We start from the raw sequence: 125,897 nt of genomic DNA on the forward strand, positions 1-125,897 counted from the left end.
GCTGCAGCACGCCGACGTGAAGATGAGGGGAGGGCTGACGATGATGGAGGCTGACTGCAGAGGCGTTTGGATTCTGTATCACCGCAGCGTCTCTCAGCGTCCGGCTGTATGAAACAGGAGGGGTTCAGGGATTTGAAGTGATGGCGTGAAGAAGTTTAGGCTTCGTCAGTTCTGTCGACGGATCCACAGAAGCTGCGGAGCGTGTCAGCAGGTTTACAGCCTCACACGTGACTGACGCTGAATCCACAGTGAGAGTCACCAGCAAAAATGCTGATTAGACTGGTTTTTATTTCTGAGCTGTTTCTGACAGTTTCAATTATTCTGTCCACCCCCACATGTTCTGTGAGCTCTGCCTCCTCTGAGCGCCCTCACTGCTGTACCTTTGTTATGGCTTTCCTTCAGATCCGTCTTCCTGTTCTGCTCAGCTGATGAAAGAAAGATGTTGATGTGGCTGAATTCAGGCTGTATTTTTTTATAACTTTCTCAACAAAAAGATCAAATTAAATATGGATCAAAGCAGGAAATTAAACCAGGCTGTATATTGAGACTTTTGTTTTTGTAATCTAAGCCTTGATAACTTCATTCATGCTTCGTTTTTATATGTTTTTGAGACTGTTGACGTCACTGAGGATGAATAAATGTGTTTGAAACATTTGAATGAAAGTGTTTTGGTCACTTTAATTAGCAAACCGCTCCAGATGAACACTCAGGATCTTTTCATAGAAAAATCCTCAAATAAATACAAACAGGAAAAAGTGACTCACATCTTTGTTTTTTAGCAGAAGAGTTCTTTGTGTGACAGCTCGCCGTTCACTGACCGACAGCTTTAAATGTTTGTTTCCAAAGTCCAGTTCAGACCAAAGATACACAAGGAGATGCAACTGATTTAGAACGTCACAGAGAAAAGTGTCAGCGGTGTGAACTGGCCGGTCTGAGCTCGACTCAAGCCGGCTGATGATGTCACCTGACACTCAGCTGGTCAAATGGCCGGCGGCTGGTTTTAAAGCACGTCACCTGTTTCAACAGCCAATCAGCTTGTAGTGAAGTCCGCTGGTCAAGTGTTGGCTTGCTGCAGCAGGTGCTCCGTCCCCACAGAGCCCTCTGTTTCTGTCCTCACGGTGTGCCGGTGTCAGACGGTGGGTCACTGCTGCTGCTGCTGGCTGTATGTGCTTATGCCCCGCCCACACACACATTCTCATTGGCTGATGAATTGGCGCTGGTTATTTATATTATTGTGGTGTATTGATTATGAATACAGTCCATCTGATGCTGGTTTTGTTTCAGCACTGAGCCAGTATCTCACTATCACTATCCTCATTCAGATTTTAAGAAGCATTTCTTAAATTCCCTTAAATTTGGCACAAACATCCACTTGGACACAAAGATGAACTGATCAGACTTTGGTGGTCAGAGGTCATAGGTCAGCGTGACCTTGTCTATCTCATGCTTGTGAACACAATAACTCAAGAACTCTGTTAAGGAATTTCTTGAAATTCAGCACAAACGTCCACCTGGACTCAACAAGGAACTTTTGTGGTCAAAGGTCAGTGTGACCTCACAAACATGTTTCTGTCCATAACTGAAGAATTCATTCACTAATTCTGACCAAACTTGACACAAATGTCTAACAGGATAAAATAATGAAGGTCAAAAGGTCAAAGGTCATCTTGACTGTGACATCATCATGTTTTAACGTCATATCTCAGGAACAGAAGGGGAGACATTTGGTCAGATACTGAATTGGTGACTCTAATCTTGAAACTGTGCTGATTGTATAGATCTTCTGTGTGTGAAGCATCCATGTTTTCACTGACATAGATGCAGACTGTAACTGCAGCTTTAACGGTGTGCTCGTGGAGGCGTACAGCCACGGGGCGGTAATTCAACTTTTGTGATGTTTAAAACTTGTGTACATTGACTGTAAATAATCCAGTGACTCCAGATCAGGCATGTTGGGTAATGCTGCTTCAGTTTCAGCTGATGGATTTGTGAGTCTGCCGTCTACTCTGGGCAGACTGAACGAGAGTAAATCCTGACTGCTCTCCATTACACTGTTGCTACAACACAACATCATGTGCTGTGTTGTGTCGTCTCCAGGGTAACAGTGGGTGGGGTGGGGCAGGTGAAGGTGATGCCGGCTGTTGACACCTATGAATATTTCATCAGCAGTGACATCAGGTGAAGCGAGGAGGGCAGAGAGGTCAGAGTTCACACACCACTGAGAGGGAGACACTAGGCTCGTTGGAGATGAGCTGCGCCTCACCTGGAGAGTGGACGAGATCAGGCGGCAGCAGCAGGTGACGGTGACAAAGAGCCGCAGACGAGTCGGACTGTTTCCAGCTGCCCTCAGTCTGTATAGGAAGTCAGAGACACACTTACATCCTGTTAGATCTGATTTTTTTCCATCAAACTTATTCTCAATGCAGCTTTGACATTTACACCAGACACTGATATTACCTCAAAACTACACCGATAAAGAAAGAAATCATTACAATCCATAAAAAGTAATGAGCAGCAAAGTGTGAAAGACACCAATAAAAATGTGTTTAATAATTGATGAAGAAACTTTTGTTTGTAATGCAGCTTTTCAGATGTTTCCTGTCTGAAGAAATCAATCTGTCACAGTGTTCAAATGGTCCACCCTCCACACAGACCGTCTCCAAGGCTGCAGTGACACCGCTAGTTTGGTTCATCCTAGTTTTGGTTTGGTTCCTGTTCACACTAACTTTTTACAAACGAAACAGGAGGAGTAAAAAGGAAGTTGTACCGACTCCCTATCTGTCTTTCATCTGCCACCGCAGCTGCATGAGGGGGCGTAGCTGTCCTCCACATTCTGTGTGTAATCCACAACCTCCTCCTCGTCATCATCATCCACATGAGCTATCTGAGTTATGAAATGATTCTGTCTATGATTTATGTCTTGTTGTGGTTGATTCTTGGTCAGACGTCTCTAAAGGACCTCACGGAGGCGAAAAATGCAGAAAAATCAAAACTGTTCGGAAAATTTCAATGATGGACGAAAGTTTCAGACTCTGTGCCAATGTGACTGACACAAGATGAGGTCGTATATTTTTAGACATGCGACAATTTCAGATGAAAAAAAACAGACTCAATGTTCAAAGGTCTGTATGAAGACATCTCTCCTCCAAACATAACACATCGTACTGCTGCCCAAAAGCTCATTGTTTTAGGTTTGTTGTACAATATTTGGAGGAGCCAGCTGTTTCGATTTACAACACATTTAAACACAGTTTTCTTTGGCTTATGGCCTTAAACACATCGTCTCACGGCATGCTGGGAAACTCCGCCCATTTAGCCCCAACATGCCACAATATGTTAAGTGCACAATGCTAGAGTTGTTTATTGGCCTTAAAAATCAGGCAAAATATGCTTTATAACTTTTAGTCAAATTAACTCAAAAACTGTTTCACTCATTTTCTGTAACTACTTATCCTGTTAGGGGTCGTGGGGGGTGGAGCCTATCCCAGCTGACACTGGGTGAGAGGCAGGGTTCACCCTGGACAGGTCACCAGACTATCACAGGGCTGACACATAGAGACAGACAACCATTCACACTCACATTCACACCTACGGACAATTTAGAGTCACCAATTAACCTGCATGTCTTTGGACTGTGGGAGGAAGCTGGAGCACCTGGAGGAAACCCACGCTGACACAGGGAGAACATGTGGGAGCACCTGGAGGAAACCCACACTGACACGGGGAGAACATGTCGGAGCACCTGGAGGAAACCCACGCTGACACGGGGAGAACATGTCGGAGCACCTGGAAGAAACCCACACTGACACAGGGAGAACATGTCAGAGCACCTGGAGGAAACCCACACTGACACAGGGAGAACATGTCAGAGCACCTGGAGGAAACCCACGCTGACACAGGGAGAACATGTCAGAGCACCTGGAGGAAACCCACGCTGACACAGGTAGAACATGTGGGAGCACCTGGAGGAAACCCACGCTGACACAGGGAGAACATGTCAGAGCACCTGGAGGAAACCCACGCTGACACAGGGAGAACATGTCGGAGCACCTGGAGGAAACCCACACTGACACAGGGAGAACATGTCAGAGCACCTGGAGGAAACCCACGCTGACACAGGGAGAACATGTGGGAGCACCTGGAGGAAACCCACGCTGACACAGGTAGAACATGTGGGAGCACCTGGAGGAAGCCCACACTGACACAGGGAGAACATGTCAGAGCACCTGGAGGAAACCCACGCTGGCACAGGGAGAATATGTCAGAGCACCTGGAGAAAACCCACGCTGACACGGGTAGAACATGTGGGAGCACCTGGAGGAAACCCACACTGACACAGGGAGAACATGTCAGAGCACCTGGAGGAAACCCACGCTGACACAGGGAGAACATGTGGGTGCACCTGAAGGAAACCCACACTGACACAGGGAGAACATGTCAGAGCACCTGGAGGAAACCCACGCTGACACAGGGAGAACATGTCGGAGCACCTGGAGGAAACCCACGCTGACACAGGGAGAACATGTGGGAGCACCTGGAGGAAACCCACGCTGACACAGGGAGAACATGTCAGAGCACCTGGAGGAAACCCACGCTGACACAGGGAGAACATGTCAGAGCACCTGTAGGAAACCCACGCTGACACAGGTAGAACATGTGGGAGCACCTGGAGGAAACCCACGCTGACACAGGGAGAACATGTGGGAGCACCTGGAGGAAACCCACGCTGACACAGGTAGAACATGTCGGAGCACCTGGAGGAAACCCACACTGACACAGGGAGAACATGTCAGAGCACCTGGAGGAAACCCACGCTGACACAGGTAGAACATGTGGGAGCACCTGGAGGAAACCCACACTGACACAGGGAGAACATGTCAGAGCACCTGGAGGAAACCCACGCTGGCACAGGGAGAATATGTCAGAGTACCTGGAGAAAACCCACGCTGACACGGGTAGAACATGTGGGAGCACCTGGAGGAAACCCACACTGACACAGGGAGAACATGTCAGAGCACCTGGAGGAAACCCACGCTGACACAGGGAGAACATGTCGGAGCACCTGGAGGAAACCCACGCTGACACAGGGAGAACATGTGGGAGCACCTGGAGGAAACCCACGCTGACACAGGGAGAACATGTCAGAGCACCTGGAGGAAACCCACGCTGACACAGGGAGAACATGTCAGAGCACCTGTAGGAAACCCACGCTGACACAGGTAGAACATGTGGGAGCACCTGGAGGAAACCCACGCTGACACGGGTAGAACATGTGGGAGCACCTGGAGGAAACCCACGCTGACACAGGTAGAACATGTCGGAGCACCTGGAGGAAACCCACACTGACACAGGGAGAACATGTCAGAGCACCTGGAGGAAACCGACGCTGACACAGGGAGAACATGTGGGAGCACCTGGAGGAAACCCACGCTGACACAGGTAGAACATGTGGGAGCACCTGGAGGAAACCCACACTGACACAGGGAGAACATGTCAGAGCACCTGGAGGAAACCCACGCTGGCACAGGTAGAACATGTCAGAGCACCTGGAGGAAACCCACGCTGACACAGGGAGAACATGTGGGAGCACCTGGAGGAAACCCACACTGACACAGGGAGAACATGTCAGAGCACCTGGAGGAAACCCACGCTGACACAGGGAGAACATGTCAGAGCACCTGGAGGAAACCCACGCTGGCACAGGGAGAACATGTCAGAGCACCTGGAGGAAACCCACACTGACACAGGGAGAACATGTCAGAGCACCTGGAGGAAACCCACGCTGACACAGGGAGAACATGTGAGAGCACCTGGAGGAAACCCACACTGACACAGGTAGAACATGTCGGAGCACCTGGAGGAAACCCACGCTGACACAGGTAGAACATGTCAGAGCACCTGGAGGAAACCCACGCTGGCACGGGGAGAACATGTCAGAGCACCTGGAGGAAACCGACGCTGACACAGGGAGAACATGTCAGAGCACCTGGAGGAAACCGACGCTGACACAGGGAGAACATGTCAGAGCACCTGGAGGAAACCCACGCTGACACAGGTAGAACATGTCGGAGCACCTGGAGGAAACCCACGCTGGCACAGGGAGAATATGTCAGAGCACCTGGAGGAAACCCACGCTGACACGGGGAGAACATGTCGGAGCACCTGGAGGAAACCCACACTGACACAGGGAAAACATGTCAGAGCACCTGGAGGAAACCCACACTGACACAGGGAGAACATGTGGGAGCACCTGAAGGAAACCCACACTGACACAGGGAGAACATGTCAGAGCACCTGGAGGAAACCCACGCTGACACAGGGAGAACATGTCGGAGCACCTGGAGGAAACCCACGCTGACACAGGGAGAACATGTGGGAGCACCTGGAGGAAACCCACGCTGACACAGGGAGAACATGTCAGAGCACCTGGAGGAAACCCACGCTGACACAGGGAGAACATGTCAGAGCACCTGTAGGAAACCCACGCTGACACAGGTAGAACATGTCAGAGCACCTGGAGGAAACCCACGCTGACACGGGTAGAACATGTGGGAGCACCTGGAGGAAACCCACGCTGACACAGGTAGAACATGTCGGAGCACCTGGAGGAAACCCACACTGACACAGGGAGAACATGTAGGAGCACCTGGAGGAAACCCACACTGACACAGGGAGAACATGTCAGAGCACCTGGAGGAAACCCACGCTGACACAGGGAGAACATGTGGGAGCACCTGGAGGAAACCCACACTGACACAGGGAGAACATGTCAGAGCACCTGGAGGAAACCCACGCTGACACAGGGAGAACATGTCAGAGCACCTGGAGGAAACCCACGCTGGCACAGGGAGAACATGTCAGAGCACCTGGAGGAAACCCACGCTGGCACAGGGAGAACATGTCAGAGCACCTGGAGGAAACCCACACTGACACAGGGAGAACATGTCAGAGCACCTCGAGGAAACCCACGCTGACACAGGGAGAACATGTGGGAGCACCTGGAGGAAACCCACACTGACACAGGTAGAACATGTCGGAGCACCTGGAGGAAACCCACGCTGACACAGGTAGAACATGTCAGAGCACCTGGAGGAAACCCACGCTGGCACGGGGAGAACATGTCAGAGCACCTGGAGGAAACCGACGCTGACATGGGGAGAACATGTGGGAGCACCTGGAGGAAACCCACGCTGACACAGGTAGAACATGTCGGAGCACCTGGAGGAAACCCACACTGACACAGGGAGAACATGTCAGAGCACCTGGAGGAAACCCACGCTGACACAGGGAGAACATGTGGGAGCACCTGGAGGAAACCCACGCTGACACAGGGAGAACATGTGGGAGCACCTGGAGGAAACCCACACTGACACAGGGAGAACATGTAGGAGCACCTGGAGGAAACCCACACTGACAATTGTTGACACAAAAAACATTTTAAAAAATTGTGTCAAGCTCACAGGGTTGAGTTTTTGTGTCATTTTTAGAATCTGGGGCATTTTTGTAGCCCAGATTGTATTTTGTTTTTCACATTAACATTTTGTGTAATGGATGAATTGGGGTTTACAGTGTACTCCTGTGACTGTGTGCGTTATTATCATTAGAAACAGAATTATTCTTTAGCACTTTGGAACAGGTGGTTAACCTGATGGTTTAACAAACTTGAAACTGTCCACTGATGCTGGCGGGACATAATGTCCAGATATTCAGGCTTAGTGTTCTTTATACTGGTGCCCAACCAGCAGCACTGAGAACAACAACAAGAACATGAAACCAGGTTTAATGGAGTATGGCAGGGAGTAAATACAGGGCAGGCTGAGACACACACACACACACACACACACACACACATACACACAGTGCGAGGCTGATAGGCAGTATGGCGGGTCAGTGAACTGTGGCTGTGATGTATAATTGATGAAGGCAGCAGGTGATAATAGCAGAGCATCTCCATGAAACTAAAGACGATGGAAGCCGTGCAGACCAGCCAAAACTACTTCAGTTTCCTTTTGTTCTGGGTCTGTTTGTCCTCCTCTATCTTACACATGATCATGCTGTGGTCTTATGATGAAGGTCAGTATTTCCAAAGGTTGTTTCGGTGACAGTTTTTATCCAGTCGTTTGTTGGAGAGTTTGTCTACAAACTTTTCTGAGCAGTGGATTTTTCTCTGCAGCCACAAGTGTGTTTTTATCCTGGTCAGCTGGTGCCTGCTGTGTGTACTCGTGCACTAAAGTCCATGAAGAAAAGGTCAGCACACAGGTCTAACCTCCAGCTCAGTCAACACCTGCAGGATGCAACGAGTCCTCCTGATGAAATAAGTGAATGTATCATTTTGAAGTAACGCGAAGGTTTGACCAAGTGAGAGCTGCCCCTTCATGAGAAAAGACTTTCCAGTGTCTCAGCTGAGACTCTTTCATATTCATATTCATATATACATATTCAGATGGCAGCGCTCTCAGGGTCCAAACAGGTCCACAATGTTGGGCCTTGGTGACGCAGTAGGCCCAATCCAAAAGTGTAAGCAGCACTGGAGCTAAACCCACTACAGCCCACTATGCCTTCCCAGTCTATGATCAGATACTCTGGAGTTAACCTGAGGTCTGGACCACGAAGCAGGATTTGGAGTCAGCGAGGTCACTTCAGGGTTAACTCTGGCTCTCAGTCCTATGAAGCTGGTTCTCTATTCATTGTGATAAATCACCATGGTAACTGATGCTGAACAGATAACCTGATCACAGCCTGTCGACCACCTGACCTCTGACCAATCAGATCACTGAAGACAAAAGTCTGCAGTCTGAGGTAAAATAGAGTGGTCTATATATTGTTATAGGTCAGTAGAATCATGTCATTATTCCCACTGCTTTGAAAACAAACACACAGATGGTTTACACACTAAACACATGATCTGAACAGGATTTGAACTGATGCAAAGTTTATCTGAGTGGCAGTGACAGTGTTGATATTTGACACTGTGATTCATCACTGCAGCTCAGAATAACATGAGACACCTGTGTGATGAGAACGAGGATAAAAACACATCATATTTCATGAGTCAAATAATCCACACACTGTTAATCAGCTCTCCTTATTATAAATGACACGTTTGGCTCAGACACACGTCGTCAGTCATCAACTACTCTGCCAGCCTTTACTTGAGAAACAGTCTGGTGTTACTTTGAACTGTTTTATGTGACATATTCAGAGGAGTTTCATCATCATCATCATCATCATCATCATCACCACACTAAATAAATAAGATACTCTTAATGTCACATACAGCTCAGTGATACCTGCACGTCATTCAAGTCTCGGCTGAAGGTGAATTTTTGGAGAGTGTTTTCAGTGTTTCTACATTTCCCGTTAGAAGATCACAGAGTATCGTTTACATCCCACTGACATTTTACTGTCTCACAGTCGCAGACACTTTCTGTACCGTTTCATCTCATATCATATGAAGTACTTCATGCATGGTTCTGATGACGTCACTCATCATTAACAGCCCCGCCTCTTTCACATGAACGTGCTGGTGGCTGATAGGAAAACCCAGAGTTGACTGAACTAGTTCATAACCAGCTCTGTAGCAGCAGTTATCCAGACGCTGGATGTGACGGGTGAGTCAGAGCAGAGGAGGAGGAGATATCCTGGGGAAGATGAACTGCTTTCACAGTACTGAGGCCTCAGTTCAGCATCAGTTACCATGGTGATTTGTCCTGGTAAAAAGAGAATCAGCTTCATGGTTCTGAAAACCAGAGTTAACCCTGAAGTTACCTCGCTGACTTCAAATCCTGCTTCGTAGTCCAGACCTCTGGGCACCAATGGGTTGAGAGCTTAAGCCTAAAAGTTCAAATCTCTTCTGCTGACGCTGCAAATATGGGCACTGATTTTAATTTGTTAGCTGCCGCCGACAGAGGAGACTGGGATGTGTGACGTGCAGGAGGAAGGATTACTGCGGACAAGGAATATAACATTTACCTTTGTTGACTGAAGATCTGCAGAGTGTGTTTTATTTTCTGTCCTGTTTTACATTAATTATGGTTTAATACCTCTGATTTTATTTTACATTGATTCCTTTGTTTTCATGCTCATTTTATGTCATGTAATTTTCTCACTGTAAAACAATTTGTGCTGCATTTCTTGTATGTAAGGTTCCACCCAAAATAAAGTTTTCACCATGAAAGGGTTTCCTCTCTTCCTTACTGTGATGTACTTCCTGTTGAAACAGGGTTTGAATTTGAAGCAACCAATGGGATAGCAGTGGGAGACGGCTCAAAACGTTTGTGATAGTTTTATTGGCTGGAGTTTTTAGCCCCGCCCACTTGTACAACATTTCCCCAGTTTCCAGGAAGGTGAAATCCCACATGTTCAACAATGAGTGTCAAAATGAGTTGACGTCTCTTTTTGTGTTTAAAATGCTGAATCAGTCTCAGACTCCACTCAGAGGCTGAACAAGCAGCACGTTCATTCTGATTAACGAGCTAACAAGACTCACACACCTGTTACTAAACCTGCTGCAAAGGAAGGAAGGCAGCTGCCCCGTGTTTCCAATCAGCAGCAGTGTGTGAATCAGACTGAACTCTAAAGCTGATGACATTTTCACACTGAAGAAAAAACACTGGCCATCGAGCCTCAAGAGGGAGGACTTTAACAGACGCCTTCATGAAGGTCAGTATGTGGACTCTTATTAAGTGATAAGCAGTGAGCAGCAGTCACTGTGTGCAGTTTATTTCAGCCTCAGCCTGGTGTTTAAGTGACACGTGACAGCTGGAGCATCAGTGTTACTGAGTGAAGTCACTGCATCTTATGACAAGGCCTTCATGTAACATTACCCACTGCAGGGCTTGATGTCATCACTCCTCAGCCCCCAGAAATATGGATTAAAAACTTCAGCAGCCACATTTGCAAACTTAAAGCATTTATAGATGAAAAGCCAAATCAATAATAATTTTTATTGATGAATAACTATAGTTGATGAGCAGACTTCCCAACCTCCAGGCTGGGAAAAACAATTACTCATATGCTGACACTATTAGCCTGATGGACTGGTGATTGCTTTGAATTTTTCTACATGTGGAATATTATCTCCATGTGTATGACAGACAGGACATACAAAGGTTGTTCCCCCTCACTGCCTTGAGCTAAGAAAAAAGAAGTCTGTGTTTTTGTGTTGTTTTTATCTGCTAGATCTGCAGAGATGAAGAGTGATTTTAATAATTCTTTTATTTGTTTTAGAACAAGTCTCCTGGGCTAGACCCCTCCACCCTCTGGTTCCCCTACACACTGATCTACCACCGTCCAGCTAGATCTACAAAGAGTAAGTGTCATTTTGATTTTCTTTAAGTCTGTGTTGTGTTTTTGGTTAGCTGCTGAGCCCACCTGTCTGTGTGATTATCTAACGTGGCCTCCGAGCCCACCTGTCTGTGTGATTATCCAACGTGGCCTCCGAGCCCACCTGTCTGTGTGATTATCCAACGTGGCCTCCGAGCCCACCTGTCTGTGTGATTATCTAACGTGGCCTCCGAGCCCACCTGTCTGTGTGATTATCTAACGTGGCCTCCGAGCCCACCTGTCTGTGTGATTATCTAACGTGGCCTCCGAGCCCACCTGTCTGTGTGATTATCCAACGTGGCCTCCGAGCCCACCTGTCTGTGTGATTATCCAACGTGGCCTCCGAGCCCACCTGTCTGTGTGATTATCCAACGTGGCCTCCGAGCCCACCTGTCTGTGTGATTATCCAACGTGGCCTCCGAGCCCACCTGTCTGTGTGATTATCCAACGTGGCCTCCGAGCCCACCTGTCTGTGTGATTATCCAACGTGGCCTCCGAGCCCACCTGTCTGTGTGATTATCCAACGTGGCCTCCGAGCCCACCTGTCTGTGTGATTATCTAACGTGGCCTCCGAGCCCACCTGTCTGTGTGATTATCTAACGTGGCCTCCGAGCCCACCTGTCTGTGTGATTATCCAACGTGGCCGCCGAGCCCACCTGTCTGTGTGATTATCCAACGTGGCCTCCGAGCCCACCTGTCTGTGTGATTATCCAACGTGGCCTCCGAGCCCACCTGTCTGTGTGATTATCCAACGTGGCCGCCGAGCCCACCTGTCTGTGTGATTATCCAACGTGGCCGCCGAGCCCACCTGTCTGTGTGATTATCCAACGTGGCCGCCGAGCCCACCTGTCTGTGTGATTATCCAACGTGGCCGCCGAGCCCACCTGTCTGTGTGATTATCCAACGTGGCCGCCGAGCCCACCTGTCTGTGTGATTATCCAACGTGGCCGCCGAGCCCACCTGTCTGTGTGATTATCCAACGTGGCCGCCGAGCCCACCTGTCTGTGTGATTATCCAACGTGGCCTCCGAGCCCACCTGTCTGTGTGATTATCCAACGTGGCCTCCGAGCCCACCTGTCTGTGTGATTATCCAACGTGGCCGCCGAGCCCACCTGTCTGTGTGATTATCCAACGTGGCCGCCGAGCCCACCTGTCTGTGTGATTATCCAACGTGGCCTCCGAGCCCACCTGTCTGTGTGATTATCCAACGTGGCCGCCGAGCCCACCTGTCTGTGTGATTATCCAACGTGGCCGCCGAGCCCACCTGTCTGTGTGATTATCCAACGTGGCCGCCGAGCCCACCTGTCTGTGTGATTATCTAACGTGGCCTCCGAGCCCACCTGTCTGTGTGATTATCCAACGTGGCCTCCGAGCCCACCTGTCTGTGTGATTATCCAACGTGGCCGCCGAGCCCACCTGTCTGTGTGATTATCCAACGTGGCCGCCGAGCCCACCTGTCTGTGTGATTATCCAACGTGGCCTCCGAGCCCACCTGTCTGTGTGATTATCCAACGTGGCCTCCGAGCCCACCTGTCTGTGTGATTATCCAACGTGGCCTCCGAGCCCACCTGTCTGTGTGATTATCTAACGTGGCCTCCGAGCCCACCTGTCTGTGTGATTATCCAACGTGGCCTCCGAGCCCACCTGTCTGTGTGATTATCCAACGTGGCCTCCGAGCCCACCTGTCTGTGTGATTATCCAACGTGGCCGCCGAGCCCACCTGTCTGTGTGATTATCTAACATGGCCTCCAGGCCTAATCATAATAACAATAGTCAAGTTCTTATAAAGTAGATGAAACTAGCTCCACCTCCAGCAGCTACAACAGTAACATGCTGCTCCAACACTGATGCTTCAGTATTAATAATCTAATGATGTCATATATATCAGTCAGAGGAACCAAACACAACTTTTACTGCAATACTTACACTACATTTTTCTCTCTCAGAACTGGTTCTTATGACGTGTTGTCTGACCACAGCAGAAATCAAATGTGTTTATCAGAGTGAATGTAAAAATAATTTGGCAATAAACATCAAAACACAACAATAAATGTCATATTTTGGTTAATATTCAACTAAGGTAGACATTGTGTCATCCATGTACTGTGTTTTTTTTTAATTAATTAATTTATTTATTTTTTTCTGAAACACAACACGGGAGCGGGATGGGACAGGACTGAAAATCCACTCCCATGTTACCCTCTACACCCTGGGGCATGGACGGTAGGCTACTGACGGTATATATATATATAATATATATATATATATAATATAATATAATATAATATATATATATATATATATATATATATATATATATATATATATATATATATATATATATATATATATATATATAGAGTTTACAGCTGCCTAAACTGACAGCTGTAAGACACGTCTCTATTGGCCAGTCTCGAATGACAGCTTGTTTATTTTCTGGAAAACAAAAAAACAAAAAACAGAACAACCTGTGACCAGAAGGTCTGAAGAGCATCATGTCAGTAACATCAGCGTGCAGCCGCTCTGCAGTCTGTCTGCTGCGACTGAGACAAGTTAGTTTACAATAAATGAAAAATAAGAACATTCAGGCTGTGTCTGTGTGTTGACGTAAAATTCCGTGTTCCTCTTTGATCATAGGAGTGTCTCTGAATGTCCATCCAACACAACTGTATGTTTTTGTGTTTTGTTGACTCATGTTGTCCTCGACCTGTCCAACACTGCAAAAAAGTTGACAATCCCCCACGAAATGATTCGTTCCCCTATCAAGATTTAGTCCATTCTGTTAGATAACATTTGGAAGCTGCAAGATTAAATAATTTTATGCCCACTCAAGTTAGTGGAGCGATATACCGGAAGTCAGCCGCTGCGCTGTGTCTTTTTTGCGGCCATAAGTCTGTAGTGCACCTGCTCATTGGCTGCATAATGCGGAATCAGTGCTAATAATCCAGGTAATTTCATACCGTGAAGTGTTTTTTCACTTCATGCACCACTGAGCAATTTTCATAGGAATGAACGGGGGCCCGCCGCCAACGCTGTGTCCAGGTAACACACTCAACTCTGCTAAACCTTCTGATTACTCCATCTTTACCTCCATCTTTGCTCAGACGAACATTGTTCAATCCTAAACAACCTCATTTTGAATAATACTGGAGATCCCAAACTTTCCAGAGATATCAGTTATTTTAGGCTGAATGATGGTGAAATGTGTCAAAATATCACATTTGATGAAAAGATAAATAACAAGTCTGATAAAGATGTAGTCCTGGGACTGAATCTTTCACTCAGTGTACTCATCATAGCGCTTCAATGAGGAGTTGGAACGATGAATGACACTGGACCTCATGCAAGAACCACTCGGACAAACAGACTTGTTCTGAAGTGGCACGTACAAGTGATTCAAAGAGGATTTGTGGCATTCACCAATTTGTTTTGCACCTAACAAAAAAGTAAGAGAGGTTCAGATAAAATTACAAAGATGTTCCTGCATGAGACCCATCGCGTGTGATACTGTCAGTCAATGGTTAATGGAGCTGCACTTTCTTCCAACAACTCAAAGCACTTTCCTACTACATGTCACATTCACACACTGGTGGCTGAGGCTAACATGCATGGTACTACTCATTTACACATTCACACAGTGATGGGAGAGCCAATGGGAACAATGTGGGGTTCAGCATCTTGCCTAAGGATACTTTGACATGCAGACTGGAGGAGCCGGGGATCGAACCGCTGACCTTCCAATTAGTGGATGACCCACAGCCACTGGCATGGTGTGGAGAAACACGACAATGAAGACTTTCGAGGTTGAAGAGAAGAAAACGCTCAGGAAACCATCGACACATGATCACAAAACAGCTGTGATTCTGAATCCACAGAGCAAGTTTACAAAGTATTAACAGTGTGCAGTTAGTAACACTGAGTATAAACACACATATTAATTAAATTATATTAAAATATTTGTTTCTTTTTCAATTTAAAAATATCAGCATATTTTCTTTTTTCCTTTCTTTAAATCTTTCCTTTTCTAATCTGAGTTAGTTTTATTAAATTAACTTATTTCCTTTTAAAAGAATGTACATTTGATACAGAAATACTGTAGTCAATTTCTCACGTGTGCTGTACCTATATATTTTCAGGCTGAGTCACTGTGATCTGTCAGAGAGAAGCTGTGGAGCTCTGTCCTCAGTCCTCAGCTCCCAGTCCTCCAGTCTGAGACACCTGGACCTGAACAATAATGACCTGTGGGATTCAGGAGTGAAGCTGCTGTCTGCTGGACTGAAGAGTCCAAACTGTACACTGGAGACTCCCAGGTCAGGTTTAATATTCTGTTGAACAGATAACTATTTAACATTTGCCAGATATACAAAGACACTCGGCATCTTCCAGCTCAGTGTTTTGTTTGTATGACCCCAAACTGTTTGGATTCAGGTTAACCGCTCTCATCACCAGCAGGCAGCTGTTTTCACCAACAAGCTCTGATAAACCCGCCATGCACTATGACCAGCAACAGACAGCAGACAGACACAGTTAGATAGGAGCAGGTGAAGAATCATGAAGAGACATTGTTCTGTTGGTGAACACCTGCCCCCCTTTTGTCCCCTTTTGTCTCATCTCAGGACTCTGTACAGGTCTCTCTGATATGTGTTCCCAATGCTGCTGGCTGCATCTTCAGAAGTGTTTTTTGTGATCTCAGACATGTCTGCTGGCTAACAGCAATGATGAATAAAGTTTTGGAGCAACACTAACTTTTAAATTCAGTATTTCCAGACACTTTGCAGCTTCATTCTGCTCTTGTTCTCTGTTGTGCGAGCTTTGGCACGTTGCTGCAGAAGAACCGTCTGCTAACACACAGACACACACAGATGAAAATAAATATCATTGTGTGTGTCTGTGTGTCCAGGCTGTCAGGCTGTCTGATCACAGAGGAAGGCTGTACCTCTCTGGCCTCAGCTCTGAGATCCAACCCCTCCCATCTGAGAGAGCTGGACCTGAGCTACAACCATCCAGGAGACTCAGGAGTGAAGCTGCTGATGGATGGACTGAAGGATCCACACTGGAGATTGGACACTCTCAGGTACGAGCAGACAACAAGAGCTCACACAGTCAGTACGTTTACATGTATTGAACTAGTTCCGGTTGACCCGAAGAGGAACCTAACAACGAATAGAGATGGCGGAGCATGAATGTAGTTTCCTCATCCGTCCAGAAGTGCATCTTCTGCTTCTTGGTCGGCATGGTGTTTGTTTGTTTGTTTTTCCAGGAGTTACTTCACTGCTGCTACGTCCTCTCCTTCTTCTTCTGGATGAAAGCCTGCGAAAGAAAAAGTGGTGCATGTGCAGAACGCAGAGTCTGACTCCAGTCGGACTAACTGGATACATGCAGCAGTAATTCGATTTTCAATCAATTGAATTCAATTTCAAATGAATTATCTAGGTGTGTTAGTTGAGCTATGGATAGTCCAATTTCAGTCAGACTAAGCTGTTTACATGCATTTAAAAGTCAGGTTTTAGTCGGACTATGCCAATAATTCGATTTTCTCAAGCTGCATGTAAACATACTGACTGTTTCTCTGTCACACTGACAAGCTGAGGACTGTTGGCTCACAGTCTGCACCTGCGGCACTGCTGATAACAGTAAAGACAGTAACTGATCTGCTGAGAGTCCTGGATGTCCCTGTCCCCACTGAGACACTTTGAAAACTCATCATGATCGCTATGAAGATGACTGATGGGGAAGCTTCTGAAGGTTCATTCTGGCTTTGTGTCTCCCTCCAGGTTGGAACATGGTGGAGAGCAGCTGAAACCAGGTCTGAGGAAGTGTAAGTGTTTGTTCACTTTGATGAAACGTGGCAGCTCATGTTTAAGTCCAGACACAGTAAAAATAAACGTGTGTAATGAGCCTATCACACCACAGAAAAATTTGTTTTTAACCACACAGCCATATTTGAATGATTGAAAAAAAATGCTATGTATATATTAGATTTCAAAAACATGAAAAAATGAGCAGTGTTCCCGTTATGGTCAAAATCGGTTCTTAACATCCAATTAAAATGAATACAATTATTATACCACGTGTATCAGCAAAGTACATGTATAGCCTAAACTGCTTCAAAGACACACACTCTAGACGAACCTATAGTTGCAACATATAATGAAAAACAAAATGAGGAAGCACATATTCATGAGTTGATTAATAAACCCAACTATATTTTAACTCTAAATATAATATGGGGCTCCTTATGGGAACCCACTTTAACTACCGTCACAAGATGGCAGTATGGCTCCATGTTAAATGAGGGATTAAAATCTTTAATTCATAATTCCCTTAATTTTTTGCCTTACGAAAATGAAAACATCATTCAACTAACAAACAAGAATTGTGCACATTTACAATGTTAAATAAAATGTAAAATGAAATGAAATGTCTGTCTGAGGGATCCCAAGTGACTTTTTACCTCCTTTTGGCCTAAGGATGGCTGAAAGAAGCGTTTGTCCAGTCTGGGGTAACGCAGGGGTTGAGTCCTAAACATTTGACCCCCGGTGGTCTCGTGGGTCTTGTTCATTGATAATACTGGTTCAAATGAAGTCCAGAGAGGCTGTTCCTCTACACAGAGGTGTTTATTCATGTTTTTTTTTTTTTAGACTGAAAGAACTCAGAGAGCTCGTGGGACATAACAAACACACCACTAATACTCTGCGATCTGAGGAGTGACGCACTATTTTTGTAGGGGGGGGGGTTATAATTAGGGAATTTTAACAAATTGCACAGACCATCTGTGAAAAAATTGCTTACCACTAGCTTTCTTCACTAATATGTTCATCTAGGTGTCTACTAACACCTATCTATTTATGCAAACCCAAATTCTTGCGGAAAATTCTGGGGAGCCAGTCAAAATCAGGGTGCTCAGAGGACCTGGGCAAAAAAATGCTTGTGAGATGTCTATCTAGGGTTTTTGTGGGGTGCTGAATTGATTCCAGCCATTATTTATCAGAAAAAATCACTCCCTGATCACATAAAAGGTATTTTATTAACATAATTCAACAGAACTGAACTCACTGGAAATGCTGTTTTATCAGTTTTCTAGTCAACCTTATTGTGGAGAAAAAACAAATTGACAGTTCCCTATGAAATATTACATGATCAACTCAAATCCTACAATAAAACAGTCAAACAGACATGAATATCCCACTTTTCAAAACTCATTACAGATCATAAAAAACAACCCTGAATTCCTTTTCTCCACCTTTGATCTTTTAACCAGCACCAATTTTAATAAACCATCCAAGATGCCAATAGACGCCCTCTGCGAGGACTTTGCAGACCACTTCAGAAGTAAAATCTGTGATATCAGATCCAGTCTTTTATCCCAACAGAATGTAATTTTTAACACACATGAACAGTTGCTTTTACCTGAGGAAACACTGGAGAGTTTTGTTCTGGTTGATGCAAGGACACTTGGTCGAGTTTCCTCCCAGGTAAACCCAACAACCTGCCTTTTAGATCTGATTCCCACATCACTTTTAAAAACATTTTATGGATTCTTTGAGGAACAGATTTTAAATATAGTAAATTACTCTTCTTCAGAAGGGGCTTCACCACTGCCTTCAAAACCAGCGGTGGTGAAGCCCCTTCTGAAGAAGAGTAATTTAGATCCCAACATTTTTAATAATTACTGACCTGTATCCAACTTACTGTTTTTAAGTAAGATTTTAGAAAAACTGGTTTTTAACCAAGTAAATGATTTTTTAAAAAGAAACAGTATTTTAGAGAAATATCAGTCTGGTTTTAGGATGAACCATAGTACCGAGACAGCCCTTTTAGAGATTTTAAATGATATCAGGTTTAATGCAGATTCACAAAAACTCACAGTCTTAGTACTACTGGATCTAAGCGCCGCCTTTGATACAGTAGATCACCACATTTTATTAAACAGACTCAGAAACCTGGTGGGCCTCTCTGGTACTGTTCTTAACTGGTTCAGCTCTTATCTCACAGATCGTTGTTTCTTTGTAAGTATGGATACATGTTCCTCCAGAACGCATGAAATCAGGTGTGGGGTGCCCCAAGGGTCAATTTTAGGTCCAATTCTTTTTAATCTATACATGCTTCCCCTTGGGGACGTCATCAGGAGGCACGGCATCAGCTTCCACAGTTACGCAGATGACACACAGCTGTACATCGCTGTGTCTCCTGATGACACAGGGCCGACTGATGCCCTTTTTAACTGCATTTTAGATATAAAGTCTTGGATGGCAGTGAATTTCCTGCAGCTCAACCAGGACAAAAGAGGTTTTAATTATTGGTCCTGAAGGCCAGAGAGAGAAACTTTTACCAAAACTACAAGATTTTAAACCTTCACAATGTGTAAAGAACCTGGGCGTCATTTTTGACTCTGAGCTTAGTTTTATTCCCCACATCAAAAATGTAACAAAGACAGGTTTTTATCATCTTAAGAATATAGCCAGAGTCCGCCCATTTCTCTCTCAGGCTAACACGGAGGTGCTGATGCATGTTTTTATCTTGTCGTTTAGATTACTGTAATCTGGTCTTCCCAAAAAGACCATCTCTAACCTGCAATTACCTCAAAACTCAGTGTTTCAGGATCAATTTCAAGGTTCTTTTATTAGTTTTTAAATGTCTTAACGGTCTTGGGCCATCTTATTTATCTGACCTGCTGTTACCATATCAACCCTTGCGGACCCTGAGGTCCTCCAGCACCGGCCTTTTAATTGTTCCAGGAGTGAGAACAAAAACCCACGGGGAGGCTACATTCAGCCATTATGGCCCTCACTTATGGAACAGCCTGCTGGAGAGCATCAGGACTGCAGAGACTGTTGATGTTTTTAAAAGGAGGCTCAAGACTCACCTTTTTAGTTTGGCTTTTAACTGATTTCTTTCACTCTTTTAATTCTTCTATTATATGTTATTTTAAAGGAACAATAAGCTAAATTCATCATTTCTAGATTGAAGGAATTAAAAAATCGCTATGTGAAGAACTAGAGGTGTAATTTCATCTGGAGTATAGCATGACCTCACACACCCTCTCTCTGTGTTGATCTCCAGCCCCTTGTTTACAAGCCAGTCCGGCTGCTCGTTCATGTACGTTCATGTGAATCGCCCGACAACAACAGGACGGTGACACTGGTGACGGAGGAGCTGCCATATCCTGATCATCCAGAGAGATTTGCGTGCTGGGCTCAGCTGCTGTGCAGAACTGGTCTGACTGGTTGCTGTTACTGGGAGGTGGAGTGGAGAGAAAGTGTTGATGTATCAGTGAGTTACAGAAGCATCAGGAGGAGAGGAGACAGTCATTCCTGCGGGTTTGGAGCGAATGATCGATCCTGGAGTCTGAGCTGCTCTGTTGTTCATGGATACACTTTATGTCACAATATGAGGAAGATACTCCTCCTCCTCCTCCTCCTCCTCCTCCTCCTCCTCCTCCTCCTCCTCCTCCTCCTCCTCCTCCTCCTCTGTCTCTAACAGAGTAGCAGTGTATGTGGACTGTCCTGCTGGCACTCTGTCCTTCTTCAAAGTCTCCTCTGACTCACTGATCCACCTCCACACCATCAACACCACCTTCACTGAGCCTCTTTACCCTGGCTTTGGGTTGTTATCATACAGTTCCTCAGTGTCTCTGTGTTCATTGTAGGACGGAGAGTCTCCTCCACATTGCTGACAAACGACTCTGCGGTCACATCAGTTTTCTCAACGTGTACTCAGTAAGATCAGCCTCCACACACAGAAACTAAATAACCCAGACGGGGATCTAGATGTTGATTTGTGGTTAATGTTTGTCTTGTTGAAATCTGTCTAGTCTGACCTCTGTCCGACACAGGCTCCGCCCTCTCCTGGAGTCTGTGGATAATACTCTCCTCCAGTCACAGGCACATATTTGCCCACTGAAATTTGCATAAACGTAGCTAGACAATCAGGACGTGCCGACCTGAATAAGTGTGGCGCTCACAGCGTATACAGGAGCCGTATGACAGCATCTGCTATCGTCTTATCTTCAGTGACGCCGCTTGCCCACTGACCGGTTTGTGCCCACCCTCTTGTGAAGCGGTTCTTGCAGGAGGTCAGGAGACAACGCCCACTGATGCGTCCCTCCTCCTCCTGATGGGACCTGTCATTGGTGCTCGAGGCCTTGGTGAAGGATCCCTTGGAGCCTCTGGAGCGCTCCTCTCTGGAGGTGTTGTCATGTAAGACCGCTTTGCTGCTTACGTTGACCTCAGATACGAGAGCGTGTGAACTACCCATCCTGTCACTGCACCCCGGCTGCTTCGTGGCGGCCGCAGTGGAGCCTCTCTCAGACCACATCCCTCCTCTGTTCCCAAGAACTTCAGGAGCTCTCTCAGGTCCAGAGTTACAGTTAGACGCTCTTTGTCCTCTGCCCCATGAGGGGAACAGGGAGGCAAAATTGCATCTGCTCTGCCCACTTCATGGGTTGACGTGTGGAATGTACGGCTCCCATCTGACGCACTGAACAGTTGTGTGTTTTGGTGACGGTGTGTCCAGTAAGGCCCCGTCCATGAAACACCTCTGAGAGTGAGTGCATCTCCACAGCCTGCAGGCAGGCAGGGACCCTCCCACTGTGGACGACGCATACTCCACTTGATGTGTGGCAGTGTTGGCGGTCCTGTTCAGCACGGTGAGTGTTGAGGACGTCTGTACAGCAGCGTCGTGGTCTACACCCTGCTCGTGCATGTGGTCTATCTCTCGGACATAACAGACTCGTTTTCATGGTCTGTACTTGCTGGAAGGACACATGTGGAGGGTGCAGGATAGCAGATGCCACATACAGCTCCTATATGTACTGTCTGCTCCGCACAAATTCAGGTCAGTGCATCCTGATTGGCTAACTACGTTTATGCAGATTTCAGTGGGTGAATGCACACTTGTGATTGGAGGGGAGTATAACTTATAGAGTCAGGTCGAGGGCTTCGTCTGTGCTAACACTCCGACTCAGGCGGTATCACGGTATACCAGGGTATGATACCAGGGTATTTAGAAATCTTTCCTTCCCTTCCCTTAAAATCTTGTTACTTGTCTATAAAGCACTAAATGGTCTCAGGCCTAAACACATCTCTGATATACTTGTACGTTATGAAGCATCCAGACCCCTCAGATCATCTGGAACAGGTTTACTCAGTGTTCCCAGGATCAAAACCAAACAAAGTGAAGCAGCCTTTAGTTTCTATGCTCCCCGCCTGTGGAACAAACTTCCAGAATATCTGAGGTTGGCTGAAACTGTCAACTCATTTAAATCAGGGCTTAAAACATTACTATTTACTGCAGCTTACCAGTGAACTAGATATGTAACTTATTGTTAGGATAATCTGTAGCTATTGTTTTTATATTTGTCTGCTGTTGCTTTTGCTTTATGTTTGCTTTTTAAATGCATTTTCTGCACTGTTTTTCTTGCTTTTAGCTTTTGTTTTTAATGATCTATTGTTCCTTTAATGTTTTATTTTAATGTATTTCTCTTGTAAAGCACATTGAATTGCCTTGTGTATGAATGGTGCTATATAAATAAAATTGCCTTGCCTTGCCTCTGCCCCCTGGATGGGCGGAGCCTCTGAGTCAGCACACCTGTGTCACCTGTGTGGATGCTTCATCCCTCCTACAGTTTGAGCTGTGTATATGAAATGCACGTTTCCTGTTGTTTCAATGCATTTACAGCAGCTGTGGTTGTTTTTGATGAATGTGATTTATTTAATCAGTGGAAACTTTTCCTTCATGCGGCGGCTCACACGGTCACTGTGTTGTAGTCAGAGTTGTGGAGGTAAATCACCTGTGTTGAATAATTAATTGTTGAAATGAGGAACTATGATGTCTAGATTAATGTTCTTTGTTATTCCTTTTCTTCTGTCATCAGACAAACAAGTCAAACTATCCTCTAATAAAAGATGAGACTGAAAACCTGCCCTCTGCTCCTTTTGTCCAAACAGACAGATATTCTGGAATCAGACTGAGGCAGAAAATCAGAATTCATTCATCTAAATAATCCTCAGAATTTACTTCCACTGGTTTTTATGAAAAATGAGGTGTTATTAGAAAATAAACCAGCGACATTTGATATGACCACCAGGGACTGAAATATCTTTCCAGTGGGTGTGGTCCTAACTGAGCGGGGGAGGGGAGACGCTAACATCTGCCTTACATGACTCTCAAAGGGAGTTGGTTTTAAGATTATTTTGTGTCATTTACACCATGACTTGCTCCGTCTGCAGTCGCATGTATGCAACACTTTTTCAGGACGCTTTGCAGGAAGTGAAGTCATGTCCAGACCAGCCCCATCACAATGTTAAAATTCTGAAGTTACAAATAAGACTGAGCTAAAATAATGAATTCATCAATTCAAATCAATCTAAATTTGAATGACCTGAAAGTGATTTGTAAAATTTGAGATTGATCTTTTAATATCTGCTTTTTCTCATGAAATGTGTGAAGCTTTAACCCTGTTAATCTCGCCGGTAGTAAACGAGCCACGGCACTAAGCTATGAATAACCATAGTCTTTTTAAAGATATTTTTTTGGGCCATTTTGCCTTTAATGGACAGGACAGGTAAGTGTGAAGGGGGGGAGAGAGAGGGGGGGAGTGACATGCAGCAAAGGGCCACAGGCTGGATTCAAGCCCAGGCCGCTGCAGCAACAGCCTTGTACATGGGGCGCCTGCTCTACCACTAAGCCACCGACGCCCCATGAATAACCATAGTCTTAAGAAGCTCTGACGTTACTGGCTCTTTACCTGTAACTGTTAGCTCACTGTTTTTATGCTTTGATGTGAGTTATCATTGTGCTGCAGCAGCCGCTCCTCCTGCCGTCTGTGCGCCGGGCTGCTGCGCCACTTTTACAAGCACACACACACACACACACACACACACACGTACGTAGTAGAGATGCCGTCGTGCAGACAGGAAGTGAAGATAACTTGAGCTGACGACAGCTACGCTTGTTACTGTGAGTGCAGTAAAAAGTCAATACTTTATCAATACAGCTGATCAGCAACATGTAAACATGTAGAGAATATTTCAGTCTGCTCTGTCCGCAGTCTGTCATCCACCGCCGCTGACATCATGTTATAAACAAACACAGAGGCTTTACAGCTAACTGTTACTAACAAGCTGAAACAACAACAGCTGTTGATGTCTGACGGTTCAGCTCAGTTTGTCTCGTGTCTTAACACCTGTGGTCATGTGACCTGTGGTCATGTGATCTGCAGGCAGTGAGTCTCCTCAGCAGCAGAGCGGACAGGAGGACTGATACTGACTGATGTCTGTGTTCTTTATTCTTTCTAAACTTCACTCAGTCTTGTGATGTCAGGATTTATTTTATTGACATTTGTTTCCAGTCAGACATTGAGTGTATATTGTGTTTTAATCTTACTGTTGCCAGGGACGGGCAGTATTTCTATTACTTGTATTTAAAATACGTATTTCAGTTACACTTGAGTATTTTGTAATTTGTATTTGATAAGGCCGATAAAAAGCGAATGTAATTTGTAACAAAATACTTTTGAGTGGAGTAATTTTGTATTTAAAATACTCAATACTTTCTCCATGGATCAAACAAACAAAAATAATAGGCTACACATTCTTATAATATTAACTGTAATAATATTTTTTACTTCTTTTTTTAATCTATATGTTTTTTTAAACTTGGGCCCTTCAGTGACCTCGTGGTCTGTTTCACTGGACTGTGCATAACATAGGAAACTGTATGTTGTTGTTGTGGTTGATGTTTGGGATGAGTCTGCTACAAATGAACTGCCTCACATGGGATCAATAAAGTTGTCTGAATCTAAATCTGAATCAGTGAATAATATTTTAGTGTAGCCTACATGTCCCTAGCTTTGTTTTCTCTTTTTCATTTGAAAAAAGTTGAAATGAATTCATATGTTATTATCACAGTGTCTGTGAATATTTTATTTGTTGATACAAAAAAGTTTATGGGCTGTTAAGGTTTAGTTACACTTAGTTAGTCCTGTGACTGTTCACCAGAGCTTTGTGTTTATCCTACAGCCCAAACCTGAATTCTCTGCTTCACCAAACTGTGAGAAAACAAACACAAATTTACAACAGCTGCATCCAAATTTGCTACTATCACGCCATTAATGGATGAATCATGGTTGTTCTTTCTGGTATAGTTACTCATGGTCTCTAATTGCAGCATGTACATTATCAGCATTTTTGGTCAAGGACTTTTTGAGTTATTCACAAAAAGCTTTGTGGACCGACCGACCGACAGAGTGACCTATAGAGCTGCGGGTCGCTGCTAAAAAGAAAAACAAAGTATTTTCTGTATCTGAAAATCCAAAATACATGTATTTAATTTTGATACATTTATTTGAGGGGCATTTTGGTCCATCTCTGACTGTTGCTGCTGTAGAAACATTTAGTTATGAAATATTCAGTTTTAATCCTGTTCTGATTTTATTCTTTTTAGAAAATAATTCCTTATAAAATGTACAGTATTAGTTCTCTGAGAATCTTTTCTAGCAAAAATTCGTTTTGTATCTGAAACATAACTAATATATTTTAACACTAAAAAAACAGAGGAGATGGTGCTGGACCCTCGGTCAGTGGGGGTTGAGGTGAGGTTGTTTGGTGTCAGTCACAACATTATGTTTTCATTCTATCAGGCAGTGATGGAGAGTGTTATCAGGTACGGGATGACGGCGTGGTTCGGCAACCTCTCTGCACAGTCCAAATCCAAGCTGCAGCGCCTGGTACAGGCTGCTATGAAGGTGATGGGGAGGACTGAAAAGCTCTCTCTCCAGTCCATCTATGAGCAGTCTGTAGTCAGGCAGGCAGGGAGGGTGTTGGCGGATCCGTCTCACACCCTTCATCCTGAGTATGAGCTCTTGCCTTCTGGCAGAAGGTTCAGACTTCCCAAATGCAAACTGAACCGTTTCAAACACTCATTCATTCCTAATTCCATCAAACTGTTAAACAGCTCTTGAAGACTGGGAAATACTGGGGACTGTGCAATAACGTGGTGTTCTGTCTGTTTTTCACATTTTGTCTAGCTGGGTTTTTGATCTTTATTTTTATTCTTTTTTTTTTTTTTCCTGTTGGTTTGTGTCTTATGAGTGTGTATGTTTGCCGTTTCCTGTGTCTTTGCTGTTTTGTGTATATTTATTGTCTGCAAGGCAGCTGGTGTATGCACTAGAGTCCACCACAAATTTCCCCTAGGGGACAATAAAGTATATTCTGTTCTATATTCCCAATCAAATTGATATTGAATCAGAAATCAAATCGAACCGGGACCTTGTGAGTGGAAAGAATCATCAGTAAGAATGTCTCATTACTTCTGCCACAGCCCGACACACATTTACAAAAACCTCCAGGCAGATAGTTTAAGTTTATTCACTTTATTATTAATCCCCCTGAGAGGAAATTCAATGTTTTCACTCTTGCTTGTCAATTACACACAGGTCTGAACGACACACACACATGCACAAAGTGGAGAGATGTCAGAGTGAGGGGGCTGCCCTTGGTGGGGCGCCCTGAGCGGTTGGGGTGTTCAGTGCCTTGCTCAGGGGCACCTCGGCAGTGCCCAGGAGGTGAACTGGCACCTCTCCAGCCACCAGTCCACGCTCCATATTTGGTCCGGACAGGGACTCGAACAGCCCGTTCAGCCTAGACGGACACATCTGCAGCAGCCGGCCCCGCCCCTTTGGCCACTGCAAGCGCCTGCTGGAGCTGCTGTCAGAGCGACCACAGCGCCCACAGGCGACCATGGGTGCGTCCCAAGTCTCTTATTTTTATAGCGCTACTGCTAGCTCCTCGCTTGAACTGGAAGTCGTTCGAGGTCGGCCATCTTCTAGGCCATCCCAAGTCTCTTATTTGTGCAGCGAGGAGCTAGCACTAGGAGCTAGCAGCAAGCTTTAAGCAGCTACGAGCTCGGATGGTCGAGAGGTTCCTAACAGGAAGTCTTTGTCAGCTTGAGGCCATGACGTATAAATACCCGCCCCCTACATCTGGCTCATTTGAACGAGATGGCGGAGAAACAGCTCAAGTGTACCTGTTACATGCATTCTTTGCAATGAAACGCTGTAATTCACACGCCTACGTGACTACAAAGAGTAACGTTGATGATATTTCGTGCAAGACTGTCATGTTGTAATTAAGTTCATTTCATTCACAACCCGCTGCGGTGTTCAGCGGACTGTCGGTGATGTGTGGCTGTTAAATGTGCAGCTGCTCATGTCCAGAACCACACACACACACACACACACACACACATTTGCCCATCATTAATTGTGAATGGAATGTTTAATAGCTTGTTGGTAATATTAATTAGCCTATTAATATTAATTAGTATTATTACTTTCATGTTGTTGTAAGCTACTGTTATTACTGTCTGTCCTGCATCTCTCTCTCTCTCTCTCTGTCTCTCTCTCTCTCTCTCTCTCTCTCTCTCTGTCTCATTGTGTCATACGGATTACTGTTAATTTATCATGTTGATCTGTTCTGTACGACATCTATTGCACGTCTGTCCGTCCTGGAAGAGGGATCCCTCCTCAGTTGCTCTTCCTGAGGTTAAAGGGTTTTTTGGGGAGTTTTTCCTGATCAGCTGTGAGGGGTTCTTACGGCTTTGATCAGCGAATATAATGTGACTTGGGATGTACGCCAAAAGCTGGCTCCGTTATGTAGCAGATCCAGCGGTGCCGCCGTCATCAGGAATGGACGTTGCTTCAGAGTAAGGCCGTCTCATGTCTCTTAAACTGACAAAGCTCGCTCATCGCTCCTAGCGCTAGCTCCTCGCATTTTTTCCTAGGTGGGAGGGGCTAAACAGCTAGCAAAGTCGGCTAGGTAAGATAACTAGCAGTAAATTAAGAGACTTGGGACGGACCCCATGAAGCTTTTGGTGGGAATGCTCAGTAAGAACCAATCACAGAGCTTCGCATCATCTAAAGTGGTCTGCAGTAGAGCCACGCCCCCTTTTTTAACAAGCGTGGCTGGAGTGCAAGGCACGTTTGAGTCCACGCATCATATTGTTAAAGTTCATAATTTGTGTTTAAAGTAAAGATGAGATGGTAAGTTACTGATACATGTCAAAAATCATATGAAAGATTTACAACTTTTTACTCACCCGGTTTCAAAACTCTCTGTCCATCAGAATGGACGGTGGATCTGAGTGTCACTGGGAAATGAAATGCAGTTTCTAATGAAACCATCAACTGACAATACATCTGATTAATGATGGTCACACAGTGTTCACCTCGGGAGCTTTTAACAGAAATACTTAAAAAATTAAGGACATTTTGAGTTGTGATGTATCCACACAACAGACGCTGTGTGTGTGTGTCCAAATCAGATTTTATTTATTCATCTATTTCCTGTCTCTAACCTATGAGTGCATTTAGAGTATAAATCCACCATTAGAGTATTTTTTTGTGTTGACCGTGTTCTGGACGGAGTTAAAGTCTTCCTGTGTAATATCTGAATGTAGATAGAAGTCTTTCAACATAAAATAAAACAGATTCGTAAACATGTGTGACATCATCATTGTTCTTTGTAAATGACTCCGTCACGGTTTGTTCACTGACCAATGAGTGTCAAGTTTATGTTCCAGTGCAGCTTCATCAGCGGCTTTTATTCTGGTATTTCCTGTCTGAACTGTAGTGTTTTATTTTGAAAGGAGCCCGGTCTCTCCTCTCTCGGTGGTAACCGGAAGTTGACGGACACAGGGCGGCACCGTCAGATGACAAACGGTGTTTAACATGGAGTAACAAGTGTGTGGATGTGGTGAAGAGTCAGGTGAGCTCCAGGTGAGGAGGTAACTCTCTGCTCTCATTGGTTCTTTAATTTGGAAACGTCGTCACTTCACTTTTATTCGATATCAGCGAACCGGAAGTGTTGACAGGAAAGTAAATAAAACGGTACTCTGGAGTTAACGGCACGCGAGCTGAACGGCTGTCAGATCGATCATTATTCACAGCTCTGTGTGTGTGTGTGTGTGTGTGTGTGTGTGTGTGAGAGAGAGAGAGAGAGATCCACTTTTACTTTTACTACTTTAAAAGACTCCGGAAGTTAACACACCGAACGTTACAAAACGTCACAGTAACTGTCACAGAGAATATCGCATTTTCACGGTATTACAGAACCATTATTATTATTATTATTATTATTATTATTATTATTATTATTAATATAAATATCTGTCAGAATTAAAACTGAAGGGTTATTTTTGCTTTAACGTTTTCTTACCATATTTTAGGGATGCATAAAAATGGATTTTTTTGTAGATATTTGATATCAGTATATCCACTTTTTTCCCACCTAACTTAAGTGATCATCATCAAGTCTCTTCTGTAGTGAATTAACATCATATTGACTATTATGGTGACGGCCCAGCAGCAGATGGAGACATGAAACACTGTTCAGTCATTGTGTTTAATAAGAATCCTGATGGTTCATATTCAAGCCTTGAACCTTGAAACCATTTTGTTGAAGGACGTTTGTGTAAAAAGTCTCTTTTGGAAAGAACTGAAAATAAAGTTTTCTGTCCAGTTGCATTTTTCATTGTAATATTGTAGATAAGCAAATGCACACAATATGATAACTGTTAATTTTAATATCACAGTAGACCTTTAAACTGGTGTACTGCTGCAACCCTAGTCCCAACACAGAGTGTGTCAGATGCAGTAGGCCAGAAATACCAGGATGTTCCACTACATCCAGTCCAATTTTGCAGTATGCTAGCCAGCATGCCTTTCTGGCTATTCTGACCCACAATCCTCTGCACAGCAGAAAGAACGTCACATCAACTAAGCTACAAACATGAACATGTGACAGCCTGTCAGCTGATTGACACCTTCAGATAATTGATGACCAGTCAAACAGTCACAATACGAATATTAATTGCCTAAATAGTAATAATAATAATTATTATTATTTAATCATTTTGGAATATTAATACAGCTTATTGACCAGTATGTTTCAATAGATCATAACTGTTAGCGACCTCGTTTGCCTCACCGTTATGGAGCGATGCAGCAGTGATTACACATAAGCTAGCTGGTGTGATTGCACAAGGATTCATAGGTAACAGTTAGTTTATCAATACTGTTGTGTATTGTGTTTTTAATGTTGATGTGTATGTCACACACAACTGTCCTTAAGGTTCACAGTATCGTCTGAATTTAACAGGAAGCCAACAATGACAAAGTGAGTCCTGTCAATGGCAAAACGGGTCCTCTCAGATGCTCTGGACGAGCCCGGGGATGACGACTCGAAGCGCTTCAAGTGGAACCCCCTTAAAGATTTATCAGTCATCCCAAAGAACCAGCTGGAGAATGCAAACACACCAACAGGTCAGTGACAGGAAGAGAAAAACATTTTAGTCAGAGCGAGGAATCGACTGTCATTTGCAAACGGTCGTAAAGTTAGATTTGGCAGAAAAAGCTCTGCTCTCAAAGAATCTGAGTTGCAGCTACTGAGAGAGCAGTCAGACAGACTTTTGATTCTTTTAATCTGAGGACCCTTGTAGACCAAAGGAATATAAAAAGTTATGGGTAATCCAGGAAGAGACACATAATTTGAGATCGCCAATAACACGCTTTTATACATCTGAAGAACTTCTATTAAAAAAATGAACTGCTTGGCAACCAGACCAGCCTCTAAAGCTGTGTCTCCACCAAACCCTTTCAGTCCAGCACCTGTGGAACCAGCAGTAAGCCTTCAGACATGGTCCCTAGACCCTCGGTGTGTTCAGACAGTCCTCTTAAATGTGGGCGGGGTTGTTGTCACTCACTGCTCCGTCCAGCACTCGCTGTATTTCCTCATCAGCGGTGACACAGATGGAAGTCTGCACCTGGTTTATCGTCCACAGAACGAGGCTGCACGCCCACATTTTCACAACAAAATAGAACAGGCTGCAGTGAGAGTCTCTCTCCATGGGATATTTAAAAATAGCAGCTTTGTGCATTTAGTCCTTCTCAGGCAAGCTCAGGGGTTTAGTGTTGCTGTAGCCCACAGGAAGTGAGGATTAGAATATATGACCTTCACATAATCCGCTCCAAATTAATCTATATTTTTAAAGTCATTACTAAAAGTGTGTGTCATATAAAAACTAAAGTGATGGTCAAAGTTGTCACAGTGAAATTTAAGGTGTGCTGATGGATTCACGTCATCAACTCATGCATTGAGTAACATTACAAGTTAACGTTCCACCTTAAAAGTTGCCGGCAGTCGGCCCAGTGAATGAAGTTATTTTTTTCTCTTTCATTTTATAGTTGTAGTTTACTGATGTATGAACAGAGGTTACATAAAACCAGAGTGAGCGTCCTCTACTGACCAATCAGACTGCAGGGTTTCTAGCTCCACCTTTTAGTACCAGATCTGTGTGCTAGGTACCCCAACAGAGGGGGGACCAAACATGGGGACGCTAAGGAACGCTTCTGTTGGGACCATCCACAACTTTCACTGTGGAGACAGAAACTATGAACTGAACCAAACTGCTCAGTGGAAATGGGGCTCAAGTGAGGCAGGCTTTTAGCCACACCGAGCTGGTAAGAGGTACGGGGCATTTAATTTAAATTTTACAGCAGTTGATGAATAGTGCCTACTCATGTGTTCCTGCAGATAACAAGATATAAACCTCATGTATAGCCTTTTTTGTGACTGAACAAATATGTTTTCATACATCTCTATAGAACGTACAGGCTGCACATGGTCAAAAACAGAAATGTTTGTAATTAAGGACGGAGCGATAGCTCAGTAAACTTTGTATTTCTGACATTAGAAATGTTCTTTAGTTGTTTTTCAGCCTTTTTTTTTTTTTTTTTTTTTTTCCTACCCATTATACGGTTCAGCCTGATCGGCTGCAGTAATAAATGTATTGTCAGTCCCTCCACAGCCTGTACTTAAACATATCTGTATCATGATGTGGTTGAAAGTTATTTCGGGCCCCACAATTCAAGTTGCATTTTAATCAGCCTAACTATCAACAGCTATCTTACACATTCATACGGTGGGTTTTTTTGGCTATTAAAAATACCAGAAAAATGACGTCCATATTGCAATGAATTGTGGGTTATTAAATCAGTGAAGTCTGCACCCCAAGCTGACTCTCTGGGAGTCTGCAGAAAGCCTGCCTGAGGCCCCTGTGGATTAGTTGAATTGTGGATTTGGAGCCGTCAGCACTCCCAGACTTCTCGGGAATGTGCCTGCAAGTCTGCGAGTCTACAAGTCTGCAAGTGCGGTGACGTCCGTACATTTGGATCCGGCCAAAATACTGTAAGTGGGGGAGTGACTTGTCGTCTCTGCACATGCAATCAACCAACACGACAAGTGTCTGCCACCTTGTGGAAAGAGCGGGTAACTGCGCAGAGTAGAGTCGTTCACATCCAAACAGATGCACACAAATAATTATATACAGCACCAACACAACTGCTTATCAAATTGAATTTATAAATAATAAAGATAAACCTTAAAAAATACCAACATGAGGCAGTTTGTGATCTTTGAACCATATCAGTGTGAGTTACACCAACAGCATCCTGATCCAAAGGAAACACTGTAAATTTTTCTTTACAGGAGAAGATTGTCTCATCTTAGCTCTAACTCATCGGTTACTATCAGATGAACATATGGAGAGATATTACTGGAGTAATCTACACTTCAAACGTATTCAGATAAAGCAGAGGAATGCATGTTGCCTGGTCCTGATTATTTTGTCTGTTCTCAATCAACTCAAACTCAGATTGAAGTGGGAAGCAGGAGCCTCACCACCCAGTATGGAAGCGTCGTCTACATGCCTCAGCTGAGCAATGTTCATGCAAACCAGATCAATTTCACTGTCGCCAACACGCCTGGTAAATGTCTCCCCTCAATTCATAAACCAAATAAATGCCATATTAACGTTTAATTATGTAAATGTTTTAGATTTAATCCACCAAATGCCTGGTGTATTTATTTTGCATTTCTTAAGAGATGTTGCATTTCTATGTTTCAGCTCAGCCTCCTGTGTGTGTGTGTGTGTGTGTGTGTGTGTGTGTGTGTGTGTGTGTTTTAACAGACAAAAACCAAATGACAAAAAAGTCACCTCACTTCTGCTCGTAAATCATAACCAGACTGAATTATTACTCTGAACCGAAATATATATGTCACACAGTTCACTCCATCTCTCAGGAGTCACAATAAAAGAACCAAGCCTTTTTTATGCACTCAGAAGAAATATTTCTCTCAAATTTTGGTCACAGATTAGCCAAAATCCACCTGACGGGTGTGGCTGATTTTAAAAAGCATTATTACTGGATGTGGTCACAGTAAAAGGACACTCTAGAAGAAGAACAAATTTTATTTGGTATAGCAACTTTTACATGAACAAAATTCAGTGCTTCACAGAAGACGACCATGAAAACACAAGCCACAGGACGCCACCCGAGAAGCTCATCTGCACGCTCATCATCCTCACCAGGGTCTTGACCTGACATCGTCGTAACCTGCTTGAGTTGGCAACTGTTTGCTGTCGATGGCGTCTGGCACTTTGGAGAAGTGTTCTCTTCACCAATGAAAGTGACTATTAAACGTCTTACTTAAAGATAAAGCTGCACATTTTACACTCAGGGTTTCCCACTCATTCTGGTGGACCGCCATGATCAAAACATCTGCTGCCACAGATAGATTTTCTATCTTTGGAGCTGGACCCTCATTAGGAGCGCTCTTGAAATGTATATGTACCGTGCGGTGATTTATAGCACCATGCTGTCGTAGCACAGAGCATACTCTTTGCACAGATGGAGCAGCAGAACGTCAGAACTTGGGGATAAGTCGGCCTGTGCTGTGTTCACGGACCTGCAAAAACGTCTGAATTTAGAGAGGGGACACAGAATGATAGAAAGGGACACACAGGCATTTAAAAAAGTGTCCTTGTGACCATGCCAAGTAGGGCTGCACAATATATTGTTTGAACATCGCCATCGCGATGTGCAATAGTCACATCGCAGGACATGAGATGTTTTCTCTTTTTTCAGAACATGTAAACTTTTGTTTTGCTTCAGAAAAGCAGCTCATTGCTCCGCTCGTTGCTCCACTTGTTGCTCCACTCGTTGCTCCACTTGTTGCTCCGCTCGTTGCTCCGCTCGTTGCTCCGCTCGTTGCTCCGCTCGTTGCTCCGCTCGCCTCTCTCTCTCTCTCTGTCCCTCCCTCTCTGACAACAGCAGCCCCTCCCCCTCTCATGCACACGCTGCAGTCACACACTGAAAATGAGCGACATGCAAGAGGGAGAAACGGTAAAGGAGGATTTATGCCTGGTTCACACTACACGACTTTTCTGCCCCTTCTGAAAGTCACTATGTCCCATTACACGATTGTGGAGTCATAAAATCGTGCCGTGACTTGGCCGACAGACATGACACGCTACACGCTGGTACTCACCAATTATCCCTGGTCGTCTTTAACGATGTGTGTGATGTCATCAGGTTATTCTTGTCCTATTTTTATGACTTTACTATTATTTGAGTCACTGTGTCTGTTCATGTGCCAGCTGACATATTACTGTAGTCACCTAAAAAGTGTCAGCACAGTCCTCCACAACTTCCTGCAAATGTTTCACAATAAAAGCCTATTTAGAAAATGGAGGGATTCTCTCAGCCGAGGTTATAAGGGGCTTTTAATTTGAAACAAATTCAGGAAGTGTTGAGTTTGCCATGCATTAACTTTACAAAGACAACAGAGCGGATAAAAAGTAAAAATATAAAGACACAGAGGGATTAATAAATAACGGAGCGTCTATAATGTAGTCTGTTTCACATGAAGCTGGGAGCCTCTGCAGCTATCGCAGTATATATTGCAAAAAAATAAAAATCACATTGTCAGTTTTTTTCCAATATCGTACAGCCCTAATGCCAAGGCACACCTGATACTGTTTAATCAGCCACACCTGTCAGGTCGATGGATGAGTGTGGAAAAACGAGAAGAGCTCACTAACACAGATTTTAACAAATTTGTGCACAGAATTTAGATTTGACAGTTGTGAGTCTGAGAGGGAGGCGTGTGTGTTTCAATGCAAACTGTATCAAATAGATAAAACCAGTAATAAATGGAAAACATAACAAATTATTTCTGTGTTTCAGTGGACGTCAGTGATGTTGGAGAAGCTTCAGCATCCTCTTCTCAGTCTGAAGGTACATTTATGATAGATTATATAATGTGTGTGTGTGTGTGTGTGTGTATGTGTGTGTGTAAGGTCACTGGCATAAAAGTTAATCCGTTTTAAATATTAAAATATTGGAATATTTTCTGAAGCCACTGCACATGGAATGTGCTGTGCAAAGCATTTTCAAGATGCAAGTAAAATTGGGTGCAACACACACACACACACACACACACACAGGGCACACACACACACACACACACACACACACACAGGGCACCGAGTGTGAAGGTAACAGAGGACAGCCATAAACTGTATGTTGGACAGAGATGAGCTTCACAGCTTCCTTGAGTTTAACCCAACAAGTCACAGAATGGAGAGTTTGTTTGTGTTGAACTCTGACAGAGTATCAATACAGTACTGAGACTGGCTGATGCATCACACACTCAAAGGTAAAATATATATTTAAGTATCACTGCCAATTCATTATCCACACTGCCTACTGATGTTTACCTGCCCAGTTTGTTTGGGTCGAGTTTTGATCCTTTTGTGACAAAACTGTTGAAAAGTTTTGATGATAAAATGTCAGTGAAATTGGTTTGATGGTTTTAGTAAAGTACCAGTGAGACGTATGAGGTTATAGAGGCAGCACTGTACACCTGTATGAATATTGTTAGGAACTCAGGTTAATCAAAAATACGGAAAAATTATATAAACGTATAAAAAATAATAAATAATTATGTTAAACGCTCAAAAAAATGTATCAGCTGATTTATACTAAGTTTATGGGAAAAAGTCTTTTTGGGCCTGATGGCATCATGTGACAGGAAATTGCAGTACCACTGTTTGGTCAATACGAAAATTGTCTTCAAAGTCTGGCGGACTTGCTTGTGGCCGGGGCTGCACAGCCTACAAAACCAAATGGCTGACAAAGAAAAACTACAAAGATGGTGACTGAGAGAGATCTTTGTACCTCATGAGCCCATGTGGTCAGACAGAACAGTAGAAACGCATGAATCTTGAACTTTGAGTATATGTGTGTGATCTATACCACATAAAGGTGCCAGGTTAGTAAAAGACTGGTTAGTTTGCATGCAGGCAGTCTGTATGAGGCATACTAACCCAGCAGCCTAACTACCAGGTGATCACAACAATAAACTCAATGAGTCACTAAGCCTGTACTGTTATTGTGCTAATATTAGCTAGGTCCAGTCACATCCATCATATCAGTCAGTCAATGAAGGGAGAGAGGAAGATTTCGTGGCATGCTGCTTTGTCAGCTGACAATTCTTCCATTGTGAAGGTTCGGCACAGTCTTTGCTACGTTCCAATTTTGCATGTCAGTGGAAAGTGGTTGCTCTTTTGTCTTTGCAGAGTCAGCAGTTTGGTGCTAACTTGGCTTTGTTGGTCCTTTGCTTGAAAAGTAATGTGGCAAGCTTTATGTTGTAGCTGCTGATGCTGGACTTGTTTACTTTGGGTAAGTGTGTTGATAAGTGGTGATTTGTGTGCAGTCTTTGTTGCGCTATCAGATGTTGCATGTAAGAACTGGTTGCTCTTTTGTCCTTACACCGTGTCTTTGAGTAGGCCACATGTTGTGATCAACTACTACTGTGGACAAACAGACTAACACTTTTTTATCTTTGTGTTCAACGCAGACCTGATTGTTCCAGTGCCAAAGAACCGACACATCTCATTCTACCAAGAACTGCTTCAATCATACCTCCATGATAAGTTCATGTGTGCACAAGAAGGGTTGATGGAAAAGACGGATGAGCAGCGTCTGGATGATATCTACACAGAGCTGTACATCACAGCTGGAGGTGATGTACACATCAACACACAGCATGAGGTCACACAGATTGAGGCAAAGAGGAAGCCAGCAGATAAAGAGAAAACAATCAAACCTAGTGATATGTTCAAACCCCCCTCTGGAAGATACAGGCCTACAAGAACAGTGCTGACCAGTGGAACTGCAGGAATTGGAAAAACATTTCTTGTGCACAAGTTTGTGTTGGACTGGACTGAAGGAAGAACCAATCAAGATGTGCATCTTGTTTTCCCCTTCACCTTCCGCCAGCTGAATTTATGGAAAAGAGAGAAGTTGTGTTTGGCAGAGCTCATTCATAAACGTATCAGGGAGACCAAAGACATCACGAGAGAAGCTCTTAATTACATCTTTACAACTCTGCAGTCATCAGGAAACACCAACTTTGACAAGAGCAGGTTCAAACTTCTCTTTGTGTTGGATGGACTGGATGAGATCCGCCTTCAACTGGACTGTTCTAATAATGAAAACCAGGAGGCGGACTTTGATGTGACAGAGTCGATCCCGGTGGATGTGCTGGTAACAAACCTCATCAAGAAGAATCTGCTTCCCTCTGCTCGCCTCTGGATAACCACACGACCTGCAGCAGCCAATCAGATCCATTCTGATTTTGTGGACATCATGACAGAGGTTAGAGGATTCACTGACCAGCAGAAGGAGGAGTACTTCAGGAAGAGATTCAGAGATGAGGAGCAGGCCAACAGAATCGTCTCCCACATCAAGAAATCACGAAGCCTCCACATCATGTGCCACATCCCAGTCTTCTGCTGGATCACTGCTACAGTTCTGAAGACCAGAGAGGAAGGAGAGCTGCCCAAGACCCTGACTGAGATGTACACAGGGTTCTAGAAGTTTCAGGTTCATCAGATCAAAAAGAAGTACGGCCAAAAAAAGTGCCTTCACTACGTTAAATCATTAGCAAAACTGGCTTTCCACCAACTGGAAAAGGGCAACCTGATCTTCTACGAGAGAGATCTCAAAGAGAGTGGCATTGATGTCAGTGGAGCCTCGGTGTGCTCAGGAGTGTTCACAGAGATCTTCAAAGAGGAACGTGGGAGGAAGAAAGATGAAGACAAGATGTTCAGCTTTGTACATCTGAGTGTTCAGGAGTTTCTGGCTGCTCTTCATGTCCACCTGACCTTCATCAACTCTGGTGTCAATCTGATGGCAGAAGAACAAACAACTTCCTGGTGGTGGCTTCCATTCAGAGAAAAGCCTGTACTAATACCATTCTACCAGAGTGCTGTGGACAAGGCCTTAAAGAATCTAAATGGACACCTGGATTTGTTCCTCCGCTTCCTCCTGGGTCTTTCACTGGAGACCAATCAGAGTGTCCTACGAGGTCTGGTGGCACAAACAGGAAGTAGCTCAGAGACCAATCAGGAAACAGTCCAGTACATCAAGAAGAAGATCAGTGAGAATCTGTCTCCAGAGCAAAGCATCAATCTGATCCACTGTCTGAACGAGCTGAAGGATCGTTCTCTAGTGGAGCAGATCCAACAGTACCTGAGTTCAGGAAGTCTCTCCACAGATAAAGTGTCCCACACTCAGTGGTCAGCTCTCGTCTTCATCTTATTGTCATCAGAGGAATATCTGGACGTGTTTGACCTGAAGAAATACTTCCCTTCAGAGGAGATGTTGCTGAGGCTGCTGCCAGTGGTCAAAGCCTCTAACAAAGCTCTGTAAGTGCACAAATAACTGCAGATACCTCAGGCTGGGTAATGTTGGAAAAGTTTTTACACAGTTTAAATATTGTTGGCAACAAGTTTTTTTTTAAAGAACCCTGTTTATTTGATTAAAGATGCCAAACTTATCACAGTCTTTACAGTTTAATGTTGTTGTAACACAAGCAGGCAGACGAGAATATTCTCTACATAAAATGACTAAATCTTAGCTTAGTATCAAATAAGGTAAAGTATTTGATCAGAGTCACATTACTGAGCAATCAGTATCTGACTTTGGTATTTTGGTAGTTTTGTAAATTTGATTTGATGCATTCGTCACATTTTGCTTGGTGCCAATAAGTGCTGTGTCCGATATCCGAACCTGTACAAACTGTTAAACATCAGCAGATGTCCTCAATCAAACAGGTTCCTAGTTGACTGATTTCTGTAGGGTATGGAGTTACTAAAAGAATTGTCGATGATTTGTCTGAAAAATCCATCACTGCTTTTCGTAGTATTATCAGTGTTATTGCTCCAAATGCAGATCATAATGCTGTTGAGTATTCCTTACAGATGACCAAAGCATAGTTGAGTATGATTATTACACCACAGCGATCATTACTTTTAAAGAAATTACGATTTACTGTTAGTGTTCACTGAAATCAAAATATATTGGCTGAACATTTGATTAAAACAACACCCTAAAACCAGAGTATTCAACTCGTCAAGCAAGAGACGGCAGTTCTACAAATGTGATACCTTTTGATTTGAAATGTGAAGGAACAGTGTCAACATTTTTCTTTATTCCTCCTCATTTTTCAGACTGAGTTGCTGTAACCTCTCAATGGCGAGTTGTATGGCTCTGTCCTCAGTTTGCCTGTTCTCCAGTGTGAAAGTGGTGGACCTGAGTTACAACAACCTGCAGGATTCAGGGGTGAAGCTGCTCTTTGATGGACTTAAGAGTTCAGACTGTACACTCAAGACTCTCAGGTCAGATTCAGCTTTTCGTTGGAAAGACCATTTACTTGTTGCTTTACATACACATACATGTCATTGTGGATACTCAAAAGTCTTTGGGATTGTAGCTAACAGTGACCAAAGCCCAAGGTGCAATGTATAACAAAAACTGGCCGACACTAAGGTGCAAAATAAAACAAAAAACTAGCCGACACTGAGGTGCAAAATGAAACAAAAAACTAACCAACACTAAGGTGCAAAATAAAACAAAAAACTAACCAACACTAAGGTGCAAAATAAAATAAAAAACTAGCCAAAAGTAAGGTGCAAAATATAACGAAAAACTAGCCAACACTAAGGTGCAAAATATAACGAAAAACTAGCCAACACTAAGGTGCAAAATATAACAAAAAACTAGCCAACAGTAAGGTGCAAAATATAACAAAAAACTAGCCAACAGTAAGGTGCAAAATATAATGAAAAACTAGCCAATAGTAAGGTGCAAAATATAACAAAAAACTAGCTAACAGTAAGGTGCAAAATATAATGAAAAACTAGCCAATAGTAAGGTGCAAAATATAACAAAAAACTAGCCAATACTAAGGTGCAAAATATAACAAAAAACTAGCCAATAGTAAGGTGCAAAATATAACAAAAAACTAGCCAACAGTAAGGTGCAATGTATAACAAAAACTAGCCGACACTAAGGTGGAAAATGAAACAAAAAACTAACCAACACTAAGGTGCAAAATAAAATAAAAAACTAGCCAACGCTAAGGTGCAAAATAAAACAAAAAACTAGCCAACGCTAAGGTGCAAAATAAAACAAAAAACTAACCAACACTAAGGTGCAAAATAAAATAAAAAACTAGCCAACGCTAAGGTGCAAAATAAAACAAAAAACTAACCAACACTAAGGTGCAAAATATAACAAAAAACTAACCAACACTAAGGTGCAAAATAAAATAAAAAAAACTAACCAATACTAAGTGCAAAATAAAACAAAAAAACTAACCAACACTAAGGTGCAAAATGAAACAAAAAACTAGCCAACACTAAGGTGCAAAATATAACAAAAAAACTAACCAACACTAAGGTGCAAAATAAAACAAAAAAAACTAGCCAACACTAAGGTGCAAAATAAAACAAAAAACTAACCAACAGTAAGGTGCAAAATAAAATAAAAAACTAGCCATCAGTAAGGTGCAAAATGAAACAAAAACTAGCCAACAGTAAGGTGCAAAATGAAACAAAAAACTAGCCATCAGTATGGTGCAAAATATAACAAAAAACTAGCCAACAGTAAGGTGCAAAATATAACAAAAACTAGCCATCAGTAAGGTGCAAAATGAAACAAAAACTAGCCATCAGTAAGGTGCAACATGAAACAAAAACTAGCCATCAGTAAGGTGCAAAATATAACAAAAAAATAGCCAACAGTAAGGTGCAAAATATAACAAAAAACTAACCAACAGTAAGGTGCAAAATATAACAAAAACTAGCCATCAGTAAGGTGCAAAATATAACAAAAAACTAGCCAACAGTAAGGTGCAAAATATAACAAAAAACTAACCAACAGTAAGGTGCAAAATGAAACAAAAACTAGCCATCAGTAAGGTGCAAAATGAAACAAAAACTAGCCATCAGTAAGGTGCAAAATATAACAAAAAAATAGCCAACAGTAAGGTGCAAAATGAAACAAAAACTAGCCAACAGTAAGGTGCAAAATATAACAAAAAACTAGCCAACAATAAGGTGCAAAGTATAACAAAAAACTAGCCAATAGTAAGGTGCAAAATATAACAAACTGCTGACTACATTCGACCCTCCTTCACACAGTGATTATCAGTATCAGTCCTAAGAGAAAGGAATCAAATGAATTTTGCAAAGTCTTTACAGATTCATCATCATGAAAAAGCACCACATAAAAAAACAGACAATTCAAAAAGAAGCCAGTGCAGAGTGTGTTTCTCAGGTTTCACTGGTTGTCCTCAGCTCATGACATAAGGTGATACATTTTTCTGCAGTCACCTCCCCAACAGACGAGGGAGTTTCACTGTTGTGTTTTGAACTTTGGGGTGTGTTTTCATAATACTGGGAAAACAAATTTCCCCATGGAACAATAAAGGCTATCTTTTCTATTCTAAAATGATAATTTCTCAGAGCTTTGTATTTGGGGCATAAGGTGAGGAAATGTAGCTCTACCTGGTAACTGTTACACTGAGAGCAGAGTCTCTCTGGTGGCCAGCTCTGCCTGTACCAAACCTTCTCTGTAGCTTGGTATAATATTGTTTAGTGTAAAACCAGTGGTTAAGCCCTTGACCATTTCAACTGTGGTCTGAATGCACACAGAGTAACCTGGCATCTAAACCAGCGCACTGCGGCAAGCAGCAGCAGGAAGTGACATTAAATAAAGGTTTAGCAAGTCGTAATTGGTGGAAAGAAACTGAGTTTGGAAAGGCCACCTTGGACACCTGCTTTAATAGTTTTATCTTAGAAATTAGTTTGAATCATGAACACCACAAATCAGATCAGATTCATTAAATTAGAGGGGGTAACTTCACAAATGATATTTTCTACATTCATTATATGAATCATCTTGTTTGTCGTAATGGCTGTCTCCCCTTCAGGCTGAGTGGCTGTAATCTGTCAGAGAGAAGCTGTGAAGCCTTGTCCTCAGTTCTCAGATGTCGGTCCTCTACTCTGACAGTGCTGGACCTGAGTAACAACAACCTGCAGGATTCAGGAGTGAAGCTGCTCTCTGCTGGACTACAGAGTCCACACTGTACACTGGAGACTCTCAGGTCAGATCTCACTCTGATGCTTTTGTGTGCACTGTACTGCGCCTCAAACATTACATATCTTGTGATCTAGTTTTGCATCGCATGCCTATTGCTGAAACAGAACCTTAAATATTATACATAACTATTACTGTGGTTTCAGCCGTGTGCTTAATCTTGGCCATGTTCAGACTATCATGTGTTCGCCCTTTGAATCATTACAAATATTCAACAAATGTACTTAATACACTAAAGAAAAATATTTTCTTCTTACGTACATTTTAGGTTGAGTCAGACGAGGCTTACAGAAAAATGCTGTCAGGAGTTCTCATCAGTTCTCACCTTCCAGTCCTGTATTCACAAAGAGCTGGACCTGAGTGACAACAACCTGCAGGATTCAGGAGTGATGATGCTCTCTACTGGTCTGGAGAGTCCACACTGTACACTGGAGACTCTCAGGTCAGAATTCAGCTTCTGTTTAACACATAATCTTTTAAACGTTGCTTGACGTGAAGTAATTGTCTATGCTAAAACACGCCAGACATCTGGAGGATTTAACAGTGTAGATTACCCTGTAGTTCTACTGGGGGATTTTAGCGCTCACATTGGCAAAGGAATTGGGAGGAACAGCCTGCTTGATCTGAAACTGAGCGATGCTTTATCAGACTTTTGTGCTAGTCATCGATCGGCCATTACAATCACCATGTTTGAGCATAGGGTGGTTTGTAAGTGTACTTGGTACCAGAACACTCTAGGTCGATGATCCACACTGTGGTCCTATCATCAGACCTGGGACTGTATGTCTCTGACACTCGGGTGAAGAGAGGAGCAGGGTTATCAGCTGATCACCACCTGGTGGTGAGTTGGATCAGATGGCGGGGGAGGTTGCCAGGCAGAGCTGGTAAACCCAGATGTGTAGAGACAGTGAAATGGGAACATCTGGCTGAGGCATCTGTCCACTAGGTCTTCAACTCCCACCTCCAGAAGAGTTTCTTATGTATCCTTGGGGAGTTTGGGGACATGAAATCCAAGTGGGCCATGTTCAGGACCACCTCTCTTGAGGCAGCTGTGAGAAGTTGTTGTTGATAGGTTGTTCTCACAGCAACCTAAGAAACTGCAGGTGGACATCAGCAGGGAAGGAGACAATCAAGCTGAAGAAGGATCAATCTGGAAATCCATCGGTAAATAAAATAATTTTTTTCTTCCTTTACCTCTGGAGGCACTGTCCGGTAGTTTTTTGACTAACGGAGGTGCAGAGACCTCGGGGATCGCTCACCCCCTTCACTTCCGGCGGTGCCCCCAGTGTTACACTCCTACCTCCAACTCGAACCAAACGGCGGTAAAAATGTTGCCACTAATGCCCTTTTGTTTTGCTGTCGTGAGGAGTGGAATGTGTGCTGGTGGATGTACAACGCTTGTAAGTTGTGCTGTTGTCCATGTTTTTCACGTTGACGAGACGGCATTTTGGGTGGAGTGGTCGCCATGGACACAGAGCTTGCTGTTTCTGTAGGTTCACATTTCCTGGGGACACCTGCACGTCTCGGCCCCGCCCCCTCCATTGTGATTGGCTAAAATGCAGCATCGTTCAACCTCAAAGCCCCGCCAAAGCAATTACCCAGGTGTGGGAGGAGTTTGGGAGGCCAAGGAAAAGGACTTTCAGTTGGCCTTAAGAAAGTTCTGGAAAACCATTAAATGACTCAGTAGGGGAAAGCAGGGCTTGTCTCAGGCTGTGTTCAGTACGGGAGGAGAACTGCTGACCCGGACAGGGGATACTGTCGAGCAGTGGTAAGAGCACTTTGAGGAACTCCTGAGCCCAAACAGCAAGTCCTCTGTGGAGGAGGCAGATCTTGAAGCCTTGGGTGGAGCCTCATCCATATGCCATATCTCTGAGGTAGTCCAAAAGCTCCTCATCAGCAAGATGCCAGGTGTGGATGAGATCTGTCCTGAGATGCTGAAGGTTCTGGACATTGTTTGCCGATCTTGGTTGACACGCTTTCTCAGTGTGGTGTGGGGGTCCTGGACAGTGCCTGTAGAGTGGCAGACTAGGGTGGTGGTTCCCATTTTTTTTTAAAAAAGGGGGCCAGAAAATGTGCTTCAATTAACAGGCCTCAGCCTCCTTGGGAAAATGTATTCCAGGGTGCTGAGAAAGAGGCTCCAACAATCAATCAATCAATCTTTATTTCAGACTCAGTTCGGTCCATAAAAAACACACAACTACAAGAAACAGTAACAACAATCAGACACCAGGATAAAAAAAAACACACACACACACACACACACACACGAAAAAAACAAACAAACAAACATTAGAACCATATCTAAAAGACATAAAAACACTCTCTCCAGTGCCTCCAAAAACTAGAAGAATAACAGGTACTGCTCTTTTTAGGCATGACTAGAGCCATAACAATTCATTTGTGGAGTGCTTCAGCCGTGCCATAAAAGTAAACATCAAATTCCTAAGAACAACATCCAATGTGGGAACATTGCTGTGTACAAGTAACTGACTGGCACTCGTCCATCTAGGGAGCTTCAACAGAATTCGCAGTGCATCATTATATGCCACCCGAAGTTTGTTCAATTTAGCCTTACTGTAACTGCACCACAAGTGGGCAGTATACAGTGGAGTACAATAGGCTTTAAACAAAGCAATTTGTTTGTATAAAATTTACGTGCCAACATATTTGCTTGTGCATACAACTTACAGTACTGTCGCTGTATATCATCATCATCATCATCATCATCATCACACAGGTCATCCCTGATGATGTGACCAAGATATTTCACCTTGTCCACAAGAGTCAGTGGATTCTCTGCCAAGAGGAAAGAGGAGAATGTTCTCTTCATGTCTGCCTTAGGCCCTGTGTCCACATAGCGCCTTTTTCTGAGCGCCAGAAGAAGGCCAGTGTCTTTTTTCAATTGTTCCCAATGAGGAGAGAGCGTCTGCGGCCGCCTAGGGAAAAGGCGCTGCGCCCAGCGTCTTTTTTCCGGCCGCTCCTCCTTTTTTGTGTGGCCGCTCCGAGCGTTTTGAGTTGAAAATCTCTGAACTTTTCAGAGAGGCACTGGTGTCGTCACCGGCGCTTTTTCCAGGCAACCAATCATATCGTGGAACTCGTCACCCTGGTAACCAGAAAAAAAGGAGGAAACGCTGGTGCTGGCCGTGTCCATCTGTCCGGAGTTGTATGACATGTAACACAGACATTACCATAAGAGAGACAATAGCTATATATGTGTATATATATATATATATATATATATATATATATATATATATATATATATATATACACATACATACGTATGTGTATATATATATATATATATAATAGTAGCTTAGTTAAATTAATTATTTTTCCAGCAATATATAAATTGAGAGATTTTACAGCAACACACATTTAATCAATTCTAACCCATACAGTGGTGGCAAAGTTACTAAGTACATTAACACAAATCCTACTAATAAAACATGATGATGACTTCACCAGCTGTAGCATTAAAAGATTAACACAGTATATGTATCACTATAAACCAGTTATGTAATACATAAAACATGAGTCTGAACATGATTCTGATACTGGCCATTCTGCAATAATACTTTTACTTTTGCTAATGTATATTTTAATGCTAATACTTTTGCACTTTTACTTTAATAAGATTATGACTACATGGGAGTGTTTTAAACTTTGGTATTACTACCTGTAGGTGGTGGTATTTGTCAGAGTTCAAAGTTCTTACCCCACAGCTGAGTAGGAGGTGGACTCACCGTAGGCAGATGCGCAGACACTCTGCAGGACTGATGCTCTCCCTGAAAGTTGTGTGTGCTCTGGAGATGGTGCTTCCAATCTTCTGGAGGAGTAGCTCAAATTGCTCCTTGGTTAACCTAAAATAGGCCTGGAACCGGTCTCCATCTAACCGCAGCTCTTGGACGAGGCGATGGTATTCACCGTATTGATGCCTCCGACGGTTAGTGTCATGCACCCACATCCTCCTTGCTCTACATGTACGTCTGTCAGATTGAGCAGTGACAGCAGGGACATCACTGTTAAGCTCATACAAACATAATATGAGCGCAAACATCTTCCGGTTGGTGCTCATCGTGAAAGAAATGTCAAACTATAGCCTAGATAAAAAACAAAGAGGTGATGCTGCAAAACTGCGCAGCTACAGGAATTGTCAAGATATTTTTGTCATAGAAACGAAAACCCTCGTGAGCGTTTTTTTTGGGGTGCATAGACGCTTCATCCCAGCGCTCCGCAGCGCCCTTCCAGCGCCTTTCTGCCAGAAAAAGGCGCTATGTGGACACAGGCCCTTAGTCTTTATAATCATAACTACACTCTTTTCAGAGTTAAATTTGATATCAAACTGCTTTCCGTAGTCTGTGCAGACTCTAAGAAGTTACTGCAGATCAGCAGAATATGGAGACATGATGACCAAATCATCAGCGTACAGTAGGTGATTAATCAGCTTTTCTCCCACCATACAGCCAGTCCTACACTCTTTAAAGGATAACTTTGGTATTTTTCAACCTGGGCTCTATTTCCCCATGTGTATGTGTGCGTATGATTCATAGGTACAACTCGTTCTAAAATTGGTTCAGTATTGAGGGAGGCGGATGCAGCTGGAGCCGCGAAACGAGCTAAAACAGTAACAGGGGCAAATGCGTCCCGTATAAGTTTGCGCATTAAAAGTGCTTTTTTTGCCACTGACGGGTTCAGATCGCCAGTGCTATCTCTGTAAATAGCATACTAGCCTTTCCCTTACCTCTGGGCTGTGTGATGTCACGAGCTTTGCTCCACTGTGTCTGTAGCTCTCTCTACTCGTGGGACAGCCGTTTTCTTGAGGAAGAGGTGTTTCGGGATTGGATGTCTTCTCTTCTTCGGCTGGCAGTAGTCATCTTGGGAGAAGTGAGCACTGCAGACCCGATGGTCTGCAAGGCGCAGTGTCTGGACAGGAGTGTTAGCATCCATTTGTAGCACAACTAGCCACAACTTCAGCATTTCGCCGTCCGACAAAGGCAGCCTATGAAAGCTGTACGGGGTGTTGCGCAACATCCTGTTATTGCGTTCGGGAAAAAGGCCCGTTTATTTGAGCACTCCAAAAACTCCGGTAACACTCCAGGGGGTAGCACGTAAAAGACTCCGTCCTCTGACTCTGACTCTTCTAGCGTAACACACACACTTCATACACACATACTCACTTACAGTACCGAGCGGGGACACCCTCCCCCTCTCTGCTCCAACACTGACTGACAGCTGACTCCACTCATTCACACTCACCACTGCCCCAGGGCCGCTACAATATGCTATCTACAGAGACAGCACTGGCGATCTGAACCGATCAGTGGCAAAAAAAAAAGCACTTTATACGGGATGCATTTGCCCCCATTACCGTTTTAGCTCGTTTCGCGGCTCCCAGCTGAACCAATTTTAGAACGAGTTATACCCATGAATCATACGCACACATACACATGGGGAAATAGAGCCCAGGTTGAAAAATACCGAAGTTGTCCTTTAAGCCTTTAGAGAGCTCATCCATATACAAACTAAACAACATACTGTAGGTGACAGAATTCCACCCCGTCAAACCCCATTTGTCACTGAAAAGGGTTCAGATATAGTGTTACCCCTCTCTCTCATAATTTTGCAAACAGTTTCCCATGATTAATGCTATCCTTAGAGGAATCTAGGAAGCACAAAAACATGGTAGAGTTTTGTTTTCTATATCTACTGACAGCCTCTTTCAAATCATAGATACACATGTCAATGCCATGTTTATTTTTAAATCCGAACTGCTCATCAGTGGTGGTTATATGTTCCTGTAGCCTATCTAGCAGGATTCTCTCAAGCACTTTTGACAAGACACTGGCCAGAGCAATGGGTCTGTAATTCTCAATACAGGATATCTTCCCTGTTTTATCTTTAATTACTGGCACCAGCAAAACAGACAACATAGAGTCAGGTAGTGTGCCATGCATCAACATTCCAGAGAAACACAGAGAAAGTAGAACAGAAACCCTGTAGCTCTGCTGTAATCTGATCAAGGCCACAAGATTGATTTAACGCCAGTTTCCCAATAGCATAACTGACTTCATCAGGCCTAATAACCACATTTTCAGGGGAAACATCACCAACACAAAAAACATCACTTTTAACACAGTTAAAAAGGTCACTGTAGTGTCTTCTCCATAATTCAGCAATATTTACATTCCCAGTTACCCCTTCAATACTAGAGGGCAAAGGTATTTTACTGTCATTCATGATCTTAACTTCTTTCCAAAAGTCCTTAACTTCATTTTGCTGCAGTTTTCTGGCCACAGAATTAGTTCTCAAAGGCTGTTCGTTCCTCTTAATAAATCTCACTGCATACTTGAACCGAGTGACAGCCTGCTTCTTAGTTTCACACTCAGGTCCATGCCTTGGTTTGCCTGAGATAACCCAGTTTTTAAAGGCTTCTCTAGCCTGCTGATGTAGTGCATCTACATACTCGTTCCAACCTGGCCTAAAGTGATGCCATTTAGCCCTTCTCTGCCTGAATGGTTTACTAGCCTTATTCAGACAACTCACAATAAAGTCATGCATTACACATAGTACCACATTATGTTTAGAGTTTGCACAATTAATATTACCACACAATATAGCAATATATGGAATGTCAATATTCCCTAGGCTCTTCTCAGTCAAGTCATAATAATACCATAGCTCATCATCAGAGAGTCTAGCCCACTCCAATTTCTCACCATGATTTTGGTTATCATTAGCAGTCAGCACAGGTAGACTTTCTATATTCAGTATAATGGAGACAGGCATATGGTCTGTTGTTGCCAGCCCATGCAATATCTCAATCTTCTTCACACCTTCATGAGCATCAGCTGTACATATACAGTGATCTAGCCAAGATGTTTTATTCCAAGCATCACTAACATATGTATAGCTATCTGCTGGCAACAGAGCCTTACTAGACAAAATGAGCTTGTTAACATGACAAAACTCAGTCAGGTATTGGCCAAACAAAGATTTCACATCAGAAATGTCTGCATTCATGTCACCCATTACATTAATACAAGTATATTCATTTTCCTCAATAAAAGCAAGCCTTTGAAGGTATAGATCTCCATTACTGGGACATTCATATGGTGTGTAAACATTTAAAATGATGAACACATTATTGTTATAAGCAACTTTTATAGCTATACACCAGTCTACGCCCATTCTAATCACACTGATCAGAGGGTCATATTTTTTATGTCACATTATAGCCACACCTCCAGGTATCCTGCCATGCACAATACCCAAACTCAAATCTGTTGTAGACCCCTGCCCCATGGAAGTTACTGTTAACAGAACTGAGCTTGTCCAAATCTTGTTTGGAGAGAAAAGTTTCTTGTATACAGAGGATGTCCGTGTCCTCGAGGAGTTTGTCAATAACAAAACGCCGCGCCTTATCCCTCAGATTTTCGATTGGTGAAACAATTCAGAGGGAGCAAAGCCGATTCTGTTCTGGTCGTGGGACAATGGACCAGCACTTCACCCTTGCAAAGCTGCTGGAGGGGCACTGTGGGAGTGTCCCCATCCAATCTACATGCACTTTGTTGATTTGGAGGAGGCTTGTGATCATGTCCCCCAGAAGTCCTGTGGGGGGCACTGAATCTGTTGCTATGCGCTATCTGGTCCTTTTATAACCAAAAAGAGAGCAGACAACTTGACAAAAGTCAAACATGTTTTCAGAGGGTGTTGGCTTTCGCTAGGGCTGTCCCCTGTCACCGATTTTGTTTGTGGTATTTGTGGACAGGATCTCAAGATGCAGCCGTGGGGAGAGAGGGGTCCAGTCTGGGGACTTCAGACTTGCGTCTCTGCTCTTTGCTGATGATGTGGTTCTAATGGCTTCATCACAACGTGACCTCAAGCATGCGCTGGGGTGGTTTGCAGCCGAGTGTGAAGCTGTTCAGGATGAGAGTACCTCCAAGTTTGAGGTCATGGTTCTCTGTTGGAGGATGGTGGGTTGTTCCCATGGGTGTGGGAGTAACTGCCCCAAGTAAAAGAATTCAGGTATCTGGGGGTCTTGTTCATGTGAGGGCAAATAGAGTGCAAGATGGACGGGCAGTTTGGTGCAGCCTCAGCAGTGATGTTGGCCTTGTGCTGGTCCATCGTAGTAATTTATCAGGCCAGCTACGCTTCGACCCTCACCAGTAGTCATAAGCTTTGAGTAGGAACCAAACACAACAGATCATGGATACATGATGAAATGAATTTCCTCATTTGGCTGGGCTCAGCCTTAGAGATGGGATGAGGAGCTTAGACATCCAAAGGAAGTCTGGATTAGAGCTGCTGCTCCTTTGTGTTGGAAGTGGCCAGTTGAAGTGTTTCAACATCTGATCAGGATGCCTTCTGGATGCCTCCTGTAATAGGTTTTTAAAGCACGTCCAACTGGCAAAAGGCCCCTGGTGGGACCAGAAACACACTGGAAGGATTATATATGTCATCTGGCTTGGAAACATTTGGGATCCCCCTGGGAGGAGGATCTGAAAAGCGTTACTGGGAATAGATGAACATAAATAAAATGACTGTGTCTGTCTGTCTCTCTCTCTCTCTCTAGGCTGTCAGGCTGTCTGATCACAGAGGAAGGCTGTACCTCTCTGGCCTCAGCTCTGAGATCCAACCCCTCCCATCTGAGAGAGCTGGACCTGAGCTACAATCATCCAGGAGACTCAGGAGTGAAGCTGCTGATGGATGGACTGAAGGATCCACACTGGAGACTGGACACTCTCAGGTACAAGCAGACAATGAGAGCTAAATACTTTGAGGCCGTCTCTTTTATGTTGAGGTTCAAGTTCATTTTTAAGTACTGGTGCAGTGCCCGTCATAACTATATATTTTGTGCGTGAAGATGTGTAGAAGAAAAGCTTGTCTGTCCCTACCACATAGGACGGTCATTACTTCTATGAACTTCCACTCCGTGTTGTGTGACCAGTGCTCTCCCACTGTATGTCCCACATATGTGTCACATATCTATTTTACACTGTCACAGTCATTCGGCTTATTTGTTGCAATGTTCACAATGAGCCAGGCCCACTAATTCAGCGTAGTTTAACCTACTTTGAAATCCCAACACCCGAAAACCTGTCAGCTGTCAGGGGGGCGTGGCCACCGCAGGCATCGTCCAGTGACTTGCATTTTTTGCTTCTTTAATTTGTGTGTTTCACATTTCTCGTTCAAACAACTTCAAAGTCAGAAACGGCACACCCACGTGCCCTGAGGAAGGTATGTACCAAATATTAGGTCAGTCCACTGAACGGTTTAAGAGATATGCGACTGAATGACACACAGACAGACAGAGACATCGTGCATTATATAGACATACACATTTTTAGAAAAAAAAAAAGCCTTTTTGCATCAACATCCATATTTGAAGCATCGCCTGGATATAAACTGTAGCTGCACCTTGACTGGTTCGTGGAGGAATACAACCATGAGGCTGTAATTCCAGTTTTATAAATGTGGCTGTTTTGTCTCAATGGTCCATCTGAGTGAAGGTTTCAAGAGATGACTGATGAGGAAGCTTCTGAAGGTTCATTCTGACTTTGTGTCTTCATCCAGGTTGGAACATGGTGGAGAGCAGAGGCTGAAACCTGGTCTGAGGAAGTGTAAGTGTGTGTTGACTTTGGTGAAACATGGCAGCTCATGTTTAAGACACAGATTGATTGATGAAAATAAGAGCACATGTTAATCTGCTAGGTGGAGTTTTGATCTAATTAACAGTCAGTCTGATAATAAAGCAACAATAAACCTGTCAGGTGTGTGAGATGATGAACTGCTGCTGCTTTGTGTCTTGTTCTCTCCATCAGATGCCTGTGAACTCACAGTGGACATGAACACAGTAAACACACACCTCAAACTGTCTGACAACAACAGGACGGTGACAGCAGTGAGAACGAGGCAGCCATATCCTGATCATCTGGACAGATTTGACTACTGGCCTCAGCTGCTGTGCACAGATGGTCTGACTGGTCGCTGTTACTGGGAGGTGGAGTGGAGAGGAAGAGTTTATGTATCAGTGAGTTACAGAGGAATCAGGAGGAAAGGAGACAGTCACGACTGCTGGTTTGTAGGGCATGATCAGTCCTGGAGTCTGTGGTGCTGTGAGGATGAAGGTTATTTTGTCTGTAGCAATAAGAGAAGACTAACCCTCCCTTCCTCCCCCTCCTCCTCTTCCTCCTCTGTCTCTAACAGAGTAGCAGTGTATGTGGACTGTCCTGCTGGCACTCTGTCCTTCTACAGAGTCTCCTCTGACTCACTGATCCACCTCCACACCTTCAACACCACCTTCACTGAGCCTCTTTACCCTGGCTTTGGGTTGTTATCATACAGTTCCTCAGTGTCTCTGTGTTCACTGCCTAACCTTTATGCCCAGGCCAGAAATCTTGATTTCATCTTTGAACAAATCAACACAGTCGTGAATCTGCGCTTTCACGAAACAGTTGGTAGCACAGCTTTCACATCAAAATGGAAGTGTGCCATTATCTAATGTGTTGCATTTTTAAGACCATACGAAGGTCCCAGGTCATGCCAGGTCATGCTAACGGTAGCTAACGAGGCTCCATTGACTTGCATGTTAAGTAGCTAGCAGGCTAGCGAGGTAGCTGGCTTTGTTGGTGTATTTTGCGGTCTATGGTTTAATTTAAAAAGTAATAAATCTGAAGTACGTCACACATGAACTCTTTAAACACTAACCTGTTCAGAGTTTAACGTTATGTTATTGCCAACACAGCAGACTTTTTTTTTTTTTTACATGTGTGCAGAGCAGACTGCTGCAGTATAGGAAAAATACACAGGACTAGTATGAATGATGCAGTTCATTTAGAAGTGTCAGAGCACTGAGCTGTTGTCCATGTGCTTATTATGTTAATCCCTGTGTTGTTTCTTGCACTCTCTGTAAAGAAAATAATGTGCTATACAAATAAATTTGCTTTGCATTGCATTACCTTGCCTTTGTCTGACCACAAACATATGTTGGATGTTTTGGTACAAACAAGTTACAGTGTTACAGTGACGTTGAGAAATGGGTCTGTATTTGTTACTCTTATTTACAGCAGTTACAGAACGTATGGCCAAACAATATTTTTCCATGCTTGAAATTACTTAAACTAAAACACTAATTTAGATGGAGTGTGATGAACATCTTGAGTATCAGTATCTAAGAGAAGTGGAGCTGAGGCTTTGTCAAATCCACCTCTGAGGTGGGATCCAAATAATCCTGAAATTTGGTATCAAATTGATCCAGATCTCTACCTTAAAGGGAAATTCCAGTTTATTTCAACCTGTCTCCTGTCGTCCTAAATTTGTTTCAAGTGACTAGTGACATAGAAATAATAGTTAGCATGTTAGCCGTTAGCCTAGATACAGCCGGGGCGCATAGTAGCGTCAGACCTGTTAAAACGTAAGTGAACGGGCAATCTTCAAGTGCAAAGTTAGTCCACTAAACAAGCTTTTTTCCACAAAAACATGTCATGTATTATTCTCACTGAAAAAAGTTGAACACAAAGCTTTTGTCACCACACAACTGTTTTTATTGATCAAAAGAGTCTAAGTAAAGTAGTGGTTGACTATGGCTTCTCTCATTGATCGTCCATTTGGTCCATCTGGATGCAGTCCTGGCAGTGGTGGGTCAGGCACATCTTGGGGCTGTGAATGATCACCTCTTTAATATGTTAAAAAAGAATGATTGACATGTGGGTACTGACCCTCCCCCTTTCTTTCTTTTTCATTTTGGCTTTGTTGTGTTTTTTGGTTGATTTTTTTTTTTTGTATGGTGTTAACTATGTATGAAAGGACAGCAGTTATACATTTTCTGTTTGCTCAATTGATGAGTTTTGTCTTGGCTGTCTGGAATAAAACAAAACAGAGTTAAAAAGAAAAAACAAAGTAAAATTATTTTGAGTTACATGTGGGAATTGTTTGGGTCTAGTGATCAGTAGGAATATCTAGGATGTGATAACGTGCTTTGGTATTTATTGTGCTTTGTGTAATATTAACATGTATTTTGTTTACTATTGATTTTGTACGGCAGCTCTTATGAAGAGAAGTAATGTAGCCTAGGCTATATTTTGTAATCTAACATTCTGGTTTCACAAACTTCAGTTTCCCAGTAAAGTTAAGAAAACAAATTGAATGGTGTCAGACAGTATCCCTCTGTCCAGCCTGACCGCCGGCATTAGTACACTGTGCAATGTGCCATGTGTCCTACATCTCTCTACATCCACCTTGGATCCATGCTTGATCCACCCTTCCAGTGGGATCAGGATAATCCTCATTTTTAGCTTCAAAACTATCCCAATCTCCACCTTAGAATTTTGAAATACCCAATACCAACATTTGATCAGGATTCTGGGTAGGACTGGATTACCTAATCCATATCCCAATTTTACTAGGATCAGGATCACATATCCTGGTTTGAAATACCCAGTTGTGAGATTTAAGCCTATCCAGACCAGTCTGATCCAGATTAAAAGTTTTGAAATACTGGGCCCTGGAGATCATCATGAATGCCCTGATCTCCTCTGGTTTGGATCACTGTCATGCTCTGTAAGTGGGAATAAGCCAGTCATCCTTATCTCACTGGTACAGAACGCTGCTGCTAGACTTCTAACTGGTCCACAGACCACATCACACCAGAGACCAGAGGCCTCAGTACTGTGAAAGCAGTTCATCTTCCCCAGGATATCTCCTCCTCCTCTGCTCTGACTCACCCGTCACATCCAGCGTCTGGATAACTGCTGCTACAGAGCTGGTTATGAACTAGTTCAGTCAACTCTGGGTTTTCCTATCAGCCACCAGCACGTTCATGTGAAAGAGGCGGGGCTGTTAATGATGAGTGACGTCATCAGAACCATGCATGAAGTACTTCATATGATATGAGATGAAACGGTACAGAAAGTGTCTGCAACTGTGAGACAGTAAAATGTCAGTGGGATGTAAACGATACTCTGTGATCTTCTAACGGGAAATGTAGAAACACTGAAAACACCGTGTCATTTATAATAAGGAGAGCTGATTAACAGTGTGTGGATTATTTGACTCATGAAATATGATGTGTTTTTATCCTCGTTCTCATCACACAGGTGTCTCATGTTATTCTGAGCTGCAGTGATGAATCACAGTGTCAAATATCAACACTGTCGCTGCCACTCAAATAAACTTTGCATCAGTTTAAATTAACAGCTGCAGTGAGTTGGTTCAGTTGAGTCAGGCTGACACGCGCCGCTGTGTCGTCACTGTGAGTAAATAATGGACACGAGGGCGGTGGTTACCGTAAAGATGAGAGTGGAGGCGCAGCTGCTCTGACTGCAGGCTGTGCAGCTGTGAAGGAGCAGCTCCCACAGTGTGCTCTTGATGATGCAGGTCTGACGGAGCTGACGCAGAGCTTGATGTTTAATCATTTCACAGCAGTTGGCTTCGAGTTCTCTTCACACTGACCACTTTTAAACCAAATCTTTGTTGGGTTCGATGTTGTAGAGTCGACCTGTTATGGTTGAGACACAGCTGATAGAAATATTATCAATGACTCATCAAATATAAATGTGTCCAACACCTGAGCAGCATCCACACCTTTTTGGAAACCAGGAAGTGAGACGGGAGTCCCTGTGACGTAGCTCACTCCTTTTATACCTGACTTAATTTTCAGCAGTAGTTCAGTCCACGGGGTCTTGGAGGGTCGTCGGTTCAAGTCTGGAGCGTGGACTGGTCGCTGCCGAGGAGACCCTGAGCAAGACACTGAACCCCCAACTGCTGGAGGCGCTGGCCCATGGGCGACCCCCCTGCTCTGACATCTCTTCAGTTAATTCTGTGGATATTCTCATTTATCCAGGTCAATTCCATTCTGGCAACAATTAAATCGTAGGCAACTGGACTTTGATTTTGTCTAGAAGACGTTTCGCCTCTTATCCAAGCGGCTTCATCAGTTCTCAGCGCATCAGTCTGACTAGTCCTCACTAGTCTGACAAACAGTGGAGTAAGACTCAGGTTTTTAACCTCTGTGGAGGTGTACACCCACCACCCTCATAAGACAATACTTCGTTAGTGGAGTTTCACTGGACCATTGTTTGGGTCAGGTGAGTCACACTAGTGAACGACGGTCGTTAGGAGTGGGTGGGGCCACTGGTGAGCAACAGTCGTTAGGCATGATGTGTGGCTACCAGTGAACGACTGTCGTTGTGTTTCTTTGAGCCACATGAGGTTAGTTTCGGGCAGTCTTTGTTGTTCAATCTCTTAGATACAGCAGCAAGGGCCGCATTGTAAATGGGAGATAGGTGGTGTCTCAGGCCACCTCCCCTGTTTAGAGACGGTTTCTCTATTTTAACGTAGATGGATTCTTTCACCCCTCTTTCGAACCATCTGTCCTCTCTGTCCAAGATTTTGGACAGAGGTTAAAAACCTGAGTCTTACTCCACTGTTTGTCAGACTAGTGAGGACTAGTCAGACTGATGCGTTGAGAACTGATGAAGCCGCTTGGATAAGAGGCGAAACGTCTTCTAGACAAAATCAAAGTCCAGTTGCCTACGATTTAATTGTTGCCTCTTCAGTTAATGTTTGGGCCTGTGTGTAGTTTGTAATGTGTCAGTGACACCGGAGTGAACACACTGAATACCTCCTGGAGGAGCAAGAACGTGCGTCTCCTTCTTTTAAAATATGTTCTGGTAGAGATCTGACGTTGATGTAAATCTTTAAAGGTCCACCATTCTCATAGAGAACACATTGCAAAGCACAGATGATCATGTCAGCAGAGATGTTCTCAGCACCAACTGTTAGTTTTAGATTTGAGAGGCTTTGAACACATTTTTTAACAGCTGGAAGTTGTGAATTGAGGCTGTTTTCTGACACAGGACGAGTTTAGAAGTTAAAAAAGAGGAAGCAGATCAAAATATTTTATAAATCAGATTTATTTCATATAAATTAATCTGTTAAAAATAATGTGTCTTCCCATAAACAAAACTCGATACAATATTATTTAGATTTTAAACATGTTGCTGAGTATTGGGATCAAATATGAAGTGGTTTATCACCTTTACTGACTGTACATTCTGTCCCCACAGGAAACTGTCATCGTCTGTTTGATCTAATCAAGTTTTCAATCTGTTCGTCTGAATTCTGTTTGTTTTATTACGATTGAACTTATTACGCTACAATAAGATTTATTAGTATTTTTTATATATTTATATTATATGTAGTAAATAAATACTTGGTGTCTGTGTGCTGCTAACAGTCAGCGTGATAGCTTGTTTATTGTAACAGCTGTTTGTTTGTTTGTTTTTGAGATAGTCATGGCAACAAGAGCGTAGGTTACCGTAAAAATGAGAATAGAGGAGCAGTGCAGTTTAGTGTGTTGCTGCTCTGATCTGCTCCTCAGCTCTGTGGAGATGCTGCGGGTAATGAGCTCCATCTAGTGGACTGACAGCAGAACTACATCAGCTGATCTGCAGCTCCAACATGTTGTGACCACAGCTGCTCAGTCAGCTCTGAGTCACTGTGAGCCACAGGTTTCTCATGGGAAATGTCCTTTGTGCGTCGCAGTTCAGTTCGAGTTTAGTTTTGAAGGTCGGGCCGAAAGATTCTGGTTCTTGTTTTGGTGTCTTCACTGTAACAACAGTCCACACGCTCCACTCCTTTACAACAGACAGAAACACTCTGATCCACATTCAGATCAAAACAAATAACTTCAGACACAGTTTAGGTTGTTTTTTTCACCAGGTCAAAAAGCCAGACGCATTAATAAACATCATATAAACTTCAAATGGCAAAACAGAGTGAACCAGATAGTAAACAATAAACAAATCCAAATAGACACCCTGCAACATGACAACAACATAATCTAGTAGAAACGTCTCCCGCACACTGTCTGACCTCCAAAAATAATCATCTTCCGCAACATTTTGGTGACTAGACCTTCGTCAGGCCTAACGTCATGTGGCCGTATGATATCCCATGTTGAGGCTGCAGCTCAGCTGATGTAGTTCTGCTGTCAGTCCACTAGATGGCGCTCACCACCCACCTTGGTCTAGTCACTGAAACGTTGCAGCAGCTTTAAAATCGTTGTTTTTGCAAGTTAGACGGAGTGCTGGAGTCTTTTCTACTGGTTTTATTCTTCTCATCCTTCTCCTGCGCGCCTGTTTGAGTATAGATGTGCGAAGTATTCCTTCATTTTGAAAAAAATAATCTAAACAAAATGTTGACGGACACGAGGATCATACGGTCCAAACAACACCTTCTCGTCCCAGGTCGTCACATATCGCTGCTTTGTCAGTGCACTGTCACGTCTACATATCACATGCGAGGTTTCATCTTGCATCTGTGGTTTATGTTCTCAGATGCTGCAACCAGCGCTGTGACGCCAACAACAGCACGTGGTTAAATTTAGAAAAAATCCTCATGGTTTGGCTGTGCGTTCAAACAGGAAGTGAACAGCATGCTCCCGGATGAAAGTCCGAGGGTTTGTTGGACTCAGGACCAGCTGAGTGTCACGTGACACCATCAGCCGGCTTGAGTTGAGCTCAGACCGGCCAGTTCACACCGCTAACACTTTGTTCTGTAACGTTATAAAACGGTTTCATCTCCTCGCTGATCGTTTGGTCTGAACTGGACTTCAGGCGGCGTTCAGCTCAGGAATGCAGCGACAGCGACAAAGCTAAGTGTCAGGAAATAGAGGAAGAGGACGAGACTGTGTCTGAAACTGGCGGCAATGTCAGGTGTGATGATGAACGTGTGAGCTCTGACAGTGTGTGTGTGTGTGTGTGTGTGTGTGTTGAAGCCCAGATCAGCGGCAGAGACCAGACTCTCCTGGACCTGAGCCCAGCTGTGTGTCCATGGATCCACCTTCACGGTTTAAAGGACAACTTCCTTCAGAGACTCAGTGAGTCAACAACAGAAAGCAGCCGTGCAAACTGATAAACGTGTCGTTTGTCGTGTCAAAATATGAAAAGTGGAACAGCTGGAGCTGGTCGCGGTTGAAAATTTTTTTAGCAGGATCTCCCAGTCAGCGGCATTAATCTTGTGAATGGCGGCGTTCATCAGCCCGTCAGCGGGCGTGCCAGCTCCTGCCGCCACTTCTAGAAACTAAAGGCCAAGAATAAGTCGCCAGTTTTTCAAATTGTCTCTCAGTGGCAACTGTTAAAATCAACCGTCAACCTTAAAATGTCACCACAATCAAGTTTTTGTTTGTGTCCGTTAATATTTTGACATGTCACACCCTCTGTTGTTATCCACAGAGTTCAGCAGCAAAGCTCAGAGGTTCCCGGAGGCGGTGGTCAGTCTGTCCAGCAGACAGACATGAGCTCCATATTTAAGGTGTGTAAACGCCCAGCAGCGACTTTAACTTCAGCTTCACACGAAGTCAGAAAAAGTTTAAAATGTTGTTTTCTTCCTTTTTACAGTGTCTCAGGGAAAACATCGACACCTTAGTGGAGGACGAGCTGAAGAAGTTCCAGAAGGTTCTGAGTCCAGATTACTTTGAGTTCTCAGGGAGACAAAAGGAGGATGAGGAGGTGGTGGATGATGAAGAGGAAGAGCAGATGAGGAGCAACAGAGAGGCATTTCTGAAGATCACACTGCACTTCCTGAGGAGAATGAAGCAGGAGGAGCTGGCCGACCGTCTGCAGAGCAGTAAGAGGATTTCTCACATACGAACCCAACGCTGAGTAAAATATCAATAAAAACATGTTTGACCTATTTTCAAGTAAATAAAGTTAAAAATCAGATATTTAATGTTCAAACTGATAAACTTTATTGTTCTCTGTAAATCTGCAGCAGGTTGTAATAAAGCTGTGACAGGATCCTGTTTCCTGTCACTGTGTGACATCATCACCTCAGTCAGTGTTTGGGAACTGAGGACACTAACTGTTGAAGTTCATCTGACTTCAGTGTCTCAACAGTCCCATGATGCACCTCTCCGGGGTCGACGCTTCATCATGTCCCACACATGTCCAGTGGGAGACAGGTGTGGACTGCAGGCAGGTCAGTCTGGTACCTGCACTCTGTCACTACGGAGACACGCTGTTGGAACACGTCACAACATGTCTCGATGTCTCGCTGGAAGAAGACGGGACGTCCCTGAAAGAGACGGCGTCTGGATGGCAGCATATGTTGCTCCAAAACCTGGATGGACCTTTCAGCATTCATGGAGCCTTCACAGACAGGAAGTTACCCATGATGCACCTCTCCATCCCATCACAGACAGGAAGTTACCCATGATGCACCTCTCCATCCCATCACAGACAGGAAGTTACCCATGATGCACCTCCACCCATCACAGACAGGAAGTTACCCATGATGCACCTCCACCCATCACAGACAGGAAGTTACCCATGATGCACCTCCACCCATCACAGACAGGAAGTTACACATGATGCACCTCCATCCATCACAGACAGGAAGTTACCCATGATGCACCTCCACCCATCACAGACAGGAAGTTACCCATGATGCACCTCCATCCATCACAGACAGGAAGTTACCCATGATGCACCTCCACCCATCACAGACAGGAAGTTACCCATGATGCACCGCCACCCATCACAGGCAGGAAGTTACCCATGATGCACCTCCATCCATCACAGGCAGGAAGTTACCCATGATGCACCTCCATCCATCACAGACGCTGGTAACAATCTGGATGGTCCCAGAGGACAGGACGTCCATTTGCTGGTCAGAGTCCGTCTCACATGAGCTCGGGCTCAGAAGTGGGCGGAGCCTGGTAGAGTCTGAACTGTCATTGGTAGTTGCAGCGATGTGTTTACTGACAGTGGTTTCCCAAAGTGTTCCTGAGCTCATCATGTTGGTTTGTAATGCAGAGCAGTGTGAGGGGTCAAAGGTCACGGACATTCAGTGTTGGTTTTCAGCTTTGTCCTTTTTGTGCAGAGATTTCTTTTTAGCTGTGAGTTGAGAAACGTTCTTAAACCGTTGGACTGTTTGCCTACACATTTTTTTTCACACGACTGAGCCTTTTGATGATGCCCCTTTGTACCCAGTCATGATACTTTAATCTGTTAACAGTTCACCTGTCTACCTGCTGATTGTTCCAAACAGCTGTTTTGAGCATTCAACAACTTGTTCCTGTTCAAACTTTACTAGAACCTGCTGCAGCATCAAATTCAGAATGAGTGTCGATTTACAAGAACAATAAAGTTCATCAGTTTGAACATTAAATATCTTTGGAGTGGATTCAGTTGACTAATGGTCAAAAAGAATTTGCACATCATTGGATTCTGTTTTTATTTATGCTTTACAAAGTGTCCCAACATTTTATGGCACCCACTGTGGCTCCACTCAACTTATATTTAAATGTTATTATTTGTGTGAAGGGAGACTGTTTTTACCATGCACATGACAGTAAACTTCTTGAATCTTTTTTGGAATTGTGGTTGTACAACGTTTCTCATACTAACACTGATATCCTCTCACTGAGTTGTTGTGTTTCCTTCAGGAACTCCCGCTGCAGTTTGTCAGCGTCAGCTCAAGTCCAACCTGCAGAAGAAGTTCCAGTGTGTGTTTGAGGGGATCGCTAAAGCAGGAAACCCGACCAATCAGATCTGCACAGAGCTCTACATCACAGAGGGAGGGACCACAGAGGTCAGTGATGAACATGAGGTCAGACAGATTGAAACAGCATCCAGGAAACCACACAGACCAGAAACAACCATCAGACAAGAAGACGTCTTTAAAGTCTCACCTGGAAGAGACAAACCAATCAGAACAGTGATGACAAAGGGAGTGGCTGGCATTGGGAAAACAGTCTTAACACAGAAGTTCACTCTGGACTGGGCTGAAGACAAAGCCAACCAGGACATACAGTTCACATTTCCATTCACTTTCAGAGAGCTGAATGTGCTGAAAGAGAAAAAGTACAGCTTGGTGGAACTTGTTCATCACTTCTTTACTGAAACCAAAGAAGCAGGAATCTGCAGGTTTGAAGAGTTCCAGGTTGTGTTCATCTTTGACGGTCTGGATGAGTGTCGACTTCCTCTGGACTTCCACAACAATGAGATCCTGACTGATGTTACAGAGTCCACCTCAGTGGATGTGCTGCTGACAAACCTCATCAGGGGGAAACTGCTTCCCTCTGCTCGCCTCTGGATAACCACACGACCTGCAGCAGCCAATCAGATCCCTCCTGACTGTGTTGACATGGTGACAGAGGTCAGAGGGTTCACTGACCCACAGAAGGAGGAGTACTTCAGGAAGAGATTCAGAGATGAGGAGCAGGCCAGCAGAATCATCTCCCACATCAAGACATCACGAAGCCTCCACATCATGTGCCACATCCCAGTCTTCTGCTGGATCACTGCTACAGTTCTGGAGGATGTGATGAAGAGCAGAGAGGAAGGAGAGCTGCCCAAGACCCTGACTGAGATGTACATCCACTTCCTGGTGGTTCAGACCAAAGTGAAGAACATCAAGTATGATGGAGGAGCTGAGACAGATCATCACTGGAATAAAAGGAGCAGGGAAATGACTGAGTCTCTGGGAAAACTGGCTTTTGATAAGCTGCAGAAAGGCAACCTGATCTTCTATGAATCAGACCTGACAGAGTGTGGCATCGATATCAGAGCAGCCTCAGTGTACTCAGGAGTGTTCACACAGATCTTTAAAGAGGAGAGAGGACTGTACCAGGACAAGGTGTTCTGCTTCGTCCATCTGAGTGTTCAGGAGTTTCTGGCTGCTCTTCATGTCCATCTGACCTTCATCAACTCTGGAGTCAACCTGATGGAAGAAGAAAAACCAGTATCCTGGTGGTCTGAAATGTTCGGAGGAAAATCAACACGTTTCTACAAGAGTGCTGTGGACAAGGCCTTACAGAGTCCAAATGGACACCTGGACCTGTTCCTCCGCTTCCTCCTGGGTCTCTCACTGCAGACCAATAAGACCCTCCTATGGAAAAAGAAAAGAAGCTCACGAACCAATCACAAAACAATCAAGTACATCAAGAAGAAGATCAGTGAGGATCTGTCTACAGAGAAAAGCATCAGTCTGTTCCAATGTCTGAATGAACTGAATGATTATTCTCTTGTGTCAGAGATCTATTTCCACATGGCAATGGGATGTCACTCCACAGCTGAACTGTGTCTTGTTCAGTGCAAAGCTCTGTGCTTTGTCTTATTGTCCTCAGAAAAAGATCTGGACGTGTTTGACCTGAAGAAATATTCTGCCTCAGAGGACGCTCTTCTAGGGCTGCTGCCAGTGGTCAGAGCCTCCAACAAAGCTCTGTAAGTACTCAGATAACTGCAGATACTGACTGTATATCATGTGTAGGGCTGTTTCCAGCTGTAAACGTGGTAGTCAACTGATAGCCACAGGATTTGGTCAACAAATTGATCAAATTATTAATTGAAAAATCTTTAAAATGTCTAATCAGGTCCATTGTACCTTCACAAATTAATGCAGCTATGAAATAAAACAGATTGATTCATCGACTCAATAAATGTAATCATGAAAATGTGATGTGTTTTACATCGTCGATGACAGAAACAGTGTTTGTCTTTCTAACTAACTCTCCTTCAGGCTGAATGGCTGTAACCTGTCCCAGAGAAGCTGTGAAGCTCTGTCCTCAGTCCTCAGCTCCCCGTCCTCTCGTCTCAGAGAGCTGGACCTGAGTAACAACAACCTGCAGGATTCAGGAGTGAAGCTGCTCTCTGCTGGACTGAAAAGTCCTCACTGTCAACTGGAAACTCTCAGGTAAAGATTCATCCTCTTAAACTATTTAAATGTTACGTGATGTTTGAATTGACATTCGTCAGGTTGATGTGTATGTAATGTACTTAACTGTAGGATGTAAGATTCTACTCAAAAACACTCTCGTTCCAATTTTGCAGAGATATTTTCTGGGACTGACTGAGAAGTAATTTCATAATTTAGTATAATTTTGCAGCAAAGGATACAGTCAGCAGTCACTAAAGCTGCTTTATCAATACTTTGACATTTAAACGTGGATAAAATGGTTGTGTGTAATATGGAAGGTGTTGCTCAAACTGACCAACCAACAAAGAAATATCACATGACCTTGAACTATGGCTCATCTGTAGGGATCGTTGAAACGTCTTTCAGCTCATTTTGTTCTTATAACCCACAACTTTAGTTTTTGATTGAGTCTCACCATTCTCATCAATGTTTTCTCAGCAGCAGCAGCAGGCAGCTGTTTTCAAAATAAATAATGCAACATTTAGCTCCAGTGATTTGTTTGACTTGATGTTACACTTCCTGTCGACTGCCTTGAGTGACCATGAGATGATGTTGCTACCATTGAGACACATCTTCAGCTGTGTTTCTCAGCATCTCTGGGTATTTTGGCATTTTCTTCCAAGACAGAAGGCAGGTTGACCGCAGGCTGATCAGACCTAGACTAGACTAGACTAGACTTACTTTATTCATCCCAGAGGGAAATTTGTTTCCACTAACTGTACATTTACAGAGATCGATCACGGATATCACAAAACATCACAGAAACATTACATGGTCATTTACAGGGGTGGACACTTTTAGTCAACGAGATCTTTTGTTCAGTGCAGCTATGGCTGCTGGGATCTGGCTCTTCCCAAGTCGAGCTTTCCTGAATTTGAAAGTTCGGTACCTGCGCCCTGAGGGTAATGGCATGAGGTATTGGTTGAGTGGGTGTGTGGTGTCCCGTTCTATTGATTTTGCAAAGCGTGTAATAGCCCTGTTATTTAACTCTGTGAGGTTGGGTGTGGGAAGACCAATGATTTTGGAAGCGGTGTTTGTGATGCGTGTCAGTTTGGCCCGATTGGTGACAGAAAGCATGGTGAAGAAACATGTGGAACAGTACAGACAGATTGGTTGGATGATGCTTTGGTACAGAAGTAGCAGTAGATGCGGGGCGACATAGAGTCCTTTGAGTTTTCGGATAGCTGACAGTCTTTGTTGGCTCCTTTTTTGTATGTCTCTGGTGTGCTGATCAAAATTGAGTTTATTGTGCAGAGTTACGCCCAGGTATTTAAAACTGTCCACTGTTTCCACTGTTTGTCAATGATGGTGGGGTACTGAGGTGGGGGGGGGGTGATCATTATTTCTTTGGCCTGGGTGTGTGTAGATGTTTACTTGACAATTCAGACAGTATCCCTTTTTTCAGCCACAGCCAGTGACTACTCCTTTCCGCAGCATTGGCGAGTGCTTTGATTGTCTTCCTATCAGAGCATGTGAGCAGAGCGGAGCGGGTGAAAATTTCCGTTCCTCGCTCGCAGACCTGTCACTTTGCGCCGCTCGTCCGCTCCGCTTGGTTCTGCGCATTCTTCGCTCCGCTCCGCTCCATCATAAATTTTATCCCGCTCCACTCGCTCACCACTTCACTCAAAAAAACTGCATCGTACTACCCTAACCTGTAATCTTCTATTCACAAATAAAACGGGTCTGCCCATTTTTCCGACAGCCCATTGTTCCGACCATATTAAACTCATTGTCCCGTTGTTCCGAAATCATCATGATGCCCTGTGGTTAAGGTCTGGTTAGGTTTAGGCACAAAAACCACTTGTTTGTATCTGGTGCCAGATGATCTTATCCCTACTGTCTGTACTGATGTGCAGACAAATTTGTTGCACCTGCCGCCTGTCCCCATGCATTAGGCTTGATTCCTTTTCCCCATGCCACATTTATTAGATTCCATTAGCATTTCAGGACACCAGGACTGTTTTTATAATGTCTGTATGCAATGGCATTGGGGCTGTTTTCCACCTTGTTCTATGTAGGAGACCCTGTGAACGGTGATTGACTCATGCCTCTGGTTGTTGGATTAGGTCCTCAGGTGCTCCTGAAGTCCCCATAAACCGCATTGTGGTAAAGTACCCTAGAACTTGTATGTAACCTGTACAGACATGTTTCTGGCTGCTTGTGGCTCGAGAGGTAGAGCAGATAGTCCACAAATTGATCAGCAGATCAGCAGTTTGATTCCTGGCTCTTCCAGTCCGTATGTCAAAGACAAAGATACTGAACTCCAAATTCCTCCTGATGTCTGTACCATGTGAAAGTTTAACTGAGAAGCAGGTGGCACCTGCTATGGTAGCCTCGGCCACCAGTATATGAATGTGAGAAAATGGCTGAATGAGGCATGTAGTGTAAAGGCACCATTAGTGGTCGAAAAATTAGAAGGGTGCAATACAAATTCAAGTCCATTTATCATTGCAGCTGATGGGATATTTTAAATGGCGGGTTTCTGCATTAGGTTCTTGTCAAGCAAGTGTGACGATTCTGTATTGACCAATCGATGGTCTACATTGATTCCAGCCCCACCTTTTAATGTCAGATTGGTACGCCAGCTACCTCAACAAAGGGGTGACACAACCATCCAAATCTTTAGACAATGGACAGAAAAATAACCTTTCAAATGTGTAACAAACTGAACCGGACTCAACAAGGCTTTAATCTAAGAATCGTCTTGATGAAGAGGCGTTTGATGAACTTGTCAGGGTCTCTGTAAAAGCCTGTCCTCACCTGTTCTTTCTTCTTATGTAGCTTTGTCAGACATTCTGCTCCTTCCTTCGCTGTTTTCTCAGCTGTCCTCTTTCTTAACAAGTCTTTTGATTTCCTGTTGCCTCCTGGACCTGGACTGAACTGATGGTTCCTTCTGTTCTTTGGCCAACGTCCCAAATCTACCCACCCCACAGCTGTATGTGGTGTTCCCCATCTGCTCCAGCTTTCTATGTAAACATGCCTTCTGTCCTTCAATAAGACTTTGGTCTATTTTTAGGGTCTTTCTTTGCTCGGGCAGAATTTAGGCCACAACATTTGAGGCTTTTGTCTTGCTAGTTTCAGTCAGTCTGAGCTGCTCTGCTCTGACTTCTGTTACATTTACAGTTGGATTTAAGCTCCTCCCCCTTGTATACAAAGCCCTACATGGGCTGGGACTGAGCTACATCACTAATTAACTAATGACATCAGAGAAGCTGCTTGCTGAATATTTTCATCTGTTTACTTTAGTGTTTAACTCGCTCTGACTCTCCTCTAACACTCCTTCTTTTTACGCTTTTACTTTCTGTTTATGCTTCAGGCTGCTGCAACTCTTTTAAAATCTTATTTGGTGTTATGATTTATAGTTTTACAACTCTGTGTGGATTAATCCACGTTTTAAACAGTTTTAAATGTCCTTTCATATTGGATGGCCTTGTTTTTCTGTTTGATGTTCATTATGTCTATTTTCATGTGCAGCACTCAGTGCTTATAATGTCTGTATTGTAAAACATTTTTCGCTGCATTTCATGTATAAAAGGTGCTGTATAAATATATATTATATATTATTATTAATGATTATAGATTAAAATAAATGGAATTATATATGTGTGTGTGTGTGTGTATGTGTGTGTGTGTGTGTGTGTGTGTGTGTGTGTGTGCCTCCAGTTTGTCAGGCTGTCTGATCACAGAGGAAGGCTGTACCTCTCTGGCCTCAGCTCTGAGATCCAACCCCTCCCATCTGAGAGAGCTGGACCTGAGCTACAACCATCCAGGAGACTCAGGAGTGAAGCTGCTGATGGATGGACTGAAGGATCCACACTGGAGACTGGACACTCTCAGGTACGAGCAGACAACAAGAGCTAAATACTTTGAGGCCGTCTCTTTTATGTTGAGGTTAAGTATATCTTTGGCTTTAGTAACTCATCATGATCAATATGAAGAAGCCTCTGAAGGTTCATTTTGACTCCTCCAGGTTGGAACATTGTGGAGAGCAGTGGCTGAAACCTGGTCTGAGGAAGTGTGAGTGTGTGTTCACTTTGATTCATGAAGCACGGCAGCACATCTTCAAGTTCACTAAACAAAAATTTAAACGCAACACTTTTGTTTTTGCTCCCATTTTTTAACAGACTTAAGTAGAAGATTGTTTTATGCACTCAGTGGATATTTTCCTCTCGAACTTTGGTCACAAATCTGTTAAAGTGAGCAATTCTCCTTTTCTAAGATAATCCATGCACCTGACAGGTGTGGTTGATTGAGCAGCATCAGCACTACACAGGTGTGTGTTGTGATGGTCACTATAAAAGGACACTGTGAAATGCAACGTATGATCTTTAAGAAGACATTTAGTAGGATTTCACATGACGAGCGTTGCAGAAATGAATTCTTTGATCACAGATGCCTCAAAGAATCAGTTTGATCTGGTGCGACACTATTTGCCTCCTGCAGTGCGACACGTCTCCTTCACAGAGTTGATCAGGATGTTGATTGTTGGCCCGCTCCTCTACAGCGGCTGCGTGAAGCTGCAGGATATCAGCAGGAAGGGGAACACACTGTCATCCATGCCAATCCAGAGCATCCCAAACACGCTCAGTGGGTGACGTCTGGTGAGTCTGCAGGTCGTGCAGCAACTAGATGTTTTCACCTTCCTGCAACACGGGGCCGTGCATCATCATCATGCTGCAACATGAGGTCATGGTGGCAGATAGATGGCATGATGATGATGGCTCTCAGGATGTCGTCACAGCGTCTCTTTGCATTCAAACTGCTCATCAGTAAAATATACCAAAGTTTGTTGTCTGTAGTTTATGTCAGACCGTATCATAACCCTGCTCGCCTACACGACACCATGCACACTCTAGACTGCCAGGTGCCATCGAAGGTGAGGACCTGCCCACTACAGTCAGGTACTACGATGAGCTGCTGTCAGGTCAGGACCCTGGTGAGGACGAGGAGTGTGCAGATGTTCTTCCCTGAAACGGTTTGTGACCATTTGTACATACATTTTTCAGTTGTGCGAACCGATTCCGGCATCACCTGTTTGGGTGGCTGCTCTCAGACGATCTTGCAGGTGGAGACGCTGGAGGTCCTGAGCAGGTGTGGTTACATGTGGTCTGCGGTTGTGAGGTCGGTTGGATGTATTGCCAAATTCACAGAAACAACAATGGAGACGTCTTATGGAAGTAAAATGAACATTCAGGTCACAGGAAACGGCTCCGCCGGACGTTCCTGCAGTCAGCAACATGCTCTGTCTGTGTCACTGTGATGTCATCAAATGTCACATTTCACAGTGTCCTTTTATTGTGACCATCCCAACACACACCTGTGTGGTACTGATGCTGCTCAGTCAGCCACATCTGTCAGGTGCATGGATTGTCTTGGAAAAGGAGAAGTGCTCACTGACACAGAAATGAACAAGTTTGTGACAGAAATTCGAGTAAAATGAATCTTTTTAACGCATTAAAAAGTCTGAAATCTTAAACCTGTGAAAAATGGGAGCAAAAACAAAAGTACATTACATTAGTGCTGGGCGATAGGACAAAAAATCATACGTCGGTGTTTACAGGCTGACTGGCGATACACGATCTCCAGTTGTAAGTCAAAGCCACATTTTAAATGTCACAAGCAGTTTTATTAAAACAGACTGTGATCAAAATAAAATACAAAGACTGTTAGTATGTATTTTTACATCTTGACTGACCAGTGGATACATGACATCTGTCATGGTGTCAGAAGAGCTAGAGGGACAAGTTAGACTCATTTTAGTTGGACCAAGGCCAAGTTAAATTTGGCAAAGCACCAATTAGGTAACAGCACACGTGCTACCATCCTAGTATATATACTGTGTCTCTCTCTGTTCACTCCATCACATAAGCTTCTGCATGTAGCCATGTTGATCTGAGCTCGTAATGAACGTGCATTAAGAAAGAACTCAGTGATCGGCCTCATCCTTGAATTCTCCACATCACCACAGAAACACCTACTGTCAAAGACTGTTTGAAAATATACAGCTGCACGACAGTTACACCTCCAGAACACTAGTCAGCGGCAGGATTTCTGTGAAGTGCTGTAAAGTTTGGTTGATTCAAAACACACACTAAACACACACTTTATCTGGACACATTTTCCCCACAAATACAACATGCTAACGTTATTAGCACAAGCCTATGGCATTTTACATTGTATAAATTAGCTTAGCGGTTAGCAATCTTTTCCTCTTCTCATATAAAACCAGGGACAACAGCAACATTTAACAAAGGTAACGGCACATAATTCAGCTCCATTACAACTCACAAGGTTCACTGACAAAACAACTGTCTTATACTAAACACGTTTTCCAAACAAATACAACATGCTAACGTTATTAGCACAAGCCTATGGCATTTACATTGTATAAATTAGCCTAGCAGCTAGCAGAGATTTCCTCTGCTCATATTTCAGCCAGAATAAATCACACACAGTGTGTGGAGGCTTTATTTCTGGGGAGGTGCACGTCAGGCTGCGGCTCTAAAAAGTGTTGATGGAGAACTTGTGAGTGAGTGAGTGGGCGGAGCTGTGCGGAGAGATGCATGCTGGTATGCGTCACGTAACACAACTTGACCCTATATTGATATAAACGGTTTCTAAATTTATATTTTGCTTGAAAATATATCGCTATATCGTCGTCACATCGCCCGGCCCTATTTTATATCAAATCTTTGTTCATTGTAGTTTGAACCAGCAGCTTGTGTGTCTGCATTCAGTTTCTCAGTTTGAAAGATCCAATAAGATGAGTCATTGTGAAGTTTGCTAATAAAGCAACAAATAAACCTGTCAGGTGTGTGAGATGATGAACTGCTGCTGCTTTGTGTCTTGTTCTCTCCATCAGATGCCTGTGAACTCACAGTGGACATGAACACAGTAAACACACACCTCAAACTGTCCGACAACAACAGGACGGTGACACTGGTGACGGAGAAGCAGCCTTATCCTGATCATCCAGAGAGATTCGAGCACTGGGCTCAGCTGCTGTGCAGAACTGGTCTGACTGGTCGCTGTTACTGGGAGGTGGAGTGGAGAGGAGTTGCGTACGTATCAGTGAGTTACAGAAGAATCCGGAAGAAAGGGTTAAATTCAGACTGCTGGTTTGGAGGGAACGATCACACAAAGAACAGACCTTCCTACTCCACACCCCTCCCCCTCCCCCTGTCTCTCTGGTAGGGTCGCAGTGTATGTGGACTGTCCTGCTGGCACTCTGTCCTTCTACAAAGTCTCTTCTGGCACATTGATCCACCTCCACACCATCAACACCACCTTCACTGAGCCTCTGTATCCCGGCTGTGGTTTTGGAGTCGACTGGGACGATCCCTCTGTGTGTTTTTGTTCACTGTAGGAGGTGGAGTCTCCTCCTGTGTAACAGAGGAGGGATCCGTCTTCTGGGACAGAGACAGGAAATAATCATGCGCACAGAATACATACATGAGGACACTATATTTTTATGCCTCTGTGCCAGCGACACCTAAGGCTGTAGGTGTTATGTTTTCAGGTTGTTGTCTCGTCCTTGGGAAGGCAGTATCACAAGGACATCTCTCCCCAAATTTGGCACAAACGTCCACTTGGACTAAAGCATGAACTGATGAAAAATTAGTGGTCAAAGGCCAAGGTTGTTGTGACCTTGCGTTCATCTCATTCTTGTGAACTTGGAATCTCAAGAAGGCCTTGAGGGAATTTCCTCAAATTTGGCACAAACGTCCACTTGTGGTCAAACATCAGAACATCACAGAACATTTTTGGCCACAACTCAAGAATTCATGTGACAAAATTTCACACTAATATCTAAAAGCGACATTTTATATCCAAAAGGTCAAAGGTCAACTTCACTGTGACATTATCATGTTTTCGGTCCATCATGAATTACTATAACTCCGGACCGGACGGTGATGTAGGTGCATTTTATAAACATTTAAAGATCTAGTCACACTGAAGTGTATGTTGTGCTCAGAGCTGTCACAGTGAAATTTAAGGTGTGCTGATGGATTCACGTCATCAACTCATGCATTGAGTAACATTACAAGTTAACGTTCCACCTTAAAAGTTGCCGGCAGTCGGCCCAGTGAATGAAGTTATTTTTTTCTCTTTCATTTTATAGTTGTAGTTTACTGATGTATGAACAGAGGTTACATAAAACCAGAGTGAGCGTCCTCTACTGACCAATCAGACTGCAGGGTTTCTAGCTCCACCTTTTAGTACCAGATCTGTGTGCTAGGTACCCCAACAGAGGGGGGACCAAACATGGGGACGCTAAGGAACGCTTCTGTTGGGACCATCCACAACTTTACACTGTGGAAATGGAGACATAACTGTTCTAATGTGAACCGACCTGAAGCGAACACCATTTCTATAGAAGCGCAGTATTTGGTCTTTCTGTGTAAAAAAGAAACAGCAGTCAGAGTCAGACAAATAAAATGAGTATCTTCCAAAGTTCAGTCATTTAACACACTGAGGAAACTTTGTACTAAAAACACTTTGTCTTGTTCCCCATGTGATTTGTCTCAGACTGCTGAAGCCTCATATCCACTTCACCTGAACTTTCAAAGTTATTTCTGTATTTTAAATCTTGTTTTTATAACTCGTGTCACTTAATTTTACTGCAAGCAAACCTTTTACCATCTAAGTAATTTAAAAGGTGATATAATTAAAAATAAAAACTCTCTGCACAGTGGCTTCAGTTTTATTTTAAACCTGGCTGTGTTTGAATCAGAGTCTGAATGAGACAAGTTCAAAAAGTAAAAGGCAAGAACACAGAGGACAAACTGAGACGCCTCCAGCTGCTCAACACCAGTAACCAATCAGAGTGAGTGGGTTTTTTTCAACAAGGTATTTATATTGATAATTCAATAACGATGCGCAGAGCATCAACAAACAAACAGAACCAGCAAGAACAAACAGAGAAAGACAGACCAGCCAAAGGAAATCCAACAGACAATAACCAAAAATAAAGGACAGACATTACAAATTTTCAGCCTCCATATTTGCAACAAAAGTTAAAAATGGTAGTTTTGGATACGACCAGATCATGTGACATGACGTGGCTAAAGACTGTTTACACCTGCCACACGTAGGATCAGTATCACTGTTAATCTTAGCCGACCGAGCTCTGGACCAGTGGAGTCAGTGTCCAGTCTTAAACTGAACAACAACGTGTCTCAGACAAATACAAGATGAATTCATTTTTTGAATAACTTCATGCCACACCTCGTCCAGTATCCTCGTGCAGCTCCTCCTGGAGGACCCCGAGGTGTTCCCAGACCAGATGAGATCTATAATCCCTCCAGTGTGTTCTGGGTCTGCCCCGGGGCCTCCTACCAGCTGGACCAGGAGGATCCTGATCAGATACTGAACCACCTCAACATGAAGGAGCAGCGGCTCTACTCCGAGCTCCCTCCAGATGTCTGACTCCTCCCCCTATCTCTAAGGCTGAGCCCAGACACCCTACAGAGGAAACTCATTTCGGTCACTACCCAGAGCTCATAACCATAGGTGAGGTTTGGGACGTAGATGGAGCAGGAAGTTGAAAGCCTCGCCTTCCAGCTCAGCTCCCTCTTCACCACAACGGACCTCCTACAAGAATCGCCACCTTAACGTGGTGGAGGGGTTTGGGTATCCCTGTGAACCTGGAAGCTGTGTTGTCCTGGGCTAATAGCCCCTGGTAGGGTCTCCCAAGGCAAAGTAGACTAAGAGCGATTCAGAGACCTTGAAGACTCAGACTTTTCAGGATGTCAGCACCTGACCCAGTATGGGGACACCGGAGCCCCCTCATGGAGCCAGACCCAGGGGGGAGCTTGCGGGGGTTTTATGTACCGGGCGGCAGACAGAGGCGGGGCTCCTGGCGTGCTGATCCCTGCTCGACATAGCGTTGCAGAAAAACTCCACGTTTAATTAGAACATTTTCAAATATCACACAAAAAGTCAGGAACAGACGATGAAATATTTCTGTAAAAGCTTCTGTTGGAGGCGATTCATCCACCAAATGTCCAGCAGCTTCTCACTCTGCTGACTCTCTGTATCAGGTCAGTCATCCTGCAGCCCTGCTATCAGCTGGCATTCACAAACCACCCAGCGTCACATTTCTCTGCTCGCACTGAAAACAGAGAAATAAAGAGCTGCGTCACTTCAGCTGAAAGCTCTCACAGGCTGAAGTTAACACGGCGTCCCAGAGTGTCAACAACCAACACACCCAGGGTACCTTGGACACCATATGTGGACGTGGAAAGTCCACAACTTTTTGAAATACACTTGTGTTTTCACAGTAAATGTACAGCTTCTGCTCGTTAGATGCAACTTTGACTGTTGGTAAAACACTTTGTTTTTAGGTCGGTCAGAAAAAAAGCATCATGGTTTGGCATAAAGGAAACGAACAGCGGGCTCCCGGCTGGAAGTCAATGCAGTGCTTTTGTTGCCTAAACTGAAGGAAACAAACCTCAAAACAAAGTGTTCACTCACATCATGAGTTTAATTTGAAACAGTCTGAGCATGTGACGAGCAGAAACTCAACATTTCCTGTGAAAATGTGTTTTTAAAAATCCATGAGGTGTGTCACAGGTGTAAACTGACACGCCGTCCCTGAACGTCCAAAACTGACGCAGGAGGGAACCCAGAGTGTTCTGACGTGTAGGCAGTGTTGGGCTCCTTACTTTAAACTGTAATATATTACTCATTACTCTTTTCAAAAGTAACATTACTTATTACTCCCTAATTGTTTTTCTCCCCAAAATCCAGGTGTGTGTCTGTGTGGATGTCAGGGTGATCACTGCTGCGGTTAGGTAGCTCCTATTTACCTGGAGGTCTTCAGTTACCTGTGAGCAGTATTTCCCAGAGATCTTTCTGACAGATGACTCATGGAGCAACATTTCATCCAGCACACATCCAACCGCCAGCTTCATCACTTCGCTGTGTCTGCAGCTGTCCACCAGTAAAACCCAGTTTGGGTTGTTTAGCCAGTGCAGAGCTACAGCCGACCTTTGCTGCCGAGGAGGGCTCACCTTTGGTGGGGTGTATTTCCTGGAGCCCTGTGTTGTTGTGTTGTCAGTCGTAGTAGCCGAGGTGTTTCAGATCGGAGGTTCAGTTGGACGAGTTTTGGTCAGACGACCTGCAGCTGCAGAGTTCTTGTCATCTTTCCTCCTGACAGAATCTAAGTGACGAGAATATTTCCAGCTGCTGAGGTAAAAAGTTCACTGCTTTGTAACGTGCCTATTGCAATAACAAAAATGAGTCCGCTGATGTGACGGTGTATTTCAAGTCAGCAGTGACATGATAACAAAAGTGACATTGAAACCAGTTGTTTGGTTTTTGGGGTAACTGTGATACAACTGCAGACCACCTCCTTAACACTAAACACACACACACACACACACACACACACAGGGGTAAAAATAAAGAGTGGAGGAATGTGAGTGGTGATAATCAGTCAGCAGAGATACCCTCTGTCACCTCTCTGCTTCATCATCATCATCATCATCATCATCATCATCAGCTGTTTACTGGAGGAGATTTTCTCACCTCATCTGAATCTGTGAAAATCAGCGTTCACCCTGTGCTCCTCTGTCCCGCTGCCAGAATCCAGAGCAGAATGAAATCATTTGGACTGCAGTCAGTGTGCAGCCGCTCTGTGCTCCTCACTGCAAACACAACAGACGCCTCCTTTCATAAACCAAAGTATTAGACAGTTCCTGCTGATGGTGCCACATAACTCCACAAACAACTGTCCATCCAATCTGACCTGAAGCTGTGTCACAAATATTTGTTAAAACTTTGAAACCATCTGACTGATGACCATATCAGCTGTACTGCACAGTGTGTCCTGAGGGGGGCGCCATGCTGCTGCAGTTACATTTTCATTTAGCTCACAGTGGAAACTCCTGACCTCTCTCTCTTCTCACTCAGAGAGAAATCTGCACACAAAAAATAAAATAAACAAATAGCTAAATTCAACATTAAAACCAAGTGTGTACTAATTTACTGTTGTCTCTGATGACAGTAGTGTGTGTGTTCAGTGGTGACTGCGACAGCTCAACCCGCCATCTTGCTTTTGATTGCTCCTTTTTTTTTGTTGCCTCGTCTCAAGGGTGTGAACTCAAGTCACAGATCTAAAGACTTTAAACTTGACTTGGCAAAATTAAAAAAGACTTGGAACTCAACTTGGACTTTAACAGCAGTGACTTTACTTGGACTTCGACCTTTTGACGTCAGATTCAAATTCATTTTATTATTATGATGAAACATAAAAACCAAATACTCTTTCACTTCTAAAAACTGCAAAATTAAAAGTTCTCAGTGCAGTAAAATAAATCAATCTAAACTAGAAAAGGATGATGAAGTGCAGTCAAAAGACGAGGCGAGCTCATGTGTGCTACAGTTCAACAGTCTGATCTCTGGAGGATAGAAACTGCTCCTCAGGTGTTTTGTCCTGCAGCAGATGCACCTGAACCGTCTCCATGACGGCAGGAGAGAGGAGAAACTGGGATGGGAGGGATGAGAGGAGTCCTTCACTACTCTGTCTGCTCTGCAGATGCACCTCTGGCTGTAGATGTCCAACAGAGATGACAGCAGCGCGCCAGTGATCTTCTCTGCTGTTCTCTGCTTTGCAGTTCCCATACCAGGAAGTAATAGAGTATGTCAGGACACTCTACGGTGCCTCGGGAGAAGACAGTCATGGCTGGGCTGGGGAGATCTGCCTTTTTCAGTCTGTGGGGGAGATGGAGGCGCTGTTGGCCCTCTTTGACGACCACTGTGGTGGTGTTGGAGGTCAAATCATCTGCCAGATGGTATCCTAAGAACTTGGTGCACTTAACTTTCTCCACAACGGAACCAGAGATGATCCAAGAGGATGCTGGTCTGGTGTAGTCCTCCTGAAATCAATAATCATCCCTCTTGTTTTGTTAGTCATGAGGGTGAGGATTGAGGATTTGCACCAAGTTGTCAGCTGCTCCACCTCTTTGCTGTGCTCTGACTCATCCTCGTTGCTGATGAGGCCCAGGACTGATGTATCATCAGCAGACTTTTTGATTTGGTTTGAGGTGTACTGTGTTTTAGTCCGGGAGACAGACACCGTCTCAACATTTAGGACTAGACTGAAGACTTTCATTCTTGATAGAGCTTATAGTTAGGGCTGGCTCAGGCTTGTTTTGGACCAGCCCCTAGTGAGGCTGACATAAGCCTAGTGTTCCGGGGGACCTCCTATAATACACCTCCTATAATACGCCTTCTATAATACACCTCCTATAATACGCCTCCTATAATACAACTCCTATAATACGCCTTCTATAATACACCACTTATAATACACCACCTATAATACACCTCCAATAATACACCACCTATAATACGCTTCCTATAATACACCCTCTATAAAACACCTCCTATAATACACCTCCAATAATACGCCTCCTATAATACACCACCTATAATACACCTCCAATAATACGCCTTCTATAATACACCTCCTATAATACACCTCCTATAATACACCACCTATAATACACCTCCAATAATACACCACCTATAATACGCTTCCTATAATACACCCTCTATAAAACACCTCCTATAATACACCTCCAATAATACGCCTCCTATAATACACCTCCTATAATACACCTCCTATAATACACCTCCAATAATACACCACCTATAATACGCCTCCTATAATACACCCTCTATAAAACACCTCCTATAATACACCTCCAAGAATACGCCTTCTATAATACACCTCCTATAATACACCACCTATAATACACCTCCAATAATACACCACCTATAATACGCCTCCTATAATACACCCTCTATAAAACACCTCCTATAATACACCTCCAAGAATACGCCTTCTATAATACACCCTCTATAAAACACCTCCTATAATACACCACCTATAATACACCTCCAATAATACACCACCTATAATACGCCTCCTATAATACACCCTCTATAAAACACCTCCTATAATACACCTCCAATAATACGCCTCCTATAATACACCTCCTATAATACACCACCTATAATACACCTCCAATAATACACCACCTATAATACGCCTCCTATAATACACCCTCTATAAAACACCTCCTATAATACACCTCCAAGAATACGCTTTCTATAATACACCCTCTATAAAACACCTCCTATAATACACCACCTATAATACACCTCCAATAATACACCACCTATAATACGCCTCCTATAATACACCCTCTATAAAACACCTCCTATAATACACCTCCAAGAATACGCCTTCTATAATACACCCTCTATAAAACACCTCCTATAATACACCACCTATAATACACCTCCAATAATACACCACCTATAATACGCCTCCTATAATACGCCTCCTATAATACACCCTCTATAAAACACCTTCTATAATACGCCTCCTATAATACACCCTCTATAAAACACCTCCTATAATACACCACCTATAATACACCTCCAATAATACACCACCTATAATACGCCTCCTATAATACACCCTCTATAAAACACCTCCTATAATACACCTCCAATAATACGCCTCCTATAATACACCTCCTATAATACACCTCCTATAATACACCACCTATAATACACCTCCAATAATACACCACCTATAATACGCCTCCTATAATACACCCTCTATAAAACACCTCCTATAATACACCTCCAAGAATACGCTTTCTATAATACACCCTCTATAAAACACCTCCTATAATACACCACCTATAATACACCTCCAATAATACACCACCTATAATACGCCTCCTATAATACACCCTCTATAAAACACCTCCTATAATACACCTCCAATAATACGCCTCCTATAATACACCTCCAATAATACGCCTCCTATAATACACCATCTATAATACGCCTCCTATAATACATCCTCTATAAAACACCTCCTATAATACACCCTCTATAAAACACCTCCTATAATACACCTCCTATAATACACCCTCTATAAAACACCTCCTATAATACACCTCCAATAATACGCCTCCTATAATACGCCTCCTATAATACACCTCCAATAATACGCCTCCTATAATACACCACCTATAATACGCCTCCTATAATACACCACCTATAATACGCCTCCTATAATACACCCTCTATAAAACACCTCCTATAATACATTCTCTATAAAACACCTCCTATAAAACACCTCCTATAATACACCTCCTATAATACACCACCTATAATACGCCTCCTATAATACACCCTCTATAAAACACCTCCTATAATACACCTCCAATAATACGCCTCCTATAATACACCTCCAATAATACGCCTCCTATAATACACCTCCTATAATACGCCTCCTATAATACATCCTCTATAAAACACCTCCTATAATACACCCTCTATAAAACACCTCCTATAATACACCTCCAATAATACGCCTCCTATAATACGCCTCCTATAATACACCTCCAATAATACGCCTCCTATAATACACCACCTATAATATGCCTCCTATAATACACCCTCTATAAAACACCTCCTATAATACATCCTCTATAAAACACCTCCTATAAAACACCTCCTATAATACACCTCCTATAATACGCCTCCTATAATACATCCTCTATAAAACACCTCCTATAAAACACCTCCTATAATACACCTCCTATAATACACCACCTATAATACGCCTCCTATAATACACCCTCTATAAAACACCTCCTATAATACACCTCCAATAATACGCCTCCTATAATACACCTCCAATAATACGCCTCCTATAATACGCCTCCTATAATACGCCTCCTATAATACATCCTCTATAAAACACCTCCTATAATACACCCTCTATAAAACACCTCCTATAATACACCTCCAATAATACGCCTCCTATAATACGCCTCCTATAATACACCTCCAATAATACGCCTCCTATAATACACCACCTATAATATGCCTCCTATAATACACCCTCTATAAAACACCTCCTATAATACATCCTCTATAAAACACCTCCTATAAAACACCTCCTATAATACACCTCCTATAATACGCCTCCTATAATACACCCTCTATAAAACACCTCCTATAATACACCTCCTATAATACGCCTCCTATAATACGCCTCCTATAATACACCTCCAATAATACGCCTCCTATAATACACCCTCTATAAAACACCTCCTATAATACACCTCCAAGAATACGCCTTCTATAATACACCCTCTATAAAACACCTCCTATAATACACCACCTATAATACACCTCCAATAATACACCACCTATAATACGCCTCCTATAATACACCCTCTATAAAACACCTCCTATAATACACCTCCAAGAATACGCCTTCTATAATACACTCTCTATAAAACACCTCCTATAATACACCACCTATAATACGCCTTCTATAATACACCCTCTATAAAACACCTCCTATAATACACCACCTATAATACACCTCCAATAATACACCACCTATAATACGCCTCCTATAATACGCCTCCTATAATACACCCTCTATAAAACACCTTCTATAATACGCCTCCTATAATACACTCTCTATAAAACACCTCCTATAATACACCTCCTATAATACGCCTCCTATAATACGCCTCCTATAATACACCCTCTATAAAACACCTCCTATAATACACCTCCTATAATACGCCTCCTATAATACGCCTCCTATAATACACCCTCTATAAAACACCTCCTATAATACACCTCCTATAATACACCTCCTATAATACACCCTCTGTAAAACACCTCCTATAATACACCTCCAATAATACGCCTCCTATAATACGCCTCCTATAATACACCTCCAATAATACGCCTCCTATAATACACCACCTATAATATGCCTCCTATAATACACCCTCTATAAAACACCTCCTATAATACATCCTCTATAAAACACCTCCTATAAAACACCTCCTATAATACACCTCCTATAATACACCACCTATAATACGCCCCCTATAATACGCCTCCTATAATACGCCTCCTATAATACACCTCCAATAATACGCCTCCTATAATACACCCTCTATAAAACACCTCCTATAATACACCTCCAAGAATACGCCTTCTATAATACACCCTCTATAAAACACCTCCTATAATACACCACCTATAATACACCTCCAATAATACACCACCTATAATACGCCTCCTATAATACACCCTCTATAAAACACCTCCTATAATACACCTCCAAGAATACGCCTTCTATAATACACCCTCTATAAAACACCTCCTATAATACACCACCTATAATACACCTCCTATAATACACCTCCAATAATACGCCTCCTATAATACACCCTCTATAAAACACCTCCTATAATACACCTCCAAGAATACGCCTTCTATAATACACCCTCTATAAAACACCTCCTATAATACACCACCTATAATACACCTCCAATAATACACCACCTATAATACGCCTTCTATAATACACCCTCTATAAAACACCTCCTATAATACACCACCTATAATACACCTTCTATAATACACCCTCTATAAAACACCTCCTATAATACACCACCTATAATACACCTCCAATAATACACCACCTATAATACGCCTCCTATAATACGCCTCCTATAATACACCCTCTATAAAACACCTTCTATAATACGCCTCCTATAATACACCCTCTATAAAACACCTCCTATAATACACCTCCTATAATACGCCTCCTATAATACGCCTCCTATAATACACCCTCTATAAAACACCTCCTATAATACACCTCCTATAATACGCCTCCTATAATACGCCTCCTATAATACACCCTCTATAAAACACCTCCTATAATACACCTCCTATAATACACCCTCTATAAAACACCTCCTATAATACACCTCCAATAATACGCCTCCTATAATACGCCTCCTATAATACACCTCCAATAATACGCCTCCTATAATACACCACCTATAATATGCCTCCTATAATACACCCTCTATAAAACATCTCCTATAATACATCCTCTATAAAACACCTCCTATAAAACACCTCCTATAATACACCTCCTATAATACACCACCTATAATACGCCTCCTATAATACACCCTCTATAAAACACCTCCTATAATACACCTCCAATAATACGCCTCCTATAATACACCTCCAATAATACGCCTCCTATAATACACCTCCTATAATACGCCTCCTATAATACATCCTCCTATAATACACCCTCTATAATACACCTCCAATAATACGCCTCCTATAATACGCCTCCTATAATACACCTCCAATAATACGCCTCCTATAATACATCCTCTATAAAACACCTCCTATAATACACCTCCAATAATACGCCTCCTATAATACGCCTCCTATAATACACCTCCAATAATACGCCTCCTATAATACACCACCTATAATACGCCTCCTATAATACGCCTCCTATAATACACCTCCTTTAATACACCACCTACAATACACCTGAGTTCAGTTGTGCAGCAGTGTGAAGACAATAGAACAACCTACACACACTGTGTTAGTTTACAGGAACATATCTCAGCTTTAACCTCCTCACTGAGTCACCTGCAGACGTCTGTAGTAAACTGTGTGCACGGCGCTCTGTGGTCATGAGGTGTGAGAGCTGTGTGCAGGTGTTTGTACATCTGAACGCTGATGGCCAGCTGATAGGAGTTGATATTTCGGTGTGTTACAGACTTCCTGTCGTTCCTCCTCAGGAACCTGTGATGTCTGCAGCTCTCTGAACGTGTCACCTTCTCTGGGTGGAAAATCACTGCTGTGAAGGTTGTCATGTGGGAGGAGGAGGAGGAGGAGGAGGAGGAGGAGGAGGAGGGGGCACTTATCCCAACATTCCTGCCTGTTGTGGCCCATCGGTGTCACCAGGCTGCCGTTAGCTGTTAGCCGTTATCTCCCCCACGTGTCGGCGGGGACGAGGAGCTGCTGGATGGCCCCGGGCCCCGCAGAGCCTTGTATGGCCATGGCCCACTGGGAGAGGGACGATAAGCAGCTCACAGGCAGCTATGCAGCCATGTTTAGAACAATGTCTGTTTCTGTTAAATTTAGAGTAGTTATCGGACGCAGCTCTCCCTCCTGAACGCACTCTCTTCTCCTGCTGCTGCTGCGTCAGGACCAGAGGTGAGTACTGGCTCAAAGGAGGGACAAAAAGGAGCAAAATCTGCTGAGTTTGTTCAGAAGGAGCAGATTTCCACCCAGCTGTGGAGGAGAGGATGATGCTGTGCTTCTGTGGGGATGCTCTGATGTGGTGGGGATTTAATAACACTGTAGTGATGTAGTCACACTGTAGTGATGTAATAACACTGTAGTGATGTAGTCACACTTCATTTCATGTAAATGATTAGTGTCATTGCACGCTGTCCTTTTAGGAACCAAATAAACTAAACTGATCATTCTCACGCTCAAACAGTGACAGACAGGTTCACTGTGAAGGTTTTTTACATTAAATGACATTGAATAACATTTTTTAGCTGTAGTTTGCCTCTTAATCAGGAAATGGGAGCAGCAACATACTGAAATTATCATCAAACATTCATTCATAACTGTATGTATGGGCGCAGTTGAATATTGCAATAATAATGTGTGGTTATCACAAAATCCCACAGCACACTGCTGGAGAAGCACTGTAGCTATCAAACCTCAGCTCAACACTTTATATTTCTATAGTTCAATGACATTTAAAGAACTTGATGTGCTTGTTGTTTTTATGTTCATATCAATCAGTCAATTTTATTTATAAAGCCCAATATCACAAATCACAATTTGCCTCACAGGGCTTTACATCATACGACATCCCTCTGTCCTTAAGACCCTCACAGCTGATCAGGAAAAACTCCCCAAAAAACCCTTTAACGGGGAAAAAAAAAACGGTAGAAACCTCAGGAAGAGCAACTGAGGAGGGATCCCTCTTCCAGGACGGACAGACGTGCAATAGATGTCGTACAGAACAGATCAACATGATAAATTAACAGTAATCCGTATGACACAATGAGACAGAGAGAGAGAGAGAGAGAGAGAGAGAGAGAGAGAGAGAGAGAGAAGGAGAGAAGGTGCCCGGTGTATTATAGGGGGGTCCTCCGGCAGACTAGGCCTAAGTCAGCCTAACTAGGGGCTGGTACAGGGCAAGCCTGAGCCAGCCCTAACTATAAGCTTTATCAACAAGGAAAGTCTTAAAGCCCAACTTGCAGGTTGGAGACCATGGTGAATAAATGTGTAGGAAAATGATGTAGAAACTCGATTAAAACAAAAAACAAAAACATATACACACTACAGTGACTTTTGGGGTTGTTTTTGTGAGAGAATTTTGCTTCCGCATCTAAAAACCCACTAACCGGAAGTGAAGTAGCGGAGCCTCCCTCTCCGCGGAGCCCACCCGCCCTCGCACATACCCCCGAGGCTCGAAGAGGGAGACGAGAGCGGCCCCGTACATACCCCCGTGCGGGGCCGCGAGCCTCGGGTCCCACACATACCCCTCTCCGCAGAGAGGGAGACCCGAGCCTCAAGGGTATGTGCGATGGTGCGCGGGCAGGATCCGCCAGGAACATAATCCTCCTGTCCAAAATGAGCGCTGCACACGACCGCCTTTTTGGTCACAGATGAAGCCGTGAAATTGCCCCTCTTCACCTGCACAAAACGCACCCAGGCATGAAAACTAACTCCACTCCGTTTTCTGTCCGGAAAACGGTGGACTTGATGTCCTGACAGACTCGAGTTTGTGCAACCTGCACAAACACAATAATTCAGTATAATCACAAATGGTGAAATGCACTGTTAACAACCGAAAAAAAAAATACTAACTCACAAGTTTACTACCGCTCAGACTCACTACCACCTGCTACTGCGCATTGGACAGAGGCAGGGTCAAGGGCGCTAAAAAGAGCCACTTTTTCCTCTGAATGTGTGCCCTTATGTCGTGTAAACTGTAATAAATTCTGAATTAACTTCTCATATGGTAATTTTCAGACAAGGTTATGTATATATTTTTAAAAACATTTAACCTGCAAGTTGCACTTTAAGTCTAGTCTTAAATGTGGAGACGGTGTCTGCCTCCCGGACCGCAATAGGAAGATGATTCCACAGGAGAGGAGCCTGATAGCTGAAGGCTCTGGCTCCTGATCTACCTATGACACAGAATGAAACACTCCAACAACAAAACAGTTCACCTGACACAGAGTTCCTGTCAGACATGTGACACATTTATTTAGTGTTACTTTTCTCTCACTGTGTTGGACTAAACTAAACGTTTTGGCATTGACAGTGCTGACCTGCTCGTCTGCAGCATCTTTGTAAAGGAGATATTTAATTTCAGTGTGTTGAAATGTTTAAAGTCAGTGACAGAAGTGCTCTCAGTGATTCTGACTGTTGGACACAACGCTTTCCTCCCAGATGAGACCATGCATGTACATGTGCTAAAAATGGAACAAGTTTACTGTGGGTATGCCTTGGATAGGCGCTTTACGCTATCAGTTAAAGGCTGTCTCTCTGTGTCTGAGACAATCTCTCCTTTACAGTATCGGCTCCGACTGTCTTTACTGTCAGAGAGTTGAACTGTGAGGCCGAAGAGCTGAGCTCCACATGTAGAGTTACTACGTAGCTTGGAGTGAAAGATAAAATTAACTCCAAAGAGGATTCAGATGGTGGTTTGAAAGTGTTGACAGAGAGAGAGATACAGAGAGGAGGAGGAGGAGGAGGAGGAGGAGGAGGAGGATCATGGCAGGCAGCAGTGTGGTGGTTTCATGGTGACAGTGTTATGATCCGACTGTGTTCCTGCTTCTCGTCTCCACATCATCTGACAGGCTTTTATTGTTTCACAGCAGGAGGACGCAGTGGACGCTTTATTCACACTGTCTCTGTCTCCACCATGAAAACTGTCCTCAGGGTTTTGTGGACATTTTGAGACAACGTCCTGCGTTTGTTTTTTCTTCTGTCAGATACTGAAAGTGCTGGAGCGACGGTAGGTTTCTGATTCTCTGTACAGAACAGTGTGTGGTGATGTGCTGCAGGATACTCTCTTTAGATCCAGTCTGTGTTACTGTGAGGTGTCCTGCTGCATCAGAGCAGGTCGGACATGCTGTGCAGTGATACAGCAGCCAGTGCATTTAATGTGTCTTTAATGTCTCCTTAAAACTGTATGAGTTTAAGTTATTTAAAACGGTTACTTAAATGAAGAATATCATGTCATGATCATATATTTTAATAATTTAAAGTAAATTCAGGTTAATGATCGTTGTTTATAAAAAGGAAAACTCAAACTATGAAGGTTTAAATATTTTTTATAGCAGTCCAATCTTTTCTGCTTTCTACAAATAAGACATTAAAACCAAAATGCTCCAAATGTATCTTCCTCGTACGATCTTATGTGACACATCCAACAAGACTTAGCTCCTCTGTTTACGAAACCCTTAAATCTGAATGACTCTACAGATCTCACTGGAGAGCAGCAGAGGAAAATATTAGGGCATCAGTTATAGAAAATACACACACGTGTGAGCTGTAATACTGTCTTTAAAATGTTACACATGCTTCATGTTCAGCATTACTGAGGGGCAGCTCCGTCTCCTGAATGTGTTACATGCAGTTCACACGTTTTGTTTGTTTTGTAATGTGCAGACATGCAGAAACTTTAACAGCTGGTTCTCAAGTTGTCACATAGCGTCACTCGATCAGTGATCAGGAAGGCGCCCGTATGTGTCGCAGTGTTTCCATCAGGAAACATGACCAAAGCTTAAAAACAGTGACATTTCATCAGAGTCACTTTGTTTGAGCTCATTTTAAATCTTCAACGAAAATAAAACAGATCCTGTAAAAATAAATAAATAAAATAAATATCTGCGGGCGTGAAAAATAAAAAAAAAATCAACTCCAGGGTTTCAACCTTGAACCTGAAACTCTCAAACACCAAAAGATACGTTTTTTAATATCTAATAACGTCCGCTGTGTGTGGTTACTGATTTCATTCTGTCCATTGTTTAGGCCGATATGACATTTTGTTGGTTTGATGTTGTCACAGGCGGCCAGGGGCGTAAATATAGACGGTGCAGGTGGTGCGGTTGCACTGGGGCCTGTGAGTTGGGGGGGCCCACAGTGTGTTGGGGGACAATGGGCCCTACGAGCGACTGCTGCCTTAGAAATGTTTCTGTGTTCAAGAAGAAGAACTCTCGTTAAATTCAAAAAGGTGCCATTTGCTGTATCTGCCACTGAAAACAAGAAACCTTCTGTATCATATGTTTTTTAATGGTCAGACGCATCTGTAACAAAATTAAAAGCTTAATCTACACAAACTATAAAAGGGTTAAATTAACTGAATGACTTCTTGTTTCCTTTGGTGTTGTGTGTCACACACAGATGCATATATATGTTGATGTTGTCCAGTGTTGCGTCTCTGTTGGATCATGTGATGAGACGATATGTGCAAATTGAGACTACCTGTCAGGTAGTCTCAATGTGCACAATGTGCTGAGGCCGGCTGTCATGTTTTCTGCTGACGTGCACGGCTTGTGTGATGATGATGATGTGATCTGTGAGGAAGATCTGCAGAAATCAGCTGTTAGTTTTGTGCCGTTTGCTCGTCTCTTTGGCTCCAGTAACTACATTTGTACACAGAGTTAATTATGTGTAACCCACAGAAGAGGATCTACCGTGATCCACAAACAAGTCTTGTTACATGTGTGTCGTGTTAAGTCACATCCACATGAATTACAAATGCGTCAAACTTCCTCTGTAAACACAAACTTTACATTTATCATTTGGACAAACAGCTTTTTCTGTCTTTACCCACAGAACTCAAACTGGATCCTGACTTGCATCACTTTAAACTCAAATTATGTCTTGCAGTTTATGTCTTGTATTTTTACTGTTTGTTCTTCGCACTGTCACTTGTGTTCTTGTTGCTGAGTCTTTTGGATCTTAAGGCCCAGAGAGGTGCGGGCATTGCAAATTAGCTCAGGCTATAAATGCCGTGGTGTGTGGCATTTATGTGTGCTGTACAAATAAACATTAAATAAATAAATGAATAATAAATAAATTTCACATAACAGTGTTACAGGTTTTACAAATGGAAACAGTTTGACCACAGCAGATACACGTGACGTCATGTTTATACATCTGTGGATCCATTTTTACACGTGAAGCTGGTTTTGCACATTTGTGACATTTGTCACATGACCCACTTATATATATATATTTTTTTTTTTGGCTGCCTGCAAAAAAAGCTCCACATTTATCAGCCTTTACGTTAAAGTGATGAACACATGAATGCACCAGTAGTTTGATTTGATGTGAAGTGGACTGTTCTGCTTTTACTTTTTGTTTCTGTTGTGCTTTCACCTGAGTAAAAGATCTGAGTTCTTCCTCCACCACTGCAACCCTGTGTCACATTAGTCTGTTAGCACGATGCTAACACATAATGGGAATTTCCATTAAAGCGGTACTGAAAGTTAGCATTGCAATCTTGATAATATTATTCTTACAAATGATCCATTTTTATTTCACATCCTTGACAAAAAATAAATATGTGCTCATACTTAGAGGCATAAATTCCCCATGTTCTACTAGCAGCGTCAGATGTCTGTCCTCACGTCTGTCCTCACGTCTGTCCTCATGTCTGTCCTCACGTCCAGGTGTTGTTCAGGATGTGATGCGCGACAGGCTCGTTGTTTTATCCTACTTGGTCCAGTTATCTCACGTGAGAGAATGTCGCCACCTGCTGATGTGGCGAGAAACTTCACCTCAAACTGATTTTTTTTTGTTTTTTGTCACAGATCTGCTGCAGACTAAATTATGCAAATACACAGGAGGGAAGTCACAAATGTCACATGACCCACGAACTCACAGGAAGCAGTCCACAAATGCGCAACACTAGTTTCTTGTGTAAAAATGGATCCACAAATACGTAAATATGACTTCATGTGTGTCTGCTGTCATCAAAGTGTTTACATTTGTAAAACCTCAAACATTTTTATGTGAAATTAAAGTTTGTGTTTACAGAGGAAGTTATGTGGATATGACTTTACACAACACACGTAAAAAGATGTGTTTGTGGATCACGGTACACATCTGTAGATCCTCTTCTGTGGGTTACAGATAATTAAGTCAAAAAAAAGAATAATTAAAAATAATTGTCCCCCGGTCCCTTACAGTTGTTACTCTGTGATTTAAGTAGAGAAGCGAGGATAAGGGGGCGGGACTCTGAACATCTTTATTTCCTCCATTTGAGCCGAGCTACAAACGTGATCGGACAGAAATTCAAAGTCTCCTTCTTTGTCCTGCAGGTTTACGGGAGCTCGAGCGTCACCATGAGCCGAGCCGGGACCTCGTCGCTGCTCTCCACCTATCAGCTGCTTTTCTTGTCGACCATCATCTCAATTGAAGTCCCGTACTGTGCTGCAGGAAGCTCGACCGTCACATCCAACAACACGCTCAGTAACCACACAAAATGTGGAGGAGGTACCAACTGCATCGAAGGTGTCATCCTGCCGATATGGAAGCCAGAAAACCCGGCCTTCACCGACCGCCTCGCCAGAGCCACTATTTACTTTGTAGGGTTGGCGTACATGTTCTTGGGCGTGTCAATCATCGCTGACCGCTTCATGGCGTCCATCGAGGTCATCACCTCCCAGGAGAGACAGATCACCATCAAGAAACCAAACGGTGAGAAGATCACCACGACAGTGCGCATCTGGAATGAGACGGTGTCCAACCTGACCCTGATGGCGCTGGGTTCCTCCGCCCCAGAAATCCTCCTGTCAGTCGTGGAGGTTTGCGGTCACAACTTTGACGCCGGCGAGCTGGGTCCCAACACCATTGTAGGAAGTGCTGCCTTCAACATGTTTGTCATCATTGGCCTGTGTGTGTCTGTCATTCCTGACGGAGAGACCAGGAAGGTGAAGCACCTCAGGGTGTTCTTCGTCACCGCCACCTGGAGCGTCTTTGCGTACACCTGGCTCTACCTGATCCTGGCCGTCATTTCTCCAGGTGTAGTTGAGATATGGGAGGGGCTGCTCACGCTCTTCTTCTTCCCCCTTTGTGTTGGACTCGCTTACGTGGCCGACCGCAGACTTCTTTTCTACAAGTACATGTACAAGCGCTACAGAGCGGGGAAGCAGAAAGGAATGATCATTGAAACAGAGGGCGAGCCGGAGCTCCCCTCAAAGGTCGACATCGAAATGGATGGGAAAATGCTCAACTCCCATGAAGAGGAGTTTGATTTGAATGAGCTGGATGAGGAGGAGGCCCGCAGGGAGGTGGCCAGGATCCTGAAGGAGCTTAAACAGAAACATCCTGAGAAGGAGATGGAGCAGTTGATGGAGCTCGCCAATTACCAAGTTTTAACCCAGCAGCAGAAGAGCCGGGCTTTCTACCGCTGTCAGGCGACCAGGATCATGACAGGAGCGGGCAACATCCTGAAGAAGCACGCCGCTGACCAAGCCAAGAGAGCCAACCAGCATGATATCTGCTCCGAGGTTTCACTCAACGACTTCTCCTCCAAGCTGTTCTTCGACCCCGGTACCTACCAGTGTCTGGAGAACTGCGGCAGCGTAGCACTCAACGTGGTGCGGCGTGGTGGAGACCTGACGAGTACAGTCTCAGTGGATTACCGGACTGAAGACGGGACCGCTAACGCCGGCTCTGATTACCAGTTCACCCAAGGAACTATTGTGTTCAAACCAGGCGAGACTGAAAAGGAAATCCGAATTGACATAATTGATGATGACATCTTTGAGGAAGACGAGCATTTCCTGGTTCACCTCAGCAATGTGAGGGTCACATCTGAGGGCGCCGGCTTAGACGAGTGTGAGGCAAACCATGTGGACTGCCTCGCAAGTTTGGGTCTGCCGTGCACGGCTACCGTCACAATCTTTGATGACGACCACGCCGGGATCTTTACGTTCGAGGAACCGGTGGTGACGGTGAGCGAGAGTGTCGGGGTGATGGAGGTGAAGGTGATCCGGACCTCGGGGGCTCGCGGTGTCGTGGTGGTGCCGTACAAAACCATGGAGGGGACGGCTAAAGGAGGCGGCGAGGACTTTGAGGACACACACGGAGTCCTGGAGTTTGAGAATGATGAGATCTTGTAAGTACAAACCTCCAGTGCTGAGTGATGATGAAGAGTCATGGGAGCAGTGCACAGTTCACTGGTTTCTCTGCAAGGCATTCTGGGTATTAGAGTGAGGTCAAAATCCAGCCCAGTCACCAGAGGAAAACATTTGCATTGTACATTTCTGAAAACTACAAATATTTTATATTTGCACTTTTCATGTTTCATATCATCGTTAATAGTTACTAGTGATTTTTACCGAGGCGTTGCTGAATGTCTTCTCTGAATTATGGCCCCCTAAACTGGGTATTTTAGGCCAAACATCTTTTTTTGCACCTAAACGTAACCACAAGGTTGTCGAAACGTAAAGTTTCAATGTATCAGCTGCAAAATAACGTACAAATGTAACGTACCCACAGTTTGCAGGAACTAATGCTGCGTTCCAGGCAACCTGTAAGTTGTGTTTTTACAACTTTCTACCCGTGACAGTGCACTGGAACGGCAGTCAAACCCGTAACTTACCACCCGTGAACTCGTACCAGATTGATGTACTCCCAGTTACGCTTTCTGACGTCACACAGCCCTCTAAACTCTAAACCAATGACCTTACTCCTCTAAACAACAATGGCAGCCCCATGGATGCGGTGTTGATGCAGGTGATACACGGTGAGAAACAGACATAAAATAACCCTAATGTTAACGCACTATTGGCAGCCGCTCTAACAGCTGGTTTCCGGTGCAAGAATAAATTAATACAAAATATGTTTCCAAAGTCACAGATAAAATAAAAAGTAAAATAGCATCTGTGACCTTATGCGCCGTTTATCCTCCGTTTCACTCAAATGAGCAAGGAACAGGCACCTTTGGTGACAATAGTGACCATAAACAAACATAAACCCCGCACGGTCCGCCATGTTGCTTTGAGAGTTTGGCGTGACTTGCCTGGAACGCTATGAAGTCGTGAGTCGTGACTTGAAGTGGTGACTTACGGGCTCAGAAACTTGCCTGGAACGCAATACAATGCTGACATTTTCTCTGGAAGCTGGGCTGCAAAACCTGTCAAAAAGTCAAAATGTCAGTTATTTTGACAGAGTGTACCAAACACTGAGCATCCTGCGATATACGAACAAATTTTCTCTTGTTGTTGTTCCAATCAGTGATTTGTCCTTATTTTGTTGGTACACGTTGAGTTTTGGGTTTCACTAATGTTTTCTGAAGGTAAGATTTTAGGAGGTGTCGAGAGCACCCCGACCAAGAGAAAACATCTTGTTTCATGGTCCACACACTGTTTGTCCAACATGAGGAGACGTAAGTTTTAAATATGAGAAACATAAAAAATGCATGAACATCATACAATCATATTTAGATGAGGTTGTTTTCGGGTAATGACTGGATAACTGAATTCCTGGGCCAGATGTGGCCCGTCAGTCTGATATAACCTGCAGGTGGATATGGATTGAAAGAGTTTTAGCTGCAGCAGTGGCGGCGTCTAAGCTGAAATATCTCAGCTGTTGAACAGAGAGAATGAATCCTACCAACTGAAATGATTCTTCATGCGGCGCCATCATCAGGACAAATATCTGTGCCTGTTTAGTGTCAGTGGAATCATGTTAAACATTACTCCTGCTACATGTTAGCACTGAAAATATTCTTTATGACATGCAGTTTTGTTTTTACAAAACCATGAACTACGATCTGATGTACTAATGCATCACATGCAGTGGTTCCTCACCATCAGATACACTGACATATTCTATAGATATTTCGTATTATATTCAGCATAACAACAGTACAGAACAGCTGATAAAGTGACCCATCACACCAAATAAAGAAGAACACAATAACTGCAGGACGTTTGTGTGAAATGAGCAATTTGAATGAGTTTTGAGTCGATTATGTCCTGTGAATATCAGAGATACGTTTTCATAATAGTCTCAAAGAGCTCTCTTTATTATGTATTTGATTAAAAGATTCAAAATTCTGATTAAAGATTAGATTTAAATTCTGTCAGACAGATCTTTGGGAAAACACCGCTCACAGGTAACTGACGACCTCCAGGTAAATAGAAGCTACTTAAGCTCAGCTACACTTACCGGTGATCACGCTGACATTCACACGGAGACACACCTGGATTTTGGGGAGTAGGTCATATAACGAATAGAGTAATGAATTACTGTTGGCAGAGAGGAATAAGTAAAGTAATGTTGTTACTTTTGAAAAGAGTAATGAGTAATATATTACAGTTTAAAGTAAGGAGCCCAACACTGCCTACACGTCAGAACACTCTGGGTTCCCTCCTGCGTCAGTTTTGGACGTTCAGGGACGGCGTGTCAGTTTACACCTGTGACACACCTCATGGATTTTTAAAAACACATTTTCACAGGAAATGTTGAGTTTCTGCTCGTCACACGCTCAGACTGTTTCAAATTAAACTCATGATGTGAGTGAACACTTTGTTTTAAGGTTTGTTTCCTTCAGTTTAGGCAACAAAAGCACTGTGTTGACTTCCAGCCGGGAGCCCGCTGTTCGTTTCCTTTATGCCAAACCATGATGTTTTTTCTGAACCTGATCTCAGAGTCGTGTTGCCTAACCCCGACGAAGTCCACCTAAAATCAAAGTGTTTTACCAACAGGATGAGAACATGGTGCAAATTTATAGTGTAAGTCAGTGTTTTTGTATCACCCCCAATAAGACGCCTTTTTTGGAGCTAATACCATCCTCATTATCATCCTCACTGTGACCTCGTCACATGTCCACGTTTGGTCATGGACTTTCCACGTCCACATATGACGTCCAAGGTACCCTGGGTGTGTTGGTTGTTGACACTCTGGGACGCCGTGTCAACTTCAGCCTGTTACATGCATTGTCTGTTTTCAAAATACACTTCTGTTTTCACAGGAAATGTACAGTTTGCATACAGTCTCTTTCAAAATAAAAGTACTACACCGGAAGTCAGTGATCAAGTGCCAGTTTTTAACAACTCATCATGGTAACACCACATGGTCAGTGCTGTTCACGTCTATATGGGGCGGTTGTGGCTCAGAGGTAGAGCGGGTTGTCCACCATTCGGAAGATCAGCAGTACAATCCCCAGCTCCTCCAGTCTGCATGTCGAAGTATCCTCGAGCAAGATACTGAACCAAATTGCTCCCGATGATGCTTCCATCAGTGTGTGAATGTGTCACAGGTGGCACCTTGTATGGTAGCCTCGGCCACCAGTGTGTGTGTGTGTGTGTGTGTGTGTGTGTGTGACTCGTAGTGTAAAAAGCGGTCAGATGACTGGAATACAAGTGCAGGTCCATAAACCATTCACCATGACGCACTAGGTATCGTCCAGCGTTTGTTGTTGATGCTCCAGGACGGCGTGTCAGCTGGGCGGCAGAAATCACTGACAAAGCGGCGGGATTTGACAATTTTGGATAAAAACAGACAAACAAAACTCTTTATTCTTGAACAAACTCAGTCATCACTCACTCATGTTGTCTGACACCAGCACGTTAGACGTATGGAGGATCAGCACCCAGCGGTCGTGCTTGGAGTCATTCTGGAGTCAGGCTGGATGATAGTACTAAACAGACATTCATTAATTACTGGTCCTGCGGTAACTCCGCCTCCACACGGTCATGTGACTGTGACTTCAGGTTCACATGCCTCACATAGTGGCTGCAGGCAGACTCTTTCCATGTCTGCGGGCAGCAGGAATGTAATGACAACACATTTATTTCCAGAGAATAAACACGGCCACTGGCTGCGAAGGAAGCGGACGGCGTGTTAAGATGGAAAAGGTAGCACGCTCATTCTTTGTTTCAGTTTATTAATGAGGACGCTGCCCTACATTTACTCTGCCGGGAGAGCCTTATATAGAGCGATCAAGTTATCAGCCGGATATGACAGATAGTCCAGTCTGATGATCCAGTCTTATTGATATCAATATTAGTGTCTCCATGTCCCGTCAGTCCTGTGGTCAGAGCAGTCTGTGTTACATGGAAACTTTCATTTCTCCTTTTTTTTATTTTACTGTGTTAACCTTCTGAAAACAGAACAAGGTTTGGCTTTACAATCTTACAGGAGGCCGGTGTTCACTTCCTGTAAGATTGTAAAGCCAAACCTTGCTCTGTTTTCCTAAACCCAACCACGTGTGTGTTGTTGAAGGGAAAAAACATCAGTTGGAGGTGCTTTTATTTTGAAAGAGACTGTATGCAAACTGTACATTTCCTGTGAAAACAGAAGTGTATTTTGAAAACAGACAATGCATGTAACAGGCTGAAGTTGAGACGGCGTCCCAGAACGTCAACAACCAACACACCCAGGGTACCTTGGACGTCATATGTGGACGTGGAAAGTCCATGACCAAACGTGGACATGTGACGAGGTCACAGTGAGGATGATGATGAACATGGCAGCCAGGTCACAAACTTTCTCATGTTACAGTTAAACAGTCACTAAGAAACAGGAAACACGGTGACAGAACCTTGATTCATATTTGGTCAGCAATACCTTGTGTGACAGTTTGACCACGGTTCATGAGCAGAGATCGACATGATTGACAGCTGCGTTACAGACTTCTTGGCTCTGATTGGTTGTTTTCGTTCACTTGCTGTAAGATCATTAGAAATGCTACATGGCGACAGAGTAGAGACAGCAACATGATTTTTTATTGTCTCATTTAGTTTGGTTTACTTCCTGGATTTGACTTTCCTGATCAGGTCACCACAGAGCTCTCTGCTGCAGGACCAGAGTTTATGGAGCTTCATTATCAGTTTGGTTTTCACTGACAGCCAGAGGATTAAAAAAACAAAAAACAAAAACAGTTAGAAATACTTTACTTCACGTCTCTTTGGGAATTATATTTGATGACAAGTGCTGAAAGGAAGTAAAAGAATAAACAAGGCAGAAACAAACTATTATCTGAGGGAGTATTTTATGTCACTTTTCTGTTACTGTCTCAAAGTCACACTTTGTCCACCTGAATCTCAAATCAGAAGGAGATTAACTGATCAGTCCCTAACCTGCCTTCACCAGGCTGACTGACAGCAGACATTTACCAGACCAAAACAGTCTTCATGTCAGCTTCATGGGACAAAACCAGCAGTGTCTTTATGTATTGATCATTGATTTTATTTCCCCCGCCACCCGTAGAGTGACGGGGGTCTCTCCTGCATTGACACAGGTCACTCACAGACAGACTGGGAGCTGATTCATCAATGCAGATCAATACGTTCAAAAGACATGCAGCAGGAAATTTGTGTGTTTTAAAAAGCCTTCTGTGCAAATTACACTTCACCTAACGTGACGAAGATAGACTTGAAGTATTAAAAAACCTCAGGACTTGTGGACTGATACATTTAATTGAATGGAGGTGAATCTGTTTCATGAGAAGGACGAGTGACAAACGTCAGACACACTCTGTGTTGTTAACTGCGCTCTTGTTAGATCCTGACCTCACATCAGTGTCGGACTGAAAGAGTGGAGTACGCCTTTAATTTAGTGTTAGCCTCAATCTTTCATTCTTTGTCCAAGACTTCTGGTTGTTGGATGATTGTTGGATGTGTGTTGGATGATTGTTGGATGTGTGTTGGATGATTGTTGGATGTGTGTTGGATGATTGTTGGATGTGTGTTGGATGATTGTTGGATGTGTGTTGGATGTGTGTTGGATGTGTGTTGGATGATTGTTGGATGTGTGTTGGATGATTGTTGGATGTGTGTTGGATGATTGTTGGATGTGTGTTGGATGATTGTTGGATGTGTGTTGGATGTGTGTTGGATGATTGTTGGATGTGTGTTGGATGATTGTTGGATGTGTGTTGGATGATTGTTGGATGATTGTTGGATGTGTGTTGGATGATTGTTGGATGATTGTTGGATGTGTGTTGGATGATTGTTGGATGTGTGTTGGATGTGTGTTGGATGATTGTTGGATGTGTGTTGGATGTGTGTTGGATGTGTGTTGGATGATTGTTGGATGTGTGTTGGATGTGTGTTGGATGATTGTTGGATGTGTGTTGGATGTGTGTTGGATGATTGTTGGATGTGTGTTGGATGATTGTTGGATGATTGTTGGATGATTGTTGGATGTGTGTTGGATGATTGTTGGATGTGTGTTGGATGTGTGTTGGATGTGTGTTGGATGTGTGTTGGATGATTGTTGGATGTGTGTTGGATGATTGTTGGATGTGTGTTGGATGTGTGTTGGATGATTGTTGGATGTGTGTTGGATGTGTGTTGGATGATTGTTGGATGATTGTTGGATGATTGTTGGATGTGTGTTGGATGTGTGTTGCTCAGCTGCATGTGTCCTGTCTGTCTCCTTGGACTGTGTCCTCTGTGTGTCCTCTGTGTGTCCTCAGTGTGTCCTCAGTGTGTCCTCAGTGTGTCCTCAGTGTGTCCTCTGTGTGTCCTCAGTGTGTCCTCAGTGTGTCCTCTGTGTGTCCTCAGTGTGTCCTCAGTGTGTCCTCTGTGTGTCCTCAGTGTGTCCTCAGTGTCTCAGCCGTCTGCTGCCGTGCTGTTGGTGCAGATAAACACCATGCAGCTCTCTTCCTTATTTGGGCAGCCTGTGTTGAGCAGCAGCAGGACCTGCTCATCGTCCGCGGCTCGGCCCATAAAGCAGACAGACGACTGCAGCCGGTTCCTCTCAGAGACGACCATAGGGGAGGTCGTTGCTGGCCGACGGCCACGTCTCTGATCTGAGCTGATGTTTTACTGCAGCTTCTGTTTCCCTCCACAGAACGCTGTAACCCTGCAGATACGAAGCAGACTGACTGTGGAGTTCAGACTCTTCATACAGCTGCACTAACGTTCATCTGTGGAGACTTTCAGCCTCTTTTAGCTCCTAGTTTTGGGCTCGGGCACATTTACTCAGACGCAGAGACGTGTTTTCTTTATTCACTGTTCACATTTGATTTAAATACTTTGATGTTCTCTGGGTCACTTCCTGATTCTGCTGCTGATGATACAGGAAACATACGAGCTGAGAGGTTTATGTAAAATACAACCCCAATCCCAAAAAAGTTGGGACACTGTGTAAAAAAAAAAAACACAATGCAATGATTTTAAAATCTTTTAGATCTTTATTCAAATAAATACAGTAAAAAAAAAAAATCAGATATTTAATGTTCAAACTGATAAACTTTATTGTTCTCTGTAAATCTGCAGCAGGTTGTAATAAAGCTGTGACAGAAGCCTGTTTCCTGTCACTGTGTGACATCATCACCTCATGAGCAGCGTTAAAAATCTCTTGATGCCCGCGGTGCCATTGTTTTCCTATGGAAGCTGGCGTTAACGCTGACGTCGGGGTACTTTTCGATTTCGGTGTCACATTGTGGGCTTCACCGGCGTTTTGACGCAACACCGAAAGTTCAGTTTTGTTGAACTTCGTCCCGTGTGACGCTGACCTTTATGTGTAGAGCCAATGATTTTACAGAAGAACGCAGGCGGGGGCAGAGACAGGGTGCGGAAAAATTTAAAGATCCGACTACAAGATGGAGGAGAGATCAGCATTGGGTCAAATCAGCAATCATGTGCAAGCACCTTCACTGTTGAAGTATCTGACTTCAGTGTCTCAACAGTCCCATGATGCACCTCTCCGGGGTCGACGCTTCATCATGTCCCACACATAATAATAATGATGATAATAATAATGATAATACATTTTATTTATAGGCACCTTTCAGGACACTCGAGGTCACTGTACAAAAGACAATAATAAAACATGACAGTCAAAAAACGCAATACATAAAACAGCAGTAAAGTGCAACAGTGAGGTCATGAGGTCAAGGTGAGTTTTGAGGTGGGACTTGAAGGAGGTGACAGAGTCCAAGTGTTTTATGTCCTGCGGTAGAGAGTTCCAGAGGCGGGGGGCCGAGCGGCTGAAGGCTCTCGACCTCATGGTGGATGAGCGAGCAGGTGGGAGGGTGAGTTGAGGAGGAGGAGGACCTGAGGGCACAGCTGGGTATGTTAATGTGAAGGAGCTCAGCAGGATACTGAGGGGCAGGCCGTTGATGGCCGTGAAGGTGAGAAGGAGGATTTTATAAGTGATGCGGTATTTGACTGGAAGCCAATGGAGTTGCTGCAGGACAGGTGTTATACGACTAGAAGAGTTCTGGAAATAATTCTGGCGGCACAGTTTTGAACCAGTTGCAGTTTATGGATGGACTCTGGTAAACATGTCCAGTGGGAGACAGGTGTGGACTGCAGGCAGGTCAGTCTGGTACCTGCACTCTGTCACTACGGAGACACGCTGTTGGAACACGTCACAGTGTGTCTCATTGTCTCGCTGGAAGAAGACGGGACGTCCCTGAAAGAGACGGCGTCTGGATGGCAGCATATGTTGCTCCAAAACCTGGATGGACCTTTCAGCATTCATGGAGCCTTCACAGACAGGAAGTTACCCATGATGCACCTCTCCATCCCATCACAGACAGGAAGTTACCCATGATGCACCTCCACGAGCCGGTAACGATCTGTATGGTCCTGGAGGACAGGATGTCCATGATGGACTGGTCAGAGCACTTTGTGAGAAACATACTCCTGCAGAGCCGGAGAGCTACCACCATTTTAGACGCGCGCATGCGCCGAACACCAGACTCTCAGTTGTATGTTGTACAGACGCAGGTCACTAAATACATACTTTAGATTGTTGTTGTAAAAACAACGTTAGCCTTGCGTTCACAAACACTTGTCTAAAGAAGAAATAGAAACTTTTCCACTACCTAGCGCACTAGCCTTTTAGCTAACGCTGTCTCCTTATCAGCTCCTTAATCATGGATCAATAAAGAAAATAGCAACTTTCACCACAGTTTATTTTGGGAGGATCACTCCAAGGAAACATGTTCTTTGTTTAAATGATCATTTTGAAGTCGAAACAGACAACTTTTCAGCTAACTTAGCTAGCATGCTAGCTGTGCTAGGTAAGGCTGGCAGCCAGAAACAAACAACTATGATTCATTGTTGGTTAATTGTGCTATAATTGAAACAAAGAGCACATTTTCTCGCGGTGGTCCTTCTGAAATGAGCAGCGGTTGAAGTTACTATATTCCATCATGATCAGGGAGGTAGTGCACAGACGCTAGCTATAGCGCCAGCATAACTAGCTAATTGAAATGTTGACTACTGTGAAGTGATTGGCTGAATTAAACTGATAAGTTTTTCACTGACGGGATTGTGAGCCTCTGACTGGCCACATTAAAAAATGACTGACAAATACCGCACCCTCTCCAGCTCACGCATGCACACGTCTACAACAGTGGCTCTCCGGCTCTGCAGGAGGAGGATGCTGCTTTGTGTTAGTCGGGCTCAGAGAAGTGGGCGGAGCCTGATAGAGTCTGAACTGTCATTGGTAGCTGCTGCGATGTGTTTACTGACAATGGTTTTCCAAAGTGTTCCTGAGCCCATGTAGTGATATCCTTTATACAGTCGTGTTTGTTTTTAAAGCAGTGCAGTCTGAGGGGTCAGAGGTCACGGATATTCAGTGTTGGTTTTCAGTCTTGTCCTTTTCATGCAGAGATTATCTTCCCTGAATGTTTTGATGTTATTATGGACTGTAGATGTAAAATCACCAAATTCCTTCCAGTTGTTTGTTGAGAGACGTTGTTCTCTCAGACAGGCGGGTGGTGACGTGCAGAGGAGGATCTGAGATGCAACTGATTTAGATCGTCACAGAGAAAAGTGTCAGCGGTGTGAACTGGCCGGTCTGAGCTGGACTCAAGCCGGCTGATGGTGTCACCTGACACTCAGCTGGTCAAATGGGTGGCGGCTGGTTTTAAAGCACGTCACCTGTTTCAACAGCCAATCAGCTTGTAGTGAAGTCCGCTGGTCAAGTGTTGGCTTGCTGCAGCAGGTGCTCCGTCCCCACAGAGCCCTCTGTTTCTGTCCTCACGGTGTGCCGGTGTCAGACGGTGGGTCGCTGCTGCTGCTGCTGGCTGTATGTGCTTATGCCCCGCCCACACACACATTCTCATTGACTGACTGTATGGAAGCACAGAGAGTTGTTGACTAGAGATGATACGCCGTCTCATGGCGGTCACTTCCTGTCAACGTTACAGATCAGAAGCACAGAGAGTCGTTGACTAGAGATGATACGCCGTCTCACGGCGGTCACTTCCTGTCAACGTTACAGATCAGAAGCACAGAGAGTCGTTGACTAGAGATGATACGCCGTCTCATGGCGGTCACTTCCTGTCAACGTTACAGATCAGAAGCACAGAGAGTCGTTGACTAGAGATGATGCGCCGTCTCACGGCGGTCACTTCCTGTCAACGTTACAGATCAGAAGCACAGAGAGTCGTTGACTAGAGATGATGCGCCGTCTCACGGCGGTCACTTCCTGTCAACGTTACAGATCAGAAGCACAGAGAGTCGTTGACTAGAGATGATGCGCCGTCTCACGGCGGTCACTTCCTGTCAACGTTACAGATCAGAAGCACAGAGAGTCGTTGACTAGAGATGATGCGCCGTCTCACGGCGGTCACTTCCTGTCAACGTTACAGATCAGAAGCACAGAGAGTCGTTGACTAGAGATGATGCGCCGTCTCACGGCGGTCACTTCCTGTCAACGTTACAGATCAGAAGCACAGAGAGTCGTTGACTAGAGATGATGCGCCGTCTCACGGCGGTCACTTCCTGTCAACGTTACAGATCAGAAGCACAGAGAGTCGTTGACTAGAGATGATGCGCCGTCTCACGGCGGTCACTTCCTGTCAACCAGCAGGTTTTTACAAAGTTACAGAATGACGCATTGACAGTAGTTGTTTGTTTCTACTTGCCTGGTCGTGAATCTTTGGTCTGAACTGGGTGTAAGAGTGTGGGAGGGTGTGTAGATATGAAGGAGGTCAGACAGGTACGAAGGAGCTTAAACAAGCAGAATCTTGAAATTGATGTGATATTTAACAGGAAGTCAGTGAAGCTGCTGGAGAACAGGAGTGATGCGACCTATGAAGGGGGTTCTCGTAATGATACGAGCAGCTGAATTCTGGACCAACTGGAGTTTATGAAGACACTTGCGAGGAAGAGGACAGAGCTGCAATAATCACTATGGGATGTAATTAAAGAGTGAACAAGGATAGTGACGCTGTGAGGTGTGGAGGTGATTACTCTCATGCACACAGAGTCACATAACACTGTCTTTTTCAGATTAAGGAGAAAAACCATAATATTTTGTGATGTAAAAATCCTCATCAATATGCAGACAGTCATTTTGAAGGTGAAGTATTTCTCTCAGCAGTTTCACTGAAGTAAAGTCGTCCTGAACATGAAGTTTCAAGTTTCCTAAAACTGTGACACGAAGGCACGTCCTGGAATCACAGAGACAAACCCTCCAAACCATCAATCTGCTGACATCAAATAAACATGGAGGCAATTTTCTGTTTCCACGCTGCCGGCACACACACACACACACACACACACACACACACACGGTGCATGTGTCCAATGAGGGCTGCTGTAGCCTGCAGCTCAGCGAAGCCTCCAACACTCAAAGGCAGAACAATCAAACTTGTAACTGTGTCATCACTGACCTCAAATCAAACTGGTCTGAACTGAAAACTCTTCATCAGAGTCTGTGATTGGCTCTTCCACATCAGGTTTGTGATGTTTTCTGCAGGGTTTTGGAGACATAAAGATCTCTGACATGTTCCGAGTGAACAACTTTCCCTAAAATCACTGAGCGCCATCTTGGCTTCTTCCTATAACTGATTGGTATGTGTTCCAGATTGAAGTTTGTTCTTCAGGAACAATGACTTTGACAGAGGAGTCGTACGGATCATCATTAACGCTTACAACCTTTTTTTTTTCAGGAAATGTTTCTGTAACTGTGGTTGTTGCCCTGCAGTCTCCACCTCCACCTCTCTGACATCATCCACCTTTGTATCGGCAACGCTCGCTGCTGCAGCTCATTTGTTTCTGTTCTCTTTCTTCTTTCTTGCTTTCTGTCAGTTAAATAAGAAACAAGCATCCTCTAAAATCTGCCTGGACCGTGATCACCACAGCGATATTTCAGCTTGTTTTCTTTATCGGCGTCTGCACACTTCTCCCTCTGCAACCTTTCTGTCTGTTTTTCTTCTGTTTCAGCAAAACTGTTCAGATCAATATAATTGATGATGAGGAATATGAGAAAAACAAGAACTTCTTCCTTGAGCTCGGAGAGCCTCGGCTGCTGGAGATGAGTGAGAGGAAAGGTGGGGGTGTCGCCTTCCTGTCCTGTAACCCCGCCCACCTTACTAATGACCTTTAACCTCTGTTAATTCAAACTCACCTCCAGACCTCACAGGGAAGATCATCAACAAACAATCTGTTGTAGATATTCAGGCTTTGAGTTAAAGTCACAATGAAAATCAGAGAAGAGAAACAAAACGACAAAACTCACAGCACACTACGTACACTTCCTCTCAGAGTCGTAACTCAGTGAATAGTAAACACACAGACATGGAACACATATTGTGAGATTCAGTGTGACTGTCACTTCCTGAGGACGTCAGTATATCTGATGTCTATCCAGAATAAACGTCCAGAAATCCACTTGGAAATCACAGAAAAACAGTCTGCAGAGCCTCCCTGAGAATCTTCATGTTTTAAGTTTTACTCAGTATCACAGTGATGACTGTCTGTACATCCATGAAGTCACCGCAAACAGAAGACAACAGATAATTCAGCAATCAGTTCGGCTATATGGAAACTAATGTGGGATAAAACACTGGCAGCATTATGCTTCCTGTTTACAACCCTGATTCTGAAAAAGATGGGACGCTGTGTAAAACATGAAGAGAAACAGAATGCAGTGACTTGTAAATACAGCTAAATACTGTCCAACGTAAAGATATTCAATGTTCAAACTGATCTTCCGATTGGTGGACGACCCGCTCTGCCCCTGAGCCAGATCTTTGAGCGGGACGATGACAAAGTTCAAAAATGATTTTAAATTGCATGAAACTTTTTTTATACATTACAGTGTCTTAAAACATTTTCAGTACAACAAAGCAAATTGATTGCAACGTCACAGCTGCCACCAACATCGTTCAACATTAATATTTGGTTGAGTTTAGGTCGAAACGTCAAATTCAACATCAGGATCACGTCTAACGCCAACATCAGTCTGATGTAGAGAACTGACGACAGATGATGCTGATATTTTGTTGGTTTAAAGTTGTGTTGTTCAGTAACTGAAATGCAACGTCTTCCAAACGTCTCATGTCAATGCCATCATGGACTTCCCACGTCCACATATGACGTCCAAGGTACCCTGGGTGTGTTGGTTGTTGACGTTCTGGGATGTCAACTTCAGCCTGTGACACAACACCGCTAACTGATGTTTTTTTCCTTCAACAACACACACACACGTGGCTACGTTTAGCCGACACACACACGTGGTTACGTTTAGCCGACACACACACACACACGTGGCTACATTTAGCTGACACACACACACGTGGTTATGTTTAGCCAACACACACACACGTGGTTACGTTTAGCCGACACACACGTGGTTACATTTAGCCAACACACACACGTGGTTACGTTTAGCCAACACACACACGTGGTTACGTTTAGCCAACACACACACGTGATTACGTTTAGCCAACACACACACGTGGTTACGTTTAGCCAACACACACACGTGGTTACGTTTAGCCAACACACACACGTGGTTACGTTTAGCCAACACACACACGTGATTACGTTTAGCCAACACACACACGTGGTTACGTTTAGCCAACACACACACGTGGTTACGTTTAGCCAACACACACACGTGATTACGTTTAGCCGACACACACACGCGGTTATGTTTAGGAAAAAAGAACAGTTTACAATCTTACAGGAAGTGAACACCGGCCTCCTGAGAGAAAGTCTGTGGTTGTTAGAGGCATCCAACACCCCTCCCACCTGCCCTACGTGGACTTCCGCCGCCCTAACTTTCGTTGTTGTCCCACTACGTTTCCCCCTGACACCGCCGGGCGCTGTTAAACAATAACGGTGACCGGTCACGTATCATGCCGACGTGAAAGAAGAGCATTGTTTGTTAGTGTCTGACACCAGATGTCACTGACCAAGCACCGTTTTTTGTCAGTGTGAGACCTGGTTGGATTTTCAAACCACCCAAAATGTAATGTCTGATGTAGGAGTGCAGCATCTTTCTGACATCATACTGATGTTCGCTGGCAGCTGGGTTATTCTGGAACTAACAACATGTGTCATGACTGACATGTAGTGACTCTGCCTGTAAATAAAAGAGGATAAAACAAACAGAAAATAAATGTTTAATTGGAATTTGGAGGTTTGAATGTTACCGTGATGAACCTTTGCAGTTTTTTATATCAAAGAACCAGGAAGTTTCTAAGGTAGATATTCTGATATATCTTTATACTGACGATCAGCGAGGACAGGTTCATGTCCCGTCAAGACTCAGAGCTCCAACTTTTACTTGCAAACATACCTCCTCCTCCTCTGGCAGCTCTCATGGGGAAAGGGTTTTAATTTCGGTGATTTGGGTGAGGTGGTGATGATGATTATGATGAAGATGTGAAGGCCACTGAGGTGAGACCGTCTTATGTCTTTCATTGTGACTTTAACCTCAGAGTCTGATCCCTCCTCCCTGCAGGCCCGATGAGGTGAGGTCATCTCCTCCTCATCCCTGTTGCCACGGCGTTGCCACGGTGACTCAGACGATGGAATCCTGTCACACTGCATCTGTCAGCCTCTATGAGTGTGTCTGAATGTGTGTTGCATGAGCCGTGACCTCTGACCCGCCCTCCCGCTGTTGTCTTTCGTCCGCAGGAAGACCATAGCCGTTAGAATAATTGACCACGACGAGTACGATAAGCAGGCCAGCTTCTACATAGAGCTGCAGCAGCCATATTGGAACAAGAGGAGATGGACAGGTGTGGAGACGCACCTTGACCACTCTGATGACCTTTGACCTTTCCTTCATCTGCCTTCAGGCGCTCTTTATCCTGCTTTTTGTTCAGTTTGCTCCCACAGCTGTCGCTCTGCTCCTCCTTCACTCAGCTGGCTTCTGATTGGTCAGAGCTGTTGATGGAAGGTCTCCATGATGAGTCCTGATTGGTTCAGACCAAACCTGAGCCTGTGATTGGATACTTTCCACTGGTTGGACCATGGCAGGACAGTTTAGGACAGGTCTGACATCTTAGGATGGGTGGGAATAAGTTTAATATGTGAGGACAGGTGAGACCAGATGAGGACAGGTGAGGACAGGTGAGGACAAGTGAGACCAGGTGAGACCAGGTGAGGACAGGTGAGGACAGGTGAGACCAGGTGAGGACAGGTGAGGACAAGTGAGGACAAGTGAGACCAGGTGAGACCAGGTGAGGACAGGTGAGGACAGGTGAGACCAGGTGAGGACAGGTGAGGACAAGTGAGACCAGGTGAGGACAGGTGAGACCAGGTGAGGACAGGTGAGGACAAGTGAGACCAGGTGAGACCAGGTGAGACCAGGTGAGGACAAGTGAGACCAGGTGAGACCAAGTGAGGACAAGTGAGACCAGGTGAGGACAGGTGAGACCAGGTGAGACCAGGTGAGGACAAGTGAGGACAGGTGAGACCAGGTGAGGACAGGTGAGGACAAGTGAGACCAGGTGAGACCAGGTGAGGACAGGTGAGACCAGGTGAGGACAGGTGAGGACAGGTGAGACCAGGTGAGGACAGGTGAGACCAGGTGAGGACAGGTGAGACCAGGTGTCCCTGCTGTCTTTTTGTCCCTGTCCGTGTCTGTATTCATCTCACAGAGTTTGGGTTTGGATGTTCGTCACCAGATTAACACTGAACGTGGTCCTGTGACATCAGCATGTTAACGGTGTTTAACAGTGACGTGTTTTCTTACAGTCACACGTGTTCAAGTTCATAAGTAGATGATTTGACATGAATCCGTCTCTTTTATGTCACACTGTTAACAGACAGGTTTATTCTGGATCCATATTTCAGTCATGTTCAGCTACAAAGGACTTTGTGAGAGACGATGAAAGATGATTTTAAATGAGAACAAAGTGAACTGGGCTTCATCAGGAGACCTCAGCGTCTCTTCTCTTGTTTCTCTGCTTAATGTTTCCTTCGTCTGTTTCTTCTCTTCAGCTGTGTTGCTTCAGGAAGTCGGTAAGCTGCTCTCATGTTTCCCTCTTCTGTCCTGCTGTCTGTCCGTCATTCTGTCTGACTTCATCATGTTGTGTGACTGAAATGTTTTCTCTGGATGTTTCTACTACAGCTCCAGTGTGTTGGATTAAAAGTGAATATGATCTAATCAGTGTGTTTTCTTCAGTGAGAAATCACCTGAAAATAAGAATCCTGTTTCCGTTACCTTAAAATCAGACGTTTATATATACGTAGGAAGCAGGTCCTCGTCTATGGAGAGCGCCATGTTGCACATTTCTGCCAGCTCGTTTTCATGCCAATCTGTCAAACACCATCGCTGTCAGACACAACACACAGAGGCACCTTTCACAGAGGTGTGATATGCACCAGTTTGTAACTCCATCAGTAAGTAACATGAAAAGCAACAAAGGCCGCACAGGAGGGGAGGAAGGCGAGGGAGGGGAGGGAGGGGATGGAGGGGAGGTGTGCAGGTCAAACAAACTCCAGACTTCCACCCAGGAGCCTGCTGTTTGTTTCCCATGTGAGTTTTAAGCCAAATCATGATGTTTTTTACTAAACCTAGCCGCATGATTTTGTTGCCTAAACCGAAGGAAATAAATGAAGTGTTTTACTGCCGTTGTAAAGTTATTTTGAAACACAGATTGTCTGCATGCAACGAGCAGAAACTGAACTGACATTTCCTGTGAGAACAGACGTTTATTTTGAAAAGACACAGAGAGTGTAACAGGCATTAACTGACAACCCAGTGTCACTCCGAAGGTGTCGAACAAAAAAAAGCGTAGTGCTTTTATTTTGAAAGAGACTGTATGCAAACTGTACGTTTCCTGTGAAAACAGAAGTGTATTTTGAAAAGACACAGAGGATGTAACAGGCTGAAGTTGACACGGCGTCCATGACCAAACATGGACATGCGAGGATGTGTTGTAATTGACACGCTGTCCCCGAGCGTCCAAAACTGACGCAGGAGGATATAGAGACAGCATATTTAGACGTGTAGGTCCACTGACAAAGCGGCAGTATTTGAAGAGTTGGGATGAGACTGTGTTAGTTTCTACAGCAGCCCAGAACAGACAAAGCAAACACCAGCTTTAGATGAGCACAGTCACATTTTTGTGTCGGCCGCCATAGTTAGCCACCCCTCCTCAACGAGAGCATGGCAAAAATACAGATTCTTGTAACGTGAAACGTCTTTATTCAGAGTTTATCCTGGTGTAAATCAGCTGGTCTGAGACCTCTGAGGATAATTCAGCTCCTGAACAATGAACGCTGAAGGAATTCTAACCAGGAGAAGTTTCAGCTGGTTAAAAATCGGCAGTCTAGACATCACTAAATCGTCCTGAATCTGACACACTGGAGCTTCATTAAGCAAAGAATGAGAGAAAAATCTGAACAAACTTTGACTCCTTTTTTCCTTTTTTCTAACCTTTCAGGTGGATTCGTGAGAACAGGTAGGTGAACTCTGTCTTTACATTGACTCATTTCTAACGACATAATGTGGGACGTTTCCTGTTAATCTGCGTTCATTTATCCTTTTTGGCCTCTCACCAGAGAAACAGCTGTATGGTAAGACGCCTCTCAGTGGTGTGAACGTTTGCTTTAAAGTGTTTCGACACTTTAAGCAACAACACAGACAAAACCAGAGATGCAGCACTTTAATGTGACACTGAAACCTCTCATCTCTCACTCTGTGGAGGCAGATCACATTAACATGGCCCACACAGAGCCCTGCAGGATCAGAGCTGAGAGCAGGCGTCTCATTTATAGAGACAAATCAGTCTCGTTATTGGCGACAAATGTGAGTTTCACAAACATAAATTTAAAAAATGAAGTACAAGAATGTGTACGGTGATTTGAGGTGTTTATGGTGTTTGTGAATACATGTTGGACACATCTGTAAATCTTATTTGTAGATGATAAAACATTTGTCTCTGATAGTGAGTTTGATTTCTCTTCACAACTTTCACTGAAACCTGAAAGTCCAGTTCAGACCAAAGACCAAACACCTGCTGTCAACGCTCCGTTCTGTAACGTAAAAGCTACCAATTCACAGGAAGTGACCACAATGAAACGGCGTATCATCTCAAGTCAACAACTCTCTGTACTTCCGCACAGTCAGTCAGTGAGAATGTGTGTGTGGGCGGGGCATAAGCACATACAGCCAGCAGCAGCAGCAGCGACCCACCGTCTGACACCGGCACACCGTGAGGACAGAAACAGAGGGCTCTGTGGGGACGGAGCACCTGCTGCAGCAAGCCAACACTTGACCAGCTGACTTCACTACAAGCTGATTGGCTGTTGAAACAGATGACATGCTTAACGTTCTAAAATCTTTCATACATTCATTTTCTGTATCGCTTATCCTGTTGGCGGTCGCAGGGGGGTGGAGCCTATCCCAGCTGACACTGGGTGAGAGGCAGGGTTCACCCTGGACAGGTCACCAGACTATCACAGGGCTGACACATAGAGACAGACAACCATTCACACTCACATTCACACCTACGGACAATTTAGAGTCACCAATTAACCTGCATGTCTTTGGACTGTGGGAGGAAGCTGGAGCACCTGGAGGAAACCCACGCTGACACAGGGAGAACATGTCGGAGCACCTGGAGGAAACCCACGCTGACACAGGGAGAACATGTCGGAGCACCTGGAGGAAACCCACGCTGACACAGGGAGAACATGTGGGAGCACCTGGAGGAAACCCACGCTGACACAGGGAGAACATGTCAGAGCACCTGGAGGAAACCCACACTGACACAGGGAGAACATGTCAGAGCACCTGGAGGAAACCCACGCTGACACGGGGAGAACATGTCAGAGCACCTGGAGGAAACCCACACTGACACAGGGAGAACATGTCAGAGCACCTGGAGGAAACCCACGCTGACACAGGGAGAACATGTCGGAGCACCTGGAGGAAACCCACGCTGACACAGGGAGAACATGTCGGAGCACCTGGAGGAAACCCACGCTGACACAGGGAGAACATGTGGGAGCACCTGGAGGAAACCCACGCTGACACAGGGAGAACATGTCAGAGCACCTGGAGGAAACCCACACTGACACAGGTAGAACATGTCAGAGCACCTGGAGGAAACCCACGCTGACACAGGTAGAACATGTCAGAGCACCTGGAGGAAACCCACGCTGACACGGGGAGAACATGTCAGAGCACCTGGAGGAAACCCACGCTGACACGGGGAGAACATGTCGGAGCACCTGGAGGAAACCCACGCTGACAAGGGGAAAACATGCAGACTCCACACAGAAAGGCTCCCCCACCTCAGAGTTCAAACCAGAACCCTCTTGCTATGAGGCAACAATGCTAACCACTGCACCCCCAAAAAACCAGCCGCCAGCCATTTGACCAGCTGAGTGTCAGGTGACATCATCAGCCAGCTTGAGTTGAGCTCAGACCGGCCAGTTCACACCGCTGACACTTTTCTCTGTGACGATCTAAAACAGATTCATCTCGTCGTGAATCTTTGGTCTGAACTGGACTTTAAAAAGCTGTTTCATGAAATATTTCAGTGCAACACACGATATAAATGTCATCATTGAGAATTCAGTTACAATTGCATTTCACAGTAATGTTTCAGTGGTCGATAAAAGATTGAAATCATTCAGGCTGTTATTTGCTTCCAGATGGAAGCCTCCTCTGTAAACTGTGCTCTCTTGTCTGCAGTCAGCATGTAGATATTTATTCTCTCCTGTCAGAGCTCCAGACTGAAGCCAGAATAACTCTGTGGAGTCAAAGTGAAAATATTCTTCTTTTTTGGTGTTTCATGGTTTTTACTTCAGAGCAGAGTCGTTCTGGAACTCGTCCAAGTCCAGCGCAGTAGCCAGAAGAAAATGTTGGCATTGTATACATAGATGGATCACTTAACAGGCCTACAGGGCTTGGACCCAGGGGCCCAAAGTGCCAGGGGCCCCCTCTGGCTTTCACCTGCAAAATATCACTCAAATAAACACATAGCAACCAGTAGGGGTGGGAACTGCAGAGGACCCACCACATGATATTATCACCATACAATATGATATTACTGCGATAAAATATAATGCGATTTATGACCTTTTTTCCAACTGAAAATTATTTCCCCCAAAAGACAATTTTGTCATCATCAGTTTGACCCCCTGAGATAAAGTTTTTAGTCTGTTCATCGACTTTAATCATTTTCATTGATGCAAAATGTGACACAGAGCAGACAGACTGACCAACACTGTCATAACACCTGCAGACACCTGCTCTAGTTTGGAGGACGTGAGACAGTGTCTCCTGTCCTCTGTCAGATAATGTCCTGCTATAGTCACATATGAAGTTGAAGTCCAGGCGTCACATGTTAACTCCACCCTTCCTGCTGTACTCAAAGGTTCCTCAGCTTTATGCTTCACTTCTCTGTAGAGCTTGGGTACGGCTGTGAGGGGGCGGAGTCACATACCTGGGTTCACGTGTTTTTAGCATGTAACAAAAGCCTTGGTTTTCAACAGAGCTGTATGGACGCAGATCTGTGCACAGGAAGTAGGTTGGTAGGGCTGGAGGCGTCCTCACCACAAACAAACTGCACCAGAGTTCATTTGTAACTGGACCGAGACCACCTCTTCCAGAAGGTCTGTTCAGGTGTGCACCTGAGTGCGACTGCTGTGTTCACACCTGCCCAAACGAACCGCACTGAGGAGGCAAACCAACAGTAGTTTGACTGTTAAACACACTGCAGTAAAAAAAGATCCAACAAACCAGTGCGTCTCAGTCGTCCTGCAGAGCTGCTGACCTGCACCTTCGTCCGCCGACACCTCCAGCTACTACACCCCCGCTCAGTGTGTCTTTGCAGAGATGAGTTGATGATTATAACTTCTACAGTGTTTGTATGCAGGTCTCAAAGTCAGAATATTTCCACTCTGTGGCCTTCTCTCCAATCATCTGCAGTTTTAAAGAAGCTCCCCTATGACCGTTTTTCATCCTTCTCTGACCGCTAGCTCACCAGGCTAACGCTACGCTTTTTTTCCAAGCATGTCCTGCCCTGCTGAGCTGTGATTGGCTGGTTCTCATTGGCTCCAGGTTTCCTCTGAAGGCATGAACACTGCACGTCACCCCCTGCTGACCCCACAGAGCCTGTGGTGTGATGATGCTCCTACTTGACCTCTGACCTCATCATCTCAGATTACACGTTATTATCGCCTCCGCCATCGCGGACGTGTTTATGGCTCCGTTTGTTTGTCGGCAGGATATCAGAAAAATGAGCCGCCTGATTTTTAATGAAACATAATAAGAAGGCGCAGAAAGAGCTCATTAAGTTTGGAGCTGATCTGAATCAGGGGGCGGAAGCGCCATTTGTTTTTGTTTTGATAAAATCCTGTCGTTCAGTTCAGTCGAGACAAAACAGCCGACTGTAGAAATACAAAGTGTCTGAGTCCACAGTGATCCTCTGAGGTGGATGACACATAGCGCTGCTCACCACTTTATTCTCAAACTGAAGTGTGACGGCAGAAACATAAATACACACAAAACATTCAGATTATACAAGTCTTAAAAATCCAAACGTGACTCGTCTGCAACAAACTGCAGCAGAGATATGAATGATGATGAAATATATCCCGCCAGGATGTAACACTTCACAAAATTCAGTGTACGGTACCTTTTTTTTGAACCAACAAAAAAGGATAAACTCCTTTTTTTTAATTAAAATAATACTTTTATGTTATTAATATTTTTTTATCTAACATTATAAAGTCTGATCCTGTTTGACTGTGAACACTGATGGAGCCGTACCTGAGTGTCCCCTCAGCAGCATATAAAACAAAAACAGCTCTGTATGAAATAATTAATGTAGAAAGAAAAAAAGAAATGTTAGAGAGAAATTTCCTTGATTTTAAAACTTTAATTGTATGAAAGCAAACACAATCTGGACTTTAGTATTTCAGTCAGTCTGAAACGAGCTCGTTAAAGTCTGGGTGAGGCAAAATCAGTGATTTCTGTCTGAACACATTTTACGTGATAGAAAATGAAACATGAGAACATGTGAACGCTGGAGTCGTGTTGTGTTCACACCAGGCGCGAATAAAACAATTCTGGCGAGTGAATTACACGTGCAGTCCATGTAAAGACGCGATGAGATGCGAATTCCCACCAGGCAGCACGATGGACGCAGCCGGAGTGACGTGAAATACACAAATTAAGCGGCGCTAATGAAGCGAGCAGTCCGATTTTACGTCATACACTTATTCATGAGACTTGAAAAATCTGAACTTCAGTGACCAGTTGGCGCCGTGATAGCCAATCAGCATTGAGATTTTCCAGGGCGGTATGCCGCAGAGGACATACTGGTGGAAGTTCATTCATCGATTCAGCGATTTCACGTGCGTACGAAGAGTCAACACAAAATATTCTGGCCTTCAAACTTGTGCGAGAAACGTTTAGTGTGAACACAACTGTTTTCATTATTTCTGTGTCCAGGATTTTTTGGTTGGGCCTGAAATTCTAGTTTAATGACACACTGGAGTCGTCCTCAACGTAACCCCTCCCCTTTATATAAATGTTACATCACTCCTGACATCAGAGCGCAGAGTGTCAGCGTCCTTTCATGATAAACATCTCTGTTACACGCCACAGTCACAAAAACAACACTTGGGTTATACACAACTTTGTTGTTGTGTTGTTGTTACTGTTGTTTCTGTTATTACTGTTGTTGTTGTTGTTGTTGTTGACAGCAGGACTGTGAGGTTTCTGCTTTCAGTAGAATCAGTTTCTGTCCACCTGTTCAGGCAAAGACATCTACAGGAAGGTCCAGGGACGAGACCACCCCGCCCCGTCCACCGTCATCAACATCACAGGTACGTCCATCTGTCTGTACGTCCACCACCTGTCCATCTTCATCCATCCATCCATCTGTTTGTCCATCTGTCATTCAACCATCTGTCCCAGTGTCCTCAAACGAGTACTTCTATATTAACAGTTTCTTATCTTGCTTTAATTGGTCAGATTTGTTTTCATATCAAACTAAACGTTATTAATCATAATAAACAAACAAAAAGAAAAGTGTCCCCAAACGGTGTCTGGTCTGAGAATTAAGTTTAAGGTGCAGCAAACCCAAAATGTGAAGTCCTCATATGAGGACGCAGGGTCACATGAGGTTCAACCACAACCTTCTCCACCTGTCTGTGAAGCCATCATCCATCCACCTCACTCCTGTTGTGTTGTTCTTACCTTTGTTGACTGTGAAGCGTCGGTGATGAAAGTCTCACCATCAAACTCTCTGTCTGTCTCAGAGGAGGGGGCCGAGGAGGTTTTGACCAAGAAGGAGGAGGAGGAGAGGCGGATCGCGGAGATGGGCAGACCGACGCTGGGTGAACACGTCAAACTGGAGGTCATCGTTGAGGAGTCGTATGAGTTCAAGGTGGGAGCAGTTTCTGTTCCAGTGATGTCATAATTGAAACATTAAAATGAACACATAGTCAAATGTAAGGCGTGACATCAGTTTTCAGATTGATCATCAGATTTGCAACCAAACTGATGATTTGTGACAAGATCAGCAGGAACATTCAATGTTCAGCCTTCCTGACTGACTGTGTGGTTACCTGTTGTCTCTCAGAACACTGTGGACAAACTCCTGAAGAAGACCAACCTGGCCCTGGTGATCGGGACAAACAGCTGGAGAGAGCAGTTTGTGGAGGCCATCACAGTCAGCTCTGGTAAGAACCTGACCCGAGACGATCTCAGGCTCCAGTTTGAAGTTTCGCTTTCGTGTTGCAGCTTGTAGTTCCACGAGTTGTACGAATGAGGCCAGCTGAGAGTGAAGCAAAGAAAACAGGCTCCATGTTTGACGTGCATAGAAATAAAGATTAATCCGACCCGGCCTTACGTGTGACTTGGTGTTGACTCCTGGCTCTGCCTCCCTCTCCTGCCCAGGTGATGATGATGACGATGAATGTGGCGAGGAGAAGCTGCCCTCCTGTTTTGACTATGTCATGCACTTCCTCACCGTCTTCTGGAAGCTTCTGTTTGCCTTCGTTCCTCCCACCGACTACTGGAACGGTTGGGCCTGCTTCTGTGTCTCCATCTCCGTCATCGGCATACTGACGGCCATCATCGGCGACCTGGCGTCACATTTTGGCTGCACCGTCGGCCTCAAAGACTCTGTCACTGCTGTGGTGTTTGTAGCTTTGGGCACATCTGTACCAGGTCTGATACACACCTGTTCCACTGTCCTCACTTTGACTTACAGTACAGTACATTCAGTCCACAGATGCTGTCGAGATAAAAACGTCTAAGAAAAAAGTCTCTACACCAAAATAATCAAAAGCGAAAGGCATTAAAGGGGAAACTCTCCTATCAAAATATGTTTTAAGCAATGATTTAAAAACAGGTAATGTGCTGGCACACCTCGTCTCCTCAGGCAGAGAACTCCAGAGCCTCCGGGTCTTGGTGGCAAAAGCCAGGTCACCTTTAGTTACCAGCCTTGACCGAGGGACTAGTGAGGGTAGGTTCAGGGATCTCAGGTCACGACTTGGAGCACAGGTAGTCAGAAGCTCAGCTATATAAGCGGGGGCTAAACCATGCTGAGCTTTAAAAGGTATGAAGACTTATGATTTGTCCCAGTTAAAATACGAGCTATGACATGCCTAAAGTTCTCGCTGTAGATTTTATATTAGTTCTTAACAGCAGTAGAGCATTCTGTTAAAGCGCTTGACAGTTTTCTAGCTTAAAGGACAGGTAGATATGGCTGTCACCAGTGTAACAGTGGGAGGATACCCCACTTAAATGACTGATGATGCATCCTAATGGAAGCATATAAAGTGAAAACAAAATAGGACCAAGAGTAGATCCCTGTGGCCCCCCCAACACATCAGTGCAGCTGAAAAGGAACAGAAAATTCTCTCTCTAAGAAATATGATTCAAACAATTGAATCACAAAGCACATGCTCAAGGTTTATGTTTGTATGGACAGTGATTACTAAATAGATTTTAAGATTATTATTGTAAAAATAGCGTTGTTCTTGCATTTGGAATTGCTTGTTTAAAGAGGAATTAGAAAACGATGGATCATAGATATTTGTTTCTGGCTGCCAGTGTTAGCTAGCTGAAAAGTTTTCTGTTTCCACTTTAAAAATGTTGATCAAAAATGTTGCAGTCTGTTGATACTTTGACTTGAATTTGTGCTAAAATGGAGGATCCAGAGGGACAAGTCCACCCGTCCGGAGGACAAGGACCCAGGGAAAAATATGGCAACATCCTGGCTCTGAGCCCCTACACAGTCTGGCTGTGATCTGCTCCTCCACTAGGACAATCAGATGGAGGGCGGGACCTCGGTGGGGTCCTTCAGCTCTCCCTTCAGCATCCACACACCCCTGGATGTGGAGACGAGGACTTTCTCATTCTTTCCCCGGGGGTTTTGTGCCCCTACCCCCCTGACAGGTGGACTTGTCCCTACAGACCATCCACTCTAACATTAACCCTCGACATAGCATCAGCAGATGGCAACGTTTTTAGTCAACGTTTTGAAATGGAAATAGACAAACTTTTCAGCTAACTTAGCTAGCATGCTAGCTATACTAGCTAACGCTGGCAACCAGAAACAAACATCTATAATCCATTGTACGTTTGATATCGAACCAACGAGCTCGCTTTCTTGCTGTGGTCCTTCTAAAATGAGCAGTGGTTGAAGTTTACTATATTTAATTATGATCAGGGAATAGATACGCAGACGCTAGCTAGTGCTAGCATAGCCTGCTAGTTTAAATGCTGACTACTCCCAACTCTGTGAAATGATTGGCTGAATTAAAAACAGATACGTTTTTGACTGACAGAGGATTGTGAGCCTCTGATTGGCCAAATCAAAAAATTATTGACAGATATCCCGCCCCATCCAGCTCGCACATGCGTATGTCTAAAGCTGTGGCTCTCTGACTCGATGTGAATCAATGATTTTACGTCATACACTGCATGCAGCAACCACCAGATGGCAGCGAAGGCACGATTATTAATTTGGGGGCAGTTGCTGTTTCGGAGCTCAGTCACCAGAGGAAAATGTCGGCTTTATACGTTTCTGCAAAAAACAGTTACATTTTCACATTTAATATTTACCATATCAAAGTTTTTAAACTGATGTAGTTCATGAGCTGACTTTGTCATCAGGAGGTGGAGGGGATGAGGGATAGTGTGACACCTAGGAGAGATGCCTGTGAAGCTTCAGACCACTGTTCAACACCAACTAACAACAACAGTTTGTTTCTTTTCACTCAGAACAGTGTTGTTTTCCAGCGGGGGTTGTGCTCAAAAATGGGTATTTTAATCCAAAACATGGTCTTTTCTGAACCATAACTAAGTGGTTTTTGTGCCTAAACATAACCACACGTTAACCACATTGCGTTTATATGTACCTGCTACAGCACTGGTTCCCAAACTCTGGCACATGTACGCAGAGGAATCCCTGTAATTTCTTTTTTTATTTAATAGATGAAGTAAAATATATATAATACAGAGGCGAATATGGAATATATAGAATACAGAAAATATATCAGTATCAGGTGATAACATGAAAAGTGTCTTGCTATAAAAAGATGTTATTCATGTTTTTTACAAGATATATTCACTTTATAACAAGATGTTTTCAAATCAACAAGAACAAACAAGAAAAATGAACCTAACCCATAGCTGACATGAGCCTGATGACATCACTATGACATCATCAGGGTTATTACCTCCTCCAGTTTCACAGAAACTTCTTCTTGAACTAACCAACACAGCAGATAAACAGCAGCTCGATCAATCATCTCCTTCACTTTCTCTCTCCTCAGACACCTTTGCCAGTAAGGTGGCAGCCATCCAGGACCAATACGCCGACGCCTCCATCGGCAATGTGACAGGAAGTAACGCTGTCAACGTCTTTCTTGGTATTGGCGTTGCCTGGTCCATTGCTGCCATTTACCACTACTCCAAGGGCCAGGTGTTCAAGGTCGACCCGGGCACGCTGGCCTTCTCTGTCACACTCTTCACCATCTTTGCCTTCATCTGCATCGGCGTCCTTGTTTACCGCCGCCGGCCCGAGATCGGCGGGGAGCTCGGTGGACCCAGAATCCCCAAGATCCTCACGACCTGCCTGTTCTTCAGCCTGTGGTTAATGTACATTATCTTCTCCTCACTGGAGGCCTACTGCCACGTAAAGGGCTTCTAAAAGTTCTGCTTCTGAAAGGTTCTTACAGTTCTGATGGGTTTCTACAGGCACCAGTAGGTACCTGCATATTCTGACATGTTCCTGTCATTTCTGTTATTTGTCTGAAGGTTTGGTAGATGTCTAAAGGTTCTAACAGGTTCCTAACAGTTGATGCATTCCTTAAAGTTGTAAAGGACATGTACCAGTGCTGAGAGGCTTCTGAGATTAGGTTGAACTACTAGTTCTAAAAGGTGTTTTTGATGATCTGACAGGTTTATAAATGCAGATTAATAAATGTTCTGCTGGACCCTGTGAAGTTCTTTCATGTTCTTTAAAGATCTAACAACTTTAATGGATCCCAAAGGTTCCTGGAGGATTCTACAGCTTCTTGTCAGTTCTGGTGCTTTCCTAAATTTTCCAATGGGTTACTGTCATTATTTCAAGGGTTTGGATAAACTTGTAAGGGTTCTGCTGGGTTCTGACAGGTTCTTAGGATTTTTGTTGTACATTTAAAGGTGTAGATAAACATCTGAAGGTTGTTACAGGTTTCTGACAATTGATGGATTTCTAAAGAAGTTCCTGAATAATGTGCAAGGTTCTTAGAATTTTTCTAAAATTTCAGATGAACTTCAAGTTGTTTTGCGACATCAGAGGTTCGAGGAATATTCTTACATGTCTCTTATTTGTCTGAAGGTTGGTCTTTAAGGTTCTTTAGCATTCGAAACATGTTATATCACAATGTGACGGGCTTCTGTAAATTTTCTAAGCGTCTAGATAAAGGTTCCTAAATGTTCCTATAATTAGAGGTTTGAGCTTGAACGTCTGAAACCCTATTGTTGTTGTTTTTGTGCAGATGTATTATTATTTTTCTTTAGAAATATTTTTACAGACTCATGTCAGATGGTTTATTGTAGATATGAAAATTTCTCCAATGATTGGAAGTTGTGTGCTAACGTTGCCCAATAACGATGAGGCCAATCATCCTGATGGGGGCGCTATAATTAAAGGCCCACTTTGAAAATCATAGCTCCAACACTACAAGTCCAATTTACATAGAACTTGGCACAAGCATTCATTTATACTCACTCTATCAATTTGCCTCAAGAACCATAAAGATCCATCTGACGAGATTTTTTGCGATTTTGAATTTTCTGACAAACACATTTGTGACGTCTCCTCCTAAACCATTGGTCCATTGTGCACCAAATTTTCTGTGGATCATTGTTGGGCCAACCTTAACAAAACATATCAAAACCTTGTTGATATTTTGTTGCATTTTGAAGATACTGACCAATGAACTTTAGAGGGGGCGTGGCTCAGCACATACATAGATTTAACTCCACAGTCATTGGGCAAATCATCATAAAACTTGCAGGATGTGTCCACATAAGTACCTGGAACATAACTTGAAAGTTTCACTCAAATAGACCACTAGACGGTGCTAATAATGCAAAAGAAAGGGGTGTGGCACAACACAGATCAGACAGATTAATCAGAAACTGTCATCATGACAAAACTTGCAGGATATGTTTCATAACAATGTTGAACCATGTGTGTAAAAGTATTTTAACATTGATCCCTAGGTGGCGCCACCAGTTCCAAACATGTTCATGGGCTTGGCACATATTCGGCCATGGTGAACTGATTTTCAGTCAGTATTTAAAGGGGCAAGAAACCCATCCTCTGATATGACAGGGATCATAATCCTGACTTTATCCATTTCTACTGTAGCATTTTTCTTATTGAACTCAAAACCTTTATTCTATATGCGAAAAAGAAAGACAAGGAGAACTTGTTACATTGGATCGGGTCCAGATCAAAAGCTTTGAACTTCCTCTGAGCTTGAACCCTGAAATCACCTCTTGCAGCTGTTTTATCATGTGTTATTTGTCAAAAGGTTTGATAGAACTCTAAAGGTTGTATCAGGTTCCTGTCAGTGGATTAATTTGTGAGGGATCTGATGGACATCTAACAGCTCTGTCAGTATTCTGTTCAGGTCTTTTAGGTTCTTTACAGCTCCAACAGACTCAAAACATCTTTGATGTGGTTCCTGACAGATTCTACCTGTTCTTCACTGTCCTGGTGAATTTCTGGACGTTATTGTGGAACCCTTCTTTTTGAGTTACTCCATGTTGGACTGCTCTCTGGCTGCTGAGTGACCTCAGAGACTGGACTTTCTTCATCCTCACGTACATCCCCAACATTACAGACATTAACGTGTTCCATCAATCCTTCGTCTGTACCTCTCTGCAATGTTTAACAAAAAATAACATTTTCATTTTGTCGTGCGAGGACTTTGAATCACAACCACAGCAGCGATGACGGAGGCAGCTCAGGCTAAAGACTTCTAAAAACCTACAGGACGTTAGATGTTAAAGGCGACTGGAGCAGTAGTGTTGCACCTCAATGAATATCTGCACTGAGTTTGAAACATAGTTGAGTTTGACAACGGATCCAGAGTTTGGTGTTGAAGCCATCTTTGAACTCTTTGAGACTCTGCGCTCGGTCGAGCTGAACCTGAACTGCTGCAGATCCAAAATGTTTGAGGACATTTACCTGTGTATGTTTGTGTGTGAGTGTGTGTGAGTGTATATGTAACCTCAAAGAACACTGGGAAGAAGAGACGTCTGTCGTGATGTTCTGTGATATGATTGGACGATGTAAACACAGAGTTGTTGGGTATGATCTGACGGCAGGATGTCTTCCCTTCAAATATTAAAGTGCAGTGAGTGTTTTTCCTCCTCAGTGTTTATGAATCTTTCTCCTCTCTGATTGGTCCACAGAAATATTTGACCAATGATGTGTTTCAAATCAGATTCCTCTGTGCTCATACACCTCTCGGCGACTGCGTTAAATTGCACCTCCCAAACAAGCGTCTGTCAGGTGAGGGATGACAGCCTGTGAAAACTGCAGGGTACTGACACCGTGAGAGTGACACTGGAGTTACGTTCTGTCGTCAGTGTTAGTTCCCTCAACTGGCACTCAGTCGTCAAACGTTAGAGACGCTCCGTTTTAAAAGATGAATAAAAAAACACCACAACACTGAAGTCAGAGTAAAAAGTTTCCACAACTAACAGAGCAACTTGTGTCTGCACTTGTCCGTTTCCATCTGCAGCAGTTAATGTGTTTCCTGTAACATGACAGGTAGAATCCAGAGATAGAGGCCAGTTGCACAAAGATTCTCCTTTAAATCCAAGTTATGGTTCCTTTAAATGAAACTGGTTGCACTAAACATTCTTAAGCCTTTGGTCATTTCTTAAAGTTCATTAAACTGTTACTCGGAGGACCTCAGCGACCGAAGTCAGGAAAAAACCTCTGACTGCATCTTAACAACAACGCGACTGAGTTTATGGTGATAAACGAGGAAAATGAAGGCGTCCTGAGGAGACTGCTCTGCGACAAGGAGAGCCTGATGAACAGCCTTAATGCTGAGCGACTGGGGCTGGTTGCAGAAAACACCTTAAGTTAAGATTTTCCTTTAAGTCCTAATTAAGGTTTCCTCAAAATAAAATTGGTTGCACAAAACATACTGAGGTCTTCTCCTTAAGGTTTCCTTGAAATGTTCACTTAAGTATTTATGGTTTCCTTCTTGTCTTGGTCTTATACTTGAGGTATCCTCTCGACCGCTGCACAAAAGACCTTAGCAACCAAAGCAAGGTAAAAAAAAATCTTAATGTCCCTCTGACTCTGTCTTAACTGCAACATGACTGAGTTTATAGTGATGAAAGAAAAAACGAACCCACCCTGAGAACAGTGTTCTGAGACCAGGAGAACCAGACAGATGCACTTCTGATTTTACACTTTAGATTTGACTGAATTCATTTCTGTTTTCTGGTATTTAAGCATCAAATCTACTTGGTAGTTTGTGCTTTCTATGAATGTTGTCTTCCAGATGTTTCATCTTTTCCTCCTCTGACCTGTCTGGTTTTCTTGTCTTCTTTTCTTCTGACATTTTCTATTATCTAACTGTGAGCCAACTTTGTGAGACGATAACAGACGTCACGAGTGTGAGTCCAAGCAAACAAACAGACTCCATGGAAACTGTTACTGCTGTAAAATTCCTTTCAACGCAGTTAATGAGATTTTCCTTAACTGGGGAAACCTTTTAAAGGGATTCTGTGCAACTTCTGTAAGTCCCTCAGCTAAGGAGAAATCACCCAAACTGATCCTAACTCCATTCTGTAAGGGAGTGAGTCGGTCACAGGTAGACTGACTCAGTCTGAACACCTGGTCCAGTGTGGCGTGACGAGGCTGGCCGCTAGCGTTAGCATCAGAGGCTGTGCTAGCTCAGACCTCCAGGTTTGCTGCTAAATGTTTTGTGTTGAGGTGATATTTCAGGCTTGAAGTTCTCCGGTAGTACGAAAGTTCCTTCCTGCAGAGCCTGCAGAGAACACTACTCCTATCTACAGCTCCATCTGGGTGGTTTTTAAATGTAAATGTTCCGTTCACGGGGCCGAGCAGCGTCGTCTCATCTGCCTCTGTCATGTGACAAAGACACTGTGGCCTTCGGTGACGCACCAGGTCAAAGGGCACCACAGAATGTGATTAATCAATGTTAATTAATTCATCAAAATTGAGGCCATATTTTGACAGCCTTAAAGAAACATTAAGTACCTCTGACTGCATCTTAACAACAACATGTCTGAGTTTATGGTGATAAATGAAGGCGTCCTGAGGAGACTGCTCTGCGAGTGGGAAAACCTGACGGACACCGTTAATGATGAGCAACTGATTTTGTTTATGATTCGTCTCAACGTCTGAATTTGGATCACTCAACTTTCCAAAGCTGCACTTATCCAGTCCCATTACAGTAAGTGATCGCTCTGCAGTTTTATGCAACAGGATCTTTCCTATCAGTTACTGGCGAGGTATTTCATGTACACAGGTCAACGGTGTGCTGCGTCATTCACAGGGTTTCCTCACCCGTCTGCTGAACACCAGGGTGAAGGTCCCATCCAAACAGGAGGAGGATGAGGAGGAGGTAGTGCCGTACTTCTTGGATGCTACCGGCTTCCCACAAGAGTGCAGGGTGACGGACGGGACTCACAACAGGATTCAAGCGCCCACAAAACAAGAGGATCAATTTGTCATCAGAGCAAATCAACACTCAGTCAATGTCCAGTTAGTCTAAATGAGAAATGACAACAGACACGTGACAGTTTCTAGTTTATTGTTTCAGACGTGTTTCACATATTTTACAAACTGCTAACTGCCTCTTTAAAGGGTTGGAGCTCCGCAGTGCGAAGGGTTAATCAACACAAACACAAACTGATCCGACTCTGAAGGCTCGACTTGGTTTGATGGATCAGTTCAGAAGGATCATGGGTACTGTAGTGTTTAGCGCCACACTGTACAGAGTGCTGCAGGGACGACGTTTGTGTGAAGTTAGCGTCGCCCTGGTTCCCTCGTCAAACAGCCAATGAGATTGTACCACTGAATTTCTGATTAATGAAACACAAACCATTTCTGATCCTTCAGGTTCTGTTCAGAGACATAATCTTCACTAATGACTGTTATGATTATTGAAGAATAAATTCAATCAGCAGAAGTAAAACAGGTAACGTTAGGCTGTAAACAAACGTCGCCACGGTCACATGACGTGATGATGATGTTCTGTCGCCTCATTTAGACACTTGGTCGAGACACATAAAGCTGTAAACTGACAGTGGGGTATTTTTACTGACGTAGAGCAGAGGGTGAACGTCTCTTCAGCTCATGTTGACCTCAGACCTTATTTCACACAGCTGACCAGAAACACATTCAAACTACGATCCCCATCCTGTGGTTGTATGACTCCGCCCACCAGTCCACCCTGTGGTTATATGACTCCGCCCACCAGTCCACCCTGTGGTTGTATGACTCCGCCCACCAGTCCATCCTGTGGTTGTATGACCCCGCCCACCAGTCCACCCTGTGGTTGTATGACTCCTCCCACCAGTCCACCCTGTGGTTATATGACTCCGCCCACCAGTCCACCCTGTGGTTGTATGACTCCGCCCACCAGTCCACCCTGTGGTTATATGACTCCGCCCACCAGTCCAGTGTCTCTGACAGTCTCCATCCATGTCAGTGAAAACATGGATGCTTCACACACAGAAGATCTATACAATCAGCACAGTTTCAAGATTAGAGTCACCAATTCAGTATCTGACCAAATGTCTCCCCTTCTGTTCCTGAGATATGACGTTAAAACATGATGATGTCACAGTCAAGCTGACCTTTGACCTTTTGACCTTCATTATTTTATCCTGTTAGACATTTGGGTCAAGTTTGGTCAGAATTAGTGAATGAATTCTTCAGTTATGGACAGAAACATGTTTGTGAGGTCACACTGACCTTTGACCTCCAAATTCTAATCAGTTTATTCTTCAGATGGACATTTGTGCCAAATTAAAGAATTTCCTTGAGGTGTTCGCAAGATTGATGTGAGGTAACAGTGACCTTTGACCACTGAAATCAAATCGAATATTGAGTCTCAGTCAATGTTTGTGCCACATCTGAAGAAATTCTCTCAGTGTTCATTAAATATCAAGTTCATAACAATGAGACAGCAAAGTGATAGTGACCTTTGACCTTTGACCACCAAACAATAATCAGTTCATCACTGAGTCCAAGGTCTTGAGATACTGTGCTCACAGGGATGCCTCTATAACGCCTCCAGCCGTGGCTGTTGCTGGTGTGGAGGCATTAAAACCCACTGACTTAAAGACGAGGCAACAGGAAGTGCTAACATGCTAACTCCTGGGCCTTAGAACTTGTTCCTGCAGTGCACTGTCTCCAGCTGAGACTGATGCCCCTCTGAGAGTAAATGATTTCTAACTCTGCGTGTCATCCTGAAATTTTCATAAAACGCGCTGCTCTTTATTTGTTTTTTATGGTTTAAGTGTGGCGCAGAGTCTTGTCCTCCTGCCTCACCGTCAGGCTGCCTTTGAAGACGTCATATCAGAGCCACCAGACTTCACCGACAGAAACAATAACTGCACTCAGAACACTGAGCTGCTGCTCTGCTGCTGCCTCGATTGTTTAGTGTGCGAGATATAGCCGAGCGGATATTCAAATAGAGCGTACACTCACACTGATACTGATTTTTTTAGGTGGCTAAAATACATTTTGCTGCAGCGCCGTCCACAGCAGCACACTGATGAACTTCTGTGTCAGTAGATTTGGTTTATTAAAGATGACAGCAAAACACTGAACATAAAATATCACAGCAGACACGTCAGACAGGTCGGACCACCGTGTTTTAACTACCATAAAACT

At 43.9% G+C, this 125,897-nt stretch overlaps 2 protein-coding genes and 2 pseudogenes across 8 annotated transcripts in view; all 4 read left to right on the forward strand.

Annotated features, from left to right (window-relative positions):
* Window positions 1-744, forward strand: part of LOC117255663 (myelin and lymphocyte protein-like) — a 17,927-nt gene extending 17,183 nt beyond the window's left edge. Inside the window, exon 4 of the mRNA XM_033624791.2 lies at window positions 1-744. This exon is cut by the window's left edge and continues 108 nt beyond it. The gene's annotated coding sequence lies outside the window, so the exon portion shown is untranslated.
* Window positions 745-29,001: 28,257 nt separating this feature from the next.
* Window positions 29,002-54,522, forward strand: LOC117255640 (NACHT, LRR and PYD domains-containing protein 3-like; annotated as a pseudogene). The gene is made up of 11 exons (XR_013490824.1): window positions 29,002-29,101; window positions 30,483-30,646; window positions 33,037-33,148; window positions 35,411-35,461; window positions 37,086-38,937; window positions 39,742-39,909; window positions 42,507-42,680; window positions 42,942-43,115; window positions 51,249-51,422; window positions 52,250-52,296; window positions 52,498-54,522. The product of XR_013490824.1 is annotated as an NACHT, LRR and PYD domains-containing protein 3-like (transcript).
* A 4,717-nt stretch (window positions 54,523-59,239) lies between these two features.
* On the forward strand, window positions 59,240-73,022 carry LOC117255901 (protein NLRC3-like; annotated as a pseudogene). The gene is made up of 8 exons (XR_013490825.1): window positions 59,240-59,555; window positions 59,911-59,989; window positions 60,076-60,304; window positions 62,124-63,903; window positions 64,199-64,372; window positions 68,039-68,212; window positions 68,346-68,392; window positions 71,238-73,022. The product of XR_013490825.1 is annotated as a protein NLRC3-like (transcript).
* Window positions 73,023-83,265: 10,243 nt separating this feature from the next.
* Window positions 83,266-121,371, forward strand: slc8a1a (solute carrier family 8 member 1a). Of its 5 annotated transcripts, none has more exons than XM_078166561.1 (11): window positions 83,266-83,476; window positions 89,626-91,427; window positions 103,456-103,562; window positions 107,470-107,490; window positions 108,918-108,935; window positions 109,036-109,050; window positions 114,250-114,318; window positions 114,754-114,881; window positions 115,077-115,176; window positions 115,394-115,666; window positions 118,282-121,371. In XM_078166561.1, exons 2-11 carry the CDS (start codon window positions 89,650-89,652, stop codon window positions 118,656-118,658), a joined length of 2,886 nt encoding a protein of 961 aa, XP_078022687.1. In that variant the 5' UTR covers window positions 83,266-83,476; window positions 89,626-89,649; the 3' UTR covers window positions 118,659-121,371. The 5 variants fall into 5 exon arrangements, with proteins under 5 accessions (XP_078022687.1, XP_078022686.1, XP_033480492.2 ...); XM_078166560.1 differs by lacking the exon at window positions 83,266-83,476 and adding an exon at window positions 86,091-86,309; XM_033624601.2 differs by lacking the exons at window positions 83,266-83,476; window positions 109,036-109,050 and adding an exon at window positions 86,091-86,309.
* Window positions 121,372-125,897: the final 4,526 nt, after the last annotated feature.

Source organism: Epinephelus lanceolatus, chromosome 3 (assembly GCF_041903045.1).
Source record: "Epinephelus lanceolatus isolate andai-2023 chromosome 3, ASM4190304v1, whole genome shotgun sequence".
In the NCBI taxonomy this organism is placed as follows: domain Eukaryota; kingdom Metazoa; phylum Chordata; class Actinopteri; order Perciformes; family Serranidae; genus Epinephelus; species Epinephelus lanceolatus.

Coding starts and splice junctions, on each gene's coding strand:
- slc8a1a (XM_078166561.1), top strand. CDS start 89,650: ATGAGCCGAGCCGGGACCTCGTCGCTGCTCTCCACCTATCAGCTGCTT. Junction 103,563..107,469: donor GGAGATGAGTGAGAGGAAAG/GTGGGGGTGTCG, acceptor TCTTCTCTTCAG/CTGTGTTGCTTCAGGAAGTC. Junction 115,177..115,393: donor GGCCATCACAGTCAGCTCTG/GTAAGAACCTGA, acceptor TCTCCTGCCCAG/GTGATGATGATGACGATGAA.